This window comes from Oryctolagus cuniculus, chromosome 11, assembly GCF_964237555.1.
Source record: "Oryctolagus cuniculus chromosome 11, mOryCun1.1, whole genome shotgun sequence".
Classification (NCBI taxonomy): Eukaryota; Metazoa; Chordata; class Mammalia; order Lagomorpha; family Leporidae; genus Oryctolagus; species Oryctolagus cuniculus.
The window spans coordinates 105,743,776-105,887,954 of NC_091442.1; the positions used below are offsets into that span (position 1 = coordinate 105,743,776).

Consider the following 144,179-nt stretch of genomic DNA (forward strand, 5'->3'; position numbering starts at 1 on the left):
GTGATACTTGGAGTGATAGGATGATCAAAGATCCACAAGGTACAAGCTTTTGAAAAGGGAAACAGAATGCAGAAACTTGAAGACACAAGGGAAGGTGCACTCTTAATCTTTGCTTTCTGAATCCAAACTTTATTCTCCTAGATTCCCCCCAAAGAAAGGGTGGGGATCAACCCTGTGGCACCACAATCATCACTTTAAAGTGATTTTTGAAAAGAACATCGTTCAGCTAACATTTTATATTCAACATGTTCTTTATTTGTTAGGAATAAAGAGACCTCAGGTAAGACTAAGTGTATTTCTTCTATAATAGATATTTTCAACATCTACTTCTAGAAAGAATAAACCATAGGAATCCAAAGCCTATTCAAAAACCAATGTTAATGGCTTCAGCACAGGACACTGATCCATCTATTCTTTCTGGACATGATGTACACCTCTTTTTAAAGATTTTTTTTATTTCTTTATTTCAAATAAAGGCAGAGTTTTAGAGGGAGAAGGAGAGACACAGAGAGAGCCCTTCTGTCCACTGGTTAACTCTCCCAAATGGCTGCAAAAGCCAGAACTGGGCCATTCCAAAGCAAAGTCAGGATCTTCATCCAGGTCTTCCATGTGGTTTCAAGAGCCAAAGTACTTGGGCCATCTTGCACTGCTTTCCAGGCCATTAACAGGGAGCTAGATTAGAAGTGGGGAGCTGGCCACTATAACCCAAAAGTTGTACTTATGAAATTTATATTTATTAAATAAGAGATTTCTATTAAAAAAAGAAGTGGAGAGCTTTGACAAATCAATGCCCATATAGGATGCCAGCATCACAATCTATGTTGGTTTACTTTTCACTCTATATATTGTTGCCTTTGCTATGCTTAAGCTTTGTAGTTTGTTAAAGAAACACCTGTTTTTGCTTTTGTCACCTGTGACTTTTGGATCATGTCCAGAGAAAAAACTTTGCCAATATCAATATCAGGAAGCTTTCCTCTATGTTTTCTTATAATAGTTTTATAGTTATAGATATTATATTTAAGTCTGTAATCCATTTTATTTGAATTTTTATATGGTATGTATAAGGATTCAATCTCATTTTCTGGATGTGAATATTCATATTTTGAAACAGATATTCGAATATCTTCAAATAAATATTCAGATTTATTGAACATACCATCCTTTCCCCATTCTGTGCTCTTGAGACTTTTGTTGACAATTGATTAACAGTAAATATGAGTTCGTCTCTGGGTTTTCTTTTTTTTAACTTTTATTTAGTAAATATAAATTTCCAAAGTACAGTTTATGGATTACAATGGCTTCCCCCCCAAACTTCCCTCCCACTCGCACCCCTCCCATCTCCCACTCCCTCTCCCATTCCATTCACATCAAGATTCATTTTCAATTCTCTTTATATACAGAAGATCAATTTAGTATATATTAAGTAAAGATTTCATCAGTTTGCACCCACACAGAAACACAAAGTGTAAAATACTGTTTCAGTACTAGTTATAGCATTAATTCACATTGGACAACATATTAAGGACAGATCCTACATGAGGAATAAGTACACAGTGACTCCTGGTGTTGACATAACAATTTGACACTCTTGTTTATGGTGTCAGTAATCTCCCTAGGCTCTAGTCATGAGTTGCCAAGGCTATGGAAGCCTTTTAAGTTCGCCGACTTCGATCTTATTCACACAGGGTCATAGTCAAAGTGGAAGTTCTCTCCTCCCTTCCTCCCTTCAGAGAAAGGTACCTCCTTCTTTGATGGCCCTGTTCTTTCCACTGGGATCTCACTCGTAGAGATCTTTCATTTAGGTTTGTTTGTTTTTTTTTTTTTTTTGCTAGAGGGTCTTGGCCCTCCATGCCCAAAATACTTTCATGGGCTCTTCAGCCAGATCTGAATGCCTTAAGGGCTGATACTGAGTCCAGAGTGCTGTATAGGACATCTGCCATTCTATGAGTCTGCTGTGATTATTTATTTAGGGGATCCAAAGAACTCTACTAAGAGACTATTGAAACTCATAGAAGAGTTTGGCAAAGTATCAGGATATAGCTGGTGCCATGCTCACTAGGCTAATCCTCTGCCTTGTGGTACCAGCACACCGGGTTCTAGTCCCGGTCAGGGCGCCACATTCTGTCCCGGTTGCCCCTCTTCCAGGCCAGCTCTCTGCTGTGGCCAGGGAGTACAGTGGAGGATGGCCCAAGTACTTGGGCCCTGCACCCCATGGGAGACCAGGGGAAGCACCTGGCTCATGCCATCGGATCAGCGTGGTGCACCAGCCGCAACACACCAGCCATGGCGGCCATTGGAGGGTGAACCAACAGCAAAGGAAGACCTTTCTCTCTGTCTCTCTCACTGTCCACTCCGCCTGTCCAAAAAAAAAAAAAGTAGCAGGATATAAAATCAATGCACTAAAATCAACAGCCTTTGTTTACACAGACCATGCCACGGCTGAGAAAGAACTGCTAAGATCAATCCCATTCACAATAGCTACAGAAACAATCAAATACATTGGAATAAACTTAACCAAGGAGGTTAAAGATCTCTATGATGAGAATTATAAAATCTTAAAGAAAGAAATAGAAGAGGATACCAAAAAATGGAAAAATCTTCCATGCTCATGGATTAGAAGAATCAATATCATCAAAATGTCCATTCTCCCAAAAGCAATTTATAGATTCAACGCGATACCAATCAAAATAGCAAAGGCATTCTTCTCAGATCTGGAAAAAATGATGTTGAAATTCATATGTAGGCACAGAAGACTTCAAATAGCTATGGTAATACTGTACAACAAAAACAAAGCTGGAGGCATCCCTATACCAGTTTTCAAGACTTACCACAGGGCAGTTATAATCAAAACAGCCTGGTACTGGTACAGAAACAGATGGATAGACCAATGGAACAGAATTGAAACACCAGACATCAATCTAAACATGTACAGCCAACTTATATTTGATCAAGGATCTAAAACCAATTCCTAGAGCAAGGAGAGTCTATTCAACAAATGGTGCTGGGAAAACTGGATTTCCATGTGCAGAAGCATGAAGCAAGACCCCTATCTTACACCTTACACAAATATCCACTCAACATGGATTAAAGATCTAAGCCTATGTCCTAACACCATCAAATTATTAGAGAACATTGGAGGAACCCTGCAAGATACAGACACAGGCAAAGATTTCTTGGAAAAAACCCCAGAGGCACAGGCAGTCAAAGCCAGAATTAACAATTGTGATTACATCAAATTGAGAAGTTTCTGTACTTCAAAAGAAACAGTCAGGAAAGTGAAGAGGCTACCGACAGAATGGGAAAAATATTTGCAAACTATGCAACTGATAAAGGGCTGATAGCCAGAATCTACAAAGAAATCAAGAAACTCCACAAGATCAAAACAAACAACCCACTTAAGAGATGGGCCAAGGACCTCAATAGACATTTTTCAAAAGAGGAAATCCAAATGGCCAACAGACACATGAAAAAATGTTCAAGATCACTAGCAATCAGGGAAATGCAAATCAAAACCACAATGAGGTTTCACCTCACCCCAGTTAGAATGGTTCACATTCAGAAATCTACCAACAACAGATGCTGGCGAGGATGTGGGGAAAAAGGGACACTAATCCACTGTTGGTAGGAATGCAAACTGGTTAAGCCACTATGGAAGTCAGTCTGGAGATTCCTCAGAAACCTGAATATAAGCCTACCATACAACCCAGCCATCCCACTCCTTGGAATTTACCCAAAGGAAATTAAAATGGCAAACAAAAAAGCTGTCTGCACCTTAATGGTTATTGCAGCTCAATTCACAATAGTTAAGACCTGGAACCAACCCAAATGCCCATCAACAGTAGACTGGATAAAGAAATTATGGGGCATGTACTCTATAGAATACTATACAGCAGTCAAAAACAATGAAATCTGGTCATTTGCAACAAGATGGAGGAATCTGGAAAACATCATGCTGAGTGAATTAAGCCAGTCCCAAAGGGACAAATATTATATGTTCTCCCTGATTGGTGACAACTAACTGAGCACCAAAGGGGAAACCTGTTGAAGTGAAATGGACACTATGAGAAACAGTGACTTGATCAGCCCTTGTCCTGATTGTTGATGTACAATTTAATACATTATCCCTTTTTTGTTCTAGTACTATTGGTTGAACTCTGTAATTAACACACAATTATTCTTAGGTGTTTAAATTTAACTGAAAAGTGATCCCTGTTAAATATAAGAGTGGGATTAAGAAAGGGAGGAGATGTACAATTTGGGACATGCTCAATCGTACTTGCCCCAAATGGTGGAGTTAGAAACGTGCCAGGGGATTCCAATACAATCCCATCAAGGTTGCATGTACCATTGCCATCTCACTAGTCCAAGTGATCAATTTCAGTTCACAATTGATCATACTGATAGGTCTAAGAGTCAAAGGGATCACACAAACAAAACTAGTGTCTGCTAATGCTAACTGATAGAATTAAAAAGGGAGAGAACGATCCAACATGGGAAGCAGGATACACAGCAGACTCATAGAATGGCAGATGTCCCAAACAGCACTCTGGCCTCAGAATCAGCCCTTAAGGCATTCGTCTCTGGGTTTTCTATGCTGTTCCATGGGTCTATGTTTCTGTTTTTATAACACTATCATATTGTTTTGATTACTATAATTTGTAATATAGTTTGACATCAGTATGAAGACACAAAATTTGTTTCATTTTCTCAGAATTGCTTTGGCTATTTGGGCTATTTTGGCTATTTTTTGGTTCTACACGAATTTTAGGTTTTCTATTTCACTTATTGTGTAGATTGTAGCAGCCGGCCATTTGAGGAGTGAACCAATGGAGGGAAGATCTTTCTCTCTGTTCTCTCTTTCTCACTGTCAAACTCTATCTGTCAAATAAATAAAATTTTAAAAAATGTGTAGATTGATTGGAGTAGTATAACCATTTTAACTATGATAATACTTCTTATTCATGAACATGGAATACCTTTCAATTTGTTGATATCTTCTTCAATTTCTTTTATCAAAGTTTTAAAGTTTTCAGTATACAGGCCCTTCATCTCCTTGGTAAGTTTACTCAAAGTATTTTATGTTATTTTTTGTAACTACTGTGAATACAATTTGGTTGCTTTATTCCTTTTTCAGGTAATTCATATTGTTAATGTATAGAAAAGCTACTGATTTTTTTGTATGTTGATTTTGAATTCTGCAATGTTACTGGATTTGTTTATCAATTTCAACGGTATTTTGGTGCAGCCTTTAGGGTTTACTTTTTATATAAGACCATGTTGTCTACAAACAGAGCCAATTTAATTCATCCTTTCCAATTTCAATGTCATTTGTTTCCTCCACTTGATAATTTATCAGGCTAGGAGTTTTAGTACTATTTTGAACAGGTGCAGCAAGAGTAAGCATTCTTGTCTTATTCCTGATCTTAGGAGAAGAGATTTCAAATTTTCACCATTGAATCCAACGTTACTTATGAGCTTGTGCACATGGTCTTTATTGTATTGAGCTACGTTTATTCTATGCTTAATTTGTCGAGAGTTTTTATCATTAAAGGATGTTGAATTCAGTCCTATGTATTTCAGTCATCTATTGAGATGGTCATTTGGATTTTGCCAATGTAGTATACCACACTTATTGATTTACATCCGTTGAATGATTCTTGCACCCCAAGGATAAATCCTACTTGATCAAGGTGAAGGATATTTTTAAGGTGTTATTGAATTCAGTTTACTAATATTTTGTTGAACTTTTTTTATTAATTTCTTTCAGGGTTGTTGTTCTGTAATTTTCTTTCTCTCATTCAAATGTCTTTGTTGTGTTTTGGTATCAAGATAATATTGGCTTCGGGGGCGGAGCCAAGATGGCGGAATAGTGAGGGTGCGTGCCGATAGTCCAGGAAAATTTAGTTTAATAAAAGGGGAGTTACGGTAGCCTCAGAAAAAAGAATGAGGAAAATATTGCAGAGGAAACTTTTCTGGATCAAGTAGCCGTGAATCGGAGGACCTACTGGGAGAACAAGGTCGCCCACTGCGCGGAAGCCGAGCCGCGGGACCAAGCCGCGGAAGCCGCAGGGTCTGCGCGCCAGTGCTCGAAGGGGAGTGCTTGCCACACAGACAACAGCGGGGAGGCTTGGGAACTCCAGGGCTCTGAGTCCACACATCAGCGCTGGAAGGGGAGCGGACCTGCGTGGAGAGCGTGGGAGCCCACAGTTCGGGACACCAGCGGCAGACTCAACACACCAGCGCTGGAACGCGAGGTGAGCCAAACCTCAATAGCCCGAGACACCGGCAGACAAGCAGAGAGAGGAGATTAAAGGGAACAACCCCCGGGGTGGGGGGAAAGTTCACCAGGCTAACTGGAAGAGAGAGAGAGAGAGAGAAAAAAAAGGTGACTGGTACGGACACGGGTTTCTCTCTCTCCGCTCACCTCTCAAGGGCAAGCAAGACAAAGAGCAGGCGCCATCTTGGACATACGTCATAAGCAGAGCGACCTCAGGTCTGCATCAGCCCTGAGCCTAGCAGAAAAACCTGACTCTGGGTGGGGCGAATTAACAGGAGATTAGGACCTAGTAAAATTGTGGTGCTACTGAACTGAGACTGTGAAAAAAGAGACGGTGGGGGAGAGAACTCACGGAATTCACGTGAGCACTCTCCAGAGACGCTACAATTCCGTAACTTTGGCAACCCAGTGGGAGACTGAAGGAGAATTTGAGCCCACTCTGAGGCCGAACAGATTCCCTGTGTGGTCCTTGGGAAAGAGCTTCCGATCTCTGGCTCCTGTGGGTATATCATTTGCCTGCTAACTACCTCCAACTTCGTTCAGCTGTGCGGAATTACTTCCCTTTTGAATCAAAAAAAAAAAAGAAAGAGAGAGAGAGAGAGAGGTTTACCACGCCTAACCTGGGAGTGTCACCTTTGGCACACCAAACAGAGCTCTCAGGCCACACCCATCTCAAGCCTCTAAGGCTCCATCAAAAACAGATAGTCCACTTAATCTAGAGTCATAGTATAACAAGAAAAAGCACCACAGTGAAGAAACCAAATATCTCCAATATGCCAAATAACAAACGCAAAAACCAAGGTAATAAAAACAAGGAAGTCACCATGACGCCCTCAAATGAAAAAGACACCCCAATTCAAGATTATGAAGATGATGAGATACAAGAAATGCAAGAAGCAGATCTCAAAAAATTGATAAGAACATTAAGAAGTTCTCAAAAACAAATTCTTGAACTACAGAAATCCTTAATGGACAAGATAGAAAATCTCTCTCGTGAAAATGAAATATTAAGGAGGAATCAAAATGAAACGAAACAACTAGTACAACAGGAAACTGTGATAGTGACTGAAGTGAAGAATTCAAAAGATCAAATGAAAAACACAATAGAGAGCCTTACAAACAGAATGGGTGAAGCAGAAGAGAGAATATCGGACTTAGAAGACAGAGAACAGGAAAGGATACAGTCATACCAAAGAAAAGAAGAGGAAATTAGAAATCTAAAACATATTGTCAGGAATCTTCAAGATACTATTAAAAAACCCAACATTCGGGTTCTAGGAGTTCCTGAAGGCATGGAGAGGGAGAAAGGATTAGAAGGCCTTTTTAGTGAGATATTAGCAGAAAATTTCCCAGGTTTGGAGAAGGACAGAGAAATCCTAGTACAGGAAGCTCACAGAACCCCTAATAAACACAACCAAAAGAGATCCTCACCACGACACGTTGTAATTAAACTCTCCACAGTGAAACATAAAGAAAAGATCCTAAAATGTGCAAGAGAGAAATGTCAGATTACTCTCAGAGGATCTCCAATCAGACTCACAGCTGACTTCTCATCAGAAACCCTACAAGCTAGGAGGGAATGGCGAGATATAGCCCAGGTACTAAGAGAGAACAACTGCCAGCCCAGAATATTATACCCTGCAAAGCTATCATTTGTGAATGAAGGTGAAATAAAGACTTTTCATAGCAAACAGAAATTGAAAGAATTTGTTGCCACTCGCCCAGCCCTGCAAAAGATGCTTAAAGATGTGTTACAAACAGAAACACAGAAACACGGTCATCAATATGAAAGAAGGTAAAGAAAGGAAAGCTCACAGCAAAAGATCACAGGGAATTCAAAGCATATATTAGAACTTATCTTTGGCAAATGGCAGGGCAAAGTTACCTTATCATTAGTCACATTGAACGTGAATGGCCTGAACTGTCCAGTTAAAAGACACCAATTGGCTGATTGGGTTAAGGAACAAAACCCATCTATTTGCTGCTTACAAGAAACACATCTTTCCAACAAAGATCCATACAGACTGAAAGTGAAAGGCTGGAAAAAGATATACCATGCCAACAGAAATGAAAAAAGAGCGGGTGTAGCCATCTTAATATCGGACAACATAAACTTTACCACAAAAACCGTTAAGAGAGACAAAGAGGGACACTACATAATGATTAAGGGATCAATTCAACAGGAAGATATAACAATTATCAATGTATATGCACCTAACTACAGGGCACCGGTTTATATAAAAGATTTGTTAAGGGACTTAAAGGGAGACTTAGACCCCAACACAATAGTACTGGGGGACTTCAATACTGCACTCTCAGAAATAGACAGATCAACAGGACAGAAGATCAACAAGGATACAGTAGATTTAAACGACACTATAGCCCAAATGGATCTAACAGATATATACAGAACTTTCACTCCTACAGCTAAAGATTTTACATTCTTCTCAGCAGTACATGGAACCTTCTCTAGGATTGACCACATACTAGGCCATAAAGCAAGTCTCAGCAAATTCAAAAGAATTAGAATCATACCATGCAGCTTCTCAGACCATAAAGGAATGAAGTTGGAAATTAGCAACTCAGGAATCCCTAGAGCATACGCAAACACATGGAGATTGAACAACATGCTCCTGAATGAACAATGGGTCATAGAAGAAATTAAAAGAGAAATCAAAAATTTTCTGGAAGTAAATGAGGATAACAGCACAACATACCAAAACTTATGGGACACAGCAAAAGCAGTGTTAAGAGGAAAGTTTATATCAATAGGTGCCTACATCAAGAAATTGGAAAGGCACCAAATAGATGAGCTTTCAATTCACCTCAAGGATCTAGAAAACCTACAGCAAACCAGACCCAAATCTAGTAGGAGAAGAGAAATAATTAAAATCAGAGAAGAAATCAACAGGATTGAATAAAAAAAAATTACAAAAAATCAGCCAAACGAGGAGCTGGTTTTTTGAAAAAATAAACAAAATTGACACCCCATTGGCCCAACTAACTAAAAAAAGAAAAGACCCAAATCAATAAAATCAGAGATGAAAAAGGAAACATAACAACAGACACCACAGAAATAAAAAGAATCATCAGAAATTACTACAAGGACTTGTATGCCAGCAAACAGAGAAACCTATCAGAAATGGATAAATCCTGGACACATGCAACCTACCTAAATTGAACCAGGAAGACATAGAAAACCTAAACAGACCCATAACTGAGACAGAAATTGAAACAGTAATAAAGGCCCTCCCAACAAAGAAAAGCCTAGGACCAGATGGATTCACTGTTGAATTCCACCAGACATTTAAAGAAGAACTGACTCCAATTCTTCTCAAACTATTCAGAACAATCGAAAAAGAGGGAGTTCTCCCAAATTCTTTCTATGAAGCCAGCATCACCTTAATTCCTAAGCCGGAAAAAGATGCAGCATTGAGAGAGAATTACAGACCAATATCCCTGATGAACATAGATGCAAAAATCCTCAATAAAATTCTCGCCAATAGAATGCAACAACACATCAGAAAGATCATCCACCCAGACCAAGTGGGATTTATCCCTGGTATGCAGGGATGGTTTAATGTGCGCAAAACAATCAATGTGATACACCACATTAACAGACTGCAGAAGAAAAATCATATGATTATCTCAATAGATGCCGAGAAAGCATTTGATAAAATACAACACCTGTTCATGATGAAAACTCTAAGCAAACTGGGATTGGAAGGAACATTCCTCAGTACAATCAAAGCAATCTATGAAAAACCCACAGCCAACATCCTATTGAATGGGGAAAAGTTGGAAGCATTTCCACTGAGATCTGGTACCAGACAGGGATGCCCACTCTCACCACTGCTATTCAATATAGTTCTGGAAGTTCTAGCCAGAGTTATTAGGCAAGAAAAAGAAATTAAAGGGATACAAATTGGGAAGGAAGAACTCAAACTATCCCTCTTTGCAGATGATATGATTCTTTATTTAGGGGACCCAAAGAACTCTACTAAGAGATTATTGGAACTCATAGAAGAGTTTGGCAAAGTAGCAGGGTATAAAATCAATGCACAAAAATCAACAGCCTTTGTATACACAGACAATGCCATGGCTGAGAAAGAACTGCTAAGATCAATCCCATTCACAATAGCTACAGAAACAATCAAATATCTTGGAATAAACTTAACCAAGGACGTTAAAGATCTCTATGATGAAAATTACAAAACCTTAAAGAAAGAAATAGAAGAGGATACCAAGAAATGCAAAAATCTTCCATGCTCATGGATTAGAAGAATCAATATCATCAAAATGTCCATTCTCCCAAAAGCAATTTATAAATTCAATGCAATACCAATCAAGATACCGAAGACCTTCTTCTCAGATCTGGAAAAAATGGTGCTGAAATTTATATGGAGACACAGGAGACCTCGAATAGCTAAAGCAATCTTGTACAACAAAAACAAAGCCGGAGGCATCCCTATACCAGTTTTCAGGACATACTACAGGGCACTTGTAATCAAAACAGCATGGTACTGGTACAGAAACAGATGGATAGACCAATGGAACAGAATTGAAACACCAGAAATCAATCCAAACATCTACAGCCAACTTATATTTGATCAAGTATCCAAAACCAATCCCTGGAGTAAGGACAGTCTATTCAATAAATGGTGCTGGGAAAATTGGATTTCCACGTGCAGAATCATGAAGCAATACCCCTACCTTTCACCTGACACAAAAATCCACTCAACATGGATTAAAGACTTAAATCTACGACCTGACACCATCAAATTATTAGAGAGCATTGGAAAAACCCTGCAAGATATAGTTACTGGCAATGACTTCTTGGAAAACACCCCAGAGGCACAGGCAGTCAAAGCCAAAATTAACAATTGTGATTGCATCAAATTGAGAAGTTTCTGTATTGCAAAAGAAACAGTGAGGAAAGTGCAAAGACAACTGACAGAATGGGAAAATATATTTGCAAACTATGCAACTGATAAAGGGTTGATAACCAGAATCTACAAAGAAATCAAGAAACTCCACAAGATCAAAACAAACAACCCACTTAAGAGATGGGCCAAGGACCTCAATAGACATTTTTCAAAAGAGGAAATCCAAATGGCCAACAGACACATGAAAAAATGTTCAAGATCACTAGCAATCAGGGAAATGCAAATCAAAACCACAATGAGGTTTCACCTCACCCCAGTTAGAATGGTTCACATTCAGAAATCTACCAACAACAGATGCTGGCGAGGATGTGGGGAAAAAGGGACACTAATCCACTGTTGGTGGGAATGCAAACTGGTTAAGCCACTATGGAAGTCAGTCTGGAGATTCTTCAGAAACCTGAATATAAGCCTACCATTCAACCCAGCCATCCCACTCCTTGGAATTTACCCAAAGGAAATTAAATTGGCAAACAAAAAAGCTGTCTGCACCTTAATGGTTATTGCAGCTCAATTCACAATAGTTAAGACCTGGAACCAACCCAAATGCCCATCAACAGTAGACTGGATAAAGAAATTATGGGGCATGTACTCTATAGAATACTATACAGCAGTCAAAAACAATGAAATCTGGTCATTTGCAACAAGATGGAGGAATCTGGAAAACATCATGCTGAGTGAATTAAGCCAGTCCCAAAGGGACAAATACCATATGTTCTCCCTGATCGGTGACAACTGACTGAACACCAAAAAGGAAACTTGTTGAAGTGAAAGGGACACTATGGGAAACGGTGACTTGATCAGCATAGCCCTGACTGTTAATGAACAACTTAATACATTATCCCTCTTAGTAGTTTTTTTGTCTGTTCTACTTAATATGACTGATTTAATTCTGTAATTAATACACAGTTATTCTTAAGTGTTGAAATTTAACTGAAATGTGATCCCTGTTAAACATAAGAGTAGGAATAAGAGAGGGAAGAGATATATAATTTGGGACATGCTCAAGCTGACTTGCCCCAAATGGTAGAGTTAGAAACATACCAGGGGACTCCAATTTAATCCCATCAAGGTGGCATGTACCAATGCCATCTCACTAGTCCAAGTGATCAATTTCAGTTCGCAATTGATCATAATGAAAGGACTAAGAGTCAAAGGGAGCACATAAGCAAGTCTAGTACCTGCTAACACTAACCGATAGAATAAATAAAGGGGAGAGTGATCCAACATGGGAAGTGAGATACTCAGCAGACTCATAGAATGGCAGATGCCCTAAATAGCACTCTGGCCTCAGAATCAGCCCTAAAGGCATTCAGATCTGGCTGAAAAGCCCATGAGAGTATTTCAGGCATGGAAAGCCAAGACACTCTGGCAAAAGATCTCTGTGAGTGAGATCTCAGTGAAAAGAACAGGTCTTCAAAGAAGGAGGTACCTTTCTCTGAAGGGAGGAGAGAACCTCCACTTTGACTATGACCTTGTCTAAACAAGATAAGAGTCGGAGAACTCAAGGGGCTTCCATAGCCTTGGAAACTCATGACTGGAGCATAGGGAGATTACTGATGCCATAGACAGGAGTGTCAATTGGTAAAGTCAACAACAGGAGTCACTGTGCACTTACTCCTCATGTAGGATCTCTGTCATTAATGTGCTGTGCATTGAGATTTAATGCTATAACGAGTACTCAAATAATATATTTCACTTTGTGTTTCTATGGGGGTGCAAACTGTTGAAATCTTTACTTAATGCATACTAAACTGATCCTCTGTAAAAAAAAAAAAAAAAAAAAAAAAAAAAAAAAAAAAAAAGAAAAGAAAAGAAAAGAATAGAAACTATCAACTCCCAACTTGACTCTCACTGGGATTAAACATGACAATAGGTCTGATCTGATTTCATCATCATTAAAAAAAATCATCTATTATTTTTCACTTTATGTTTCTGTGTGGGAGCAAACTGTTGAAATCCTTACTTAATGTATACTAAGCTGATCTTCTGTATATTAAGATAATCGAAAATGAATCTTGATGTGAATGGAAGGGGAGAGGGAGTGGGAAAGGGGAGGGTTGTGGGTGGGAGGGACGGTATGGGGGGGAAGCCATAGTAATCCATTATTCGTACTTTGGAAACGTATATTCATTAAATAAAAGTAAAAAAAAAAAAGAAAAGAAAAGAAAAATCAGTTCCTATAAAAAAGAGAAAAAAAAAAAAACAATGAAATCTGGTCATTTGCAACAAGATGGAGGAATCTGGAAAACATCATGCTGAGTGAATTAAGCCAGTCCCAAAGGGACAAATATCATATGTTCTCCCTGATTGGCGACAACTAACTGAGCACCAAAGGGGAAACTTGTTGAAGTGAAATGGACACTATGAGAAACAGTGACTTGATCAGCCCTTGTCCTGACGGTTGATGTACAATGTAATACTTTATCCATTTTAGTATTTTTTTTGTTCTAGTATCATTGGTATAACTCTGTAATTAACACACAATTATTCTTAGGTGTTTAAATTTTAACTGAAAAGTGATCCCTGTTAGGAATTTGGAAAACATTATGTTGAGTGAAATAAGCCAATCCCAAAGGGACAAATACCACTTGTTCTCCTTGATAGGTGACAACTAACTGAGCACCAATAAGGAAACCTGTTAAAGCGAAATGAACACTATGAGAAACGGTGACTTGATCAGCCCTCACCCTGACTGTTGATGAGCAGCTTAATATGTTATCCCTCTTAGTATTTTGTTTGTTTGTTCTACTTAATACTTTTGGTTGAATACTGTAATCAATACACAATTCTTCTTAAGTGCTGAAACTTAACTGAAAAGTGATCGCTGTTAAATATAAGAGTGGGAATAAGAGAGGGAAGAGATGTGCAATTTGGGACATGCTCAAGCTGACTTACCTCAAACGGTAGAGTTAGAAACATACCAGGGGATTCCAATTCAATCCCATCGAGGTGGCATGTACCAATGCCATCTCACTAGTCCCAGTGATCAATTTCTGTTCACAATTGATCATAATGATAGGACTAAGAACCAAAGGGATCACATAAACAAGACTAGTGTCTGCAAATACTAGCTGATAGAATCAAAAAGGGAGATAATGATCCAACATGGGAAGTGAGATACACAGCAGACCCATAGAATGGCAAATGTCCTAACAACATTCTGGCCTCATAATCAGCCCTAAAGGCATGCAGATCCGGCTGAAATGCCCATGAGAGTATTTCAGGCATGGAAAGCCAAGACACTCTGGGGGAAAAAAAAAAGACCTAAATGAAAGATCTCCATGAGTGAGATCCCAGTGGAAAGAATGGGTCATCAAAGAAGGAGGTACCTTTCTCTGAAGGGAGGAGAGAACTTCCACTTTGACCATGGCCTTGTCTAAATATGATCAGAGTCAGTGAACTCAGGGGGCTTCCATAGCCTTGGCAGCTCATGACAAGAGCCTAGGGTGATTACTGATGCCATAAACAAGAGTGTCAATTTGTTAAGTCAACAACAGGAGTCACTGTGCACTTACTCCTCATGTAGGATCTTTGTCCTTAGTGTGCTGTACATTGAGATTTAATGCTATAACTAGTACTCAAACAGTATTTTTCACTTTATGTTTCTGTGTGGGAGCAAACTGTTGAAATCTTTACTTAATGTATACTAAACTGATCTTCTGTATATAAAGAGAATCGAAATGAATCTTGATGTGAATGGAAGGGGAGAGGGAGTGGGAAAGGGGAGGGTTGCGGGTTGGAGGGACGTTATGGGGGGGGAAGCCATTGTTATCCATATTCTGTACTTTGGAAATTTATATTCATTAAATAAAACTTAAAAAATAAATAAATAATAAGAAACATGCCAGGGGATTCCAATTCAATCCCATCAAAGTGGCATGTACCAATGCCATCTCACTAGTTCAAGTGATCAATTTCAGTTCACAATTGATCATACTGATAGGTCTAAGAGTCAAAGGGATCACATAAACAAGACTAGTGTCTGCTAATACTAACTGATAGAATAAAAAAAGGGAGAGAATGATCCAAAAAAAAATTATGTTAATTAATTCCACGTATTTGTGAATTTTCCAAAATTCCTCTTGTTTTTTTTTTCCTAATTTAATGAGAGCACAGTCAGAAAAATTACTTGATATGACTTCCATCTTATTTAATTTGTTAAGACTTATTTTGTGTGTAACATGACCTGTCCTACAAATTGATCAAGTGAATTTGAGAATGCATATGCTGTTATTGGTGGATGGAGTCTTTTATACAAATAGAAAGTCCATTTGATCTAAAATGTAGTTCAAGCTTAACATAGTTCATATCTAATGATTTCTTATTCACTTTATGTCTGGATGATCTATTCAGTGTTGAAGTTTTCTACTTTTATTGTATTACATTCCATGGGTCTCTTCAAATCCATTAATATTTGCTTTATATATTTAGGTGCTCCGGCCAGCACCGCGCCTCACTTGGCTAATCCTCTGCCTGCAGCACCAGCACCCCAGGTTTTAGTCCTTGTTGGGGTGCCGGATTCTGTCCCGGTTGCTCCTCTTCCAGTCCAGCTCTCTGCTGTGGCCCGGGAAGGTAGTGGAGGATGGCCCAAGTGCTTGGGCCCTGCACCCGCATGGGAGACCAGGAGGAAGCACCTGGCTCCTGCTTTTGGATCTGCACAGTGTGCCGGCCATGGCAGCCATTTGGGGGGTGAGCCAACAGAAAAGGAAGACCTTTCTCTCTGTCTCTCTCTCTGTCTATCGCTGCCTATAAAAATTTTTAAAAAATATTTAGGTGCTCCAATATTGATGCATGTATATTTATAACCATTATGTTCTATTGATGAAGTGACCCCTTTATCATTATATAATGACCTTCTGTGTCCCTTTTTACAGCTTTCTCTTTGATGCAAATATAACTACTTCTGTTCTCTTTTGGCTTGTACTTGCATGAAATATCTTTTGTCATCTGCTATGGCTCAAATGTCTGTGTGCATTCAAAATTTATATGCTAAAATCAAACTTTGGTCGATTTTATTAACCAAATAATAATACTAATATATTGGAAATCTATCAAATCCTGTTACTGCAGCTTGCACTTTTACATTCAGATTTAAAAAAAAAAACTGAGAGCTGGGTATCATATTATTAAAATTCAAATATTATCTTTCATGAAGCTTCTTTTTGTGAAAATCACAACTTAATCCTAAACTTTAACTTCAAACACATTAAAATGGCATTACTAGCCCAAAATTCAGTATTCAAAATTTGGTCTACAATACTATAAAATATTTATGCTCCATAGGTAGAGGGTGTTTGGTGCAGCAATTAAGACGCCATTTGGGATGCTTTCATCCCCTATTGGAGGGCCTAAGTTCAAGTCCCAGTTCTGCTCCTGGATCTAGCTTCCTGCTAATGCACATCCTTGGAGACAGCAGGTGATGGTACACCTGCCGCTCACAATGGAGACTTAGACTGATCTCATCTCCTGGCTTCAGCCTGGTTCAGGCTGAGCTAATTGCATAATTGTGGGAATATAGCAGAGATGAAAAGTATCTCTCTCTGCCCATCTCTCTCTCTCTCTCTCTCTCTCTCTCTCTCTCTCTGTCTCTCCCCTTTCTATTGAACAAAATAAAATTTAAAATTTCACTGCATTCTACAAATATGAGAAAATAAACATAGGCATGTAAATCCCAATTTCAAAATAATTAAATCTCAGACACATTCATATGAAATTACTCTTTCTTCCCTGCTATCAAACTTAGGTGTAATTACATCCTATTAGTAGATCAGGGACAGTTATTTAAATACATATGTGAGCACTTGAATCATATTTCAAGGTTGGAAAGGACCTTGTTTCCTGTAGTTAAATAACTCATTGTTAGAGTGAAATCAAGGTACAAAAAATCATAATGGCTCATCCAAAGTAACATCATAAGTAAGAGGCAAATTGATCACCAGAAGTCAGGTTTTCTCAAACTTAATTACCCAATACATTTATCTGTGAATTTAAAAAAATGAATAAAATGGGCCGGCGCCTTGCAACGCTGGCACACCGGGTTCTAGTCCCGGTCAGGGCACCGGATTCTGTCCCAGTTGCCTCTCTTCCAGGCCAGCTCTCTGCTGTGGCCAGGGAGTGCAGTGGAGGATGGCCCAAGTCCTTGGGCCCTGCACCCTATGGGAGACCAGGATAAGTACCTGGCTCCTGCCATCGGATCAGCGCAGTGTGCCGGCTGCAGCGCGCTGGCCGCGGCGGCCATTGGAGGGTGAACCAATGGCAAAGGAAGACCTTTCTCTCTGTCTCTCTCTCTCTCTCACTGTCCACTCTGCCTGTCAAAAAAAAAAAATTAAAAAAAATGAATAAAATGTAGTACTTAAAATGCAGCTCTCTGGGCTCCATCACCAGAGATTCTAATTGAGTAGCACTAGAATGGTACCCAAGATTAACTGTTGGTGATGGTCTGAGAACTATATTTGAAGATATATTACTTAAATCCTTTATACTAAAAATAACATGTAAAATAATGTGATGGCCTCAAACACATAATTATTTTCCCCATTACTTCCAAGACATCCATGTGTTCACAGAAAAAGCACATTTAACAAAAGTCAAAGTCTACTGCTATCCAGACTTGACTTTGTTTATCACAAAAAGCCCTTGCAATGTGTTGGAAGTCTAAGCTTCTGATCATTCCTTCAAATCACAAGTGTACCAGTTAATATATTTCTAAGGCAAAAACAGGAATATTTAATTCCAAGAAATATCTGAAACTGAAAAATCTTGCAATCCTTAATATTTTTTCTAACAAATAAAATTCTTACTTTCTTATTGGATTTTGTTTAGTAATGTTTCACTTATTTATTCAATGAATGCTTACTGAATATCTACCAACCAGATTTTTAATTAACATCTGTCATATTATAAGGTCTTCAAACAAATTTGACAATTGAAAAATGATTCTGGGGGTTGTGGGGCTCAAGTGGGAAATTCCATTACCTTACACAGTACTATTTATGATTATAACAAAACACATGAAAATGTTTTATATCATTCCATAGAATTTTAATGTTTGTAAGTATTTTAATGGGATGAATTAAAGGGAATCTACATAGGCCCAGTAACAAAGCAGCAATTGGAATCATTATCAACTCAAATAGAAACCAAGCTTTGTAGGTTAAGATTTATTTTAAACTCAGTAATTCAAATCTTATTGTAGTCTGATATTTCACATTTAGCCATATATACTCCTTTAAGAGTCTTCTATGTGAAATTACAAGAAGTCTATATAGAGCTTAAACAAAGAAGGCTCTACATTTTAAGAAACTTTGAAGAAATGTGACATTAATGATGTACATAAACTGAGAATATAGAATTATCATAGAAAAATCAAAGACACCCTGAAAGACCCACCATTATGTTTTTGTGTAAGTATTAATACACCATCCTTTGAGATCATTTTGATTTATATGTTGATCATTTATCTTGTTCACAAAAGAATTTAATATAGTCATTTCAAATTCAGGTTTGCTTTCCAGATTTTTTCAAATGAAATAAGTAGTTGGATTTCCATCAGCAATGGTCAGTTGACAGACCAATTCTGTATATGGCTTCACTTTATTTTCTGAAGAGCATTGCAAAGGATTCCAACTTCACCTACAAAGAAAAAGAATGACCAAAATGAGCCTCTAATTAAAGGAACAAATGGCTTTTGCATTGAAAGCACTAGGGGATCTATGGGATGCACAGATAAGCTTAGTGTCATCCCAGTCTTCAGGGTGCTTAAATTTTAGTCATGACAATTGGAATTGGGCTTTTATGGTATACTTAGGTGTTGAGGAAGTGACAGAGCTAGGGAAGCAATTAATAGTTTCCCCCCAGGAAAATCACTAGCTGCATTTTTTTGCTTCATGTGACTGTTCATAGAGGCTTCAAGGAGTTAAGTCAACCTAAAAGTGTGGTTTACACAAACCTCCTATGTCAGAATCACCAGAGTTATTGTTACCAATATAAACCCCAAAAATTCAACAAAGATTTAGCCTGGGATTATGACTCAGGACTACTAGTTTTTAACTGGCCCTCCAAATGATCCTGACACATACTAAAATTTGAAACTACATGGCCTGCGAACATAACCTAGTCTAGATCATTAGACCACTGGTCTAATGTACAATGCAGCTACTTCTATTTATGCCATGCTCTCACAAGCCCATGGACCACAGGGATAGAGACTATTCAAAGGGCTGGAAGGAGCCTTAGAGATGGGCAAGCCTCCCTCCTTCCTAGATCTTGAGAAGACATAGGTGAAGAGGGACAATGAGGTCTTACATAAGGACACGTATCTCTTAAGAATCTTTCAGTTTCTAAATTTGTTATTCTGTGCTTTTAAAACCTCCTTTACAGGCAATAGCTTATGGAGATTTTGTTGTCTTTTCAGAGGAAATGAGAAACAGAGAGAAAATGGTTATGATCTGACCCCTGTGTCTTTCATCCCAGCCTCTAGGGCACCTGGTTGACTTCTTCAGAGAACAAATCTCCACTTGAGTATCCAGCCTTGTGCTTTTCCAAAAAGATGATTACAGGTAGCCATAAAAAATGGGGAATGACTGTAATAGCCAGGGCTGACTATGGCTTTCGGCAGTATCAGAGGCCTATTAAAGGAAATTCAAGCCCACTTTACCTTTTAGACTTTGGTGCCACTATATAACACAAGGACTTCCAAATCTTGCCTAGAATTCCTCCCTCTGGCTATACTTTTGTTAGTTCCATCTACCTGTTCTATAGCTCTTAAATCCCTTCTACAGTTTTTAGGAACATGGATGGATGCTGGGTGTTTGATAGTGAACCTGACATGACTCTCTGCTCAGGTCTACTTATGGAGACAGATAAGCAAATAACTACAAAACAGTCTAATGATAACTCCTCTGAGAGAGGTATCTACCGGAATGCAAAGACGTAGTACGTCTTCCTACAAAAGGAGATATCTATGCAACACTTAAAATATGAACTGGAGGTGGACATCTCTAAACAGGAGTGGAAAGGGGAGTATTTTCAACATAAAGAACTACAATGGCAAAGGCCAGGAGAGAGTATGGGAATTACATGGTGAACAATATTGCTGAATGGAATACAAAGGGCAACAGAAAGAATCAGGTGATGAATAAGATAACCCTAAATTCTAAAGACAACTATTACAATATCCTTATTACCGAAGATCATTAAATTAGCTACTGGATGGCTGATAAAATAGACAGGTCCTTGCTATTAAGGGATGAGATTCCAGGCACAATAGTGTCAGCAGGACTTGTATGTAGAGTAGAAGGAAGGGATGGAGAAGCAAAGGACAGAGAGCACATGGCAGTGGCAGGCCAGGTGTTGAAGGTGGTATGACAGTAGGGGTTGGGTAGAATCTAGGAAGGTCAAAGGAGAAAGAACACCCAAGGCAATTCTGGCCTTTTGGCCAAGTTTTTCTTCCTCAATGACCCATGGCTTACATGGAGATACTTTTCTGCTTAACTCAATATTTAATAAATTTCTCATTGTTCAAATAGTGAACATAAGAAAACAAAACACTTTGTTTCTGGGTAAGAGAACAGCCTCATAGGCTATAAAGTGACTTACTGTTTATGGAGTCAGCCAAAATCTTAAGCTGCTGGGTATTATCCAAGATCTCAATCCTTTGAGTGTATGGGTCATAACGAACTGAGAAGGGTCGAGGAATTGTGGCAGCGAAGTTCCTGAAACCAAAACCCCAGGCTGGAGTGAAGAATGAATTGCACATAAAAGTACTTAGAACAGTGTTCAGTGTACAACAGTTGCTAAACATGAACTATCCATTACGATTAATAGTAATAATTAATTACCTGGGTGGGGTAATGCACTACTCTACCAAAAATCACATAGCTGAAGAGGACCCTAGGATGGCACAATGGAGCCTTTGTAGCTGAAGGGAGGCAGGCTACTTGAATGGGTAGAATTTAGGAGAGAACTAGAGAACAGGGCAAGAAGGACTGAGTGTCCTGGACAGAGCGGGGGAAAAGGGAGTCACTTTGAGCCTAACAAAGCACACTTGTGGAACATCATTTTACCTTTAATTACCTAAGCCCAGTGTATTGAAAGCTAGCATGATCCACTTCATAAGATCCCAAAGGGCTGTATGCCATGTCTACAGTCCACCATTGACAAGCGTTTTTCAAAAATGGTAACAATAATGAGTATCAGGATATCCATGTCCAGGCTGACCTGGCTTGTCTCCTGCTTGTATAAAGATCTGGTTGAAGGTTGTTCAAATAGATCATAGACACAATTTTCAGCTCAGGAGGCCAAGAGTCTCAGAGTCCTGGTACCATTCCATCAGGCTCTTGTGAAATGCCTCTGAGGTTGATGCCTTTACCAATTACTTTTTGAGTATTTACTCTATCAGGAATTGATCTAAGGGATGGGTGAAGAGCAGAAAACATAAAAGCCCTCATACAGTCTAAAGTGCATACTACATTAGAAGTTAATATGTGCTAAGGAGGAAAAATAAATTGCGGAGATGGGTAGATTTAACATTAGTTGGATAGATACACACACACACACACATACACACACACATGTAGATTTACAGAAAAATGAAGTGAGAAAAATTCTCGAGGTTGGAAGATGTCTCTGATTTGGTTGAGGGAACTTTCATAGCCACTCACAAGAGGGTTTAGTAACTGCACATGGTGTCCACATGGAACATGGGCCAAGAATCAGGGTTGTTTGCAGAGACTGGCATGTCCAGACTCTCAACAGGGTAGAAGAGAATGAGGGTAGAGAAGATGGTGAGACAAGCTCTCTGCTGCACAAACTCGCTGTTGTGTAATCTCTGGACCAACCAACCAGAGATCAATGCCATCAACCTGCATCAGGAGACTGCAGGGCTAATGATCCACCTTGGTCACCACCTCACCTCACTTTCTCCTTGGCATCCATAAAACTCTCAGCCACATAATATAGGGGTTGGAATTCTGTGACAGGGTACTCCTGGATGGCTGTCTTCTCCAGTTCCAGGGGGAGCAGCTTCGGCTTGCCTGATAAGCAGTACTGTAGGCACCAAGTGAACAGTTTTCACTGTTAAAGCAGGATAGGTGGTCCCAGTTGCAACCCATTGATCATCTGTGCACCTTCATTCATCTCAACCTGATTTTTCCCACATCCCAGCCCAAATGCAATGCACAAAGTTATTTTACATATAGCAATTATACCTTTCATTGATTATCTAAAGCCCACAGACAAAATAAGGAGTAATTCATTCCAGTCTCTTCCAAGTAAGGTGATAAGTAGATGATGTGGGGGCCAACCACATTCTCTGGAATGTGTTTTCATCATATGAAGTCATGTGCACGGTCCAAGCATGGGGCCAGGAGGTTTCTCCTTAGAAACCTAGGTAGTTCACTCACTATCACTAACATCTGCAGCTATGATCAAATTATGGTACTAAGGTACCAATAACTGGAGGATGAGCTCCCAGCTTGCATCTCAAAATAGATGTCAATGAGATTTCAACTTTACCCAGAGAATAAGAATAAGAAATTCATCCTTTGTTCCTGTTGGGTCATACCTGTAGTTCACCGAAGGATGACAGGAGCCCAGCACCATATGCCTTTATAGAATCTCCTTGTTTGCAGAGTCCAAACTCCACAGTAAACCAGTAGATCTGGAATGGAAAGTAAATCTGAGAGCATGTTCCAAGGAAAGGAAAGGCAGCAGACGCCCCAGAGTCAAGGACAAGATGGCCAAAGTGAGTGTCTGTGCAGGTCTGTTATCTGAATTAGTGTGAACTGGGACTATCTCTCCATGTTCTGGGTCACACTTTATCCTTTAGCCTGTTGAATCCCCATTCCCTCCTTCCCTCCCTCCTCTCTTCCTCTCCCTCTCTCTCCATCAACCTTACTCTCCATCTCTATCTTTATGTCTTTCTATCTCTGCCTTTAAAGTAAAAAAGGTAATAAATAAACAAAATACATTTCTAAAGAAATTTGTCTTTGTAGCTGGAGATTGTGCTGAAATTGGAAAGGAGGGTAAAAAAGGTAAACCATGTACTATGTAGAGTTGATACTTCAATGGCTGTCATAAGAATCACTTGTAAGAGGGAGGTGTGTAGTAAGGAGAAAGATAGCCCTTATTTTCACTATGTGGCCAAGAAAGGAAAAATCTCATTCCCTCCCATGAAAAGTTGGAGTTGTAAATATTCCCTTCTCAAGGCTGTAAATTCAGAATAATTTAATACACCATATTTTGCCCAAGGACTCTGAGGGTTATTATAATAGACTGCTAGTGTTTTCAAGATACTATGTTTAGGGGCCGGCGCGGTGGCACAGCAGGTTAACGCCCTTGCCTGAAGCGCCGGCATCCCATATGGGCACCGGTTCTGGTCCCGGCTGCTCCTCTTCTGATCCAGCTCTTTGCTGTGCCCTGGGATAGCAGTGGAGGATGACCCAAGTCCGTGAGCCCCTGCACCCACGTGGGAGGCCCAGAAGAAGTTCCTGGCTCTTGGCTTCGGATCGGCGCAGCTCCGGCCATCGCAGCCATCTGGGGAATGAACCAGCGGATGGAAGACCTCTCTCTCTCTCTGCCTCTCATTCTCTCTCTGTGTAACTCTGACTTTCAAGTAAAATAAATAAATCTTTTTAAAAAGATACTATGTTTAAAGTTATGTTTAAACATTTGCATGCAGCTGATTTCAAAATCCAACCATTAAGGAGAAATCAAAATGTGAAGTTCCAGTTGTGCAAATGTAACCTACCATAATCTGATTTTTTCCTCCCAATCACCTGGCTTCCATGGGAAGTACAAAGTTTCAAAGATTTAAAGAATATGGCCAAGAGCACTTCCACCACCCACCCAGGGAGTGAATAAACTTACTGTGGCAAGTTTCTCAATGTATTCATCAGGTGCACCCAGAGAGGCAAGGCCGATTTCCTGCAATTGTGGAGAAATAGTCACTAACACAGTGCAGGCATATCCATCTTCAAACTTTACTCTTGGTACCAACCCGGCACTTGACTATATGACTATAGGATGGTGTTTTGTGGCCATATGCCTGAAGAGGGAGCAGAAACACCCTAATAGTCCTGTCAAGTCTTCCCTGGCCACCTATCACAGAGTCACAAGTACAGGAAAACCCTTTCACCATCACTTGGTCATTTGTGTTCAATTTAAAAATGAGTAAACTGAGGCACAGAGAAAGCGCATGGCCACATAGTGAGTTGTTGTCTAAAACTTCATCTTTTGACTTGAGCTCGGTGCTCCCCCGCAGCACAAGTGGAACATTCCCAAAGTATCCAGATGACTTTTCATCATGTAACATGACAACAGCACAGGAGGACTGCAAATATGTGATTGATGTCTGTCCGGATATGAACAAAGTTAGAGTCTGATATGTTGTGGTTCACTTCTCATCACAGCTCCATTCCAGAATTCTTCTAGTGGTCTCTCTCTTGAACAGCATTTGTTCCAGCCTGCCATGTGTGTGTGTGCACGTATGTGTATGTTTGTGTATTGTAACTCTCCTAATGCATGTGTTCATTGAAAAGTATTTATTGAGTGACACCCATATGACTGACAGTGTGCAAAATCCATACAGACCGTTGATCTTGTGCTTTTTAGTGGAGACAGACAGTACAAAATAAACATACACTCAGGAACGTGAGAAGGTAATAGGTTCTTTGGAAAGATAAAATAATAAAAGAAAGGGACAAGGGGAGTCACAAGTTCCAAAATATCAGGCTCAGGCTGACATTTTATATAGGGCCCCAAGGTAAGCATCAGTGAGAAGATGAGCGTCAAAGGGTGAATACTTGGCAGAAAATGAGGTTTGTTTGTCTGCTGACATCTGAGGGAAGCCTACTGTAAGCCAGTACCAAACCTACCTAAAGAAGGAAAATGTTCAAGGAACGTGGAAAGATAGTGTGGCTTGGACAGAGTAAGTGAGGTGGCAGTGGTAGGTGATGACCAAGAGGGATACAGAGCCAGATAGTGGAAGGCTCGGGCTTTACTTTCCAACGAGATGGGGACCCATTGCAGGATTTTGAGCAGAGAGGTAGACATGATTTGACTTGCATCATCAAAGATTTACTCTGAACACTGTGTGAGAGCAAACCCCACGGAGTCAAAGCCAGAGGCACAACACTACTGAGGATGTGGCTGCAGTCACCAGGGTGGGAAACAGCAGTGACTGAGACAAGATTAATTGCAGTGGATGTGATATGAAATGGTCACGTATTTTGACTGTAGAGCACAGAGAATTTTCTGATTGTAGAGTAAGAGAGAGAAGTGTCAATAATATCTCCAAATTACTGGAAGGATGGGGTTGCCATGGACTGATATGGAGAGGTCTCTGGGGAAAGAAGGTTTGAGTGAGAAGATCCAGAATTAAGTTGAGGGCAGGATGATAGCAAAGTCCAGTGGGCATCTAAGTAGAAACATTAAATAGATAGTTGGGTAGATATTCAAGTCTGTATTTTGAGGTTAAAGTTAGAGATGAAGAAATGAATGTGATCAAGAGAGTAGAGATGGTACTTAAAGCCATGAGATCGGGTGATATCACTGAAGGAATGAGTGCAGACAGAGAGGAGCATGGACACTTGGACTCTCGTTGAAGCATGAGACTCATGGTTGCATCTCTGAATCCCTCCCTGTGCCTGGCCCAGATTATGCATAAAAAATGCCATCTGGGACTGGTGTTGTGGTACGAGTTAAACAGCCACTTGCAATGCCAGCATTACATGTGGGAGTGCTGGTTCGAGTCCCAGCTGATCTGCTTCTGATCCAGTTTCCCGAAGATGTGCCTGGGAAGGCAGTAGAGGATGCTGCAAGAACTTGCATTCCTGCCACCCACATGTGAGACCATGATGGAGTTCCTGGCTCCTGGCTGCAGCCTGACCCATGCCTGGCAGTTGCAGCCATTTGGAACATGAATCAGTAGATGAAAGATCTCTCTCTCTCTCTCTCTCTCTCTCTCTCTTTCTCTCTTTCTCTTTCTCTCTTTCTCTTCCTCTTTCCTCTTTCAAATAAATAAATAAATAAATGTTTTTAAAAATAATAGATCTTATTTAAAAAGCCACCTGATTTAGAGTAAACCAAGTTCAGACCAATTCTTAGCTTGACTCACTTTTGTCCTTATCTCATCTCTACTCCATCCAGCAGTCCAAACCTGCCACAGTCCTGGGTTTAACCAAAATAATTAATAAACTCAAAATGGTGCCCTGTTACTTTAGTTGCCATTATTTGTGAATTAAGAGCTTGCCAAAGCAAGGGGTTCCAATATTTACAATAATTCCCCAGACTCTGTTCTATCCCATCATGCACTTCAGTGGCATGCAAGTCCTGCATCTAGAACAAAAAGGACCATCATTCCAAAATGACTCACTGACTTGGGCTATCACATTAAAGTTGGAACTATGTGATATTGATGGTCTTATATCTCCTCCCTGTTGACCTGAACAATTGTACATTTCATTTTAGAGTTTCTAAATGGTAAATGGCTTAAGGAGGATTGCCACATAGCCACTGACTGTGCAGAGTAACTTCTTATTGTTAGCATAAAAAGTTCCTATTCTCTGAAGAGAAAGCTGATCATTCTTTGACCACAATAACAAGTCCCATGTTTAAGTGTCCCAAACAGTCCACAACAGCTTGGCAGCAGTAATAACATTTCTGAAGGCTAACAGTGATACTTTCACAGTTAAAAGTTCAACCAATCCCTAAACACTATCATTTCTACCAATCTAGCAGTCTCTGAACCCCATAATTCCCAAAGCTTCACATAAAGTTTGCTTAGAGAGGACACATTTCACAAGTACAGTTCTCCCTTACTTAACAAGCAATAGGTCTCACTTTATGTTTGATTGTTTCAAATACCAAGTGGTAGCCTCTTTAACAGTATAAATACTTATTTACTGCAACTGAGGGAAATGTTTCTAATATTCACAAGCAATCCCATTACTCTGACATTCAGGGTTGACCCAGCATTTGCTCATAGGCCATTCCATTTGATCTTATTTCATTTGATCCTGAGTCACATCTTTGGAAACTGAGGTAGAGGGTGTTCTGGTAACTTGCTCCAGATTACACAGCTGGTCAGTGGCAGGGTAGGGCTGTATCACCGCTGCCACTTCAATCTTCCCAGGATACCAGGTACTCAGCTATGGTTTTAGGATTCTTCTTAGTCACTAGAGAGAATTTGCAAAATTATTTTACTCACCACGAAGCAATTTTTTTTTTTGTTTTGCCCTTGCTCACCACTGTGAAAGATGAACCAGGAGCTAGGTTGCTGCTTTGATGATGGTGTTAAAACATTTGATCCCTTCTGTTTGTTTATCAACCGTTACTATTGGTACTGGATAATTGGCAAATAGAATCTTATGTAATTCAATCATACACACAAATGAATTCCTGATAAAGTAAAAAGAGGAAAAGGCTCTGAAGATGGGCGAGTGGAAGTAATAAGAGAATTTAGAAGGTGAGGTGACTTCTGCCCAGAACCAGAGACTTTTGTGGATGAAAAGACTTAAATTATCCCTGAGAGGACAAAGGAGATTACAAATTCAGCATCACACATATGATTCAGAAGATGAGTCATCATCCAACCCTATGCTGTGGTTCCTGGAATGGATATTTAACTAGCTACATAGGACCACACACCTTTCTTGGGTGGCATTATAGAACTGCAAATGGTTTCTACTCTTGTAGAGTCCCAGGGTCTCTTCCTGAGTTAAACTCATTTGAGCAATCCAGCTCCCAGACCTTTAACCAGAAAGCTAAAGAGATGTATACCTTACCTGGGAAAACTGGGCAAAGCTCCGATCTGAAAACAAAGGCACATGTCCCAGTAGCTCATGGCAGATGTCTCTGGAAGACAGAAATCGTGGACCTTTGTGGGGAGGAGGGTTTAGCCAAACTAGCAGTGTTTAAACAAAAGGAATGAGTAGAAAGAAGGAAAGCAACTCATTTAGGCTTATGACTTAACTTCCCAAAATGAATGATATACTGAGCTTGCTGTCAGGTGAAAAAAAAAAAAGACATAAGAGAAAGGAAGAAGAGGGAGAAGTGGAAAGAAAAGCAAAGAGGAGGCACTAGGAAGAGTACACCAGTCACAGACGGGTCTTAGAGGTATGACCAGTGTGTTCAGGACAGGACAGGTGAGCCAGTATCTGTAGGAGCATCCTCTCTAACGCCTAAGTGAGCTGTGTGTCATGAATACTTCCACCCGAAGTCCTCATCTTGGTATTTGTTTCCCTAGGCAGACACAATATGCTGAGTTATTCCCAGTGGCAACCTAAAAAGAAAACTGCTGTACCCTTAATCTGGAAGAGCACAGCAAGCAGAGAAGAAAAGCGACCTTTGTTTGATACTGCAAGTGCCAAATCCATTAGGAGCAGGCCTATTCTGATTTGTAGCAATGAACTTTGTGGGTGAGAAGAATAATTTGGGGCATCCTATTTTTTCCATAATTGTATTCATTTTGACCAAGATGTTGACTAAGGAGAAGTCTAGTAGTCAGCCACTCTACCTCTAGGCCAAGAAAGGTTAGAATCAGGTAGATGTACCTTTAGGTGTTGGGATAGCTTGGTTGCCTCTTATTCCTGTTCCCATATGGAACTTCACAGCTCTGACTTTGGAGCTTAAATGGGACCTCTTACTCCCATGGGCTGGGGAGGTCTGAACGTCCCACAAGTGCAGTCTATTTGGACAGAGGAAATGTCCAGAATAGATGGGTTTCTTTGTTAGTATGACCATCAAAGAATCCCAGCGACTAGTCCTGCAATGAACCCAAATTCCTGGAGCAGCAAGAGGGAGCTCACCAGGCAACTGGTAGCAGAGAGCATTACTCACGGTTCAGGTGTGAACATGGGCTTGGACCCATGTCTGATGTACTGTGTGCAGTGGAAGACTCGGAAGGCCAGGCCACCTAAGAAATCCCGAGAGGAAAGCAGGCCAGCCACCGGTCGGAGGCGGAAACCAGTGCATGCTGGGAAGCAAAGAAAAAAAAAAGATAACTTAAAGCCCATCGCAATGGAGCCAGAGGGCCTGAAACACAGAAATGGCTCTCACATGTGCAACTTCCTAGAAGCATGGGCCCTGATGCCAAAGAGACTTTACTTCAAATCTCTGTCCCACTGCCTTCTAGACAGGTGATTTGCATCACACACACACACACACACACACACACACACACACTTGAGCTTAGTTTCCTCATGTAAAAAACATAAATACAAACTTCTTGGGAATGTTCCTGGGATCAAAAGTGCTAATGACTATGAAATAACTTAGCCCAAAGTCTAGCACATCAGAAACACCCCAAAATCCTAGCTTTCATTAGTGTTTGTTAAGGCTAAACATGCATTCAGTACTTCTTGGATTTCCAGAATGTGAAGCCAACTTTCACTCTGCTTCCCAGGGGGCAAGAATGTGGAAGGAGGACTCCCAGAATTCTGTACTGCGCCTCACACTCCCACCCCATAAGGAGAAGTGACTTCTCTGACTGGAGAACTGAGGAAGAGGAAATGAATATTCTTCACGTAACCCTTTCTGTATGTTCTTTCCCTCTTGACTATCCACAGAAGAGCACATTCTGGTGTGCTCTTCGCCATGGTAGTGGGCCATTCATTGTGAATTAGCAGGAAACAAAGGGGATAAAATACTAGAAGCCCATTTTGGCTATACATCTATATCACATTCTTCAAATAGCTTTCTGTGGACCTTTTCTTGTTCCTGTATCTGCTTTCTCTGGTTTCTGTATCTTTCTGTCAATTTGTTCCAAATTTGGAAGAAGGATGACAGTGGTCATGATGATATATGATAGTCATAGCTAACATTATATATTACCTACCATATGTCAAACAACTGTTCTGAGCACTTTGCATACACCAACCCTCTCAATAAGCCTATGAGGCAGACAATCCTATGAGCCTCACTTTACACTTGGGAAAGCTGAGACACAGAGAGGAAACAAGGAAACAAGCCACAGGTGGTCAGGTTTCCGAGTCTGTTCTCTTAATTACAGTTATGTAACTCTCCAACTGCTAGTGTTACTAACTTGTGGTGACCTGGATGATTAGGGGAAAATATGTTTAGGATTCCTTTGTTTCTCTCTCATATTCTCTGTATTTCCAGGCTGGAGCTAACTCTGTGTGGATTCTCATTCCTTGCCTTAGCTTAGAAGATTCTTTAAATGGATAAGGGACACAAAGTCATCTAGCCTATTATCAACTCATCCTTCTACAATTTCCCTCCAGATATGTAATTCACTGGCTCCTTACTCCAGCTACCTACCTCTGCACAATTCTAATGCATAGGAAATTCTTCATTTCTGACACCTGTTCTACGTCACCCTACCTTTCCTCACGCTACATGGCATGTAGTAGATGGCTGACTGTTTTGTTTCAGTTTTGCTGAATTGCTGCCTTCCTGGTGGAAAGAACACCTATCTTCCCTGGAAGTTCTGTAGTAAAGCTACAACCTAGATACCATATTCACCCCACTGAGTTACTCAGATTCTAACTCAGGCAGACTTCACTGAGTACCTGCTACATGTGCAGCACTGTGCTATTTGCCATAATATGCAATATCCCATTGCATCCTCACTATCGGCCTGTGAGAAAAGTTGAACAGCTGATACAGCCTCCACTTGACAGGTAAGAAAATTGAGACAGGTTCACCCAGGCAGAGAGGATGCAAGGCAAGATTCCTACCAGATGCACAGACTCAGAGCTCAGAGATCTTGGCACTTCCCCACAAATGGTGCATTTCTGTAAGAGCACTTACAGATATGTGCATTCTGGCTACAGCCATCTCTTAACACAACAGGAGTTGCAAGGAGAGCTCTGACCAGGCATACCCAGGGCTTAGAGTAGTAAAGAAAATACTTTTCAGGGGCCTGGAATGGCAAACTCATTCCTATTTGCTTGGATGGAAGTAGATTGACAGCAGAGACCAGAGGGAAGGCAGACCACGGTACGATTCAGCTCTTCCTGCGAGAATCAAGCAGGGTGCCTTACCCCAAGCACACTCACCCTCACCTCTTTGTATTTGTCCTCCCTTCGCCTTTCCACCCCCACTCCCTGCTGGGCCTTTGAACCTGATGTGGACTTACTCTGCAGGAACTGAGAAACATCTTCCAGCTGGGGAATGTTATCTTCACGGAAGCCACAGTACTTTTCCAGAAGTGGAAAAATGTGGTTGTATTCGTAGCAAGCATGGGTTTTGTACAAGGACTTCAGGGTCTTGAACACCGTGCCCCATGTCTTCTTCTCTTCCTCCGTGTATTCCACTCGAGGAATAGGCTGCCCACTAGAACACAAGCACGAAAAAAATTCTGTGCTTCCAGCAGGGCAAGGTGAGGGCTGAAAGCGCAAGTGAGGGTTAAGCAGAAATAGGTTTGGTATCTGTGAGCTGCCACCACTGACTCTGGTGGGTTTCATATCTTATCTGAAAGAGGAAAATTCTACCCTTTAATATAGGAAACATTGCCGCTTGGGCTTCTCACATGAAACAGTGATTTGGTTCAGCAAGGGAATAAGCACTCACCTCATCAGTTACACTGCAGATTTTGAGAAATGACTGGGCTTTTCTGCTCTTCTAACTCTCCAATTGTTTGCCCAGGTGGAAATTCACTTACCTTCAAGGGCCGGGCAGAAAATAAACATAATGGTGTAAAACAACCAATAAAGACAGGGGGGACTCTGCCAACTGAAGATTACATCCTCTAAGCTCAGACATCTAAATTCAGATAAAGCAACTGCAGTGCCTTGTATTATGTCAACTTAAGTAATTATAGTTGCAGATTAAACTGTATTGGACAGGTGGACTATGGGTTCAAGATATCCTGTTCTATCTAGATTTTATATTTTTTGTTCCTGGAAAACTATAAAGGTATTTAAATACATGTCATAAATATATACAAATTTTATCAATTAAAAAATAAAGAATGCTGGGGCCGGCACCGTGGCTCACTTGGTTAATCCTCCACCTGTGGCGCTGGCATCCCATATGGGTGCCGGCTTGTAGTCCCAGCTGCTGCTCTTCCAGTCCAGCTCTCTGCTGTGGCCCAGGAGGGCAGTGGATGGTCCCTGCACCCACATGGGAGACCAGGAAGAAGCACCTGGCTCCTGGCTTCGGATCAGTGCAGCGCTGGCCGTAGTGGCCATTTGGGGAGTGAACCAATGGAAGGAAGACCTTTCTCTCTCTCTCTCTCTCTCTCTCTCTCTCTCTCTCTATCACTGTCAAATTAAAATCAAACTCTACCTGTCAAATTAAAAAAAAATAAATAATGCTAAATCAAGCATAAATAAATGAATATTGGAACAAAGGGGGATGAACAAATGAATAAATAAATTGGTGCTAAGATAGAAGACACTCTTGCCTACACTTCTACATATGCTGGATCCTGCCCTAGAGGTCCTGAGTGTGTTGGAGAAGAGAAGACTCAGGCATCTGGGGCTTCGGAAGCTTCCCAGGTGACAGATGCAAAGTACTGTTTACAAGTCATTGGAAAGGTCCAGAGCAGTGTTCTGAATAGTGAAAGCCAATGAACACCAAAGCCTGACCTTGAAGCCCAGCGACTGCTCCCTGGGCTGCAGGCCTGTTTCCCTTACAGGGGACAGCAAGTCTAGGACAAAGTGAAACTGTTTATCACGGAGTTACAGAGTAGCATCAGGCTGCGAACCAGTTTCCTCCTGTCCTTTCAGAGCTGTAACTCCTCCAAGTTCATGGTCGCAGTCACTGCTGTTTTCTACAGAGAGGTGGGGAGGAATTAGGGAAAGAAGACAGATTTTTTTTTTTTTTGACAGGCAGAGTTAGACAGTGAGAGAGAGAGAGAGACAGAGAGAAAGGTCTTCCTTTTTTCTGTTGGTTCACCCCCCAAGTGGCCGCTATGGCCAGTGCGCTGCGCTGATCTGAAGCCAGGAGCAGGTGCTTTCTCCTGGTCTCCCATGCGGGTGCAGGACCCAAGCACTTGGGCCATCCTCGACTGCACTCCCAGGCCACAGCAGAGAGCTAGACTGGAAGAGGAGCAACTGGGACAGAATCCAGCGCCCTAACCGGGACTAGAACCCGGTGTGCCAGCGCTGCAGGCGGAGGATTAGCCAAGTGAGCCATGGCGCTGGCGGATAGATTTTTGCTTGAGACTGGAAAGCAAGACAAGCTCAGGGGCACTGGGAATGGTGAAAGACTAACAGGCAAGGCCCTGCCTGAGTGGGTACTAGAGTCTGGAAACTAAGACAACGTCAGTACTCAGCCTGCCATGTCCTAGATGTATGGCCTCAACCCTTTCAGTGAACCACTCAGAGCTTCAGTGCGTGCAGCTCTTACAAGAGCTAATAATACCTAACTTAGCAGGGCATAGGTAAAATTAAAATAAATATGACTGGTCTTCAAAAAATTCACAGAAATATGAATTTCTCATTCACCTCATCAGTGAGTGAGAAAACATGGATTTGATTTATTTTGTCAAAATAAACTCATTTTTTAATTCCATATTACCTCAAACTTTTTGAGGCACTCTTGCACCACGGATAAAGTACCTACCAGTGGTACTGACAAGTAATAATCGTTGTAAAATTGGTCATTATCAGCATAACTGATTCTCAATGTAAAGGAAACCATCTGCTATTTCTGCAACAAATTTCAAGAGATGGCAACATCTGGGTTCCAAGATGTGACCCCAGTTAACATTGGCTGTTCCAGGTCCCACTCTCTGTTCCTCATTCTTCCAGTAAAGCATCCTCCTCCCTTCTTAGTCAGAGACAGTCAGATGAAAGGAAGCTCCACCCCTTTCTTCAGAGCTGGTATATGACCAGACCTAGCCAATGAGGATGTCTCATTTTCCCTAACCACAGTGACTGGCTGAGAGATTGACCCATGTCCTTATTCAGAACTAGTGAGATTCAATTACAAACCCTGGCTAACTTTATTGTAAAGAGATAGAACCTCTGATCTGGTGGCGGTATCAGCTTGGAGTCCCTGGGGTCCATTTCCACTGGAGATGAGACCGATGCCTGGGGGCAGGGTCAAAGCCCAGGACTTAATCATCAGATGGAGAGAATGAGACACTGAGTCCTGGGCCTTCCTGTGCCCTCCAGCCCTTAGCCTAGAGCTAAACAAATGAGTTTAAAATCAGATTATGTCACCTTCTACCCATTACATGACCGACCGTGACAAGTTAATGAATCTCTTTCAGCTTTGCCATCCCCATCTGAACAATAAGGAGTGAGATCATGAAGACAAAAGGAAGTAATATACAGACAGAATCTAGCCAAGCCCCAGACACACAGCAAGCAGATAAAGAATGCGTTCCTTGTTAGAGAAGACTCTGTCTGTATTCTTACCTGACACTGACCTGATGGTGTCCACCTGACCACGCTGGGGTAGAGGAGAGGATTCAGGGTTGATTCCTCCTCCGCCTGAGCCAAGGCTCAGATGAGCCTAGATCTCACCACGGGCAGCATGGTTCTGGATCCTTCCATTGGCAGAAGTCATCCAGAGAAGGATATTCTGCATTTTGCAGGTAACTTTGTACACAAAGCCCCATCATCTCCTCTGTCTCCCTGATATTCTACCAGAGCAGTTGAAGTGCTACAACCTCAGTGTTCTGGATGAACTCTCTCTTCTTGTGCATGTCTTTTATTTTCCCTTAACTCAGGAATGGCACTGTCCACCAAACACTAAAGTATCCTACGGCAGCATTGTGTAGTTTCTGAGGACTCAAAACAACAAACCAATTCCTTTCCCAAACAGCATGTTTCATATTTGCATTTTCTTTTGGCTAACATAGGGGAGGGGAGGAACATGAAATCCCAGACAGAAAATAACAATGCCAGCCTAAAATTGCCCTTCACAGCTGGGTCAGACCAGATAAAAGTAGACCACTGAAGCTTGGCTGGCCTGAAATCTCAAATGGTTCATTATTGCAGTAAAGGAGCCAGCTCCTTCTTGAATGTAAATGATTCCCTTTTTTCTTTGCTCCCTGTTTAATGTGGAGAAGACCCGAAGCCGCTTTATTCAGGAATGAGGCCTTTTATAATTACTTCAGACATTGCATAATTAGACAACAAAACTAGGGAGAGAGCTGGGCCTCTGCACAGTGGGTAATTTTGTTTGGTGTAGCGGCAAGTATTCTTTTAACATGTGCTGTTAATGGGAGAGTTTAGCCACACACACACACATGCGTGTACCACACACATCCAAGCATACAGAAAATAGAACTCTTTCTGTGTTAGGATTTTCCAACCTAGGTCAAAGGAGGGTAGGCTCTCTCCACCAGAAGAGGCGCACTTACTGGCGGTAATTGTAGGCAATGTCAGCAAACTGCTTCCGTCTGGCTCGGTACACAGGATCTTTAAAACCCTAGAAGAGAGGAGACTTTTGAGTCTTGGCCACTCTATGTATGCCATCAATGAAGTTTCAAGCTGTGACAGTATGTGCATCCTTCTGCTGATTCTACCCTAAAAACTGTTTTAGTGAAACTTAGGGTAAGCTGTCCCACAACATGGTGTGAGTGACACATTATTGTGACAACTTCAGTTCAGGTCAAGCCTCCCTGCCAGTGGATTCCAACATGAAGACGAGATACAGCTGTACTCTGGTCTGAAGGAAATCTCATCTACTGCATGTCTAACATATAAGCCTGCTACATTGGGCAATGTTAGTAAAGAGATGCCTATTATGAAAATATATAACGTCCACTTAATTCCCAGCCAAAATAGCAGGTCAACAGCTCTGCCCCTTACCTTCATGATAAACAAATAGGTACACTGACATATTACAAATTTTTAAAATATCATTTATTGAGTGCCAGTTATGAGACATGTTAAAAGTTCATAGGAAATGTGCATCATTCCTTAATTCCATTTTCTCACAGACTTTTCCAAGTACCCTCAAGCATTCTGGGCACTTAATATTTTTATAATGCTCACCACAAACTTGCAAGGTAGAGCAGCATGATTATCTCCTTCTTTGCAAAATAAACAAGTTTCTCAGCGAAGCGGACTCGTGGTGAAGGTGAAGCCAGGATTTGGATCACCCAGTTCCCTGCTCTTTTCACTACACCTCAATAATTGTCAACTTTTACAACCTGGCAGAGACTCCACTCACTGAGAACTCCGTCTTGGGACATAAAAAGGATGATGGCGATTTCTTCTCTGGGCTGACCTGCAGGCAGCTCTTTTCCAACAATTGTAGGCAACCCATTTCGAAGTAAAAAGAGGTCAAGTTTGTGTTTTAGTGCTGAGTGTGGGACACATCCTTGAGTAGGAAATGATTCCATTGATTCAAAGAGTGTTTTCCAAAAATGTTGTGATCTGAGTCTTGGTGAGACAAGAGATTGCTATTATACCTGTCGACCCTGCTTCCACCAAAATTTCCCAAGTAGCTGTGCCATCTACCACTTTAGCATGCAATTTCTCTGCACCATCATCCCTCCAGAGTCTTTAAAGAATAGAAAACTAAGACTTGTGTCATGGAGCACAACATTTAAAAGAGGCTTTTAAAAATCTTTAAAAATGCAATGTTCCATGATTTTTAGATATTGCTTTTTGTTTCACTTGCTTACTTAGCTGGATGGATTTGTTTGTTTCTTTTATATCAGGGCCTATCAGTTATTGCCAAGAACCAGAGGTCAATGTATGTAATGCAATTTCATATGAAAATTAGAGGGCCTGGCACACAGAAAGAATTACATATAGTTGTTGAAAGAAGAGAGGAGCGAGGCGAGAAGGGAGGAATTTCATAGGATAAATTTTGAGAAATAGAAAAATCCAAATATTTCCTACTGAAAAAGTAAATTGTCTACACATTTGTATTTCAAACTTAAATCTCAGTTATAATAAGTGATTTTTCAGAGTAGAAAAGATTCCATGGCATGGTTAATGCAAAGTATAGCCCTGTTGTTTGCCCTACAGCACTGAATGGTTTTTGAATCATCAATTACAGATAAGAAAGCTTAGGCATCTGAGAACTTAAACCACCACTGGTCCTTATTTCTATTGGATGAAGATAAGTTAGTTTGGGGTGATGTGGTAAGAAATTTGGGCACCAGGATTGGGTTCCAAGCAGCGCTAACATGCCCTCTGAGGGACCTACCTGCTGAAGCTATCTGTAGCATTTTTGTGCTTAGGACTACAAATAAATAGTGTGAGTGGAAGTCAGTAGAATTCTACTACATGCTTCCTCCAGAAAGGGGATGCCCAGAATCCTTCCCCATCCCCATTTGGCTCTGTTGCTTGTCTCTAATGGGCCTTATCTAGGTGATTTAAAGATTTTACCACCTGTGGAAACTTTGCATTATGTATAATACAAAATTATATATCCAGAAGGCATCAACTATGTCAGAGAGAACATATCAACATCTAGGTGAAATGACAGAGGAAACATTTAGCTCTAATAAATGTTACCTGAGGATAGTGGGGGAAGTGGGTAACAGTGACTGTTTTATTCTTCTATACCATGCCTACGTTTTAGGTTCCCTGTGGTGAATACAGATTGCTTTTATAATTTAAAAAAGCCAAATAATATTAAAACTCCATCTCAAATTATTTTGGGGACATGCCTAAAGATTCACACATTGATATGTGTGAGAACACACATATGTAATATACTACATAGATTATCCATGTGAGATGATTTCTAATTGTGGTCCGTTCCAGCTCTATATTTGTAAAAAGTTCATTATTAACCTGCAAGGAGTCTAGGGACTCCTTGGGTCTCTAGGGACTTTGGCCCTCCTTTGTGGTTAGAGAAATCTGTGGCTATGAAGCCCAGCCTCTCAAGGATTTGGCCTTGCATTCTTGGGCTGCCAAGTGACCATGGGGCCTCCATGATCATCCACATGGACTACATTCAGAATTAAGCTACAGTTGGTGATGACTGATCACCCTGTCTCAATTTAGACTAATAGCAGTAATTTCGATAGCACTGCATGTAATTTATTTATAATCACCCTGTCTCAATTAAACTAATAGCAGCAATTTTGGTTGCACTGCATGTAACCAAGTATGTTTTGACAGGAAAATATATTGTTGGTGAAGGAGTGTTGAGGGGGAGGGGTACAGGGGGGAGAGAAGATGGGAGAAAGCAGAATGAGTTCTATAGGATGCAAAGTTGTAACATTACCTGAAGACTGCATGCTAGCCCTTCCCTTAATCTTGTAAATCTTAGTTGTGGTGTTGAGAGGTGTGGATTTTTGTGTGGGCAGGGTTTTGAGGAGAGGGATGCTATAAAGAAAAATATTCCAAGTATTCTTAGAGACTGAGATGTTTATTTCAAGATTTCTTGATGTCATGGCTGTGTTGAACCTCAGAAATGTCATCCTTAAGCTGGTGAGAATAATAATTCGGGTTTTAAAGTCAAAAAGACTGGCCTAGGATATTAATTAATTCATTCACTAGAAGCATGACCTGGGGCGGTCAGCTTGCCTCTCTGGCCTTAGCTTCCTCATCAGGGAAACAAGATTGTTGTTCATGTATATTTCAGAGTGTCGTGTGGATTACATTAGGTGAGGAAGGTAGGGCAGCAGATAAAATCCTGATCACATAGGCGGTGCTCAGAGAATGATGCATTTGTGCAAAATTTTGGAAAATCCAGAAGCAGAGGAGTCCGGCTCAGAACTTGAAAAGTAATATATTCTAAAGTGGGCCATTGAACCCTATCATCCACCTCTGAGCTTTTTAAACAATTCTGCAAGATTCTTACCTTACTCTGTGTATTGTACCTAGGCCATTAGCAGGAAGCTTTTTGTTTCATATAATTCCCATGCTCACTGGGGAAGATGGCCCGCAGGAGACAAGGTTCAAATGGATTTTTAAGCACCTGCCATCCCCAACCTGTAGACACTAAGCCAAGTCTTGCAGACCAATAGACCAGGGGAAGTGCTGACTTTCCCCTCCCTTGCTCATTTCTGTGTTACTGCGCATAGTCACTATCAATAAATCCCAAAGTCTGCTCTGGAATGGGGGAGGGGGAAGGCAGAGGGAGGCAGGTAATATGAGCATGTTCTTGGAATTGTATCTACAAATCACATTGAATCTGTTAAAAAAAAAACTAATTAGAATTAAGATAAAAAATTTTAAATAAGTCTATTCTGGCAAGGACTCAGGTTCCTGGTTGCCTAAGCCATTGGGCTGGGAGTCATTGTTCACTTCTTTCCTCTCTTCCTTCATGCACAGGAATCAATTGTCAGCCAATCCACCTTCCAAACACCTTGTGTCTGTCCTGGCTTCATCTCACTGCCACAGCTTCACATGGGTCCTCATCATCTCCTGCACTGCTTTCCAGCTGGTCTTCCACCCTGTCCACTTCACCTCACAGATCTGGTGAGGTCAGTTCCCTTTCCATGACTTCGCATTGCTTTGAGAATAAAGTTCAAAACCCTTAAGTCTGTCCACAAGGCTTTATGTGATCTGGCCCTTCTATATTTCCAACTCTGTTCTAAGCCACTCTTGCCTTCCACGGGTGGTCAAGTTATATTAGTCTTGTTTTCATTTCTTCCTCTTTCCCCCATCAAGACCTTCATACATGCTATTCCCTCCAACTGGAATCCTCTTTGATTCCTTCTTTTTGATCAATAAACTACTATCTATTTTTTCTCCCTTGGTTTAAACTTCACTTTTATAGACTTCTGATTTTTCCAGAGTTTATTCGTTTCCTTCTACAATACATTCCCTCAGCAACCTCACATTTCTCCTTTTAGGTGGTCACCACGCTAATTAACAATAATTCAACTCAGCAACCTGTTTTTCCTACTTGTCACTGGATCAGTGCATCTATAGTCAGCATATCCCTGAGTAACTGCTATCAAGAAAACTTTTGCGGGCCGGCGCCGCGGCTCACTAGGCTAATCCTCCGCCTAGCGGCGCCGGCACACAGGGTTCTAGTCCCGGTCGGGGCGCCGGATTCTGTCCCGGTTGCCCCTCTTCCAGGCCAGCTCTCTGCTGTGGCCAGGGAGTGCAGTGGAGGATGGCCCAGGTGCTTGGGCCCTGCACCCCATGGGAGACCAGGAAAAAGCACCTGGCTCCTGGCTCCTGCCATCGGATCAGCGCGGTGCGCCGGTCGCAGCGCGCCGGCCGCGGCGGCCATTGGAGGGTGAACCAACGGCAAAGGAAGACCTTTCTCTCTGTCTCTCTCTCTCACTGTCCACTCTGCCTGTCAAAAAAAAAAAAAATTAAAAAAAAAAAAAAGAAAACTTTTGCAAAACTTGGGAGAAAAGGCAAAACAACCTTACCTTGTGCAACACCAAGTCTAGCAAGCTCACTATTTACTCTAGGGGGACCCATAGTAGGGGACTTCAAAAAGTTCATGGAAATGGAGCTAAAAGATGTTTATTTTGGTGCAAAAATTTAGAAATCCATGGGTAGTTGTTTCACGACATGCATTTCTGCGAATTTTTAAAGACTCCAATACACATGAATTTCAAATAAGTTTGCACCCAAATGAGCTTATCTTTTAAATTCATTTTTCCACAAACATTTCAAGTACTTTCCTATTTTCTACTTATTAAAGTTCAGACTTTTCAAAGTGGATTCTGACTTTTAGAAGATCTTGGCCGACACCTTGGCTCAATAGGCTAATCCTCCGGCATCCCGGGTTCTTGTCCCAGTCGCTCCTCTTCCTGTCCAACTCTCTGCTATGGCCCGGGAGTACAGTGGAGGATGGCCCAAGTCCTTGCGCCCTGCACCCACATGGGAGACCAGGAGAAGCACCTGGCTCCTGGCTTCGGATCAGCGCGGTGCAGCAGCCATTGGGGGGTGAACCAACAGAAAAGGAAGACCTTTCTCTCTGTCTCTCTCTCTCACTGTCCACTCTGCCTGTCAAAAAAAAAAAAAAAAAGGAAGATCTATAACCTGTTAAATATTTATTTTATGATTTCTGTTTTGTAGAACAGATATCACTCAAATTTATGGTTTCTTTGCTTCATGGGATATTAATCATTTGTGCATCCATCTTTGTGGCTGTGTTCCAGCATTCGATTTCTCAATGATCATGTCTATTTTATTTTGTGTATCTCTCTTTGCACCCACCTTTTCATCTTGCCTCACTGTCCCTTATTAATGTCATCATCCCTCTTTAATGAATCAAGTGTATCTTTGACATGTTCACTATATATCTATATGACAATTATGTTTGGTTTTCAATTTTTTAAGCTTTATTTACTTATTTGAAAGACAGAGGGACAAACAGACAAGAGTGTTCCCACCCCCATTTCTCTCCCCAAATCCTTGCAAGGCCAGGGCTGGGCCAGGGCCAGAAATAGGATTCAGGAACCCAATCTAGGTCTCCCATGTGGATGGCAGGGTGCCAATCACTTGAGACATTAACCAGCATCTATGCCTGCATCACAATCATGTTTTAAACATAATTTAAAAATTAAACATAATTTAAGAATTATGTTTATGTAGAACAACTTATTAAGAGTGAGAAAAGTCTTTGATGACTCAACTGGCTGACTGATCTTTGGAATGGACTCTGATGGGGTCCTCTTGGGGAGAAGCTTGGGTGGGTGGGAAGGAGAGATCTATTGTAAAATGTAGCCTTCCCTGTACTTGGAGAATTTTCTGAAGAATTAGGAGTGTCAATACCACACCTTGAAAAATTAAAAAGCCACTTGAGATTCTTGGCTCAAGAACCAAAAATACATAAGAAGGAAAATTGGGTTGGCTGATATTTTATTCACCAGAAAACTCCCCCGGTACAGATCTTCACCTTGGACTTGAGGTCAGGTGCCAAGTAAACAGGACCAGGATATCTGGGATTAAGGTCTGTGTGGCAGAGACTGCTGGGGTTCCCCCAAATATTCCCTGCATCCTTTCAGAGAACATTGCTAAAATGTCTTCCTCATTCTCCTTGGCAGTAAGAAGTGTTCCCCTTAGTGGAACTGGAGTGAAGTGATGTGAGGTGAGTCACCTGCAGACATGGCCCATCTTAACTTCTGAGGAGAAATTCTCACTCTCTCTTCTCCCAGGCACTGGGAAAATGAAGGAGGCGTCCCAGGAGCTGGAGGAGGGTACAGCCTTGAGATTGCTAAGATGCTGATCTCTGAAAGACTGAGTAGAACAGTTTCCCTACTGACCCAAACACTGGAAGTAAACTTTCACTGGGTTAGGTCACAGAGCTCTGGGAACTGTTTAATAAACACTCATCAACCCTGACTGCTATAGGACTCAACCCAGATCTCCCAGTTTCTAGAAGTCATCTCTAACCATTCCAGTCCACAGTTATCTTAGAGCTGACAGCATATGCTGACTCATTAAACCTCGGGGGTGTGTACCTTTCTGAGTTATCAGTTAACTAATTCCTACACTGTATCTATGGAGCATTAACATTCAAAAGAATGGTGCCAAGTATTTTGTGTGGGAAAAAAGAGGTTTTACACACAAGTATGAGGTAACATTAGGTTGAATGGATTTCATTTTTGCAGTACTTTTCAAAGCATCAAATGAGATAATGTGATTTGTATATGCTTAAGATGGAGTTGTAGAATGCAGTAGTTCTCTTTTACTATGGGATTTTCGTCACAGATTGCTTTGCAAATGTACCTAAGGCCTTTTTACTCCTGTATGCTCTTGTACCACCTATGAGGTTACAAATCATGAGGAAGTGAATTTGTTGTGATCTGATCTCTGAACCCAAAATGTAAAATGCAAGGCAATCATGAACATCACTGAAATATGCACACAGTTCCTGTTACTAAAACATGCACACGGGTTTCCTGTAGCAATAAGGTGGAAGGGCTTAGGCCCTGGGAGGAGACAGGGAGGCAGGACACAGGTGTTGGGCCTTAAAAGATGAATAGATTTGCTAATAGGGGAAAGAACAGAGGACATGTTGAGAAAAGGCGTATTAGGTAAAGGGAACTACATGGACAGAGGCTGGAGAGGGTCAGAGAACGGGGGGCCTGTTTTGGAAGTGGACGTAAACTGAGCCAGCTGGATTCTGACTGCCAAGGCTCTGCTCGCCATGCGAGTTTCCTCTGGCATCAATAAAGAAGGGTGGACGGCCCGTCCCCTGCTCCTCTACACCTGGAAGCACCGGGAGGGCAGGGACCGCGCGTCGTTTATCACTTCATCCCCCTTTCCCATACACAGCCTGGAACAGTTCACATCCACAGCAGACCCCGTGACCCACTCCTTCTGAGACTTCTCATCTGAAAAGGAAAAGCACAGCCCTCCCAGAGTGGTGAGGACACAGAAGTTAAAAAATGCACGCCATGCTTTTAGCATCATGCCTGGCACAGTCATGCCACTGGCTGCATAAAGGAAGGAGAGAGAGACTGGCAACCGAAGCATGGGGGCTGGACGGACAGGGGGAAGCAGAGTGCCCTGTTTAACTTTCCCACTGAGCCAAAGCTGAGAGGCAGATGCCCCTGACGCTGCATTTCGGGAACAATCCTTTCTTTTCCCGATTTCTGAACGTGGCTGTTTTGAAGGCCCTAATGTGAGATGTTGGGTCAAATATCGGTGCTTCCTGCCAAGGGCAGGAGGTCAGGGGATGAAGAGATCATACAGAACACACAGGGACAGAGAAGAACAGAGGCTCCTTTCGGGAAGAACACCCCCTTCGCTCCTCGGACTGGTGTCTGCTTGCAGTTCCCACACTGAGGCCAGGCATGTGGGACCTGCAGGGCTGTGGGGAAGCACCCTAGAGGGTTTGCTTTGTCCTTGGCCCAGGTTCCCAGGATCTGATGAGAAAACCAAGGAACAGAGAGAGCCTAGTGCCTCCTCTTCGGGACTGTGTACCTGATAAGTTGTATTTTTATGAAAAAATTCATGACACTGAGGCCAGGGAGCCAAGGATTGGGCTGGGCTTGCATAGAGAAACAAATTCCAGAGGATTTTAAGGTCAATCTGGCTGCTCTGCAAGGACACAGAGACTGAAGGGGAGGAAATGTCTGCCTCTCTGTTGGCTTCATCTCCTCACTGCCCCAAATAAGTAGGGGGTGAAGACCCATGGGAGGAGACAGGGTGTGGTGGGAGAGGGCTGGGTCAAATCCACAGAGAGCTTTTCTGAGAAAAGACATCTTTGGGACTGCTGTGCTAATATGGCTGACACCTAGGGCAGCAGAAAGGGACCTGCCAAGGGGCCCCATGGAGCAGCAGGCTTTGCCATCCTGGGCTCTGTGGGAATTGACAGCATCATATATGGAAAAGTGGAGCCGAGTCAGCACGTCTTCAGGTTTTTGGCAGAGAGAGTGCCTAAGTAACATGTATTAGGAGACTTAAAGAAATTTCTCTCCTTGGTTTAAGAATAATTTAACTTTACAACTGATGTTGTGAAAAGTTTACACGAAGATGCATGGGCCAGCATGTTCACATCAGGGCTACTGCAGCCACAAAAGCCTTGAAGGCTCCTGTAGCCATGCTGCTGGGGGCTGGTTTGTGTGTTATGGTATTGCTAGTTAGCAAGCTATGGCATGGCCAGGTAGTAAGTTATAGAATAACTTATGGAGCGAGAAAGAAAGGGGAGTGGAAAAAGAGTGGCTTGCCCAAATATTAGTATTGATTATTTTAGGAGAGAATGATGTAATAGGTGTTTTTTGTTTGTTAAAAGTCTGGAGGATGGAAAGGACTTCACTTCTGTTTGTTTATGAAACATTTTCTTATTACTAAAAATTGCACAATGGTAGAGGTCAAAAAACAAAAAGAGCTGAAATTATGAATCATCTTCATTTTCTTCCTCTTGCTTTTCTCGATTTTCACTCTCAGGGGTTTAGGATTTGAATAAGAACAAGCACCAGTTGTTCACATTCTCAAAGGCCAGCCCCCCTCGGCCCCCAGTGGCTGTGAGGGGTCTGGAACTCTGCCACCACCGAGGCCTTTGTCTTCCTGCACTGTGAGCCCAGGGTTAAGACTCTCAGGGACCAGCGTTAAGCACAGGGCCTTAGGAAGGACCATTGAGCCCATGGCATCTCTGTGCTGGCTGCGAGGTGGAAGCCTCCACTTTGCTTACTGAAAAGGGCCCTGTGGGGGAGGCAGGCTCCTCCTCCACAGAGAAGAAAGCAGGCTCCCAAGGAAACGCAGATGCTTCCTGGGTCACGCTGAAACCCTTGCTAGTGTGAACAGCTTCCAAATCACAGGCGTGGAGTCACATTGGCCCAGCAGAGAATAAAGGAGAGGCAGCGTGGAAGCAGCAATCCCCACCCAAGGGCTGCATGAGAACCACCAGAGCCGCTCCTGCTCAGGGCCCCTGCAGGGAACAGGCAGGGATGGAAAGCCCCCTCCTGTCCTCCACTCAGAACCACTGAGGGCCTGCTGCTCTGGACACGGGGCACAGTCCAGTTCTTTCTGCTCTACCAGACTTTTGAACCCAGACCCCAGCTTCAAATCTCATCCTCATTCCTCCCACCTCAAGCAGCCACTCCCACTATATTTCTGATACTTTCAGGACTCTGAGTCTTTGCATTTTGTGTTCTGGTAAACACAATGCTGCCCCTTTCCTTGTCTCACCAGCATCTTCCACTCAGATGTAAAGATCCAATTTCAGCGTCACAGGTCCCCACTGCCCCCTGCAGGGGGCGGAGATGCTAGTAGAGTTTAGTGTTTCCCAAGCCCTTGATTGTTGCTTTTATAAAGTGAACAGAGGTAGAAATAAAGATCATATGTGTGTGTTCATGCACCATAGAGAGCCAATGGTTTCTGGACAGTGATCACATTTGCTCCAACAATAACTGTGGCCATGGTAATGGTGATGATGATGGCGTCTTGTTCATCTTTGACCTCCCAGCCCTGACTGAAGTAGAAACTCAATAAACATTTGTTGACAAAGTAAAGAAACATATTTTTCCAAGACAGGGTGTGGAGGCAAGGAAGGGGGTGGGGAGTGAGGAGAGAGGGGAAGAACAGGAACAGCTTCATTCTAAGGGCAGTGGACTCACAGGGTGGTCTGCATCCAGCTCTGCTCCATAGCTGAGGATCTGGTTGGCGAATCTGTCCAGCTCCTGAATGGTCCTTGGGAACCAGGGCACTACAACACAGAAAGGGCAAAATCTTGAGTGACAGGGCCCCAGGCCCCACTGAGCTCAGAAACACAGGATCAGGCTCACTTGGCCAAATGATGGGTGCTAGGAAACAGGGTTCTACACAACCCCCAAATCACTGTAATTGAAAAGGTAAACTCCATTTTCCTTGGAAACTAAATTCAAAATACATTCCCCAACATATTCTCTTTCCTGAAGGTTCCCTCCCACTTTAATTTCAAAACTCTCCCTCCCCACAGCACAAGCATTGTCCTCAATGGTTTCCTTTAGCACCAGGATGTTTTATGTTGCCCCCAAATCCAAATTAGATGGAACCAGAGCTGTTCTGTTGTGAACAAGAATGCACCTTTGAGACCCTGTCTTCATATTGTGTCTCCCTCCCCACTGTCCCAGGCACCCAGGACAAGCCTCTGTATCCCACAGCCAGTGAGAAACCCACAGCTGAAGCCAGATAGTTTATGGGCTTAAGGTGTCTTGCAGGGCCTGAAGAATCTGTGGACTGGTTTCTGAGGCAGCACAGTCAGGGAGGAGATGGGGCCTGAGTCACATGGTCCATGGTGACAAGCTCCAGCAGAGACACGGACCCCAGAGGGAGCAGACAGCATCCAGATCCCCACAGCTTCCAGGGAAGAAGATACGCTGGGGTGGAACTACCCCAGAAATGAATAGAGATCAGAAAGTACTGGATGTGGGCCCATGAGGGTATGCTGTAGCTCTAGAGGAAAGGAAGGGACAGGGGAGGAGCTAAGAAATTCATCCTCCAGTTGAGCTGACAGGTGGGGTATCAACAACAGTAAAGACCATCCACAGAGTGTCTACTCTCATAGAGTTGCTGTTCCTGAAATACCCCCCAAATAAGAAAGGTGTTATAGTCCCTATTATACAGATGAGACACAGGCTCTGGCAGACTAAACAACTAGTTTAGGATCACACAGGGAGTGAGAGAGAGGCAGAGCCAGAGGGAAGCCACAGGACTAAGATTAACACAGTGGGGCCTTGATATGTGCCCAGGGTATCCGATGCTTCCTCTAAATGAGGTTCAGGGAGAAAGAGGCTGAACTTGCAATCAGCACCAGGCCAGGCTTAGACATCCGAGCCCTGCCTGCCTCCTTACCCTGCCTGCCTCGATCCTTCCTCTGTAAAGCAGAATTGACAATGAAAGGAAGGATAGCAAATGGTTTTTTGAAGCCTTACCATGTACCAGGTCCTGTGCTTAGGACTTATGTGAAGTAGCTTCTTTAATCTGAGGACCATGTAAGAAGTAAAGGAGAAAGCAGGAAAGATAGCTTTCCATCTCAGGCCTGTTGACCTCTGAGTCTGACGGGACCACATGGGACAAGAAAGAACATGTGTGCCATCTAGTGGTCAATAATGGGAAGTGCCATCCATGAGCTAAACGCGACCTTGGGAATTCAACCAAAGCAAGGAGAGCTTATCTATAGTGGTCATAATCGCCTCGTTGGAGTTTATGTGGAACTGAGGTGCTGAGCTCTCCACTGTCCACGTTAATAATTAAAGCCAACATAGTGCAATTCTAAATACTTTACCTGTGCAGTGAGTACCACTGGCATCCCCATATTGCACAAGAAGAAACTGAGGCACAGAGCAATGAGAAGGCAGACCCAGATATACACACTGGTAATCAACAGTGGGGTCAGGACTCAGATTCAGATTTGGATCTGGCTGACTCTGGTCTGCGGTCCTGACCACCATCCCAACCTGCCGCTCATGGAAAGGTTCTGCCTCATGGGTTAGGGCCAGTTCTGGAGCCCAGCAGGCTCCTTGCCATTTCCCACCCAGAGTTTTCCACACCCCAGAAGCATGCTCAGTACTCAAAAGCATGCCCTGTGAGTGGGACTAACAGATGTTGTGGGAATAGTTCCTTCTACTGCTCACAGGGCACCTATGTGCCAGGTACTCTGCTACACACTTCACATGTGCTACCTCCTTCAACCCCCCAGCAGCCTCAGAAGGCAGGCATTCTTACCCACTTTACAGTTAAGGAAAGTGAGGAACAGGGAGCATAAGTCTCATCTCTCTGGTCCCAGCTGCCCAGACTTTGGGGCCTGGAGGACTCAGCATTATGCTGCATCTACCTCTTTGGGCCTGGCTTCCCATTTCATCACCTAAACTCCTCCCCAAGCTCCCCTTTGTCCTTGAGTCCAGCCTTTGCCTTGCTCTGTGAACCTCTGCTGTCACCAGTCACTTAACATAACTCCCTCTAGGTTCATTGAAGTAACTGTAAATGGCAGGGTTGCTTGCTTTCTTCTGGCTGAATAGCATTCCATTGTGGATGGATGGATGGAGAGAGAGAGAGAGAGAGAGAGAGAGAGAATTTCCTTTATCCATTCATCTACTGATGGACATTTAGGTTGCCTTCATGTCTTGGATGTTGTGAATAATGCTAGGAGCATGAGACTGTATACATCTCTTTAAAATACTGATTTCATATCCTTTGGATTTATATATTAAAGTGGTATTTCTGGATTCTATGGTCATTCTTCTTCTGCTAATTTTTTGAGGACTCACCAACCTGTTTTCCATAATGGGTGTACCATCTTACATTCCCAGCAATAGTGTACAAAGGTTCCCTCTTGTCCACACCCTTGGCAATACTTGCCAACTCTTGTTTTGTTTGTTTGTTTGCTTCATTTTCATTTTACTTGAAAGGCAGAGAGACAAAGAGAGACCTCCCACCTGCTATTTTATTTCCCAAATGCCTGCAATATCCAGGGCTGACTCAGGAGAATGCCAGGAATCTGAAACTAAGTCCAGGTCTGTCTTGGGAATATAAAGAACCCAACTACAGCTGCCTCCCAGGATGTGCATTCGCAGGGAGCTGGAATTGCAAGCAGAGCTGAGACTTGAATCCAGGCACTCCAATTCAGAATGTGGGTGTCCTAAGCAACACCTTTTATTTAAAGATTTATTTTTATTTCTTCGAAAGGTAGGCTGACAGAGACGAAGGAGCAATAGAGAAAGAAAGACATCTTCCATCCACTGGTTCATTCCCCAATGACTGTAATGACTGAAACTGGGACAGGATGAAGCCAAGAGCCAGCAACCTCGGACTGCATGTGGGTCTCCCACATGAGTAGCAGGGGGTTGGGCCATCATTTGCTGCTCTCCTGGATGCATTGGCAGGGAGTATCTTACTGGTTGCACCAAACACCTGCCCCATCTCTTGTTTTCATACTACTCAAGGGATGCTGTTTAATATGACATCCTCCAGACTCAAGGGAGGAAATCCTGGTAACTTAACCCTGTCTTGTCAAGCTCGATGGGAATCTAGGTTAGTCTGTCCCTCGTCTGGAGCTGGTCTCCTGCCTGTCTCAAGGATAGTCACTCTAGTGACGGCTAAGAATCCAGCAACAGAGCCAGGCAGCCTGGACTTGAATCCCTTTCTCTGCACTTATGACCTGTGAAACTCGGGTATTTTTGTCTCTGTATTTTCATTTTCCAATCTGTAAGGTGGTGATATTAGTACTACAAATGACTTAGTTGATAAGAATATGAAGTTAAATGAGTTAATATGTGTGATTTGCTAAGAACTGTATCAGCCTATGCTAAATACTATCATTGTTCAGCTGTGATATATAGAATAAAGATATTTTCTTATTCTGATGCTGATTCTTCCCTTAGTTCATCATAGTACATGGAACAGAAAGGATTCTAGCAAATCTAAAAAGTCTGTCATTTGTTTTGTTGTATAACTGAGCAAGTCTTTATCTTTCAGAGCCTTATTTTCCTTATCCACAAAATGGATGAAAATGATATTTCCGTATTATTGGTGAATTAAATGCTTTAGCAAATGTGACACATATTAGCACAATGACTGACCCACAATAAATGCTTGATCAATATTAACCATTAGGATGACAAGAATTTCACGAGGAAGATAAAAATGTTTAAAGCAAGGGAAAAGAGGAAGGAAAGAATGGAAGTTGGAATCAGGAAGCAGGTTCTTAGTTCAACTTTTGTATTAACAGGATTTCAAACCTTGGGTCTCAGGTTCCCCTCTACAACAGAGGGTTGTTGAGTTCATTGGTGGCTGCCATCCCCTTTGGGTTTAATATTCCAAGCCCTGTGGAATCCAAAAGACTGGCCAGAGGATGCATGAAAATACAATTCCATTTCAATGTATCAGCCTCTTATCTATCCAGAAGTACAGTCACTACGTTTGTTCAGCTCCCAGAAGCATCATCCCTGCCCTTCACCTTTCTCATCTCACTGAGAAACAACATTCTATTCCACAAACTGAAGCTTGTTGGCCTCACTGGCACTCAGAGCTGTTCTGGCCATCTCCCAGCCAAACACCAGAGGGCAGCAGAACCAGCACAATTCCAACTCTGGGCAACAGTTTTCCTTTTCCAAAGCGAAGACCCTAATTGGACCATATGGTTTAGTTCAGATCCCTTGGTGGTAGGGTTGGAGGAAGGGGTAGCAAATTGGAGGGAGTTGCAAAGACCCAAAGAATTCAAGTCCAGGAGACAAAGATGAAGTGCCAATCAAGACCCAAGTCTTTGATCTCAGGACCTTGTCACAGAAGCTGTGAGGGCCCCCAAGGTAGCACTTTACTACTGTGGGGCGCTCGCCTGAGTCCATGGGCCTCTGGTGTTTGCACCCCATCATGACCCAGAAAAGCCCAAGTCACAGCCAGGCTGGTGGCCTTAAGCACATAGACTGTATCCAACCTTACTCTGCTATTTCATGACTTTGAGATTTTTTTTACCTCTGTTTACCCTGGTTCCCCATCTGCAAAGTGGCTACAATGATATGCCTTTCCAAAGGCTTATGAGAGAATGAAAATGAACTCACATGTGAATGGTGCTTACAACAGGGCTTGGCACACAGCAAGTGCTTTGAGAGTCTTCAGTAATGTTATCATCAGCACTATCACTATCGCTATCATCATCATCGTCAATGTCATTTTCATTACAGAAAGTCAAGTGATAAAGGTACTCATTTCCTCCAGGCAGCAGCCCAGGAACAACCTGGAATTTATTCCCACTTCCTCCCCAGGCACCACTTGAGGTCAAGGTCTTTATCGCATCTGGGATAGAAGGAGGACCTGGGTTGAGTCTAATGATTAAGAGAAGGAATTTTCCAGCCATCACATTGGTAAGCAAGGAGGAGGCTTAAGGAAAGAAGACTCAGGAGAGGGAAGTTATAGGTGCTCGGGAGTGCAGGGAGCAAAGAGAAGAGGCAGCACCCTTCCTGTCTGTGCAGCATTCTGCAGGAAGCAGTGTGAAGATCCCAGGAGTGAAAGTTAGGGATCTCACAGACTAGCACCAAAGTCACATCAAGCCTTCAATGCTTTTATTGACACCTACTGCTGCATAAATGGTGTGCACACCCTGGACTGGAAGCCAGCAGGCTTGAGCTCAAGTCTCATCTCTCATATCTGCAAACTATGAGAAGCTGAAAAATTACTTGATTCCTGAGTTTTTGGTTCTTCACTTGTGAAATAGGAGGGGCAATGGAATCCTCACCTGCTTCCTTGTTTGGGGTGGGAAATAATTGACCCATGGCAGGTGGATCTGTCATGTGTTGTAGCTTTAAGAACTCACAACAAACCTTTGGAATCTTGCCTAACTAAGCAAATATGGTCACACACACCAGAGTCCATACCTATGTCCCAAACCTCTTCCAATTTTTACCAACCAAACATTTATAACTACCTGTTTTCCTTTAGAGGTATGTTTTCTTGAGGGCTTATTCTGCACCAGAGACTGTGCTAAGTGCTCTACTTCTATTGTCTCTTTTGACGCTCAAGGCAGACTTAAGAGGTGGGCATTTTTATTCCTGTTCACTGGTGAAAAAACTGAGGCTCAAAGAGATGCAGCAAATTGCTGTGGATCCCTGAGCTAGCTGAGATGAAATCACAATCCTGCAGCCTGGGCAATCCATCATCAGACCACATGGCTTAGAATAAATGGGAAGCAGTGGTTCCTTTATTTTAGACACCTGTTCTCCCACCTGGAGTGGGTAAGGAGGTACCAAGTTAAGGGTCTCAGGAGGCTTTAGGAGGGTCCCTAGGACAGCCTGGGTCCCACCCCACACCCTGTGCAGCCCAAACCTCCCTGGATTTAGGGGTTGTAACATTTGAACATTCTCCTTCACACAACCTTCCTATTTATCCACGAATGGCACAAGTCCCTCTCCTCACCCGGGTCTCATAATGCTGGGAATAGAGACTGACCCCAGTGACCCAGGCCTCTGTTTTGAAAAGTTAAATCAGATTAGCTCATTAATGACCTTGCCAAATACCTCAGCGGTGGCCAGCCTCTGTGAGCCCCTCAACAGGCTGCTGGGCCTGTGGTTAATGAATGACTGGGGCAAGCTGGCACAACAGAGGCCCTCTGTGAAGCCAGAGGCACCAGGGGAGCTGGGGGTGGGGGTGGATCATTAATAAATATTGATTTGGCTCCAAAGGAAGCAGCCCATTGGAGAGCCAGCTCCGGACACCCACGTCGTGGTCCCATTAAATTGGGGTCAACTACTCAGCCAGGAGGCTGAATGGCGGCTACTGGCCCAAAAGTGCTCCAAAGCATAAGGCCCATAGGCCTGGCTGGAGCCTGCTTCCTGGCCAGAGCCTGCTTCCTGGACAGTGGGTCAGAGCAGGCCCATTAAATTTACAGCATTTTAAGGTGCAGGCTAAGTCCAATCTATCCCCCTCCCTCCATCAGATGTTCATCAGCCCCAGGGTTTAGCCAACAAGGCACCCAGGCTTGCCTCCAGTCTGTCTCCAGAAGAGCAATAAATCCTCCATTTCTTGTGCTCAAAATAGAAGGGTCCCCTCCCCCCTTCCTCCCAGACTCCCGGATGTCTCCTCTGAGGCAATGACCTCCAGCCCTGCAGAGAAGCAGTTGCAGTGTTGAGCTCAGAGAGAAGGGGTGGCTTGCTAGCATCCTGCAAGATGAGGAGTTGGGAGGATTTTATGTTCCTTTTTCAAGGAGCTTCTACTGTCTTTACGAAGAAGAAATGCACTTAAGGATGATCCTGGCAAGAATGCGTAGGTCAAGGGCTGGCTCTTAGAATCAAGCTGTGCCCCTCCACCTCCTAGACAGTTGTCAGGAGTGGTGGGTTCAGGGAAACACATCTGTTCTCTCTTTTCATGTGCTAAAATGAGGATCCTAGAACCCCATAAATGAAAGGAGCCTAGAACATGAAATAGAGTCCATTGATAATAGAAGAAGTATTGAATAGATAGATGGAATGAGTGAAGGAAGATGAATAAAACTATGAATAATAATGGCCTGTAGAATTAATTATTAAAACCATCCACATAAACTGGAACTACCTTCCCAATATCCCATTTAAGAACTCACATGTCCCATAATTGTAATAGTTGACATAATGCTCACTACATTTCCAAATGTGCAATTTTGTCTCGGGAAGGCTCACATCACACTGATATGGTGATTTCCCACTTACACCTAGAATTATGCTAAACTTACATGGGGCCAAATAGAATACATCTGACACCTGTTACATTCCTTACATCTTGCTTACTCCACTCTAGGAGGCTTTCCCTGGCCCTTCTCTCCTTCCCTTCATCAACTGAACCCAAGACGGGAAGCAGTGAACCTATTAAGTATACTCTTGAGTATAGAGTAGACCATTAAGAATACTCTTGAATATATTTGAATGCTGTACTTTCCTATCAATGCCACATATCACACCATGAAGCAGTGGCCTACCAGGTTATAGGATCCATCAGGATAGGCATCATGTCTGTCTTTTTCACTACTGTGTCCTATTTCATGACACTGAGTATATGCTCAATCACCTTTGGTGGCATGAATGAATGACCCACTGAATTATGGAACAAATGTGAATGAAAGAGAAGAAGTGGCAAAAATGACTCCGTTTTTTGAGAAATAGCAGTAAGAGAAGAAAAAAAAAACCCTAATAGCAGAGGTTTTTTTTTTTTTTTTTTTTTTTTTTTTTTTTTTTTTTTTTAGGAGCCAGGTACTTATCCTGGTCTCCCATGGTGTGCAGGGCCCAAGTACTTTGGGCCATCCTCCACTGCACTCCCTGGCCACAGCAGAGAGCTGGCCTGGAAGAAGGGCAACCGGGACAGGATCCGGCACCCCGACGGGACTAGAACCCGGTGTGCCAGCGCCGCAAGGCGGAGGATTAGCCTAGTGAGCTGCGGCGCTGGCCAATAGCAGAGTTTTTAAAAGTTTAATTTATAAAATGCTAAGGAATGAGAGAATTCCTGAGGAGATTTCTGTCAAATGCTACAGAAATGTCAAGGAGAATGAAATCAGCAAGAACGACATTAATAAAAATTCCCTCCATGAGCCATAGTAGGTGGCAGAGTGGGTCTTAGTTCCATTTTACAGATAAAGGGGGAGCAAATGTGGTCACCTAGCCAGTAGGAGGTCAGAAGGGACTCAAACCTAGGTAACAGTGTACAAAGAACCCAGAAGCTGGCTCTTGACCCTCTAAGTTCCTTGCTCTTTCTGGGTCAATGTGAAGTTCTTTCCATCCAGCATGAATGGTAAGTTGACCTCCAGTTACAATCATTTCATATGCTCTTATTACCTCCTTCCATTGAGGAAACACATTCTCCCACAGAGAAAAGGTATTCTCAGTCTAACTCCCTGTAACTTTCACAATCTTCAGGATCTACATAAATAGCATCTCATGACAGCTTTTCTTTGTTAAAGATTTGAATTTTAGGATTCCAGACTTGTTCAGCCATAAGATTCACTGGGTTTCCTTACAGAAGACTCAAATATAAGTCTACTAGCAATATTTTACATGGATCCTACATGCCAGACACTTATGCAAATTTTATTATATAATCTACACAACCACATTTGCACCCAGATAGCTTCAGTTTACAAATGTGTAGAAGGAGACTTACAGAGAACAAATAAGTTAGCCAAACTGCTACAGCCTAGGAACTGAACTGGAACAATGAAGACTACAAAATCTATGCTGTCTTTCAACTTCACCTCTGTCTTGTTTCCTAATACTGAAAATAAGAACAATGTTAACTGCTGGCACTATCTGAGTTGGCTATTGCAAGGTTCAAATGAGACAACCTAAGGGGAAAGAATTTTGAAAACACTCTATTTGGCTCATAAATGAGGGATTTCCTCCGAGAATGAGAGCCTGCCTGTAATTTTATGATCTTCTTTAGTGTGAAGCTCTGTGGCCTGGCCAACTGCATGAGCTTCAAAAGTAGTATTTGCTCAGATCTCTCCTTGCCAATGACTAAAGCCTTCCCTGACAGACTGCAGAGAGCAAACCAGATGGCATCACCTAGAGGTTCTATGTCCAGCTCCTGGATTGGTGTCATCTCCCACTCCTCGATTGAAGACAGGGGTCTTCTCATCTTAATGAGACAGTCTACTGAAATAGAAGTCACTTCCAGAGCCTCTAGGACTCAGGGCTACATAACACATTCAGCAAATCTCCAGATAAAGACTGAAAAAAAAAAAGGTGATTTACAAGTACAAGCCTGAAAATACCTTGTTTCCTGAGGACCCAGTGCCACCATCACCTATAGGCATGGCCATTAGAGGCACACACAGGACAAAGTGAAATGCATGGGGATAAGTTTATAATTGGAGCAGGGTCGTGGAAAGGCAGAAACACAATAGACAAGTGGAGGGAGAGAGAGAGAGAGGCAGGTGGTGGGAATGGGAATAAACTTCAAGCTATTTGGATTTTCCTTTCAGCTCTAAACATTCTCTTTAAAGATTCTTAACTCTTTGAGAATCATAGCCTCTTTGAAAAATCTTCTTTCCTAAAAATTATGCATATGTATGCATGTAATCTTCTTTCCTAAAAATTATGCATATGTATGCATGTGTACCATTTTTCCTCACAATCCCAGGGGGCTTTTCAGAGCCCTCTACCTCTACAGAATCTGATACTCCGCTCCAAACCAAACTAATTTGAAACAGCAGCCTTACTCAGTACAGGTCTTCAGGGCAGCAATATTGAAACAGGGAAGAGAAACCTCTTGGGGCAGAGTGTTAAGATGGAAGGAATAAGTATAATAATGCTGCTTTTGTCTTCTCACAATAATCATGTACCCCAGCTAGATAGACAGAAAGATAGAAAGGTAGGTGGATAGATATATAGAGAGACAGATAGATAATTGGTAGATGGATAGTTAGATAGATCCATGATTGACAGGTAGAAGATGGTGGTGATGATGATGATGGTGATGCTGATGAAGAAGATAAATAGAGGCTGTTGTTTGTAGAAAACAGTTGCATTAGCAGCCTAGACTCACTTTTCTCAACAGATCCTTACAATCACATCGTGAACAAAATCCAGTAAATGCCCATTTACTGTTGGAAAATAACTCTGAACAGACAACTTTCTCCAAAAGGTGATACTCCTAGACCTCCTTCTACCCAAGACATTTTGTCCATCTGCTTCTCCTGGCTACAATCTGTCTTCATGTAGGCATTTTCCGTTCCCCATTGAATACAATGTCATGCAGGGCACTCAAAGGAAAAGGTAAAAGGATTAGTAGATTGATCGATGGATGATATTAATGCTCTTTTATGTTGGCTTGAAGAAGGATTTGAGGTCATCAGGAGAGAGGGTGGAAGGAGAATAGACCTCAAGTATTCAAAAGACTCTCTGGATTAAAATCCTATTAAATTCACATCAGCTTCTCCGGGAGGCATTTGAGAAGGTTGGGGTTTCTTTAACATGTCACCATAATTAACCTCCCCTTAAGCTGTTTTGGGTGGGGAACTTTGGCAATTAAGAAACTGAAAAAGTTTCATTTTCTATCACCCACATGGCTTTCTGAATGGCTTAGAAACTAGAGTGGAAAGTGATTTAGCTTAATTTATTTGAGGGGTTCAGATCCCTCACTTGAACCTGCTGTCAGACTCACCCCTGAGATCTGAGCCTCTTATTAAAAGGGGCATTTTGTCCAGAGAAAGAATCAAAGGTTCAGATCTACTCTGATGCTTTTCTTCCTCTGATCATCCTCCCACTGAGCCTTACAGAAAGAGTAACTCTGCATGGAGCCGTGGTTTCCCCTAAAACAATCTGCTTCTGGGCCCAGACACCACTAAAACGACTACAGAAATGCAAAGAGCTCATCTTTCTTGCCAGGTGCAAGGTCATGCCATTTTAGCATCAGCTGCTAAGGAGCAGTTATTTAGGTTATAAGTAAGTTAAGGTCAAGTGTGAGCAGGGCATCCAGGATAAGAATGGGGTGACAAACCACCCAAAGAAGTAAGAGTCATGAAACATGGGATGTTTTAAAGGGCTAGTCTTAGATGTTTTTCCACCGTTAGGTAAAATATCATCCCAAATTCAAATGTCAACTCTGCCACTTTAAGCAGTGAGCTGAGAAGCCCCACTAGGGGATTGAGCTTGTGCTACAGTTAGCCTGTGTAAACCCAACAGTGATTACGAGATACCTTTGCATGAAAAAGATACTTTTTGTTTTTACACTTGCTGCGTTCTCAGAGTTAAACAGTGGAAGAGAGGCCAAATTCCATCAGTTCTTTCTCCATGGCAACACCTGCTCCTCTACTGTATTCACTTGGCTTTCTCATCACCTTGTCAGACTATGTATTTCTCTAGAGCAGGCAGTTCTGTCTCCAGCTCGTAGCACAGCGCCCAGCACAGAGCAGCACTCAGCACATTCTTGCCACATTCTGCCTATGACCACACAGAATTCACCCTCTGCCTTAAGGCAAGTCATAGCCTCTGTTTCCACAATTGAAAATTAAGGCATCTGTGAGGCTGCATGACCTCTGAGGTCATTTTCAGTTCTCGGAATCTCTGAAGACGCAGTTGTGTGCAGGCTGGCTTTCTGTGGCTCCAGTGCCCCTGCCAGGACTTGCAACAATGATGACAATGCTAGGAACAGGGAACATCACCGAGCTTAAACATGCTGTTCTCTGCTGCCAGTGTTTCACTTGGGTGACTTCAATAATCCAAACAGGCAAAGACTCTTTTTTTAACAGTTTTCAACTGACACATCATTTTTGTACATTTTTATGGGGTACAGCATGATCATTTGATCCATGTGTACAATGTATGATGATAAAATCAAGGCAATTAATTACTTCCATTTGCTCACTCACCACTTCTAGGGCTGAGAAACCTTATACTCTTCTAGTTATTTTGAAATATACAATAAATTGTTATACTAGTCACTCAACTGTGCTACAGAACACCAGAACTATCCTATCTAGCTACATCTTGGTACCTGTTATCCATCCTTTTTCCATCCCCTCCTCCCTCGGTATTAGTGATGGTGATCGCTATTCCAGTCTCTGCATTTATAAGATCAACTTTTAAGCTTCCACTGAAGGAGTGAGAACGTGCAGTATTTGCTTTTCTGCGGCTGGCTTATTCTCAGCAGAATGTCCTCCAGTGCCATCCATGTAGGCAGAGATTTTTATTACTCCTGATGGCTTCAGTTGGGAAACTGCAAAGGGTCACACTGTGTGGTAAGCCCTGGTTCCTGGATCTAGTCTTCTAACTGGTGCTGTATCCCAGTTAAGGACCTCCTGTCAGAGCCCCCTGTCCAGGCTGCCAGCATTCCAGCTGGTCTACATACATCTTCCTGGATCCCCAAGGGGCCCGCCTGCTTGTCAATTGCTTTGATTTCCTACCCCTGAGCCCCAGCTGGCCTGGTCTCCACCTGCTCCAACCAAATGCAGAGCTTGCCCCAGGATCTGGCAGGCCCTTTGTCCCGAGAGCCTGCAGGTCCTGTTGGGAGCAGGTGGCCGGAAAAACAGGACAGGGTAGTCATTAGGGAAGCAGCTTGGGAGGCCGAAGGAAAAAGAAGGCAGATAGCACTGATCCAAGGAGGAATTCTAAGTGCCCGCCCCCAGAAGCCTGAGCCCTTCTGCATTGCTGTCCACTCTCAGCCAGGGCAGAAGCTGGGAGTGGGTTTCCTTGTCTAGGTTATAGCCACAGGAAGATGAGGACAGAAAATGAGAGACTTCTTAGGAAAGTCTTAGCGATACCTTTTAGAAAATGGTCCAGTGGCCTGTTCTATGAAGATAATTTTGTCTCATTTTAAAGCATCTCTGGCTATTAGAATACTACGTATTATTTTAATTGAAATATAAGAACTATATACATAAATGGAGTAAGGTGATTTTTAAAAAATTTATTTGACAGATAGAGTTAGACAGTGAGAGAGAGAGACAGAGAGAAAGGTCTTCCTTCCATTGGTTCACCCCCTAATTGGCCACTAAAACGGAGCTACGCCGATCGGAAGCCAGGAGTCAGGTGCTTCTTCCTGGTCTCCCATGTGGGTGCAGGTGCCCAAGCACTTGGGCCATCCCCCACTGCCTTCCTGGGCCACAGCAGAGAGCTGTACTGAAAGAGGAGCGACCGGGACTAGAACCTGGTACCCATATGGGATGCTGGCGCCACAAGTGGAGGATTAACCAAGTGAGCCACAGCGCCGGCCTGTAATGTGATATTTTAATACCTGTGCACAGTGTGTAATTTTCAAATCAGGTTAAGCTTATCTATCTTCTCATATATCACTTCTTTGTTGTGAAAACAGTCAAAAACTTTTCTTCTAGCTTTTTTAAATAATGTAACATCATTATTTAATTTTTTTTTATTTTTTGATAGAGTGGACAGTGAGAGAGAGAGACAGAGAGAAAGGTCTTCCTTTGGCGTTGGTTCACCCTCCAGTGGCTGCCGCGGCCAGCGCGCTGCGGCCTGTGCATCACTCTGATCCAATGGCAGGAGCCAGGTGCTTATCCTGGTCTCCCATGGGGTGCAGGGCCCAAGCACTTGAGCCATCCTCCACTGCACTCCCTGGCCACAGCAGAGAGCTGGCCTGGAAGAGGGGCAACTGGGACAGAATCCGGCGCCCCAACCAGGACTAGAACCCGGTGTGCTGGCGCCGCAAGGCAGAGGATTAGCCTAGTGAGCCGCGGTGCCAGCTAACATCATTATTATTATAGTTACCCTATTGTGCAATAGAATATCAGAACATATTTCTCCTACCTAACTATAACATGATACCCACTGACTAATTCAATTCAGCACCTGAAATTCTCTTGACTATAAGTTTTCAACATTTTGGAGAGAAGCTTATGATTTTACGTAGAAAAATGATGAAAGAAAGTTTATCTCAGCAATCACACTCTTATGTATTTATCCAAATTAATTGAAAACTTATGCCCATACAAGAACCTGCCCATGGATGTTTACAACAGCTTTACTCATAATAGCCAGAAATTGGCAACAACCAAGATGTCCTTCCATAGATGAATGGATAAGCAGACTGTGGTATATCCATACAATGGAATACCATTCAGCATAAGAAAGAAGTGAGCTGTCAAGTCACAGATAGACATGCAGGAAACTTAAATACATACTGCATTTAAGTATTTAAATACATACTGTATTTAAGTGAAGTAAAAGAAGCCAGTCTTAAAAGATTCCATACTCTATTATTCCAAATATATCAATAGAAAAGGAAAAACTATGGAGACAACAAAAACACCAATGGTTTCCAAAAGAAGGATGTAGAAGTAAAGGGATGAGCAGTTGGAACACAGAATATTTTTAGGGGGGTAAAACCATTCTTGTATGACATTGTAATGGTACCTACATGATATTATGCATTTCTCAAAACTGATACAGCCATGGCCGGTGCCGCGGCTCACTAGGCTAATCCTCTGCCTGCGGTGCCGTCACCCCGGGTTCTAGTGCTGGTTGGGGCGCCGGACTCTGTCCCAGTTTGTCCTCTTCCAGTCCAGCTCTCTGCTGTGGTCCGGGAGTGCAGTGGAGGATGGCCTAGGTCCTTGGGCCCTGCACCCGCATGGGAGACCAGGAGGAAGCACCTGGCTCCTGGCTTCAGATCAGCGCTGCACGCCGGCTGCAAATGCCGGCCGTAGCAGCCACTTGAGGGGGTGAACCAACAGAAAAAGGAAGACCTTTCTCTCTGTCTCTCTCTCTCTCTCACTGTCTAACTCTGCCTGTCAAAACAAAAACAAAAACAAAAACTGATACAGCCATGATACATAAAGCACAATACAACATATAAACTGTGCACTGTGGGTTATAGTAATGTACTGAAGCTAATTCATCACTTAAAAAAATCTACCACACCAGTGCAAGAGGTTAATAGGGAAACTTGGATTAGGGATGGGAGGTTAAAAAGAAGACATAGGGGAATTCTCTGTGCTTTTTGCACAAGTTTTCTATAAACATAGTATTTCTCTTAAAAATGGTCTATTAAAAAATAGTTCATCTGGATATGCTTTGGGCCCTAAAATGCAATCAACTTATTTGTATTCTTTTTGGGTTAAACACAATCATAACAAAAACCACACACTATAATTTATCTAACCCTATGCTAAATACTGTGCTAAATACTGTTTTTGTGCACCTATAATCTCATTTAATCTTCTCAAAAACACTCTAAGAAACAGATTTCAGAGCAGCTATCAAGGGTCTCAGAGTAAGAAAGTGGAAGAAGCAGGACTTTAACTGAGCCAAAACCCGTGATTATAATTCCTACATTCTGTTGCTCTTTTCCCTTCTAGAAGACAGCTGTGATCATCATTTCACTAAATAAATAATAAATCAGAGCCAGTCTTGACAACTCCTGTAGTCATTCCTTTATAAATACATTTGTATAGAGCATTGTGCTGAACTCCAAAGATGCAAATATAGGTGGGAGCGCCTCTGTGTTCACAAGGACTTCATAATTTCATAGAAAAGACAGATAAACAAATGAATGGTGACAATGAAAGCCCAGGGAACAAGGAGTCAGGTAATCCCAAGTCCAGAATTGGCACATTATGAGATGGACTTGGGGAGAGCCCTTGGTTGGAATGGACATAATCAGATATCTTGTCTTAAATTTGCATCCTTGTAGAAAGGACCCTGGAGATAAAGATTGAGAGCATGTTTAATTCAGGAATGAAAAAAATCTATAAAAATCACAACAATAGAAAGAGAGCTGTTAATAGAAGGAATAGATATCTTGAGGAAAGGGAATTAACACTTAGGATATTTCTATAATATGCCAGGTACTTACCTAGGTCCCTAATCTATATCTTCCTGCTTAATCCCCCAACAGTCTTCCAGGGAGCTACATTTTCAATGTGGTTTATTCCTCCCCACCAAGGGTTCATGGAGGCTGTGATAGTGGGAACTTTAGGAGTGGGGAGGGGGCTTGTAAAATGTTGTTAGGTCATTGGAGACACTGCCTTTGGAAGAGATTAAGGTAGACGTCATAGGACATGTGTTGGCTCCCATGAGAGTGAGTTATAAAAGAGTGTGCCTGACCCCTCCCGATTCCCTGGCTTCCTGTTTTACCATATAATCCCTTCCTATTGAATGTGCTACTACCATGATGCTATCTACAACAGTGTGATGTAGTCAGGGTTGTCCTCACCAGGTTCAGCACCATGTTCCTGGGTCTACAGAACTTTGAGCTAAACAATCTGGTTTTCTTTATAAATTACCAAACCTCAGATGTTTTATTATAGACATAGAAAATATTCTAATATACAAAGTATTATTTTTGTCATTATTCTATGAAAACAGTATAGAATCTTTTGTGTTGCAAAAGTCTTCTAATTCTTACCTGTGTCTTTCTTCTTATCTCGGGAAAGCTCATGGACAGTGGCGCCAATGTCATGCCTCAAGATTTGAATGATGTCTTCAAGTGCAGGCATGCTACGTTTATCCAGGTAGGTGAAAAATTCATACTCATCTTTTTTTAAACGAGAAGGTCTGGACTCAATGTGGGTCAAGTTAATATCATTCTCCTAGAAGAAAGAATTGGTAGAGTGAGGGGATATCACTGGGACTTAAATTGGTCAAAGATGCAACCCCAGAACACAATGGAATGTGAAGTTGAATGTGCAACACACAAAATACAATGAGATACAGAGATGAACAACAGGATTTTTTTGAGAGTAGGATAAAGTCCTTAAATTCACAATAGTTGCTTTTACTCTTTCTTTTTAAAAACCAAGTATCAACTGGTAAGAGTTGAGAGGAATGGCTCAAATGAATGTCACAGAATTCAGTTACATGGGAATCTGTTGAAGGCCAAGATTATCACCACACTCATGAGACTTTGGTTTGGTTTAAACCTCTAGGACGGTGGTTACCAGAAGCAGTTACATAGGAAAACCTTTCCCAAATGAAATGCTGTAGAACATCCATAAATAAAGAGTATGGAAGCAACACTATTCTTGAATAAAGTTCATAGGAGTCACATTTATTGGGCTTACCTAAGTTCTAAATTATATCAACAATTAGACCCAAGACAATGTACTTTCATGTTTCTAATCCTAAATTTCACTATCTGTAATTCAGTGGTCTTAATGATACTTGATTTGTAAGTTTGTTGGGAGTATTGGTTAAGATGATACATACTGCTTGGCAAATGGCAAAATTATCTAACATAATTACCATTAACATTTTATTCAATTATTTTTCATTCAAGTTCTTTAACAGAAACAGCTATTGTAGCACCCATAAGGTGCGAATTGCCCTTTCAGTGCTTGAGATTCCCATCAGCAAACAAAGCAGAGAGATGATTCTCCTTAAGAAGACTGCATTCAAGTAGAGTCTATCAACAACAGACACAGAAGATAAGTAATTCACATATTCTTCTACAATGGTTAGGACTAAGGAAAGAACTACAAGGCAGAACAGGGTGAAGAGGATGGGCATTGATGAGATTAGGTGAGGGCGGATAGCAATATTAAATAGAGTGGACACAAGCAACCTCACTGGGAAGACAAGACCTATGTACTGAAGGAGTTGAGGCAGGCGAGGGCCCAAAGGATGCCTGGTCTGCTGAAGGGGCAACCACGAAATCAGAATGAGCAGAACAGAGGAAGTTAAGGAGGAAATAGTAGGAAACGAGATCCAAATAACCAAGAGAGGAGGCCAATCATAGAGAATATTGCAGGTCATTTGATGGAATATGTGTCTGATTCTGAAAAAAATGAGGGTCTTTATAAATTTTCAATAAAAGAAATAAATATGATCTCATATGCTTGAAATGATACATCTGATTTCCACATTGAGAACTGACTGAGGAACACAAGAGATCTGTCAAGACTGGCCTGATGCCATTGATGAGACACAGGTGGGATGTGATGTTGGCTGTACCCACAGTGGGTGAGGTTGGAGGTGGTGAGGGGAGGTGATTCTTTTAGCTTATATAACCTCAAAAGGCTCAAAACTCTCAAGGGACAGGAGAAAGGTTTGTAGAGAAGAAAATGGGGAAAAGTCCACATTTCCCATATCACCTTCAGATTGGCTATAACTGTGATTCACTATGAGACCAGATGAAAATGTTCTCAGAAACCCAGAAGGAAGAACAGGGCGCCAACAGAAGCCCTCAAATCTCCCTAGAGAATCTCTTCCTTAAATCAAATATCATGGGCCAATCTAGGTACTACAGTAATGTAAAGATGAATTTACAAAGAGCCATCAAAATGGGGAAAAGAACTAATGATTACTTACCATAACAAACTCCAAAGGCATCTGAAGGTGATATTTAACTCTTAGTGTTTTTAGTCACCAAAAAGAAAAAGGAGTCATTTACGTAAATTACTCTTCAAATTTAAATGCTCAGCAAGTCATCTGCTACTTATTCAGAAAGTTGGTGATTTCACTGGTAGCACTGTTCATTATGAAGAAAACCAAGAAGTACTGTCTACCTTTATCACAATAAGTGAATACGAGTTTCCTTACTGTTAAATAGACAATAAGGGGGAAATCTTTTGGCTCATCTTCTAAACTTTTGATACTTGCATTCTATATTAGGGTGCCTGATTTGAGTCCCAGCTATTCCAATTCTGATCCTGATTCCTACTGTCATGCATCCTTGGAGGCAGCAGGTCATGGCTCAAGTCCTTGGGTCCCTGATGCCCATGTGTGGGACCTGGACTGAGTTCTTGGTTCCTATTTGCAGCCTTCCCCAGGCCTGGCTGATGCGGGGGCATTTGAGGAATAAGCCAGCAGGTGAAAGATCTCTCCACCTCTCTTTCTTTCTGTCTCTCTGCCTTTCAAATATAAAGAAAAATAAATAAAATAAAGATGACAAAAATAAATGAACAAAAAGTATCCTGAAAATAGTTTAGATAACTGAAATTATTTTAGATAACTATTTTAGATATCCTGAAATTATTTTAGATAACTAAAATTCCAAAAAGTAAAATTCACTAATCTTACTGTTGAGAGGTATGCACATATCTTTTTACTTTATTGTTGATAATTGAAGAGAATGTGTATAGTTATAATAATGATACTTTTCCACATTTGAATATCCCTTTACAGCTTAGAATTATTTTCTGTGACCTTCCTCACCATCCTTTGAAGAAGGTAAGGAATACATAGAAAATAAAACGAGAGGCAGGCATTTAACACAGCAGTTAGGCTGCAGCTTGGGAGATCCACATACCATGTTGGAGTTCCTGGATTGAGGCCCAGCTGCACTCTCCATTCCAGGTCCCTGCTAATGGGCACCCAGGGGGGCAGCATGCAATGTCTCAAATAGCTGTGTCCCCACCACCTACATGGGAGACTATGATCAAATCCCTAGCTCCTAGCTTTGGCCTGACTCACCCTCAAATGGGCATTTGGAGGCTAAGACAGTGGAAGGGATTCTCTCTCTCTCTCTCTCTCTCTCTCTCTCTCTCTCTTTCTTGTTCTCTCTCAATCTCTCCTCTCTGCCTTTAAAATAAATAAATAATCTTTAAAAATAAAAATAAATCAGAGATGAAGTTCTTTGCCATAGAGGATGAGAGAAAGATCTATTTTTTCTAATCTTAGAGTTGTTGGTCTTCTAACCACATTGCCTTACATGCCAGACATACAGTGAACCCCTCCACAAATGCCAACTTTTATCACTGGTATTATTTTTCAACTAAAAAAAAAAAACTTCTGGATATAATAAACACAATGTTAAGTTACTTCAAATAGGCTCTATTCTTGCTGGTTCTTGCTCATCATCCCCAAGGGCACATGGTGCAGCCATTATTTTGGACCTGAGAACACACCTGACAGCTGTGGCCAGGTAACACTGCAGAGGGGCCAACTGGAGGGAGAAAAGTGGAAGACAGAAGGCCAGAGAGAGAGAAAGAGAGAGAGAGATGGCCCTGGAGCTCTCTGACAAACAGAGCTTACTTCCTAAACAACACAAAGAGCAGTGTCATCCTTCTTGGCTCAGGAAGAAAGGGAATGGGTAGGTTCCATCCACTATTTACCTATGTTGAAACTCCAAAAGAAGAGATCAGCAGCTCCTGTCTTGTGTAAAGCAGAGAACAAGGAGAAAGCCTTGCAGGGACAGCACATACAAGAGTGCTGAGGTAGTGCAGTGTGACTGAGAACCATCAAGGACACTAGGACCAGGGCACAGTGAGTAACAGGACATGATGCTGAGAAATAATCAGGATTAGGTCATGGAAGACCATGTTAGCCGGAACCTGAACCTTGGGTTTTCACTCCAACTGATACAAAAGCTAGGGGAGTTAATTAGGAAGAGGAGAGAGATCGCTTGATTCATGTTTCAAAAGTAACACCCTGGCCACCATTTCGAGAACAGACTGTAGTGGAGCAAGAGCACAACAATCGGAAGCTGACCACCATATTTGGGGAAGGAAGTGATGGTTACAAAGATAGAAGGAGCAGCCTCACAGAGGTGTAGACAGAACTTCTTAGATTTTTTTTTTGACAGGCAGAGTTAGAGAGAGAGAGAGAGAGAGAGAGAGAGAGAGAGAGAAAGGTCTTCCTTTTTTCATTGGTTCACCCTCCAAGTGGCCGCTATGGCTGGTGCGTTGCGGCCAGCGCGCTGCGCTGATCCGAAGCCAGGAGCCAGGTGCCTTCTCCTGGTCTCCCATGCAGGTGCAGGGCCCAAGGGCCTGGGCCATCCTCCACTGCACTCCCAAACTTCTTAGATATTTCACTAATCTCTTGTGAGAATGCCAGCCACAGTTCTGGTTGGTTGAGAGCCTAGAAGTTAAACTCACTGGGATTAAATAGCCAGCAAAGCATGAGGAGCACCATTAAATTCCACAGGGATCCCTGAGCATCCCCCACTGTGCTGTGGAGAAACAGATCCTGGAAAGGCTCAGCCTGGATCTTCAGGGCCATTCTCATCGCAGGGAGCAACCTTTGGGATCCCAGACTTGCTTCCTCTTAGAAGGTTCTCCTTTGTGATCCCTTTCATCCATGATGAGATTGTCTCAGGCTACCAATGAGCAATCACAACTCTAGTGCCACTAATAGGCCACAGCAATCCATCCAAATGCTACTGAAAGCTAGGACTTTGCCTTTGGTTGCACAAGCTCTCACAACAAGTGATCAAACATCATGAAAGCCTAAAATGCAAGTTATTTGCTGCTGGTTCTCAAAAAGGCCCACTTAGCATCTAAAATTAGATTCTTCTATTCAATCAAAAGTCACAGACCTGTGCAGAATGTTTAGTGAAACACTGTTTATAAGGAATAAACAACAGAAACAACTCAAATGCCCATTAACAGGAAATGTATGAAATATAATTACACAGTGAAATATAGAAAGGGGAAAATGAGCAAGCAAGAAATATGTATACCCACACAGACAAATCTCAAAACAATGCTCACCACCCTCTCCCCAAAACAGAACACTGAACAACAGTTACAATATGATGCCAAAATCATGAAAATTGAAAGGTTGCAAAACTACACCATGTATCACTGATGGATACTATATAAAGAAAAGCATAAAAAGATACACAGGAGTAATATATATCTAATTCTGATTAATAGCCACTGCTGAGTAGGAAGGCACAGGGGGACAGGTTACCTGGGGACGTTAGTCATTTCAGCAATGCTTTGTTTCTTAAGCAGGAAATGAATCATTTACATATTGTTATATCATTACCTATATGTTAGGGTTTGAATAAAATAAAAACATCATCTAGGCTATAAGAAACAGTTTTTTTTCCTCCATAACTCAGACTGTTTATTTTGATTAAACAAAAAATGTTCCCAGTGAATATTTTACTGCTCATACCTGCTCTGGACCCAAGACCTGAGATTGAAAGCAACCCTAGTGATTCATTCTTGATCCAGTGTACCACATCAGGCCCAGAGATCACTGGTAAGTCTTTGAAGTTCAAACATTAGATTGATAAATATAATTTGTCTGCCTCTTCCACCCAGCCTCTGCCTCCAGGAATCCTGAGGTTGGCAGATGGTATGGCATTCAAGGGTTCCATCTTCTGCCCACTTATTTATTCTCTCTTACCTTGAGGCAGCTGTTCCTTCATTTGAGAATTTATCTATCTCATCTTCTGTCCCCCTGGTCAACTCCTTCTGATTTCAGCTTTAAAGTTGTATCTCCAAGAAATCTCCCTGCCCTCTGCTGCCTCATGTTTGGGTTAAGAATGGTCATGGAAGCTTCAGTTCCTCATAACACTTGTTGTATACTCTGTTGTCATCACCTAGTAAGCTAGTCTGCAAGTTTTATAGTGGAAGAAGTGATGTCTAGCTCACTCCCATGTACCCACCATCCCTACAGGGTCTGACATCAGTAGACACCAAAAATATTAACTGAATGTATACATGAGAGAGTATGACATCATTGAATATCTGACGAGAGAGAATGGATTCTCCGGGCAAGGCTAGGGCACAAGAAGTGGATGTGACTAACATAGACAGTGCCTTTTTATTTGAAAGGCAGAGTTACAGAGAGAGAGAGAGATGCAGACAAGTTTTCATCTGCTGGTTTACTCCCCAACTGGCTGCAACAGCCAGGGCTAGGCTAGACTAATGCCAGGAAGCAGGAGCTTCATCCAGGTCTCCCATGTGGGTAAAGGGGCCCAAGCATTTGGGCCATCTTCTGCTGGTTTCCCGGGCACATTAGTAGGGAGCCGGATTGAAAGTGGAGCAACCGGAACTTGAACGAGTGCCAAAATAGGATGCGGCAGCTTAACCAGCTATGCCACAGTGCCAGCCCAGGAAATGCCTTTTCTATTTGTTTATGGTTAACATGAACGTGAAAGGTGAATTCTGAAGCAATTTTTAGTTCTAGCCTAAGGCAGCTGCTTACCTGAACTTCTGTGTCTCCATCAATTAAGTAATACTAATCGAGCATACCCATGTACCTTTGGGAAGGTCTCACAAGCTGTGTGAACTGGGCAATTACCTGATCTCACTGAACTTCAGTTTCTTGCTCTGAAAAAAATAGAAGCAGCTCCTACCTCATGCTATTTCTATAAGATTCAGTGAGATCATGTTTGTAAAGCCACCATCACTGAGACCTGCCCATGCTCTACCCCGCCCCACAGCTAGCCAGACGTCTGCTAGACCCTAAAGGAGGCTGCTTCTCTTCTTAGCACTTCTGCATATCCCCACACGTCCAGTCCTGAGAACACTGAATATTTTCATGAGGGCTGCCCTTTTCCCCAAAGAGATTAGAAAAGATTTGTTAATTGCATAACTGAACTCACATTGAGCATTAATTACAGGCCTGGCCAACGTGATAACTCTTGTTCCCAATCAGCTGGAGAGTTCACACAAAAAATAACAATTATAAAATAATGCATCCTCAAGTAGGAAATGTCTCAGCTAAAACCTTACCCAAGTATTTGGAAGGAATATGGATTAGGAAACCTATTTGAAGCAGCTATGTGGAGTTTGGGTGCTTAGCTAAAGTCCAAACCAACATTTCCTAAACTTTGTTCCAAAATATTAATAAATGTTCATAGAATGAGAAGGGTCCAAAGTCAAATAAACTTAGGAAATAATACATACATTTCCTGATTAGCATCATCTAGCATACATTAATTGCTTTATAAACTGAAAGTCCTACAAATAAAGAAATAAGATAAAATGATTTTCCTAACATATTGATCACGCAATCCTTTAAATTATGAAACAATTATCAGTGTCTTCAAGGTAGTCCCTGTCAGGGCAGGCATTTGGAACAGCCCTTAAGATGCTGCTTGGGGAGCTGGTACAGTGGCACAGTGGGTTAAAGCCCTGGCCTGCAGCACTGGCACCCCTTTTGGGTGCGGGTTTGAGTTGTGGCTACACCACTTCCGACCCAGCTCCCTGCTAATGTGTCTGTAAAAGCAGCAGAGGATGGCCCAAGTCCTTAGGCCCCTGGACCCACATAGGAGATCCAGAAGAAGCTCCTAGCTCCTGGCTTTGGATTGGCTCAGTTCAGCTCTGGCCATTGTGGCCATTTGGGAAGTAAACTAGCAGATGGAAGACACCTCTCTCACTGTTCCTACCTCTCTCTGTGACTCTATCTTTCAAATAAATAAAACAAATCTTTTTTTAAAAAAATGCTGCATGAGAAGCCTACATCCCATATCACATTGAAAGAGTTCCTGTCCCAGCTCTGCTGCTGACTCCAGCTGCCTGACGAGGTACACCTGGAAAGTAACAGTAATTGTTCAAGTACTTGGTCCCTGCCACCCATGGGGGAAACTCATTGAGTTCCAAGCATCAGTCTGGCCATTTGCTCTAGCTGTTGTGGGTATTTGGAAATTGAACTGGGAGATGAAAGATCTATTCCTATCTGTCCTGATGCCACTCTCACACTCTCTCTCTCTATCTCTCTGCCTTTCAAATACATAAAAACAACTACAATTTGTTCTTTATAAACAGTATTAACTGTTTTCTAGAATACAGCTGGAAGTGAAGCTGTTTGAAAGAAGAGATGGTATCTAATTTATTATTTATTCATTATCTAATGCCTAGATAATATTAATTTAATGACTGGAAGAATTAATGGCTTTTTCATTTCATTTTTGTCTAGTCTTTAACTATGATGATATGAAACATGCCTGTCTTGAAATTTTTAAAAAACATGTTATTTCATCACAAAATCCCTGTTGAAGCTAACACGATCCATAATACCAGGACCACATTATAAATGTAGAAACTGAGCTCAGATTGAACCATTTACCAAGGTCACACAGTTGATTAATGTGAGAGTCTGGGCTGAAAGTCACATCTCTCAATTCCAGTTCCTCTCTTATTTTCATTGCATCTAACTAATAAATGTCACAGATATTTACTATGTCATTATCCAGGACAAATATGAATAAAGCACTTACCTCAAATAAGCGCAAGACTTTGGCCAATGCACCCACTTCCTCTTTGAGGGAGAAGATCAGTGATATGGCACTATTTTCATTAGAGTTGTCTTCAATATAGCTTGTTTCCTACAGGGTTACAGGCACTTAGTTACAATGTTTTCCACAGCTTAACAACTCATTTCCCTGATACTTCCCTGGGAGAGACAAGCATTACATCTTTCTTGTGGCCAGTCTGGGAGTACAATGAGCTACATATAAGCTACTCAGAAGTATACAATACAATGGGAAATAAAGTCCAGGGCAATAAAGTGATCAGTGAGGCTGCAGGCTCAGCTTTCAAGGTGGGGAAATTTCAGTTATTTACTGATGTCACCAGTCAACCTTATACATTTTTGTAATTTTTAATGAACATCTACTAAGTTCAAGGCTCAGAGACACACAAAGATGAGGAACACAATGCCCCAGGCTTTAAGAGCTCATAATCTGATTCAACACACAAAAAAATATTTTTTGAGGTGATTTCAACAATATCCCAGGGAAACATCAGGAAATAGAGTATGAATACTGAGAAAAACAGGACATACACAGGCTTTTAAGTACAAAGAGCTGGCCTGGACTTCTCTGTCTTTGATTTACCAGCTGGACAACTTTGTGCAAACCATCTCACCTTGTTAGTGTTCTCATCTGTAAAATCATGTTAATAACAAACCCACTTGGTACAGTATTCAGGTGAAGAAAAAATATAAAGATAAGTTTAAAGGAAGTATGTAAAGTGGTGGAAATATTGGAGTTATACATGAATGACCTCTTAACCTTTAGCAAAGATATCAGAAGACATTAACTTGTTTCCATACACTGGGAGTGGAGATGTCTAATTGTAGACAAAGAGGCACAAAATACACAAAAGTACAAAAATGGGGGCAGGTGTTGTGGTGAAGTGGGTTAAGTGCTGCTTGAGATGTCACATCTGTATCAGAATGCTGGTTCAAGTCCAAGCCACTTCATTTCTGTTCTAGGTTCCTGCCAGTGCACTTGAGAAGCAGCAGGTAACAGCTCAGGCACCTGGATCCCTTCCACCTGCATGGGAGGCCTGGATGGGGTCCTGGCTCCTGCCTTCAGCCTGTCCCAGGATCTGCTGTTGCAGCCATTTGAGAAGTGAACCAGAGGGAAGATCTTTCTCTCTCCCTGTCATTCTGCATTTCAAATAAAATCTTTTTTCTAAAAAACAGTACAAAAAGGAACTATCAGAAGATGATGCCTCAAACTAGATAGCAAAGAACTCATACTTAAATGCATTCATAATAAAACTGAGGCGGGAATGGAGTTGAAATGCCAGAACTTGCCAAACCATTTGCTTACATTTTACAATAATAAAATTTATTCTATGTGTGCCCACCAATATACAGGATGTACCTAAAAACTGGGAAGACAAAAAATGTGCAGAATAATAACTCCTTTGTAAGTGAGGTAAGGAATTAACAGAATGGATGTGACATCATCTCAATGAGAGAAGACTGTGCTGGGCAAACTCTCGTCAGTGACTTGCAATGATAACTTTGCATGAATCCTAATGACTCCCAGGCCAAAATTCTTTCAAATCAGAAAATTCAGTCCTAGTATCTCACATGAAACAAGGATAGAGTGGAAGGGCCAAACTTTTCAATGAGTGTGAATAGAGGGAGTCCCAGTGAATTAGAATATTGAAGTATTGTATGTGTCTGTCCCTATTTGGATCATGTTGTCTTGCAAAGTAAGACAGTTACTCAACATCACTCCTGACAGCCAGTGTGTTGCCGATACCAATCCCCTTACACTTTCTAAATCAGTGTTTCTCGGTAAGTGTTCCTCAGCTCTCATTCCAAAATTACCTGGGGTTTCCTTGTTGCCAAGTAGTTTCCTGGGCCTAATTCAAACTTAACAAATCAAAATAGATGGAGGAGAGTCTTAAAATCTGCATTTGAAAAACATTCTGGATGCTTCTTAGCCATGGAAAATTTTGAAACTACTGTTAAACATACTTGAAATAGAGAGAGGAGAGAGAGAGGGAGAGAGAGAGAGAGAGAGGAAGGGAGGGAGGGAGGAAGGAAGGAAGGGGGGGGGACTTTGAGTAAGGCTACTCTTTATTGTTATTAATATCATCACCAGTGACTGCCCACTATTTCCCAGGGGCTGAACCTGGTACTTTTCACAGTCAATAAGCATCATTATGCAGAGCAACTAGCAATTTTAACACTTTGCATAGAACAGCTCCGTTAGTTTTCACAATAGTCCCCATGAGGTAGGTGCTGTTATTTTTGCAAATAGGGAAATAGACTAAGCAAGGTTAAGTGGCTGGTCCAAGGACATCCAGCTAATACATAGTAGACCCCGGCCTTAAACTCAGTACTACTCAAAAGCCTATTCTGTCTCTTGGTGACAAACTCAACTGGGTCAACAGCTCCTTCTTTTCAGTTTTAGGGTTTTTAAATGGAAGCAAGTTCATGGAAGTCTATGCAACAGTGTGGCCGTGGGTGGACTTGTATTCAATTCTAACACTGCTGTATTGATCCAGTCAATCACAGACCCCACAGAAAATCCTCTTGAGAATACACTTGTATTCGTTTCTAACAGATATGTGAGTTGACTTACAAACACAGGTATGCACAGGAGGGTTAAGAGGTAGAGAAAAACAACTCAGAAATGGTATACAAAGAAATGGGGCAGGGAAAAAAACTTTCCTAAGAGCTAGGAAGGAAAGAATTTTGATCCTCAAGCAATACATTCAGTAGGAGAAATATATTCCCTTTGGCTGTATATACCAAATTCATTCTGTATTCTGAATGAATTTGGCATTTTTGAAAACGATCACTTTTCAAATTCACAAGCAATATGCTTTGGCGATAATATTCTACAGGTGCTATTTGTCAATCTTAGTGCCTTTGGGGACCACAGTTGGAGGTCTGTATTTGCATGCAATTTTGCCTTTGCATACACATGTCTACAGGGCAGACTATTGAAAACAGTCTATGCCTCTACATTTCAGCAGTCTTCCATAGAAAGCAGCATTGCAGGAGAGAAGTGTACACAGTGCTTGGAGTCAGATCTAGGTTTAAACACTGGCTTCCCTGCTCTTAACTCTGATTGCTGCATTCTCTTTGCCCCAAATCCCCATGACTTTAGTCTTCTTCACAGCACTTATCTCTATAAACGTATGTATTTATATTGTGAGTTTTTAAATTCTACTGTGCTTGGCACCAGAAAATGCTCATTTAGCCTTCTTGGGGTTTATGAGCCAAATCTTTCTTAAATGACTATTGTGTATGTGCATGTATAAAGCACTTGACATAGTGTATGCCATCACCAACGGTGGCTCTCTCCCACAGCCTTATAACAAAACCATGCCAGTGTGGGCTGCTTATCTGGGCTGGAAGCATTAAGATATCAATTCTGTCTCTTGCAGTCCTATAGACTGATCTAGTCCAATTCCCTCCCTCTTGATTTTCCTGAGCCTCCTCACCCCTGTTGAGCACTCCCCAACACATAGCTTAAGGAAACCCAAAGCAAGAACCCAGGGCTCCTGGCTCCATGTCCCGTATACTCTCCATGATTAGGCTGCACCAGCCAAGGTGCCTGACTCATTGCTGTTTCTTCCTGTCAGGGTGCAAGGTGCATTTTGTTAAATAAACATATCTGTTCTGGCTAGACACACATGAGCACTTTCCTGTGTTCCAGGAACTGTTCTAAGTGTTTTACAGGTGTGATTTCATTTAATTCTCCTGGGAACCCCAGGGTGGAGGCATTTTTATTCCCATTTTTTGTCAAACAAATAAGCTGAGGCTCTGCAAAGTTCAGTCTCTGGCTTTCGATGCAGACCTGGTCCCAATCCATGCCTGAAATACTTCTCTTCACCAGAGCCCCAGTCACTGGTAGTGGCAATTTGGGTACTCTCAATATCCCAAATGCTCTACAAGTAAAGTTTTAAGCCCCATGGGTCCCTAACCAGATTGCTTGCCCTGGTTGCTTCTCATAGTTGTAAGGACCCTACTGCCAGCAACACTGAAGTAAATGGTGGCTGGAGCCAGCCTCTGTTCTGGGGTCTGATTCTTACTCCATCCCCATTCAACACATTTGCCTTGGTGCCATATACCATCTTCATGGGAAATCCTTCCCTTAGGAACCAAGAAAAGCCAGACCAAAGATTTGCAGTTGCTCCAGAGACACTAACTTCAATATAAGCACTGTCCTCCTCTTCAATAGAGTATTGCTGTCTAAAGAGGATCATTCTCCCTAACCTTCCAGGCTCCCTTTATCTTCCCCAGGTCTGGGCTGTACATGAGAATATGAGCCCAAGAAGAATCATTTCCTGACCCAGTGAGTATTTGCATCAAATGAGAGAATGCATCCTGCAATTGTTCCCCTCACGAGCATGACAACAAATCCTGGAGAATGGAATACATATCCCCAAGTCACCATTAGAGTCCTTCCACATCTCATGCTCAGGACTTACTCTTGCTCATTGACCTCTCCACTTAGCCTCTCCCTCCCTACATCTGAGTTAATCTCCCAGTCTTCTTTACATCTCATCTTCTCCCCAGAGGGAAAGGAAGACACAGTTTCTCACAATTTTGCCATTTCGATACCTTGGTTGAGGGCACTTTCTAAACATCACTGAAGAGATCTAGAAGGACCCGTATCCTGCTCCAGAGCATTAAAGTCCATTAAAGAAGAGAAAGAAGGCAACAGAGAGAGACAGTGACTTATCCAAAGACACACAGCTAGTTGATAGTAATTCTGGAAGCCAGATCCCCAAACGTAAAGCAGAACCCCTGACCCTGAAAACTACATAGGACAGACGTTCTCCCACTTGGAAGCAATTGTTGAGGGCATGGTTTGTTTGTTGGATTTCTGGATATTCTCATCATCTCGGAAGGAATTAGACTTCTTAGTGAGCTTACAAAATTAGGAAATACCAGCAATCCCCAGCCACTTCTCCCCCTCCTCTCCAAGGGAGCCAAACTTCCAGCATCATCAGATAAGGCCCATCCTAACTCACCTGTCCAAAGTCAGAGAATTTCCTGCTTAAGCCTCCATTTTCTAGGACCACAGCCGACATGCTGACTCCAGGAAAGCAAGCTCTCTAGCTCTAGGCGTCAGTCACAGGCAGGTTTGCAACCTGCACGTGGGGCTGAGGATTTTAACCTGGTGTTAGGGAGGAGTTGCAAAGGGTGTCTCCTGCTCGGTATACCGGCACAGTAACACCCACAGTGGGAGTTGTCTTGACGCACTGGGCCAGGGCAGCACTGGTCCTGCTCTAGGTCATCTACCCCAGGCTGCTTGGAGAGAAGAGGCCAAGGAGGGGTGTGGCAGACACAGGAGGCTGCCCTTGGCTACAGGCTCTACATGGAGAGAAGAAGCCGGGAAGGTGGCTCTGGTGATTAGACAAGTTTGGCACTTGCACGACACTCAGCAGCCTGGGAACCAGGTTCTCTACACTTGATACAAGGCTGCTACTGCCTGATACTAATGATTATATGGATAAATGCCCCCAAAGAAAGGGAGCCAGAATCTCAATTTAGTTCACTTTAGTTTTTGACCCTCCTGTTAACCACTAGGCAAGCTGCCTGGCTTTGCTTTGACTTTAGAAAACTACGGGTAGATGACATTGTAAACGCTGAGCACAGCAGCTACAGAGCAAAGGTAAGAGCCGTCTGGGTTGAAACCCAGCAATACGTTCTCAAGCTGTTTACATAATGGCAGGGAGCTCCAAAGAGAGGTGGGAGAGCCCCCTTGCTGGAATGCTTTAAGGATATAAAGAGGAATAGGAATGAGGTCATGCATGAAGCACTCAGTGAGTGGAAGGTATTGTTTAAAGTCCATATACATTTAAATAAATCATTACTGGGGGTCTCTACTGTGTGCCAAGTGGTGCAGTGAGGATACAGCCAGGCTGCCATTCTTGGGAACACCCAGAAAATGAACAAATACGTTTATACAGGACTAAATTGCCTGAAGAAAATAAAATGTAGGGGAGTGAGCTAGGTGTGAGTTGATGGAGTTGGTGGGGAGTCTTCTTATAGTTGGCAGGAAGATTTCAACATGAACACAATATTTTTAGGAATAAAATTAAAAAAATAAAATCAAAGATATCAGTTCTACTGCCTGCTCATGTTGATCCAGGATAGGTTGATGGGCATCGAGAAAACAAGCCAATAATAGAGGTTGCTAGAAATCCACCCCCACTCTCCCAAAGTGGTATGACGAATGAGCAGACATCTGCCAAAAACAAACACATACAAATCTCAGGTTCAGAATTCAAAACAAATGGACTAGCTCCTGTTTCTAACACTGATTAACTGTGCACCTTTGGTCAAGTACACATACCTCAGTTTGTCTTTAAGATGGGTGATTTTATGGTCTGCTGCTCAGGATTCCTGAGATACTGTAATGTGTTGGGCTTCTTACTACCTGCTAAGAATACAGGCATAATAAGTATAATTTCTGTCCAAAAGGAGTCCTCTGATATGGAATGCAGGCCTCCCAAATGGTAGCTTAACCCATGTGTCACAATGTCCACCCCTAAATATGGACTCCTTAATCTTACCTCACATAAAAGTTCTCCAGATCTGGGACAGGCATTGTGGCACAATGGGTTAAGCTGCCACCTGCAATGTTGGCATCCCTTATAAGCTCTGGTTCACGTCTCAGCTGCTCCACTTCTGATGCAGCTCACTGCTAATGCACCAGGGAAAGCAGTGGAAGATGGCCCATGTGCTTGGGTGCCTGCCACCAACACAGGAGTCCTGAAAGAAGTTCCAGGCTCTTGGCTTTCACCAGGCCCAGCCAATGAAAGATCTCTCTCTCTCTCTCTCTGTGTGTGTGTGTGTGTACTGTTCTTTCTCTCTGTAACTCTGCCTTTCAAATAAATAAATCTTTAAGCTAAATAAATAAATGCTCCGGATATTTTTGGGAGAACACATTTAAATTCTGCTATTTCAGAGAAAAAAAAACACTAATAGCTCCTTTTGAAAAAAATCATTCTGGCAGAAAGAGAAAACTTGTCTATACACTATGTTAAAAGCTCGTTTTGGTACGTGATCGCTTATGAATATAAATTTTCTAGATGATTGGATAGAACATAATGTTTTGTTGTAACTCATAAGGGCAGCACTGGATGCTGAACAAATTGAGGAGGAGGTGCAAGCTCAGAAGCAGCGTTTGCAATGTCGGTCTGCAGCCCATGTTGTCAGCGGCTACGAGGAAGGAAGGTCTTGTTGCAAGATGAGCAGTTGTGTACCTGACACACTCAGAGCTGACCTTCACTGATTTGGAAATATTGAAGATTTCCCAATCATTGCAGGTTTATCAATCTCTTTGGATTTAACTTCGTATGCAAAGGGTTCAGTTAATCATAATCCATGAGTTCATGACACATAACCAAAACATACAAGACTGCTCTATCATTTTATTTAGTTTGTTTTATCTTCATTCCTCATTCCCACTACCCTACCCTAAGGACAACTTTTCTAATATGTCAGATATATAACTTTGAACTTGAATACGTAGAAAGGTTTGTGTGCAAGTTTATTTTTCGTGGATATGTGATGTTGCACTACAGATTTACTATAGTGTATGGATTTTACTGTGTCTAAGTTTTCTCTTCCAATACTGTTCTTAGGAACTAGACATGTTGCTGAGTGTTCATCCAGTCCTCTGGGATTCTTTGGTGCTGAACATTTCACATTGTGTGCCCAACATACTTGACTTCTTCCTCCCTTGAGTAATAGAAATTTACATTGTCTGTAACTCTCCACCACCCAAACAATACTGTGATGAACATCCTTATCCTTTTCCCTTATAGTCCTGAAGGAGAGTTTTCCAAGGGTAGAAGTGGCATACTCAATCACAGGGAATATGCATTCTTGGTTTCATGAAGTACTTTCAAGTTGGCCTTTAGAGCGGCTGGTGGTAGGGCACACTGTTACCAGCAAGCAAGAATTCCTGTGGAGGGCCAGTGTTGTGGCACACTGGGTTAAGCTTCTCCTTGTGTTGTTTGCATCCCGTATCAGAGCACCAGTAGGAGTCTCAGCTACTCTACTTACTATCTATCTCCTTGCTAATGCACCTGGGTAACAGTAAATGATGGTCCAAGTATTTGGGGCTCTGCCATGCATGTGGGAGACCAAGACAGAACTCCTGGTTACTGGCTTTAGCCAATGAATCAATGAATGGAAGATATTTATCATCTATCTATCTATCTATCTATCTATATATTTATCTGTCTATCTATGTTATTCTCTCCCTCTTGGTCTTTGTCACTCTGCCTTTCAAATAAATAAATCTTTAAAAAACAGAGTTCCTGTGGTTGGGTGTCCCTAATATCTGGCACTCTCCAAAAGTCAGAATTCCTTTGCCAATCTCAACAGCATGAAGAGATATCTCATCACCTTTTTGAGTTTCTCTTATCACTAAGAGTTTGAGCATCTCTTTATGTATGCTTTCCCTGGGACTCCGGCCTTGTTGATTTGCAGCAATGATTTGTGCCTCTTTCAGTCACAGGGAATATCATCTACCAATACATCACCGTCAGTTACCTCTCGACTGGTGCCCTTCTTTGAGAAAACAAAAAAATCAAGTAATTTGGATGTCATAAAAGTGCATTTTTTTAAAAAAAAGTTTTGTTATTTGTGCTCTTGGGATATTAAGATATAGGTCCCCATTGAGGTATAAAGATATTCTCTCCCCCTTCTATCATCACAGTTTTATCTTATACACTTACTTTTTTAGTATAATTTTTAATTAGTAATCTTAAAATTATACACATTTATAGGATACCATGTGATACGTATGCATGCACATGTATGCTCTGTGTAATGTCCACTCAGGGTGTTCATATCTATCCCCTCAAAGATTAAACGTTTCTTTTTGGTGAAAAGATTTAAAATTCTATCTTTTAATTTTTTGATAGAGAAATACACAGTACATTGTCTATAGTCACCTCACTGTGCAACAGAACCCTGGAACTTCTTACTTCTATCTACCCAAAACTCAGTGCTTATTAAATAACCTTTCCCCACACATCTCTGCTACTCCTTCCAGCTTCTAATAACCAGCACCACCTTCTCAACTTCTGAGATCAACTTTTTGGTTCCATGTATTAGTGAGTCATATGGTATAGATCTCTCTGTGCCTGGCTTATTTCATTCAACATAATGATGTCCAGTTCCATCAGTGCTATTGCAAAAGGTCATCTCTTATGGCTGATAATATTCAATTGTTAATATATACCACATTTTCTTTATCCATTCAACAGCTGATGGAGACTTAGGTGTTTCCACTTCTTTGCTAGGTACAAGACCCTGCTCCATCCATATACAGCTTCCCGCTAAAGCACACCCAGAGAGGCAAGATGTTGGCTCAAGTACTTGGGTCTCTGCCACTCACATGGGAGACCCAGATTGAGTTCCTGGCTCCTGACTTCAGCCTGGCTCAGTTCCAGCTGTTGTGGGCATTTGTGGTGTGAACAGCAGATGGAAGTTATCGCTCTCCTCTCCAACTCCAACCTCCACCTTTCAAATAAATAAATAAATAAATAAAAACATATTTGGTGTATATATATGCACACTTATTCTCCCATATTCTAGCTGAAGTTTAGGTTGGTTTCACCTTGGGTTTATTAGATAATCTGGGGACATTTGTGGAAACAACAGCAATTATTGTGAGCATACATGCTCTATCCCAGTTTTCTTATGAACAAAGCCAGAGTTTCTTCATGAATGTTATGCTTGATACAAGTCTTTGATATTATATCGAGTCCCTACATAAATCAGAGTTTCCTAAGTTCAGTATTATTCACTGTGTGCTCCACCTGGATACACTCTACACTGACATCCTTGGGACCTGAGGGACAAGAGAACCCCTGAAGATATGACACTCATGTTGTCTATAGTGTCCAGGTAAGAAACTGTCTAGGGGCCAGTGCTGTGGCACATCGGGTTAAGCCATCTGTAGTGCTGGCATTCCATATGGGCACTGGTTCCAGTCCCAGGTGCTTCACCTCTGATCCAGCTCCCTGCTAATGTGCCTGAGAAAACAGAAGAATATCACCCAAATTCTTGAGCCCCTGCACCCACATGGGAGGCCCAGAGGAAGCTCCTGGCTCCTGGCTCCTGGCTTCAGACAACTGGCCCATTCCTGGCCATTGCAGCCATTTGGGGTGTGAACCAGAGGATGAACGATCTGTGTGTGTGTGTGTGTGTGTGTGTGCATGTGTGTGCATGTATCCCTCTCTCTCTGTACTTCTTTCAAATAAGTAAATTTTTAAAAAGTAGCAGGGGGATTCCAAGATGGTGGAAAAGCAACATGATGGTCTGAAATTAATATTTAAAAAGGGGGAGAAAGTATACTTTCAGGATAAAGCCACAGGAGAACTGTAGTAGGAGACCCTGAAAAAGCAGTAGAAATGCTTCAGGCCAATGCTGAAAGTCTCACCAGCTTGGATCCAGGAAGATGCCCACCCTGGCAACCAGGTGAGAGGGTAATCCATGGGCCCATGATGCTGTTGACACAGTGGGAGGGAGGGCTTAGTGAACTGCTTTTAGAGTTCCACATAGATTCCCCCAGGACAGCAAGTGACCAATCACCCAGAGGTGGGGGGAAAAGGGGGTTGTGTATCTCTCCTTCCCCCCTCCCTGCTGCAGCAGAGACCTGCAGCCAGTGGGGGTAGGGCTGATGACATTTTTGGACACAAGCAGGTAGCAGCCACCCCAGCCCCTGCCTGTGCAGGTAGAAGAGCCACCCTATGAAGGGTAAGTGCTGCCTGTGGGACTCTCCTACATGCCCAGCACAAATGAGCAGGTACTTTGCATGCCTGCAAACCACAGAACTAAACCAGAGAGAAAAACCCGCTGAACCTGGCCACTCCCAGCACACGCCTCTTGGTATTCACTGAAAGTGTACACATCCCACTAAGCCACAGAGACACCAATCAAAGAGAAAAGCCATCAGACACAAAAATATACAAATGCCAAAAAGTTAAGGCAAGAATAAGGAGGACACTATGAGCTCCCAAAGGAACACTAAAACATTTCAATATTAGAATGTGAAGATGAAGAGATTGAGGAAATGTTAGAAATGGAATTAAAAACACTAATCATCAGATTACTCAGAAGCAAATTCATGAACTAAAGAAAACTATATATGAAAATTTTTCCCATGAAATTGAGATCTTAAAGAGAAATCAAAATGAAATACTAGAAATGAAGAATTCAATAGATCAAATAAAAATACAATGGAAAGTCTTAACAACAGAGTTGATAAGGCAGAAGAAATAATATCTGAGCTAGAAGACAAATCTCTGGAAATTTTACAGTCAGATCAAAAATAAGAAGAAATTAGAAAACTAAAAAACACTGTTGAAGATCTATGGGATACTATCAAAAGGCCCAATAGATGAGTCTTAGGAGTTTCTGAGGGTGTGGAAAGGGAGAAGGGACTAGAAGACCTACTTAATGAGGTAATTAGAGAAAACTTTCCTAATTCAGAGAAAGAAAAGAATGTCCAAATACAGCAAGCACATAGAATTCCCAACAGATATGACCAGAAAAAACCTTCACCATGACACATAGTAATCAAACTTTCCACAGTAAAGCATAAAGAAAAGATTCTAAAATGTGCACAAGAGAAATGCCAGATAACTTCAGAGTATCTCCAATTAGACTCACAAATGACTTCTCATCAAAAACCCTGCAGGCTAGAAGACAGTAGCTAGATACAGTCCGAATATTAAGAGAAAAATAACTGTCAACACAGAGATTAGATTAAGAAGGTAGAGTAGAGAAGAAGCTTGCTGCTCTAGTCAAGGGGAAGATAGCTTTTTTTTTTTTTTTTTTTGGACAGGCAGTGTGGACAGTGAGAGAGAGAGAGAGAAAGGTCTTCCTTTACTGTTGGTTCACCCTCCAATGGCCACTGCGGCCGGTGTGCTGCGGCCGGCGCACCGCACTGATCCGAAGCCGGGAACCAGGTGCTTCTCCTGGTCTCCCATGTGGTGCAGGGCCCAAGCACTTGGGCCATCCTCCACTGCCTTCCCAGGCCACAGCAGAGAGCTGGCCTGGAAGAGGGACAACCAGGACAGAATCCGGTGCCCCAAACGGGACTAGAACCCGGTGTGCCAGTGCTACAGGCAGAGGATTAGCCTATTGAGCCATGGCGCTGGCCAGAAGATAGTTTTTAAAAAGTGGAAAGAGTACAGTCTCAAGGAAGAGTTATAAAGAAAACAGCAGAGGAAACTCGACACAAACTGGAGGGACACAGTGGACTTACGTGGAGGGTGTGGATGTGCACAGCTCAGGACCCCAGCAGCTGAGAGCATCTGCACCAGTGTTGGAGAGTGAGGTGAGACCAGATGGTAGCAGCCCAAGTCACTGGTGAAAAAGCTGCAGGAAGGGCCTAGAGGGAATCGAGCTCGGAGCCCTGTGCGGGATAGTGTACCTGTCAAACTAGAGGAGAAAAAACAAAGAGGGGTACATTTCTCTCTCCCCAATCACTCTGAAATGGCATCCTGTAAGAAGACAATGGAGAGCAGGCTCCATTTTTGGACATATATAATAGCTGCCCTAGCATGTGTCTGCACCCAGCAACCAGAGAAGCAGAGATTTCTGAGTCTGGTGGGGAGAACAGACAGGGGCTGAGTGCTTGTGACTGTGGGAGGTTTGTATGCCAGGACAGTGAAAACACTAAGGCTGGATGGGAGGACTCAGGGTGTGGCTGGGACTCTGGTCAGTCACTGTGGAAGGCTCCACACGCTCAGGGCTCCCTGGTTACCTGGCAAGAGACATTGCTGGGGAATCTCAGCTTACATTGAGGACTACACAGATTCTTTGTGTGGACCTGTGGCAGAGTGGATGACTGACATACTCCCTGGTCCAGGCACTGAACCCCTTTGAAGAGAGGAGCTCAGCTGAGTCTATACCAACAGACAAAAAAATAAACCTCCCCTCTGATTAAAAAAAGAGAGAGAGATTTTCCACGCCATATCTGAATATGTCAGTTCACCCTGGAGAACTGAACAGAGCTCCCTGTCCACATCCATCACACACCTCTAGGTATTCACTGAAAGCAGACACTTCACTAATCTACAGAGAAATAATACAAAGATAAAAGCTGCCATAGTGAAAAAAACAAAGAAGAAATCAATAAGTATCTCCATAAATGCCAAAAACAAATGCACCAATTCAAGAAACAAGAATAAGGAAGACAACATGATGCCCCCAAAAGAACATAACACTTCAATTCTAGATTGTAAAGATGATGAGATTGAAGAAATGCCAGAAATGGAATTCAAAAAAATTGATCATAGGATTACTTAGAAGTAATCAGAGGGAGGAGGAATATGGCGGCCACCTTAGTAGCCACTCGGGAGCGGGTCCAGCACTGGCCTGGGGGCAAGAAGCCCTAGCCCAGACTGGGAAAACCGGGAAGTCTCCACAGGGACCACAATTATGGCCGTGCAGTTTGGCGGGGGCGTGGTCCTGGGGCCAACTCGAGAACAACCACGGGGTCCTACATCGCCAATCAAGTGACTGACAAGCTGACTCCCATTCATGACCACATTTTCTGCTGCCACTCGGGCTCAGCAGCTGATGAAAAAAAAAAAGTAATCAGAGCAAATGCACAAGCTAATGAAATCTGTATGTGACATAAAAGAAAATCTCCCCCACAAAATTGAGATTTTTTTTTAAAGATTTATTTTATTTATTGGAAAAAACAGAGTTACAGAGAGAGGTAGAGACACAGAGAGAGGTCTTCTTCCGCTGGTTCACTCCCCAGATGGCTGCAATGGCCGGAGATGTGCCAATCCGAAGCCAGGAGCCAGGAGCCAAGAGCCTCCTCCGGGTCTCCCACGTGGGTGCAGGGGCCCAAGGACTTGGGCCATCCTCTACTGCTATCCCAGGCCATAGCGGAGAACTGGATCAGAAGGAGAGCAGCCAGCACTAGAACTGGCGCCCACATGGGATGCTAGAGCTTCAGGCCAGGGCTTTAACCTGCTGCCCCACAGTGCTGGCCCCAAAATTTAGATCTTAAAAAGAAATCAAAATGAAATCTTGGAAATGAAGAATTCCTAGAACAAATAAAAAATGCAGTGGAAAGCTTTAACAACAGAATCAGTGAGGCAGAAGAAAGAATATCTGACTTAGAAAACAAAGCGCAGGAAATTATACAGTCACATCAAACACAAGAATAAATTAGGAAGCTAAAAAATATTGTTGGGAATCTAATGACCCAACATATGAATTCTAGGAGTTCCTTAAAGCATGGAAAGAGAGAAAGGATTAGAGAGCCTTTTTAGTGAAATAATAACAGAAAAACTCCGTAATTTGAAGGAAGGGACATTCAAGTATAGGAAGCATATAGAACTCCTAATAGACAAGATCAGAAAAGATATTCACCATGACACATTGCAATCAAACTCTCCACAGTAAAACATAAAGAAAAGATTCTAAAATGTACATGAGAGAAATGCAAGATTACTTTCAGATGATCTCCAGTTAGACACACAGCGGACTTCTCGTCAGAAACCCAACAGGCTAGAAGAGAAACATGAAATATATTCCTAGTCTTAAGAAAAAGAACTATCAACCCAGAATATTATACACTGCAAAGCTCACATTTTTGAATGAAGGTGAAATAAAGATGTTCCATGACAAACAGAAATTGAAAGAATTTGTCATCACCCTTCTAGTCCTGCAGAAGATGCTTAAGGATGTGCTACACACAGAAAAATAGAAACATTGTCATCAGTAGAAAAGAAGACAAAGGGGGCCGGCACCGTGGCTCACCTGGTTAATCCTCCACCTGCGCCGGCATCTCATATGGGCGCCAGGTTCTAGTCCCAATTGCTCTTCTTCCAGTCCAGCTCTCTGCTGTGGCCCAGGAAGGCAGTGGAGGATGGCCCAAGTGCTTGGGCCCCTGCACCCATGTGGGAGACCAGGAGGAAGTGTCGCTCCCCCTCTTCGTGGAGGAACGACACAGGACCCTGCGCTGTTCTTTCGTCTGCTCGGCCCTCCCCGGGTTTGCTGCTGGTTCTTCCCGGGTTGGCTACTGTCCCTTCCACCTCCGTGGAAGGGCAGTTCCCCCTGGCCACATTCCCCACTTCCGCAGGGGAGTGGCACACCGCCGGCCGGCTCTCTGGGGGGCTGCACAGGTGTTCCCCTTAGATGTTCCTCATAGATGTTCCTGGTGCATGCCGTCTCTCTCCTCCTTTATAGTCCTCCTCCGCCAATCCTAACTCGGCTGCCCACACGCCGAGTACGCTGCTCTCCAATCAGGAGCAAGTCCTACAGTTTATTGGTTGAACTGGAGGCAGCTGGGTAGAAGCTGTTTTCTCCTCTCCCAGCGCCATATTGTAGGAGAGCAGATGCATAGAATAAGTCTTAATTCCAGTAACTCAGTCCAGTCCGGGCTGCTCCCCACAAGGAAGCACCTGGCTCCTGGCTTTGGATCGGCACAGCACCAGCCGTAGCGGCCATTTAGGGGGTGAACTAACGGAGGGAATACCTTTCTCTGTCGCTCTCTCTGTCTATAACTCTACCTGTCAAATTAAAAAAAAAAAAAACTGACACGAAGTCAGGAATTTAAAGAAAAGAAAAGAAGACAAAGGAAGAAAATCTACCAGTAAAAGTACAAAGGAAATCCAAGGAAAAATAGGAACATTTATGGAAAAATTGCAGGGCAAAATAATTACTTATCAATATTCACCTTGAATGGAAATGGCCTCAATTCTTCAGTTAAAAGACATAGACTGGCTGAATGGATTCAAAAGCAAAACCTATCGATTAGCTGCCTACAAGAAGCACATCTCACCAACAAAGATGCACGCAGACTGAAAGTGAAAGTATGGAAAAAGATATTCCATGCGAACAGAAACCAAAAAAGAGCTGGTGTAGTCATCCTATTATCACACAAAATAGACTTTAACACAAAAATTGTTAAAAGAGACAAAGAAGGGCACTATGTAATGATTAAGGAATCAAATTCACAGGAAGATATAACTATCATAAATGTATATGCATCTAATTACAGGGAACCTGACCTTTTAAAAGTAATGTTAAAGGTTCTAAAGGGAGTCATAGACTCAAATACAATAGTAATAGGGGATTTCAGTACCCCACTTTCAGCAACAGACAGATTAACCAAATAGAAACTCAATAAGGAAACAGAATTAATCAACACTATAGATCAATGAACCTAAAATATCAACAGAACTTTTCATCCAACAGTTGCAGAATATACATTGTTCTCACCAGTGCATGGAATTTTCTGTAGGATTGACCACATACTATGTCATAAAGCAAGTCTCAGCAAACTCAAGAAAATTGAAATGCCATGCATCTTCTTGGACAACAATGAAATGAAGCTGGAAACCAGCTACGTGAGAATCTCTAGAATATATGCAAACACATGGAGACTGAACAACACACTCCTGAAAGAGGAGTCATAGAGGCATTCACATTAAAATCTGGAACCAGACAAGGATGCCCACTCTCACCATTGATATTTAATATAGTCCTTTGAGTTTTAGTAAGAGCCATCAGGCAAGAAAAAGAAATCAAAGGGCTACAAATACCCTGTTTACTGATGAAATGATTCTATATATAGGGAACCCAAAAGACATGACAAAGAGACTAATGGAACTCATAAAAGAGTTTAGTAAAGTAGCATAAAATAAAATCAACACACAAAAATCAATAGCCTTTGTATTCACAGACAATGCCATAGCTGAGAAAGACCTTCTAATATCAATCCCATTCACAATAGCTACAAAAAACTTAAATATCTTAGAATAAACTTAACCAAGGATATCAAATATCTCTACAATGAAAATTACAAAACAATAAAAGAATGAAATAGAAGAAGACATTTAAAAAGTGGAAAAATCTCCCTTGTTCATGGATTGGGAGAATCAACATCTTCAAAATGTTTATACTACTGAAAGCAATTTAAAAATTCAATGTGGTTTCGGCTGGCGCCGTGGCTCACTAGGCTAATCCTCCACCTTGCGGCGCCGGCACACCGGGTTCTAGTCCCGGTCGGGGCAACAGATTCTGTCCCGGTTGCCCCTCTTCCAGGCCAGCTCTCTGCTGTGGCCAGGGAGTGCAGTGGAGGATGGCCCAAGTGCTTGGGCCCTGCACCCCATGGGAGACCAGGATAAGTACCTGGCTCCTGCCTTCAGATCAGCGCGGTGTGCCGGCCGCAGCGTGCTGGCCGCGGCGGCCATTGGAGGGTGAACCAACGGCAAAAGGAAGACCTTTCTCTCTGTCTCTCTCTCTCACTGTCCACTCTGCCTGTCAAAAAAAAAAAATTCAATGTGGTTTCAATCAAAATAACAATAACACTTGTCTCAAATATAGAAAAATGATGCTAAAATTCATATGGAAACACAAGAGACCTCAAATAGCTAAAGCAATTTTAAATAATAAAATCAATGTTGGAGGCATCACAGTACCAGACCCCATGATATACCACAGGGCAGTTATCATCAAAGCAGCCTGGTACCTGCACAAAAACAGATTTGCAGACCAATGGAACAGAATAGAAACCCCATAAATTAATCCACACATGTACACCCAACTTACCTTTGACAGAGGAGCAAAAATCAACCTCTGGAACCAAGAAGTCTCTTCAAAAATAGTGCTGGGAAAATTGGATCTCTGCATGCAAAAGCATAAAATAAGACCCCTACTTTACACCTTACACAAAAATCCACTCAAAATGGATCAGAGAGTAAATCTACGATATGATACCATCAAATTATTAGAGAACATTGGGGAAATCCTACAATGCATCAGCATAGGGATAGACTTATTGGAAAAGACTCCAGAAGCACAGGCAATCAAAGGCAAAATTAACAAGTGGGGTTACCTTAAACTGAGAAGCCCCTGCATTGCCAAAGAAACATTCAGCAAAGTGAAGAAGCAATGGACGGAATGGGAGAAAATATTTGCAAACTATGAAACTGACAAAAGACTAACTTCCAGAATCTATAAAAAGCTCAAGAAACTAACCAACCAGAAAATAACCAACCTAGTCAAGAAATGGGCAAAAGATCTGAATAGACATTTTTCAAGAGAGGAAATTCAAATGGCCAATAGACACATGAAAAAAATGCTCAGAATTGCTAGCCATCAGGTAAATGCAATTCAAAACCACAATGAGGTTTCACCTGACTCCCATTAGAATGACCTCATCCAGAAATCAACAAAGAAATGCTGGTGAGGATGTGGGGAGAAGGGTAACTTAATCCACTATTTCTGGGAACGTAAACTGGTACAGCCACTGTGGAAGACAATATGGGGATATCTCAGAAAGCTGAATATAGACCTACAATATGACCCAGCCATCTCATTCTTGGGAATTTATCCAAAGGAAATGAAATCATCATATGAAAGAGCTATCTGTATCCCTATGTTCTTCTCAGCACAATTTATAAGAGCTAAGGTATGTATTCAACCCAGATGTCCATTAACTGAGGACTGGATAAAGAAAGTATGGTATATATACACTATGGAATACTACATAGCAGTTAAAAAGAAATTAAATCCTTCCACTTGCAAGAAAATGGATGCAACTGGAAACCATAATACTTAGTGAAGTAAGCCAGTAACAAAAAGACAAATGCCATATGTTCTCTCTGATCTGTGGTAACTAATATAGTACCTAAAATGCAGTCTACAGGAGTGAAACTGACCCTTTAAGATGCATTGATTTTTTAAACAGCCTTTACCTTGACTGAAGAGGAAAACTTTTTTTTTTCTTTTTTCTTTGTATTAATCAGTGAACTCTTTACTTAGTGTAGGGTTAATTTTAAAAGTATAAAAATTATCTTAAAAATTGATCTCTGTAAAAAATAATCTGAAAAAATTGATCATAAAAAATAAGAATGGGAAAGGAAGAAGGAGGAGAAAGAAGGGTGAGAGTATGGGTGGGCAGGAGGCAGAGTGTGGGAAGAATTCTCATGTTCCCAAATCTGTATGTATTAAATGCATGAAGTTGCATTCCCTAAATAAAATAAAACATTTTTTAAAAGCATAAACTGTCTAAAACCATTTGTGCTCTCTGTTTCTTTACTGAAAAGTTTGCAGAAGTGGGAGTAAGTCTAGCTAGCAGTTACACTGATGTTTAGAAATTGCCTGATTGGGGCCAGCGCTGTGGCACAGTAGGTTAATCCTCCACCTGTGGTGCTGGTATCCCATGTGGGTGCCAGTTCTAGTCCTGGCTACTCCTCTTCCAATCCAGCTCACTGAAATGGTCTGGGAAAGCAGTGGAAGATGGCTCAAGTGCTTGGGCCCCTGCACCTGTGTGGGAGACCGGGAAGAAGCACCTGGCTCCTGGCTTCAGATCGGCGCAGCTCTGGTTGTTGCAGCCATTTGGGGAGTGAACCAATGGAAGGAAGACCTTTCTGTTTCTCCCTCTCACTGTAACTCTACCTCTCAAATAAAGAAATAAAATCTTAAAAAAAAAAAAAAGATGGCCGGCGCTGTGGCTCAATAGGCTAATCCTCCACCTTGCGGCGCCGGCACACCGGGTTCTAGTCCCGGTCAGGGCGCCGGATTCTGTCCCGGTTGCCCCTCTTCCAGGCCAGCCCTCTGCTGTGGCCAGGGAGTGCAGTGGAGGATGGCCCAGGTGCTTGGGCCCTGCACCCCATGGGAGACCAGGAAAAGCACCTGGATCCTGGCTCCTGCCATCGGATCAGCGCGGTGCGCCGGCTGCAGCGGCGGCCATTGGAGGGTGAACCAACGGCAAAAGGAAGACCTTTCTCTCTGTCTCTCTCTCTCACTGTCCACTCTGCCTGTCAAAAATTAAAAAAAAAAAAAAAAAAAAAAAAAAAAAAAAGAAATTGCTTGACCAATTGACAGGGAAGGAAGAAAGTTATGTCATATGTAGCTACTTGCTTCATTGACTTTCCTCTTCTCTCATGGAAATAGAAACTCTAAGTGTTAGCTAGCCCCAAGACTTCGAATAAAAATGGCATTTTCTAGCCTTCCTTCCAATTGGGTATGGCTACAGGTATAATATTTAATCAAAGAAATCCAAGAGGAAGCAGTCTACAACATCTAAGAAGTGCCCTTAAGAGAGGCATGCCCTTCTCTTTCCACTTTCTCCTTCTTACAGATTGGAATGCAGAAATACTGGCTGGAGCAGGAGCAGTCATGTTGGATTATGAGATAAATTTAAGAACTGGAGCCATGGATTTCAGAGCAGAAGGAGAGAATATCAGGATATGAGTCTGATTCTTAACACCTTGGGGCATCACTCCAGCATCCTGGAGCTACTTAGACTTTGCTGCAGGAGAAAAATTAACTTCTATTTTATCCAAACCCATTATTTCGAAGTCCCTGACATACACAGCCAAATCTAATTCTCATAATTAGATATTTAAGGTGGATTTCTGTGCCTGAATTTAGAGAGCAATACAATGTTTGATCACAATTACTTAGGCAGTGCTCACCCTGCAAATCAGCCTTCCCGGGAGCTTCTTCAGAACCTCATTTCCATGGCATCTGTGATCTGAAGATCACTATCAACCAGTGCCCACACAAATTAAATGCAATTAAGTTATGAAGTCATGGTTCTCACCAAAATAAGATTTCAGGCTGGCTATTCCAGGAATTGTTAGTAAAACTTAGACATTACATTTGGTCATAATACAATTAGTAAAACAAGTGCATTTGATCAGAGGTCTAGGAAATCAAAAGTTACATATACATGTATGATATCAGGACTCTGGAGTCACTGCATTAGCATCTCGGCAACATCGTAGTGAGATCACTGATTGTTGTTACTTGTGCACTCGCTCATCCAGCAAATGTTTGTCGAATACAATCTATTTGCAGTCCCTGTTCTGGACACCAATGAACAGGACAGTCAAGGTCACTGCTCTCATTGATTCCACATTCAATCTGGGGACATGAACAGTAAACACATAGATCAAAAAAGAGGAGGTGGAACAAGATAAACTCAGGACTGATAACGGCCATGAAGAAATTGCACTTCAAAAGGAGGTATTGTTAAAGTCTAACTGCTTAGGCAGGTTGGCTTACGTTAGACACAGCGAGAGGACCCGTTGCACAAGGTGATGTTGGAGTTGAGAACTGAATTGTTAAGTCTCCAGATGACAAGATCTAAGGAAATATCTTAGACACAACACCTGTGCCAAATCACTAACTTCTGAGTAAGTGGGACTTTTTGAGGAGTACACTTAGGAAACTTCTGGCTGGAGTAGGAAAAGTGAAGAGGACGGTTTGAGTGGCATTTGGCAAGGCAAGCAAGTTCATGAAACTAGCTCATTACCACCACTGGAGGGCTACAGCCAGTTCATGCAGACTCTTGAGAGCTGAGTTTTTATGGCAAAAGAATTTGTGAGCTTGCTGCTAAGCACAATCACATTTTTAAAAAAAAATTATGTAAAAATAAAATTATGTAAACTTGTAATTAAATAAATTATATGATAATAAAAGATAGTAAATACCTAAAATCTACCCCTTTCTAATTATTTTGCTGCATTTTATTATCTATGTTTCTAAGGTTCTTTTGACCCATTTTATCTGTATGGGAGAAATATTACATAAAAATATGCTGCTGCATATCTCTTCCCAAGTCTATATTCAGAGACAGTGTTGATAGCTTTAAATCAGTCCAAGTATGAATATTTACGAAACAGAAGTCAACAGTCACTACAAGTTAGGGCTGTTTGTTGAAGTGGGGCACGGTGGGCAGGTTGCTAAACATTTACCATGGCACCACTGAAACTAACATGGCAGAAAAGCCACAAGTAAACAGGATTAAAGCCAGATGCCTCAGTGGGCAGAACAATAATGTCACTCAGAAATTGAAGACATTTAGGGACTCAGTGTCTCAGCCAGAGGTTATCAGAGCAGGGAGCACGGACTCCTAGAAGAGCAATTTGAAGGTTGGCTGAAGAAAACTCCAAGGTCAAAACTAGGGCGGGATGAAATAGACATTTTGACAACCAACAACAGTTTAGAGCCCTTGTCTCTTTCGTGAAGGAACAGTATTTTGTTTTTGTTTTGCTTTCTTTTCAAACTATTTGTTGAACTTTTTTTATTAAGGGTAGCATTAACTACATGAGCATTAACTGTATCAAAAAAGATCACTGTAAAAATTAAGTGGGGGAATATGAGAGGGAGGAGTAAGAAGAGTTGGAGCATGGGTGGGAGAGAGGGTTGAGGGAGATGCCACAATGTTCCTGGAACAGTATAAAGGAAATATATGAAACATATATAACAAATAAATATATATATAAAAAAACTAGGGTTGGGGGAGGTTTGCCACAATGGCAAGGCTTAGGAGTAAGGGCTGGTAATCAGTTGACCTCCCCAAGTACTGCCTCTTCCAAGGAGCTTTCCCTGTTTCACTACCCCGAGCCAGAGGTGCTCACACCTCCCTGGTTCAGGCAGCACCTTAGAATCTCCACTAAAAGCTCACAAAATCTCCTATGGTCTTGATTTCTTCTGTCTCCTCTCCTAGACTAAAAGCTCTCAGACCAGAGACCAAACTACTATTTCTGGTACTGAATTTGGTGCCAGTGCATATTAAAGTGCTCAATTCTTGGCAGCTTTATCATAAATGTAGAAAATCTGCACAAACGTGTGCAGGGTTACATTATCCCAAAAAGTATGGGGGGAAATGAAGTTTTCAGCAATAGTGAAATAATTAAATTAATTATAGTAAATTCATGTAGTAGATGCAACTGCAAACATTATTTTTAACTCATAAAGAGGTAAGATCTTTTGAAAGGCACACAATTAAAACAATCCTTTTAAAAAGAGAACTATAAAGCTTTACATTCTTTATTATAGAATTATGTGAAGAAATAGTCACCAAAATAAAACAAAAATAAAAGATGTTTTAACTAAATTGTGAGATTAGGAGAAATATTTCATTTGTCATATTTATACTTTTCCACTTTTATAAGAAAGGAAAGTTATAAAGAAAAAAGTAGTTTTCCTAGAGAATTTGCCCAAAGCCATACTGGTTATAAATGAGACATTTCTGAGCTTTATTCCTTCTATTTCATTCCCTCTGGGGAAAGATAGAAACAAATATATTTATTCATCACTTAAATATTTATTTAGTACCAGGCCCATTACAAAGGTTGTTTCACTTCATCCCTTCTATACGCAGTGAAATAGATTTTTTAGTATTACCATGGTATGGATAGGAAATCTGAGATATTGTGGTCTTGTGGCATAGGAAGAAAACAGGTAGGATGGTGATATTAGGTGCCATGGTTTGATTGTCTCCTTGGAATCAGGAGGCTAGTCCCCAAAATCTTATGTTACTGTGCTAAGATGGTAAACACTTAATCTAACAATGGTGTTTAGAGAAGGAGCTTTTGGGGAGCGATTCAACTAGTGGATTAAGGCATTCAGATGGAGCCCCATGATTGGATCCAGTGGCTTCATGAGAGATCATGCAGACCCACAGGTAGACATGTATGCTCCTCATCTGTGGCCATGTGAGGCCCTGGGCCACCTCGGGTCTTTGCTGGCAAGAAGGCCGTCGCCAGCCCAAGCACTTAAGGCCCTGCCACCCGTGTGGGAGACCTGGATGGAGCTCATGGCTCCTGGCTTCTGGCTGATGCAGCTGTGGTCGTTGTGGCCATTTGGTGAGGGAACCAGTGGGTGGAAGAACTCTGTCTCTCTCTCTGTCTCTCCTTCCCTCTCTGTAATTTTGCCTTTCAAGTAAATAAGCACATCTTTAAAAGACAGGGTCATCACCGGAGGCCAAAGCAATGGGACTGCCCAGTCTGACTGTGAGCCCCCAGAACCATGATCCAACATAAATTTCTTTTCTTTATAAAGTTAGAGTGACCCAGGTGTTCTGTTACAGCAAAAATATAAAATAAAAAACTTACTACTATGCAGGCTCACCCTGTGAGGCCCACACTGTCTGGATGGTGGGGCGATGACCCTCTTCGACAAGAAGCACCAGAGAGAAGCTTCGGTGAACATGTCCCATGTATTAACAATCAAGCACAAGCTTTTAAAGGCAGGCAGAGGGGGCATAGCTAGTTCAGGGCGACACTAATTCTATAGGATAAAGCTGATATTGGCCCACTATGCTTCTCCAATCAGCTTGAAGGTCATGTAGCCTAATAGCCTTCCAGGTGGTCCTTATGGGTCTGGCCCACACCCCCGAGCATTTTACCTGATTGACAATTACAGGGCCCTGCAACAGGAGGTGGGGGAGGGGGGGTAGGGGAAATGTGCCTGGGGCTCCTGCCACCTGCCAGCAGTCAGGTCATAGGGTCCTACCCGGGAGGCATGGTGTGCCATGCCCTCTTAACCTCCAGCATGGGCTAGGCAGCCAGTCTCTCACACAAAAAACATACACACTGGTGCTTCCAATCTTCCATGGAAATGGAAAGGCAAGTTAATTGAGGCAAAAAAAAAAAAAAAAAAAAAAAAAAAAAAAAAAAAAAAAAAAAACAACAACAAAAAAAAAAACCTTGAAATCCGTGCATATGAGGGGCCTTCACAAACATCAGGGAAATATGTATTCTGGAGCCAGAGTCCCATATCAGAGTGCCAGTTCTTCTCGGCTGCTCTGCTTCTGATCCAGTTTCCTGCCAATGTGCCTGTGAAGGCAGCAGAGGAGGATGGTCCAAGTACTTGAGCTCCTGCCACCTGTGTGGGAAGATCAGGATGGAGTTCCGGCTCCGGGTTTCAACCTGGCCTAGACCTGGCTGTTGTGACCATGTGGATAGTGACCAGCAGATAGGCGCTCTCTCTCTCTCTCTCTCTCTCTCTCCCTCTCTCTCTGTTACTCTGTCTTTAAAATAAATAAATAGATTTTAAAAGAAAGAAAATTGATATTATGAAAAGAACTATGCTGGACTCAAAATATTTGCACCAATTTTTTTATCTATTCATTTAATCTTTCCATGAACTTTTTAAACTATCCTTGAACATATCCTTGAGAAGTAGTTTCTTTCCTTCTCCCAACCCAGGGTGCCCATTTAGGGTTCCCTCTGCAGCTCCTTTTCTTTCATGCGATGGTTGCTGTCAGGATGTGCCTATATACAAAAGTACTATTTGTGGGTCAGTGCCAACAGCCCTGAGCGCTGAGTCTATACGTGTTGTACATATCCTATCTTTAACTCTCTAGCTGGGTGAACCAGTCTCCGTTTTGTTCTTTGCCAAATGGAGCCAGTGCCAATCCTTTAGCTTCTCTTTTGGGGCAACTAGGGAAGATTTTGTATATGAAAGCAGCCAGTGTAGTGCCTCACATACAGCAGGTGTTCAGGGAATTGGGACCGAATCAGAATCTGAATAACTCAGTGTGTAATCACATTGTATGTGTGGCGAGTGTCCATGGAGGGGAAATAGGTGTTTTCCTTTCTGCTAGGAAAGTGTTAGCTCAGCAAAAATGAAACAAAACAATCAACTGATATATACCTAACACCTACCTTGTTCTTTGTAGAGCGAGGAAAGGTAGGGAGACAGGCAACTGGTTAATAGAAATGAAGAATTTGCTATGCATCAGAACTGCACAGAAGTGGGTAACTTGAGTAAGGAGGCAGGGACACTGTATAGCAGAGAGAGAAATGGTAGAGATAGATGGTACGTAGTTTGGATGTCTTTTGAGTCCCTTCCACTTAGAGAACCTACTTTTAAGAAAGAGAGAAAAACAAGAGACCACACAGAGTGAGATCCAGCTTGAAGAGACAAAGTATGAGTTGAGCATAGTTCACATTCTGTTTTCTTGAGTTTCTCACCTCTGGGGACTCAAGCAACCAAGAGGAATCAAAAATACTTGAAAAAATAATTGTGAACATATAAGAAGTTTTTATTTGCCATTATTTCCTAAACAAGATAGTAAAACAATTGTTTACACAGTGTTTAGATTGTGTGATGGATTGTAAGGAATTTAGAATATACAGGAGGGATGCATAGGCTGTATACAAATATTATGCCATTTTACACAAACGACCAAATGACTTGAGCTACTAAGGATTTTGATACCCAAGGGTGGTCCTGGAACCAACTCACCCCTAAAAATACTAAAGAAGAATTGTGATATTAGTCTGGGTTTGCTATAGGATCAAAACCAATAGGAAATCAGATAGCTAGATAGCTAGATAAAGAATGACATGCCTCGTGCAGTTTCGGAGCCTGAGAAACCAAACTCTAAGACCTACATAAGCAAACAAAGACTCAGGGTATATGGTTACAGTCCGAAGAACAATTCTCTAGCATGGAGACCCCCACACATAAAGAACATTTTCCTTTCTCATCGTGTTTGCTTTGATTCAGGCTTTCAGAAGCACCCACATCGAAAAAGACAATCTTGCCAGCGCCTCGGCTCACTAGGCTAATCCTCCGCCTTGCGGCGCCGGCACACCGGGTTCTAGTCCCGGTCGGGGCGCCGGATTCTGTCCTGGTTGTCCCTCTTCCAGGCCAGCTCTCTGCTGTGGCCCAGGAGTACAGTGGAGGATGGCCCAAGTACTTGGGCCCTGCACCCCATGGGAGACCAGGATAAATACCTGGCTCCTGCCATCGGATCAGCGCGGTGCGCCGGCTGCAGCATGCCGGCCGCGGCGGCCATTGGAGGGTGAACCAACGGTAAAAGGAAGACCTTTCTCTCTCTCTCTCTCTCTCTCTCTCTCTCTCTCACTGTCCACTCTGCCTGTAAAAAAATAAAAAATAAAAAATAAATAAAAGGACAATCTTATTCACTTAGTTTGCAAATTCAGACATTAGTCTCATTCAGAAAACCCTCATTCAGAGACACACTCAGAATAGTGGTTACTCAAATAGCCAGGCACCCCAGGCCTGTCAAGGTGACACATAAAGTGAACTGTCAATAGGAAAGCACTCCAGTAGAGGCGTGAACCTCAGAGGGGAGAAGGAGATGAAGCTGACAATCTGACTCCTGTTCTAAAGCATTTGGCTCTTACGGTCGAGGAATGAGAGAATTTCTTACTCCAAGGGGAAAAGGTAAGCATTTCGTAAATTGCAAGCTTATGGGAAAATCGAACTTTCCAAACCAATTCAGGGAGAGACCATATCAGGAAGAAACAGAGAGTGAGGAGGAGGCTGGAGAGAGAGGGAGAGCAGGAGTGAGGATGCAAAGGGGTCAGGGGATGAGGTCATGGCCTGCGGGGTGGACATTTAAGATGTCCAAGGTGGAGCTGTTCTGAAGACAGCGGAAGATGTAGCCCTGATGGGGTGGCTGAAGGGCTGTGGTGGCTAAGGCTACTGAAGCTGAGAAAGCCAAGGAAATGAAAGACCCCCTGGGCTGGCTAGGCTGCTCACAAGGCATTTTTCCAACCATTGGCCAGGGCCAACCTCACTTTGCCACCTTCTCTTCCCTCAGTCACCAGGGAAAGTATGCTTCTTTAGCCACGGGAAGTATGTTCACAGGACCTCTTTATCAGAAGATACCCGTTGTTCAAACGTCTGAGTGATAGGGACTGTGTATTGTAACCCTGAATACTGCTAGAGAAATACCCTTCGTCTTCAGTAATACCTGATTGGTCAGTCTGACTTGGTGAGTCTGGGTTGAAGCTTTAGAGTCTGACCATTCACAGACATCTCAGATATGCATCTATCGTGGGAAAGGCAAGGTAGGCAGCACGGTGCTCTGTGGTTAACTGGATTGTACAGAGTAGAATTAACAGAACCGAATTGAGTGGTATTGAAGGAATTTAATTGCACAAATTTCAGACTCCTCTCAGCAATTCTAGATATGACCAGCAGGTGGCGAGAGACACACACGCAACTCGCAAGGGAAGATTGAGAGGTTCCCAGATCTCCAAATCCCAGATCAAAAATTGCCCAAGCAGCCGAGGGAATCTATTCCCCAAGAGAAGTTGTTGGCAGCAGTGATGAGTTTCCTCCGCTTTGCAGGAGAATCCCCATGCGTCAATGGCTCACCTGTGGTCCTGGTCCTTAGGGTTAAAGTCATGTTGACCTCATAGCGCCACCTTCTGGCCATAATCCTCTCATCCAGCAAAGACAAGTCGAATCATGCCGGCTGAAGATGACGTCATGTGCCCCAAGGGGCTTGCAGAAAAGAACAGCAAGAAATATTTGTTCAAAATGAGGGGTAGCTGCTACTGGAGGGGACCGTGGTGGTGCTTGTACTGTCTGTGTAGTCAGAACTGGAGGGGAGACACCCTGCTCAGGCCTTTCATTTTGCAGAAAAAGAATTGCTGGAAAGACTCCAGTCCCTTGCCAGGCACAGTGTTAGAAAGCTCCAAAACTTCTTGGAGTCTGTCTTTTCCAGTTATTTGCCTTTTCCTTGCACCTAATCCTAACATGGGCTAAAGGGATGTGTGTGTGTGTTTAGTTCGTTTGTGTCTGCTCAAGATTGCCCTGTAGGAGAAATAGGGAAGACCATCTGGTTGAGGAAGTGGGGCTGGATGTTTTTAGGATATGTGTGCACAACAGGACCACCGTTTTTACCTGGACTGTATTTACTTGGAGGCCCCGCCTTGTGGTGTAAAATAGTTGAACTGCTGCCAGCAATGCCAGCATCCCAAATGGGTGGCAGTTGGAGTCCTGGCTGCCCTATTTCCTATCCAGCTCCCTGCTAATGGCCTGAGAAAAGCAGCAGAAAATGGCCCAAATCCTTGGGACCCTGCCACCCAAGTGGGAGACCCAGGTGAAGCTCTTGGATCCTTGCTTCAGCCTGGTCTTACTCAGCTGTTATGGCCATTTGGGGAGTGAACCTATGGATAGAAGTGTTCTCTCTCTCTCTCTCTCTCTCTCTCTATATATATATATATATATAATATACATATATATGCGTTTAAATAAATAAGATAAATCTTAAAATAAAGACTATTTACTTGGGGGTAGCCTGGCAGATGGGGAGGCTGGGAGGCTGAAGACTATCAGAGGATGGGAGAAGAAATGTCCACGTTTTTGCCCCCATTGCACATTTCACACTTTTTTTTATAAACCTCCTTTTCCATCTACTGAATCACAAGATCAAGGGAGATGCACCCCTGAAAGGGCTGGCTGGACAGCAGTGGTGGTTAAAGGCTGTTGAAATCGAGAAAAACAAGAAAGTGAAAGTGTATTGTGATAGTGTGCTGAAGGCAATGACTGCCTCCTATTTATGGCTGATTATGTCCCATAATTATTTGATGCTCCTGAATGGTATTCTCTCACATCTTCCATGGTTAACATATTTCTCCCATTGTATGCTAGTTTCAGCACTCTTGTACTTATTTAACCCAGATTCAAAGTTTACTGTGACCAGGCATTGTGTCCAGCATTTTACAAATATGAATTCATTCAAAATTGTCTTTATTGCAATTTAAGGTGTCCATTAACACCCACCATGAACAATGACTCCCCTGCTCCTCCTCTTTCTTTTCTTGAAGAGTTTTAAATAGGTTAGCGGTTTCCACTGGCGCTGCAACTGCTAGACCCGAGGAACAGAGGCGGCAAGGAAGGCAAGAGTTAAGTAGCAGAGCTGGGGGCCAGTTTCTCTGCTGGACCCTGCGCCCTGGCCATGGCAGCTTCCTCTACAAACTGTTGCCAGTAAATCTCCCTCTGCGCGCGGGGCCAGCGTCCAGGTTTGCCCCGAGGTGGAGAGGACTCGCAGCCAACCGGCTGATTTATAGTCCAAAGCATTCCCGGTGCGCACCGCAAGGAGTCGGGCTGAGCTCGGACTTTGGGGAGGTGATGATGGACACAGGACACGTGGCCACACAATGGGGACACACGACTGACCTCAGTCACTTCGGTAAACTGCGCCTGCTTTTCGGGAGGCGGCAGGAGCGTTCCAGGGGCTCCAGGGCTCTGGGCGCATGCATTCCCCGCCCTCGCTCGGCTGGCAGCTCTGCTCGCCCTGTTGAGCACGGAGAGTACCCAAGGGCGCGCGAAACCCTTTGAGTCCGCTCTCTGAGTCTGAGCTCTGAAGTCCGTCCTCGAGGACGGGAGCATGGGTGCATTCCACACGTGCAAACACAGACGCCAAAGCCATCTCGGTTTCGGGACTGACACTGGCCAGGATGCGCTAGGAGCGAACTCGCCCTAGTGCGGGTCAGATGCAGGCGCCCCGGGGTGGGGGCAGGGCGGGGTATCGCCAGGAGGCCCCGTGGGGTGAAAGGGCAGAGGAAGGGTCTAAAGTGGGTGGAGAGTGTGTGGCTGATGGGGTTCGGAGCGGAAGAAAAGAGAAAGAATGGGAGAAGGGGTTGGGGACACATGAATTTCAGCAGGAACAGTCTAGTTTGGGAGAAATTTGCAGGTCTTTTTTGCTTCCCTCCTATATGCAAACTGTCACTTCGGGTTAGTGTGAGCCCTTATCTGGCTCATTAGCATGAGCTGTGGCTAACGCGCTTAAACCTTCTAATTATTTATTATGCCGTCACGGAGCGGGTCGCAACCCCAGGGCGCACTTGCGGGCACCGGCCGAGCTGGGCGCGGGCGCGAGGCCAGGGCAGCGCGCTGCCGGGGAGCCCCTCCGGACTCGGAGCCCCTCAGGGCGCTGTTGAGCCGTCTATAATGCAGGGTTGTTGGGGTGTATCAGCAATGCTCTCTCACCAAAATTCACCTTCTTCCCCAGAGCGGTAGTGATGCCCTCGTTCCTGGTCTACTGTCGCGACTGGCCAGGATTCTTCAGAGTCAACTCCCAAGATCGAAACTGGAGCTAAGGGGAGCCAGATTTTTGCAAAAATGGAAGCCAAACACGGGGAACCGGGAACTTGGGTTGGGTGTCCTGTTGGGTGCATCTTCCAGTAGGACCCTGGGGCGAACCCAAGGGATGTGGGACCCCTGCTTTCCACACCTCCCTCTCCCAGGCACCCCAAGAGGGTGCACAAAGTTGGAGGGGATTGGGGACAACACCATGAGCTGTATTCTGGCCACTCACGTCCACAGTTCTATTCAGAAAACAGTTTCAAAATAAGTTAACCTCTGTAGGGTGTAGGTCTCTCCTCCCCTTCTAATTGTCTCCCTCCCCCCTCCCTCTCAGCAGAACAGTCCGTTTTATGTTCCCCTGCGTTGTGCCAACTATTTTATCTTTATTCCTTCTCTTTCTCACTGGCCATTCATTCCCTTTTTTTGTGTGTGTGGCTTCATGGGCTGATGTGAGGCTGGTTACCACCCACTGCAAGCTCGCTCCTGTCGCTGAGGTGTTTCTATACAAACTGGAGCGTCCAGTTGTCATATTAATTATTACACTGAGTAATGACTGAAATGGTCAAAATAAGGGGAGACTCAAGAGCGCTTTTTCTTGCTGCTCAAAGATGCAGCAAAGAAGCCGTACAACAAAGCACTAATTGGTCGCCAGAAACACTCTGACAAGGCATGGAAGATAGGTTTCAGAGAGCCATGCGATTGTAAAGGGGGGACAGCTCTGAAAAGACCCCACGCTTCTTTTCTAAACTCTCTTGCTGAGCAAAAAATGGACCTCTGTTTGAATACTGCCCTGATCCTTCAATACTATACCCAGCAGAGAAAAAAATGCACCATTTATTGTAAGGTTTTTTTTTTTCTTCTCCAGCTATTCAGGGGTTCTCTGTGAAGAATCAGCTGGTTTTGTTTACCGTGAAAGACCTTTACTTTATTTTCATTCTTGGAAGAGGCAGGGAGGCGGAGGGAAGGAGAGCCGTGTGCCTAGACAAGAGAGAAGCTGGCCTACTGTAACAAAATAGAGAAACAAATCCTACAAAAGTTTAGAAGGTATTGATTCTTTGGAGAGCTATATAGATTAACGACTTTCTTTATGCTTATCCAAGGAAGGTATTTAATCATAATGTAAATGGGGCCTTAGGGAAAAAAAAAAAGACTTAGCGTTACTTCTCCTTATTTGGAGAACTTCAAAAGGACATGTGAGGGTAGCTGCAAATTACCCCCTCCTCCCCTCCCTAATAGAAAAAGCCACAATAAAATATAGTTTGTGCTTTTTTTCTTTTGTTTTTCAAACTTTTTCTTTTCTTTTTAAGGCATGTTGAAAAAGTGAATAGATTTGTTAGATACTGCCTGGATTCCTTAATGCAGGTGCAGGCTGGGTTACTGGGACCAAGAAGCTGAGCCTAGCCAAATGTCTGCCCTTGAACAAGCCCTCCTCCCAGGCCAGGGCAGACTCAGCTCAGGCTGGGCAGTAGCCTTTTCTGAAGTGACCTTGAGAAGATGTGCTTATAGACAGGAGGCTATGCAGTCATTTCTCATTTATCCTGGGCAGGACAGGCTTGGGCAACGTAGCCCCAAGATAGAGGCCCATGTGAGGGCTACCAGAAACCATGCATTTGCAAGGACTGCTGAGCACACTCACTTTTCTCACAGCACCCAAGGTCTCTGGGATCCAGATATCCCCCAAATTGAGAATTGCGCTAACTCTCATGACCAAATCCAAGATGTGTTCATGGGTGTTCATCTTTGCTCCTTATTCAAGACCCATGATAAACAACAACTATATTAAATGAGTCATCCAGTGAACAGCCTATTTTCACTTTTAATTGAAGCCCCTCTCCCTTAAGGAAAAGCATAGATAAAACTTTCCAAAGCCATGCAGCCCATCTCCTTTCCACAAAGAGAGAAGGTACACAATTCTGGACCTCCTCGTGTGACCTTCAGTTGTGAGCACAAATTAAGGTGGCACCAGACTCCAATAGTTCCTGGGCAGCGGATTCCTATGGGTCAACAGAAAAGCCGTCTGCCCCTGTAGACCCTGATGCAGAGCAGAGAGAAGGTCTAATATAAAGTTTGGTTCAACTCTAGGATGTTCTGACACAGTTTCCTTTCGGGGCCTGAAGGTACAGCAATGAAGTCCCTTAGTCCATTGAAGGACTAGGAGAAATCATCCCATTTTCCTGGATTGTCTGTATTGTGGGTGGCATTCACCAAAGGAGTCAGTGTCACGTTCTCCCCGGCTTGTGCACTGCTATCTGGACAAAGGAAAAGGCAGCTCCTGAATATGTGGAGAGATTTGCAAAGCAGTCACCAATAGCCTCTGATTTAACTCAAATGCCCTGACAGGTGGGCAGAGGGAGTACCATTTGCCTATTCAAGCCCTCCTTCTGTGACCAGTGTTCTCTCCCCAACACCCCACACCTGGTTAGAAGGGGCCTTATTCAAGTGTCCTGACCAAGTAAAGTCCTGAGGACTTGATCAGAGTCAGGTCTACCGCATGGCAAGGGAATCATAAACGTCTGATCGCGAGTCGGAGCCAAGGGCTCTGCTACTGTGTCTGCGTTTGATTTCTCTTGTGACTGTTCACATCCAAGAATCCTGTTCCTAATGCCCATCACCTTGCTTTGCCAGCATCATCATCATTCCTCAAAAAATGACAGGAATGGTTTACTCCTCAGCTCTGGGAAAGGATGGCCTTGGGTCACCACTGGCTGCAGCAATGACCATTACCGGTCACCGTGTGGTTCCAGGAAGTTAGGAGCTGGGCCTCCCACTCCCACAAACTCTTTCCTGGGTAGTCTGTGTGACTATCCTATTTAGACTGGCTTGGAGTGCTTCACATCCATCTCACTGAAATCTCACAACTGTTTAAAGTAGGTACTACATGGACATGGGATGGATGAAGAACCCTATTCTTCCAGTTTGTAAGCTATTTGCTTAAAGGTCATACAGCTATTAAGTAACAGAGCCTGAACACCAGTCCAGTCGACCCTCTTATCTGGGGTGGCCTGGACTTAAGAGAGCATGGGACCAGTTCTGTCAGTTGGCGTAGGGGAGTGCCATAATCTAGGTCACAGAGTCAGAGGCAGGATTCAAACTTTGTTAATGAAGCCTTAGAACTTAGCTCCAAACTGGTGAAAAAACCAGGAAGCCATTTCTGTCAGAGAGTCTCCTTGGCAATACACAACCCCTAAAGGCAAAGATGCAACCCCCTAGAGAAGAGTTCTAGGATGTTCCACCGGAAGGCTGGAGGAGAAGGTGGAGTTGACAAGGTTGGGAGGCATTCCCTGGGTCTGCTGGAGGAGAAGGTGGAGTTGACAAGGTTGGGGGGCATTCCCTGGGTCTGCTGGAGCAGAAGGTGGAGTTGACAAGGTTGGGGGGGGCATTCCCTGGGTCTACTGAGCAGGAAGAGGATGTCTGAGTTCTTGGAAAGCTTTGCAAAGCATCTGAGGAAGCGGGTTTAGCACAAGAGGGTAGGGAGAGTGAGGACAGGATTTTGACTATAGGCTGGAGAGAAGAGATTAGGGACAAATATTGCAGTGGGCTTTGGTCAGAAAGATCCCAGTGCCCACTGGCTTTTCTTCTGGGCTGAGGCCAACCCCTAAGGGTCACTGCATTGTGAAGCTTCAACAGTTGGTGCTTCCATTCAGCCACCCATTTCATGCCATGCCTGGGTGGTTTTTGCCTTTTAGTTCCTGTAATCAGAATCTCTGTGTGGGTGGGGAAATATGCCTCCCCCAAGGGAAACTGGGAACATATGCCGAACACCAGCAAACTTTCCCTGCTCCTAGATACAAGTTTCAACATTAACTAAGGTCTGCCCCTTCTGTGAGATCAGAAAATTGAGGCCGGAAAAGGAGGAGGGGCTGATTCAGTGCACAATAGTAGTAAAGCCAGGACTCTGGACCAGTATCAAGGGAGACTGGCTCAGGACTGGGCATTCAGTTTAATGTGAATGCAAATGTATTTAAATGTGTTAGTAGTACAACACTCTTTTCCCCCAGTGCCCACCTCACACTTCCTTGCAAATGAGTTGGGAATGGGACAGGAGGAGGCAGTCTCCAGACGCCTGGACCCAGGGCTCACAGCACAGGCAGAAGGGAGTGGGATGTGCTGGAATGACCCCTTTTCTCCTGGGGTCCCAAGCTTCCTAGGGTTAGAAAGCACATGGTGCCTGGGCCGGGTGGCTCTGCTCTGCCTGTGGCTGTCTCACCTCTCATCCTTCTGGGTAGGGCGAATAAAGGCGATCTGAGAGAGATCTCAATTCCTTTCCTGTGATGGGGCTGGGGGAGTGGCCACGGGGGGGGGGGCATCCTAGGTGGTCAGCCAAGCCCGTGAAGCTGTGTGGATGAGGAAGTTTATAGAGCAGATCTGACTTCTGTGTTGCCCATCTTCCCCCTTCCAGTTCCACAAAGTGGAAACTGAGGCAGAGAAGAGAGGTGATCTACCTTGAGAGCCACCCATCTGTTCTAAGCCAGGACCACCATCTGTGTCTTGAAGGCACTCCTAGCCTGCCACACACCCCAAGGGACAGCTCACTGGTCAACTCTACTGATCCTTTAAAGACCCATGCCCCGAGAGGGAAGTTTACTTAGAAGCAATTATCCGGATAATTCGCCCCAATCATTCCCGTACTCAGATCTCTAAACAAAACTGACTATTTCTACCGGGACAAATCAACCGGATGATTGCCCTATGCTTGGACTTGCCTGTGTTGACACGGCCTGAGCCACGCCCCTGGCTCTCTCCCTACCCCGGCCTTGGGCCCACTCGCTCGCTCTCTCCGACGCATCCCCAGACGTCCCGAACTGGACGGGGTTCTGGCCACAAAGCGCCAGGGCCCAGGGCCCAGGAAAGGCGGCTGGGCAGGGCGCTGTCCAAGCGGCCGAGCGACCGCTGCAGGCGCCTCCCCCTCCCTCGCGGCGCCAGCACGCGGCCCCGCCGGGCTCGGCTCCCAGTCGCCTGCCACCGGCCCGCCGGGCACACGCCTGGGGCGGGATGGAGGCTGCGCCAAGGCCGCCGAGGTGGCTGCGGCGGCAAGGAACAGCTAGGGCAGCGCCTCGAGTTCCCCCAGCTGCCCCCGCCGCCCGTCCCGCATCTTTCTTCTGCTCTGGGAGAGTCGGGGAGTATCCTAGAACGCTCCCCTTGGTACGCCCTCTCCCGGCCCAGTCAGATCAGAAACAAACTTGGGGGTGGGGGTGGAGGTGATGCTGTAGAGGTCTCCGACGTCCCAGGGCACTGATCGAAGCTACCCCGCAAATTCCTTCTTTTTGCGCCCCTCCACCCTTGCCAGTTGTGGGGAGCACACTCTAGTTTTCAGAACTAGATGGAACACTGGACGTCATCTAACCCAGGGAAGGCAACGTGGCCCCGCAGCAGGCAACGGAGGTTCCATGAAGGCACACCTCCCCCCCTCCCGCCCCTCCACGGAGCCGAAGAGCGGCAGAGAGGGTTCCTGGGGAGTTCTTAGCAACCGGCACTTTCCCCCCATTATCAGCCGTACATTCGCTTCAGCTCCTATGGCCAGCGAAGAATCCCAAAACAGCTACAGTGGGAAGGAGAAGAAATCAGGAAAAGCAGAGTCCCATCGCCCCCTAACCTCCACACCGCCCCCGATGCTACCGGTCCTGTCCAAATCCTTCTCTGCGCTTTGCTCCAAGTTCGCTGGAGATGCCAAGGGGCATTTCACCCCGAACCTTTCCAGCCATACACCCCAATCCCCAGAATCATTTGCCCCTCCTGCCCCCTTGCCGGAGCCACCCCCGGCCGCAGCCCGCCCCGAGCGCGCCGGCTGTTTATTCAGCCGGGAGTCCGGCACGCGCCAGGCGCACGCACTGCAACAACAAACCCGGCTGAATGGGGAGTTTGCAAGGAGCGGGCGCTGGCAACGGGAGGGGGGAGGGGAGGGGAGGAGGGGAGTTTAGGGAGCGGGAGGGAGGAGAGGGGCGGTGGAGGGGGTAGTGGGGGCTGCAGCCGCTCGCTGCAGCAGCGGGGAGTGGGGGGCGAGGCGGGGCCAGGGCTGCGCGTGGGGCTGGGTGCCCCATTGAAAAGGCGGCGGCACTCCGGCCGCCCAGCACTCTCTCACTTCTGGCCAGGGAACGTGGAAGGCGCACGGACAGGGAGCCGGCCAGGGAGGGCGAGTGAAGGAAGGCAATCAGAAAGAAAGGGGGTTCACAAAATAATCAAAGCAGCCAGAGCCGCGGCTGGAGAGACCGAGACCCGGCGCAGAGAGCGCAGCCTTAGGGCGACAGGGAAGGGGGTACGCGGACAGCGCGCTCAGCACTGACTTTTGCAGCTTCTCTTGGCTTTTTTTTTTTTTTTTTAACAAGAAGGCGCCAGCGGCAGCCTCACACGCGAGCGCCACGCGAGGCTCCCGAAGCCAACCGCGAAGGGAGGAGGGGAGGGAGGAGGCGGCGGCATAGAGGGAGGACAGGCACTTGCACCAAATAGTCTCCCTGGGATTTTGCTTTTCTTTAACTTCCCTCGGGGCTCCCTCTCCATCTCCCCGTTTCTTTCCCTCTCTGTTCGTGCACCCAAGTCCTGTCTGCGTCCCCCCTCGAGCGCCCCGCACCTCGCGCTCCCTGCTTGCTCTGATCCCGCGACTCCTTGGCTGCCGTCGCCGCGCATGGAGAGCTCTGCCAAGATGGAGAGCGGCGGCGCGGGCCAGCAGCCGCAGCCTCAGCCGCCTTTCCTGCCGCCCGCAGCCTGCTTCTTTGCCACGGCTGCAGCCGCCGCCGCTGCGGCCGCCGCCGCCGCCGCGCAGAGCGCGCAGCAGCAGCAGCAGCAGCAGCAGCAGCAGGCGCCGCAGCTGAGCCCGGCGGCCGACGGCCAGCCCTCAGGGGGCGGTCACAAGTCAGGGCCCAAGCAAGTCAAGCGACAGCGCTCGTCCTCGCCCGAACTGATGCGCTGCAAGCGCCGGCTCAACTTCAGCGGCTTTGGCTACAGCCTGCCGCAGCAGCAGCCGGCCGCCGTGGCGCGCCGCAACGAGCGCGAGCGCAACCGCGTCAAGCTGGTGAACCTGGGCTTTGCCACCCTGCGGGAGCACGTCCCCAACGGCGCGGCCAACAAGAAGATGAGCAAGGTGGAGACGCTGCGCTCGGCCGTCGAGTACATCCGCGCGCTGCAGCAGCTGCTGGACGAGCACGACGCCGTGAGCGCCGCCTTCCAGGCGGGCGTGCTGTCGCCCACCATCTCCCCCAACTACTCCAACGACATGAACTCCATGGCCGGCTCGCCGGTCTCCTCCTACTCGTCCGACGAGGGCTCTTACGACCCCCTCAGCCCCGAGGAGCAGGAGCTGCTCGACTTCACCAGCTGGTTCTGAGGGGCCGGGCCTCTCCAGGCCTTGGTGCGAATGGACTTTGGAAGCAGGTGGGTCGCTTTTGCGGGGTGGGCGCGAGGCTCTTCTTGTCTTCTTGAGTGCCTGGGGGAAGAGGGGCTGTCTACACGGAGTTGGGGGGGAGGCTGTTATTTAAAGGATTTGTTAAAGTTTGCCAACTGCAAAGTTGGTTAGTTTCAGCACTGGCCCCTCAGAGTGTCTTTGCCTGGGTTTTCTAGGAGTGGAGGGTAGGGGTGAGGTGTGGAGATGCTGACAGACAGAGTCCCGGGACAGGTCGGGGTGTTCTACCTGGCAGGTTCTCCCCCATATCCTCCATCCTCCCCTACCACAAGCCTGCAAGTTCGCGCTAACGTCTCCTGTTCTTCTTATGTTACAGGGTGCTACACAGCCTGCATCTTTAGTGCTTTCTGGTCAGTGACGTTGGGAGGGAGGAAAAAAAAAAAGAAGACAAAAAGAAGGGAAAAAAACACACACACACAAAACCAGGCAACCAACCCCAACGCCAACTAAGCAACGCAGGCCCGGGAGGCAAGACTCTAAGGAAACAGGGATGCGCTAAGAGCAGCATCTTTGCACTCCAATCACTGACGGAGATGCCGAGAGCGACTGGGACCCGAGTCACCGTGCAAAACGCAGCTGTGCGCAAGGGCAGCGGGCTCCTGGCGGACGGGAGCGGCGCACGCCGGAGAGTAACTCCCACCCACCACTCACTCGCAGAGTTGAAAGCGCTGTCTCGGGCACCGCCACCTCCCCGCCCTCCTGAAAGCGCAGTTCTTAGCCCTGTAGAGACGGGTTGGTGTGTTTCGTCTCAGTCACCCCCATCCCACTAGGCTGTGGACAATTGTCTGCGGTGAAACTATGCTATCCTCAGTGCTCTGAAACCCTGCCTGCCCTCCCAGGGGCACCCCCCCTCCCCGTGGTCTTTTCTACTGTTTTCATCCTAGAATGCTTCCAATCTTTTGTGAATTTTTTATTATAAGAAAAATCTATTTGTATCTATCCTAACCAGTTTGGGGATATATTAAGATATTTTTGTACATAAAAGAGAGAGAGAGAGAGAGGTGAGAGAGATGAGAGAGAGAGAGAGAGAGAGAGAGAGAGAGAGAGAGAGAATTTATAGAACTTTTGTACAAATGGTTTAAAATGTGTATATCTTGATACTTTAACATGTGATACTATTACCTCTGCATATTTTAGATGTCGTAGTTCACCTTACAACTGCCATTTTCCCTATGTGGTTTTGTAAAGAGCTCTCCTCATAGGTGAGATCAAAATGCCACCAGATGTACTTCAGCACCAATGTGTCTTACTTTATAGAAAAGTCGTTAATGTATTAATGAGGTTATTAAATACTGTTCAAGAAGAACAAAGTTTATGCAGCTACTGTCCAAACTCAAAGTGGCAGCCGGTTGGTTTTGAGAGGTTGCCTTTTGGAAGTTTCTATCACTGCCTTTTTTTTCTTACTGCTTTATTACAAACTTACAAAAAAAAGTGTATAACCCTGTTTTATACAAACTAGTTTCATAATAAACTTTTTTCTTTTTTTAAAAATGACAATCATCAGCTGCCTGGAAGCCTTCTTTGACTCTGAGCCTCTTGAACCAAGTTATTATCAAAATGCAGAAGGCAGGGAGTGGGGGAGAAGAGGGTGGCGCAGACATTGGGAAGTGGCCAGTTCCACCGTGCATCCGTGGCTTTCTTCTCATTAGGCGCCTCAAGTGTATTCACACCCCCACGTTGAACGACTGTATATGATTAGTGGTTTGCGCCAACCTCTGATTAAATGACTATACATTTAAAAATCCTCCAAAAAGGTGAACTGAAAAGAGCCCCCCCCCCAATTTCCAACCATCACCCCCCCCCTCTGAATTTCTCATTGTAAAAAGGTTGAAGGGGTGGTGGTGGAATAATAGGGCCCGGGGTTGGTGGCAGGACTTTGGTGCTGAGCGCGGGTGTGTGTGTGGGGGGGGGGGGTTTAGGCCGGCAGGGTGGGCACACTCTTCTTGCCTCACTTACAGGCACACTCTCCTTTCCTCCAACGCACACACTTTCTGTGTCGATTTTAAGTAAAAGGCATGTATGATATGAATTCTTTGCAGAAGCAGTTCGATTTAAATAAATAAACGCCTTAGAATTGTGTGGCCGCTCTAAGACACTGGTCTATCTAAGCCCGTGACTCTATCCGAATAGCGTGAGCTGCGTGTAAAAGTACCCAATTACCAAGATTCAAAAAGAAATTGGTGGGTTTTTGGCTGGCTTGCTTCTTGTCAGTTAGCAAGGACGTGATTAGAATCCTACTGGGCCTCTCGCCTGCTCCTCGCTCGCCCGCCTGCAGTACTTGCCGATTCCGTTTGCGTGTCTCCAGCCAAGCGGAAAGCCGGGCGCAAAATGCATCTTACAAAACCCAACAAAGAGCGGGGAGCCAGCACGTCTTCCAGAGTTAAAAATCTAGTCTGTGTTGGTACATCTATACCATTTAGTGGCAAGGAATGATCATTTTTTAAAGCCGCGATGCGAGGAGCACGCCACTGCGTCTGATGTCATTTTGCTAAATGACCCTCTATAGAATGCACATTGAGGCTTCAGTCCTTTTCAAAGAGATGCGCGTAATTAAGAAAAAAAATCAGTAAATTCCTCATCGCCATAAATAATCGGACTTTCTGCAAGCAGTGGGCCAATTTAGAGCTTACTTGAGGGAAGTAATGCTTTTGTGATACCTGCTTTTATTTTTATCTTCTCATTTGGAGAACCAGAGCTGGGCTCCACTCACCCAAGCCTCCATTGCTTTTTCATTTAATTTAGCTCTTTTGCAAGTTTCCAGATAAGGTATGCAAAGAAAGTGTAGCAAGTCATTTATGGCTATGAATATAACATTAGGATAATGTTTCAGCCCCCACAAAGGGGATTTTTTTTTTCTTCTCCTCGGAAGGACAGGTGTTCTTTTACTCACTTCTGAATGGGAAATATCCAGTCTCGTTAAACTCGAGGCAAAGTTAGCCGTTGTTTGCCACAATGCGAAGGCAAACTCAAAAAATTCACAAAAACACACACAATTTTGCCGAAGCTAGGAAAGGGCAAAGCAGGGATTGGGCAAAATCTCATTACATCTGCTCTAATCGCTTAGCAACACAAAGCCGGGGCTTGTGCGGCGAAGGGAAGCCATTCAGTGTGCTCTGACAGGCCGCATTCAGCAAGCATTAGTCAGCTCCATAAATCACCGCTGCCCATTGGCTGCGCGGCAGGCTTTGGAGCGGCCCGGGGCTGTCAGCGAAATACAAAATGTAGACCCCAGCGGCCAGCAATCGCAGCCTGCCTCCACCCCCTCCCCCATCTGAGTCCCCACCCCCCCTTTCTTTTTTGAGGGAGGGGATGCTAGGGGAGAAAACTGCGTTGACTTTATTGACTGAGAAGTTTTACCTACTGGAAAAAAAAATGGTCTAGAGACCACCAAGTTAAGGCTGGAGATGCATCGGCAATTGACTAGGAGGAGCCTGGCAGTGCTGGAGAGAAAGAAAACACAGACAGGCGGCTGCCCGCAGAGCTGTTGAATGCAGGCGCTATCAGAGGCTAGGGGACAGCTACTTGGACACACGTTTCACCTGCCCAATGCGGTCTCTGAATTTTTAAACCGGGACTAGGAGGATGTGTAGGAAGAAGAATCTACCTCCAGCTCACACCAGGAAGAGCCACCAAGGAAGACAGAAGAAACCACTGTGCTGACTTCATAGAACTTCTAGATAGAATAGGGCTGAGTTGTATAGCAGGAGAGGGGTAGAACATATATTTCCAGTGTGCTCTTCCTGCAGGGCTTGGGATGGTAGGATACAGAATTGACACCCAATTCCTTGGTCCCCACAGCTAGATGCAACAGTGCAGAGGGGTTAGCAAATGGCCTTGCAGAGGTGGTTACAAGCTATACAGAGATACATAGATGTTCCTATAAATGCTACTGTCCCTATTCTTCCAGTCCTGTCTTTCATTTTCACTGGAACTGGTCAGATGCATCTAAATCAAAGCCCGGATTTGATTCCAATGTGCAAACCACATAGAAGGAAGTCTGGGAGTAGATGTGGAATCGGTGTAGATTTTTCCAAAGAAGTCCTCAAATGCCACCTCCTCTGAGAAGCCTTCCCTGAGCACCCTATCTGAAACAGCTCTCCCATCTGCTGCAGTCACTCTCTGCATTATCTTGTTTTCCTTTACTGGCACTTACCACTATCTGAGGATGCTTTATCTTTTTCATTTATCTGGTTGCTGTCAAATGCCACCTACTAGATGGTGAATTCCATGAAGACCTAATCTGTCTTGTTCACTATTATGTGTCCAACGCCTGTGAGGATAGGTTGTGTGTTCACTGAATGGAGTTCCTGAGAGCTGGGTTAATTCTCCTTGCCCACCATCTCCACCACCACCCTACTCTCCATCCGCTCTCCACCCTTCTTGGCTCTCTGTCTCAGGAAGCTAATCTGTACAGAATTCATCTGTAGGGCTTCCTTACTCTCAGGCTTCCTTTTGGGTTTGGCCAGTAGGAGGCAGCAGTGGGAGACTGCAAGGAGAAGGAAAGGTGAGCTGGGTATTCATGTACCTCTCTCTATGTGGCTCATAGGTGTTACACTTGATCTTAGCCAAAAGGCTGAGAAGCGATTGGTTCATGGGCTTTGACGGTGATTCTGGTCCTTGTCCGAGGCCGCAGCTTGTCAGGAGGCTTCTCTCCCGGAACTGTTCTTGCTGAGCTCTCGTTTCCATTTCCTCCACACTGAGAGGTGGTGAGGGCTCTCCCTCCGTTAATAGTCTCTGAGTACTGCCTTTGGTTTCCTTTGCACCATCCTTGTCCCTGTTTCTGCATTGAACTCTTCCCGGTACCCCTCTGAGTATGCCATCAGCTCCGGCTGACTCAGAGCAGTCAACAGGCCTTTCTCCCCGCCATGATCTCATCTATGCACTGGTGGTGTACTGGAGTTTCAGGGACTCTTAGGGCCATCACCAAGAAATTTGCAAGAGACAGTGCTGGAGACTTGCCATTAAAATGAGGGAAAAGGTTGCTGTCCAGCAGCTGCCCAGTTTCATTCGCCTATTCATTTATGCATTCATTTCAAAGGAAAGGGACAAGGGTTTAAACGCAGCGAACATTTCTAGGACTTCATTGTCTTAATACGTCTTCTAGCAAGAACTCGCCAGCAGCTTATTTGATCGCAACCCCTTTCTAAAATATTATAGCTGCTTCTCTAGCTCAGGAAATGTCCTCAACCCTATTCCTCTTGTCTTATGGCTGAGAATTCTCTGGACTTCTTTCTTTCTCTCTCTACTTCTGGGCCAAGAGGTGATCGTTTTCGGATTTTCCCCCCAAGAAACTCCAGGTTACCCGAAGTCAAAGGTATAGGGCAGGAAGAGGATTCGCTGATCCTGAAGCTCTTGCCTGGCTGCGAAAGCGAACGGCTTGGCTCTAGCGCAGGTCGAAGTTATATTCCTTCTCCCTTTGTATGCAAGATTAGGTTGTTACAAAAGAGGGTGTGTAGGTTAATGGCAGGAAGCAAGTTGCAGCGCGGGGCGCGGGCCCGGAGCGCGTGTCAGGCTTAATGATTTATTCAAGCTGCAGCGCATCCGGGCGGTGATTGGCTGCAGGCATGCGCCCGCTGTCAGCTGCGCGCGCCGGGGACTCGCCCGCTACCTGACACTGGCCCAGGACGGGTGGGGGGACCGGGGGCGGGGAGGGGCGGAGGAGGAGCGAGGAGGCCAGGAGTCCTGAGGTGTGAAAAGGAGGAACAGGTAGGAGGGGAGAGGGGGAGAGTGTGGAGAAAGGGCGACTGAGAAGAGGGAGATTCGGAGAGAGGCTAGAAAGGGAGGAAGGAGGGAGGAGAGCTTCGAGCATAGGATGGGTTGGATTAGGCGAAGAGGAGGGGACAGGGAGAGGAGAAGAAAGAGGAAAACGAGAGAAGGAGGAAGGGAGGGAGAGAGAGAGAGAGATTGAGATTGGAGAGGAGTGGGATGGGATCCCAGTGCGTCCCGCGTGCGCCCCCCTCCAGGCAGCCGGCCGGCGGCAGCGCACAAAGCCGCCTTTGAGAGGCCGGCGACCAGGGCTATTTTGGGGACGAGATGGGGGAAAGCCGCCAACCCACACTCCTTGAAGGGAGTCACTTTCTGCAAAGTGTCTTGGAGAGGACTGGGCCCTAGGTCCGGGCTGTCGGGGCAGGAAGTGGATGGAGGGGACAAAAGCTGCGCACCTGCCAAGAGCGAGAGCACTTGGCGAGCACCTCCTCCTCTTCCCCTCCCGCTCCCTGGCTGCGCACCGCGGCCGCTGGACTCCCCCGGCGGCCGAGCTCCGCCCTCCGCAGCCTCCCTAGACCACACCACTCCACCGGCCTTTTCTGGGGTCTGCCCTCCTCTGGCTGCCTTCTGGGTCACTCTCTTCCTCTCCTCCCTTATATCTCCTTCTTGCTTTTCTTCTTCCCTCCTCTCTCATTTCTTTGCCCATTCTGCTCTCTCCTTTTCGCCATTCTTATTCCGGGGTCCATCCCCCAGCCCCGCGACACTTCAGACCGGAGCACTGCTCTGGCCAGCGGGCCCTTCGGAAGGAAAGCAGGGGGCCCCGGGGAGAAAGGAGGGAAGAAAAATATTGCTTGGGAAAGAGAGTGTGGCCTTTGAGGCGCCCATGGGAAAACCAGCCCACTGTGTGCCTTTGCCTGGATAAAGTTGTTGAGCCCGGAGTAGCAGCCGTCAGAGGGTGGCTCCTTGTGTTGGGGGGAGTTGGAAATTCTATCAATAACCCTGTCCCAGACAGAAGTAAAGCTGGCATGCCGTTCCCCCAGCCGCCTCCCGGCAGCACACACAGCTCCTGGCCTCCCCCAACTATCTCTTCTTTACTAGGAAAACAGTCTGTCTCCATTGTCCAGGTGCCAGCAGGGCCTTTGGCAAAAGGGAGGCCAGCCAGCCCTCTGATCAAACTCAAAGGTTAGTTAAAAGACAAAAACAGCTGAAAGTCTTCATGAATAATGCTGGGCCAGCCCACCCCCACCGGAGCCTCCCCCCACCCCCCCACCCCCAGCTCAGTGTAGTGCAAGCAGTACTCAATGCCCTACCACTTTGTTATGCTGCTCGCCTAAGTCAGAATTTCACAGAGAGGCCCAGAAGAAAAGCTCCCACAATTAGGGGTCGCCTGTCAGAAAACATTAACGCCTTCCTCTCCCAGCCTGTCAGGCCTGCTGCACATACACACCGCCATGGCGAATTGGCCCTCCACCCCGTGAAGCGCCTGACGGCCCAAGAAGCAGGGATTTGCAGGCCAAAGGAGATGGTGCTGGCCTAAGTGGGGTTTCTGCAGTGTCCTGATGCCCGGAGAGGCCCCCAGCTTCTGCGTCCTAGGATGGACCAGGAGAGGTCATAGAAGATAGTTTTGCATGGGCACATACACACACACTTTCCTAACCATGGCCAAATAGCACAGCCTCTTCCTGCAACAGAAATGGTTAAAATATACCAGGACACACATGTCTCCCTTTTACTGAATATCCTGCATGTGCCAGGCAGCTTGTTTTATTAATGATCACATCATTTAAGGTGGTGCATTATTATTAGCTACCTTACAGGTGAACAAAAATGGAGGGGCTCTGAGACGTTATAGGACTCATCGGTGGTCTGAAAGCTATGCAGTGAAAGAGACAGGATTTGATCTCAGATTTTTCCCTGACTCCAATTTCCACACCCTTTCCACCATAATCCAGCCCTTAGTTACTCTACGAAGGTCCACAGACCTTGGAGTGGGCTTTTGGCACAGTGTTTAAGCTGCTTGCACCCAATGTTGGAGTGCCAGGGTTTGAGTTCTTTTAATTCCAAGTTCCTGTGAGATAGTGGGTTATGGTTCAACTATTTGGGTCCCAGCTACTCATGTGGGATATCTGGATTGAGTTCCTGGCTCCTGCCTTCATCCTGGTCCCATGCTACCTGTTGCAAGCATTCAGTTAGGGGAGTGGGCCTGCAGATGAAAGATCTGTCTCTTTGTCTCTGTCTTTCTGCCTTTGTATATGTACACACATACACACATGCACACAGCCCAACTCTATGTTTATTTGCTTCTGAAAACACCGCCAACACTCCAGCATATTCTTGGCCATCTTTTTGTATTACCAATATTCCCTTACACTTGGAACACTACCTGGCACGTTCTTGACACAAAAATGTGGAGGGAAACTATGAGGGAAGAAAGAGGGAAAGAAAAGAAGGAAAGGATTTTTTTTAGAAAGATCCTTTGGATTTTCTTTGAATGTTGTTTGGGTGAAAATAGAATAAGATAAACCATGTAAAACACAAAGCATGATATCCAGCACATAATAGGTGCTCAAAAAATTCAGTTGAGGGTGAAATAAGAGTTAATGTTTTAGTTTTGTATATCAAGAAAATATATGACAGAACCAGTGCTGTGGTATAGCAGGTAAAGCAACCACCTGCAGTGCCGGCCTCTCATGTGGGCACTGGTTCTAATCCTGGCTACACCACTTCTGATCCAGCTCCCTGCTAACATGCCTGGGAAAGTAGCTAAAGACAGCCCCAGTGCTTGGGCCCCTGCACCCATATGGGAAACCTAGAAGAAGCTCCTGGCTCATAACTTCAGATAGGCCAGCTCTGCTGTTACAGCCATTTTGGGAGTGAACCAGCAGATGCAAGATCTCTCACTCTCTCCTTTTTCTTTTTTTTTAAATAAATATTTTTTAAAAATGAAACTATATGCCATGTACCTGATTACATCTAGGGAGCAAAATGCTATTTTCTAAGTTATTAGGGAATTTTCTGTGCTGTTCACACCACCAGGATAGTGTTAGATAAGGCGAAGGCCATGTTCACAGGTCTTAAAGAGATCCCTGAGGAATGTGGAAAGAGATCTGGGGTTTCCAAAATCTTAACTGTCACCCCACAGCAACAGCAGAATGGTTTGGTTCCTACTTATCCCTCCCTGGTGAAGCCAGTAGGAAATTGTCAGCCCATGCTGTGGAAGAGAAAAATGAAGCTCCAAGGAGTGACTACTTTGCTAGGAAATAATAAGTTCAAGATATTAGAACTGATCACGAGGCATCCTTCCAAGAGCCTTATCGTCTTAACATCCTAGAATGATTCACAACTTTGGTCTCTTGTCCTTAGAAGGAAAATTTTCAGAAAATACTCATGGAAAGTCAAGGACTAGCAACCATTCTATAGCATCAGATGCTGGTGGAAATCACTTAGATTTGCTTCATCTCCCAGGCCTCCAGGACTGCTGTTGCTACACCTCTTGGATTTTATTTAGCAGTCATTTCTAATGTCCAAAATGCCGATGAAAAACAATACAAAAGAAAACAAGAAAAACACCACGCAGAATCCCAAGGGTGTTTAATAATTCTGTAAAAGTTGGTCAGCTTCTGGGCCTTTATTTTTTCATTGATTCCTAGTGTGTTGATTGTGGTTTATAGAGAGAAGGGATAATTTTCAACAAGTCTCTCTTTTTCCTACATTTTCTCAATTTCATTTCTCTGGGTAAATTTCATCTTGCAGAAGACATATTCTGTAATTGCTGTGAAATCATTAGCTCACAGACTGCTGGCCAAACATACTGGGGGGGGGGGTATACACAATCCACACCCGACAACCCCCACAACACACAGAATACTTTGGGGGAAATACTTCACTGCTTGACTAAGTCCAGAATGCAGTGCTGTTGGAAATGCAGACAGCCCTTACCAGCAGCTCCCTGCTGCACACCACACCCACACAAGCACATCATATAGGACTCCTAATGGGAAAACTATGGAGCCTGTGGAACCATAGGGATGTGGCCAATGGTGGTTGAGGTGAATGAGTGCTGGAATCTTTCCCCTTAAAAGTCCTTGCAAAACAGAATGACCAAATATCATAGTCCTGGGACTAGGACCAGAATTAGTATTGAAACCATTCACAGTGTCTGCACTTTCTGAGTCTGAGAGAGAATGCAGCCTGATTATGGGCCAGGTTCTTTCCACAGGTGGCTCCTGTGCAAGTGGCCAAGAAGATGCCCGCTTTTCACCCAGCTTCCATATCAGAGTGCAGGTTGGAGTCCCTGCTGCTCCACTTTCAGTACAACTTCCTGTTAATGTGCCCAGAAAAGCTGCAGAAGATGGTCCAAGTATTTGACATCCATGTGGGGGGACCAGGATGCTATCTGAGGCTCCTGGCTTTGGCCTGCTTCAGACCTGGTTGTTGCAGGCATTTGGAGAATGAACCAGTAGATGGAAGATCTTTCTCTCTTTTTGTCTCTCCGTTTCTGTCTGTTGCTCTGCCTTTCAAATCAACCAATCAATAAATAAGCAAGAATTTTTTTAAAAAAATCAAACAATCTGAAATTTTAAGATTGAATATTGGTTCAAACAGATATTTGCAGGCTCATACAATGGCATATTATAGAGAATTGTAAAAGGTGATGTAGCCATAGTTACTAAACTGTTACATATTGTACATAAGTGAGAAGAAGAGACTAGCTACCACCTATAATTCCGAAACTGGAGAAAAGTAGTCAATATCCAATTATCTATGTCTTAGAAAAAGAGCATCCAGTCATCAGCTGATGGACATCTGGGTTGATTCCATTTCTTAGCTTTAGTGAATTGAGCTGCAGTAAACAAGGGGGTGCAGATAACTCTTTCATATGCTGATTTCTTTTCCTTTGGGTAAGTTCCCAGGAATGGGATGGCTGGATCATAGGGGAGGTCTATATTCAGATTGCTAAGCTATCTCCATACTGTCTTCTATAGTGCCTGCACCAGTTTATATTCCCACCAGCAGTATATTAGGGTGCCTTTTTCTCCACATCCTCACCAGCATTTGTTGTTTGTTGATTTCTGTATGAGAGCAATTCTAATGAGTTATGTGAGATCTCATTGTGATTTTGATTTGCATTTCCCTGATGACTAATGATGCTGAGCATTTTTTCAAGTGTCTGTTGGCCATTTGAACTTCTCTCTTGAAAAATGTGTGCTTAAGTCCTTTGCTCATTCCTTAACTGGATTGTTTGTGTTATTGTTGTTGAATGTCTTAAGCTCTTTATAGATTCTGGATGTTAACCCTTTATCAGTTGTGTAGTTCGAAATATTTTCTCCCATTCTGTCAGTTTCCTCTTTACTTTGCTAGTGTCTAGTGCTTCTTTTGCAGTGCAGAAGCTTCTCAATTTGATGTAATACCATTTGTCAGTTTGCGCTTTGCCTGTGCTTCTGGGACCTTTTCCAAGATATCTTTGCCTATGCCATATCTTGTAGAGTCTCCCCAATGTTCTGCAGTAATTTGACAGTATCAGGTCATAGATTTAGGTCTTTGATCCATTTTGAGTGGGTTTTTGTGTAAGGTGTAAGGTATGGGTCTTGCTTCATATTTCTAAACATGGAGATCCAGTTTTTCCAGCACCATTTGTTGAAGAGACTGTCCTTGCTCCAGGGATTGATTTTAGCTCCTTTGTGAAAGATAAGTTGGTTGTAGACATGTGGATTGATTTCTGGAGTTTCTGTTTCATTCCCTTAGTCTACACATTTGCTTTTGTGCCAGTCCAGGCTGTTTTGATTATAACTGTCCTGTACTATATCTTGAAATCTGGTATTGTGATGCCTCCAGGGCTTTGTTTTTTGTTGTATAAGATTGCTTTAGCTGTTTGGGGTCTCTTGTATTTCCATATGAATTTTAGCATTGTTTTTTCTAGATCTGAGAAGAATGTAATTGGTATTTAAATTAGGATATCATTGAATTTGTAAATTGCTTTCCATAGTATGGACATTTTGATGGTTCTTCATAGGAGAGGGAGGGAGGAAGAAAGGTTGGAGTGTGGGAGGGAGGGAGGGTAGAATGGGAAGCATCACTATATTTGTAAATCTGTATATATGAAATACATGAGACTTGTATACTTAAATAATTTTTTAAAAAATCATATACAAAAAAGAAAAGAGCATCATATGTATCACTTTTTTGCTTTAAAAATGAAAATTAATCAGTTTAGTAAGTAACAAATACTTCCCTGGACTCTGTTCTAGTTCTCCGGGATACAGTTGACAAAAAGACCTACATGGTTCCAACACTTAAAGTGTATGCAGAGAGACAGAAGTTTCAAAATCTAGTACTTATATATGAATCATTTGTCTTCAACATAATTTTAGGTGTTGATTGAATATACCATAAACCTTCATTAATCTGTATATTTTAACACAAACAAGTTTCTTTTTAAAAATTTTTTTCTTTTTAAAAATACTTTTTTTGCTATTTGTGAATGAATTATGTGATAAAAGATTTTATAATCAAATGATGACACATATCCTTGATTCTGTCCTCAGGATAGATCTGTAGAAGAAGATCTGCTTTGTCAAAAGAAATGTTCCTTTTTGAAGGTGTTTGGATTCATATTGTATGTCTTCAGAAAGTTTGAATCAGTTTTTTTTTTTTTTTTGACAGGCAGAGTGAACAGTAAAAGAGAGAGACAGAGAGAAAGGTCTTCCTTTGCCATTGGTTCACCCTCCAATGGCCACCGTGGCTGGCACGCTGCGCTGATCCAATGGCAGGAGCCAGGTGCTTATCCTGGTCTCCCATGGGGTGCAGGGCCCAAGCACTTGGGCCATCATCCACTGCACTCCCAGGCCACAGCAGAGAGCTGGCCTGGAAGAGGGGCAACCGGGACAGAATCTGGAGCCCCAACTGGGACTAGAACCTGGTGTGCCGGCACCACAAGGCGGAGGATTAGCCTAGTGAGCCGCGGCGCCGGCCTCAGTTATGTTTTTTACCAGCAATGCTATGTGTTATCAACTTCCACATGGACTCTCTGAATATTATTATGCTTTAATAATATTAATATATGTATAACAATAAGTATAATAATGATTTAATAATAATGAAACCATTTCATAAATTGGTATATTAATACAGTGACATCTCATTCTATAATTCTGCTTGTCTTACCTCACCAGTGACATTCAATATTCTCTTCATATTTATGCCAGTGGTGTTCATCCACTGGATTAAGATGGGTTACATTATAATAAACAGGGGGAGGAAGTTTGTTTAAAATATATATCCCCAGAGGTTGTGATTAACTAGGTGACTCTGCAACAAGGCTGGTTTAGGCCATTGGTTTCGCACTGTAGCCTTTTGGAAGAGAAAATCCAGATAACTAACTTCAGAACTGATAACTGTGGATAAGCAAAACCACCAACCCCATAATGGTGGCTTCTATTCTAAATTTACTTTTCCAAAGTTACAGGGGTTGAATGTCCCCAGTGGTAATCTTTAGGAGGTGAATGGGTGAATGGGGAGGATTACTTTAGGCTTTAATTCTTCCATGTTGGTGCCTCTCCTTTCCAGTCTTCCCATTCATTTTGACCTCCCAGCCCTGCCCCCCACCTGCTGCTGGCCTGGAGAAGAAAGCCATTTCCCTTGGCCTTGGCTGCCTGGGGAGATCTATATTACTCCCGGGAAGACAAGAGCTGTCCCCATCTTGGTAAAGTGTGAAATTCGGTTTTGATTGCAAAGGGAAACCATTTCAACGGGATTACACCGTGACCATGTAGATTAAACTCAGCCATATGGCCTGGGGACGCTTGTTCCTACTGTCAGGTAACAGTGCATTGCTAATGACGTGGTGATGACATTTTCAGATGAAAAATAAAACCACCTGGACAGGAATAAAAGAAACCAAAAATAATAATAGCAAAATCCTAGTTAGCATTAACAGAAGTTTCCACTCTCAGCTGGCTTTGAGAAGAGTTGAAATTTCTTTAATTTATGAGTAAAAGCAATGGTCATGATGTTATACAGAAGCTTTTGCCTGTTTGACACAGAAGGAAATTCTCTGTATTAAAAAGAGATTCCAGTGTAGACTCAGTTTCTTCACATGTTAAGTGGGTATAAAAACACACTTCAGCGCTGGCGCCATGGTATACTAGGTTAATCCTCTGCCTATGGTGCTAACATCCCATATGGGCACCGTGTTCTAGTCCCAGTTACTCCTCTTCCAGTCCAGCTCTCTGCTGTGGCCTGGGATGGCAATGGAGGATGGCCCAGGTGCTTGGGCCCCTGCACCCACATGGGAGACCAGGAGGAGGAACCTGGCTCCTGGTTTTGGATCAGCATAGCTCCAGCTGTTGCGGCCATTTGGGGAGTGAACCAACGGAAGGAAGACTTTTCTCTCTGTCTCTCTCTTTCACTGTCTGTGACTCTACCTGTCGAATAAATAGAAAAAAAACCACTTCACAGTGCATTCATAAGAGCAAAGCAGGTAATAATAAAGTGACTGGTAAACTGACCCATAGATGGAAAAAGATGGTTTTATCAGTCAGAGCTTTCAGTTGGAAGCAACAGAATCAAACTCTGGCCAATTTAACTTAAAAAGAAGCTTAAAGCAGGAGGTTTGGCTAGTTCATAGATTACTGAAAAAGTTAATTCCAGGATCAGAAGATGGGCTAAAGAAGGTGAGACGGAGAAGCAATCCAAACCCTAAGAATAGTTGGGTAAGTCTGTGGCTACTCTGGCTTCTGGGTTCTGGACACTACCCCTTGCACTAACAGTGTCTCCAAGACTAGAAAGTGAATGTTCTGCTGATGTGCCACTGCCTGAAAACTGGTTGGCTGGAGTCATGGCTCCAGCTGCCATTGTGATGAAAACGAATTTTTCACCATTCTTGCTTCTTTGTGCCACTAGCCATCAAGTACACATCCAGTGAGCTTCTGACTGATTGAGATATAAATGCAAGGAAGGCCAGGAAAGTGAGCACCTGGCCTTGTCTGCTTCTATTCTAAGAGATAGGCTCTGCTTTCTTGAGAGGAGGAGAGTCAGATGCTGGGCAGCCAAGAAATAAAAGTACAAACATCAGTTTAGTATACATTTTTTTTCACTTTATGTTTCTGTGTGGGAGCAAACTGTTGAAATCCTTACTTAATGTATACTAAGCTGATCTTCTGTATATTAAGATAATCGAAAATGAATCTTGATGTGAATGGAAGGGGAGAGGGAGTGGGAAAGGGGAGGGTTGTGGGTGGGAGGGACGGTATGGGGGGGAAGCCATTGTAATCCATAAGTCGTACTTTGGAAATTTATATTCATTAAATAAAAGTTAAAAAAAAGTACAAACATCTTTTAGATTGGGGTTTGCAAACTACTTCTGCAAAGGGCAACGTAGTAAGTATTTTCAGCTTTGCAGGCAGCTATTCACTTCAGCAATTGTGGTACAAGGGTAACTAAGAGCAACATATAAATGAATGAGCGTGGCTGGGCTCCGGTAACTTTATTTGCAACAATAGGATTTGGTTCTCAGGTTGCACTTTGCAGATCCTTGCTCTAGATAGAGTGATGACAACTTTAAGCAGTCCTTAGACCCTTGGCTGGAAGTAAATACAGGTGGAGCTTGCAGCAACTCCATCTCTTGTGCACTGGCAAGATGTCTTACCATCTGACCTCACTCAGTTATCTGGTCCCTGGCAACTGCTGGCTTCACTGTGGACACTATCCCAGTTTGGGAGCTAATGACATGCAAACATAATGGCAGTCCAGATGTGAGCATTGGCTGAGACTCCTAGGTGGGGGTGTGGCAGAACACAGGTGGCAGGAAGGAAATGTTCTTTCCTCTACTCCACTGCACCACCACCCAGGTTGCTCCTCTCTGCTGCTCTGCTACATTATCCCACCTTTATAGGACAAGTTGCAACCTTGCCTGCCTTGGACTTTATCACAAGGGCACTTAGTGTACCCCAGGAGCCTGAGATGGGCTTTTTCCCAAGAACACAAAAGCCGCATTGGTGGGTGAAATTCATCATGCGTCCTTAAAGTTTCTCTGAGATGCTCCCATACACTGCTTAGTTGATGTGGGTTGGTGATGGGGGGAGTAGTCAGTCCAAATCTAATGTGGAATCATTAAATAGAAACATTTGCTGTCATATAGATCAAATAACTCTTTGAGAGAGAAAAGATAGCTTCCTTCTTTGTATCATCGATTTAGCCTTAGGAATTGTGACTCTAAAGTATGCCATGCTGATACTGGGAAGTAGGGCTATGAGGATAGATCATACATGGAACCTGTACTGGAGGACATGCAACTGGTTTTCAGTCCTTAAAAGCAAGTGTTGTTTTTCAGCTGGAAGTAGTGATTTATTATAACTGTAGCTCCTAAGCATACTACACATTGTAGGGAAATGGGCTTACTCATCCTAGTATAAGGGAGGTCAGCTATCACTTTCATTAGAAACAGGTTTGATGGCATGTGCAGAGCACTGATACCATGGTGGTGAAACCAGGGGGTGGGCTTTCTGAATCTCCCTCCCTCCCTCCCTCCGTCCCTCTCCCCCTCCCTCCCTCTCTCCCTCCCTTCTTTCCTTCCTTCTGTCCTTCCCTCCCTCCCTCTCTCCCTCCTTTCTTTCCTTCCTTCTGTCCTTCCCTCCCTCCCTCTCTCCCTCTTTTCTCTTCTTCTCCTCCCTATCCCTCCCTCCCTCCCTCCCTCCCTCCCTCCCTCCCTCCCTTCCTTCCTTCCATTCCCCCTGCCTCCCTTCTTCCCTCCCTCCTTCCCTCCCTCCCTTCATTCCATCCTTCCCTCTCTCCCTCTTTTTTCTTTTTCCCCCTCCCTTTCTCCTTCTCCCTCTCTCCTCTCCTTTCTTCCAGTCTGAAAAAGAAGTCTGGGTGTAGGAGTTCACTGAGGGTGATGTGATAGCTCACGATGCCATCAGGGTCACAGGTGCTGACCAGCTTCTCATTCTATCGCCCTTGGCATCTGGCAGTTTCCTTGTGGTCTCAGGATAATGCTCCATCTCCAAATCATATCTACTTTCTGGGATGAAGTAATGAATATAGAGGAAATATAGTGGCTGATGCCACACTCTTCTCTCATGAGGCTGGATATTGACTTTTTTAAAAAATATTTTTATTTATTGAGAGGTAGAGTTACAGACAGTGAGAGGGAGAGACAGAAAGATCTTCCTTCCGTTGGTTCACTCCCCAGATGGCTGCAATGGCTGGAGCTGTACCGATCCGAAACCAGGAGCCAGGAGCTTCTTCCTGGTCTCCCATGTGGGTGCAGGGGCACAAGCACTTGGGTCATCTTCTACTATTTTCTCAGGCCATAGCAGAGAGCTGGATTGGAAGAAGAGCAGCCGGCATTAGAACCGGCACCCATGTGGGATGCCAGCGCTGTAGGTGGAGGATTAGTGTACTGCGCCATGGCGCCAGCCCCATGGATATTGACTTTTGAAGCTAGCAATGTTACTGCTCCAAACAGAAGTGAGATGTTACTGAGGGGGAGGGGGAGGAAGAACATGGGGTCTCAAGGAGATTTTACCCTAGAAAACACTTTGCGGGACCCACAAGCTGGCATCTGCTTCCAATTCTTTTAGTCCTTATTATTTTCCTATTCTTTTTAGTTGGAAAACTGATTTCCCATCCCAGTATCATCCATTTCATTTATGGAGTAACCAAATATTTAAAGGTAGAAGTGCCTTAAAGGTTTCTTCCTTCAACCTTCTGAGCTACAGATAGTGGAAACAGAGGCCCAGAACACTGACCATCTTGCCCAAGATAATACAGCTGCTAGCTCATGGGCTGTTTCCAGATCAGAATGCATGGGAAGAACACCAGGTATGTTCTTTTGAAATATTGTTTCCTCCATGGTATTTTGTAAAAACTGGGATCTGGATTTAAACCCAGAGCACCAACACTGACATTGGAAGTTTATTTCTGGTCCTTCCTCACTTTTGCATTCCTGCAGTCTCCTTAAATGTTTAGTGGGCTCTGGAAAAAAGTTAGTTGGAAGAACTTGCTTGGCATTTTTCCATATCTTGTTTTGTGATACAGGCTCTCCCTGATTTTTCAACCAGAAACCCAATAGTTTTTTTTTTTCTGATCTTCCCTCATCTTTTCAAATCAGTCTCCAGTGAGCATCACTAAATCCAAAAGGCTTGATGATGTGTCATAAGTCTAGAAAAACGGGAAAAGTCTGAATTATTTGTTGAACATTTTCTCCAGATTAATACTTACATTTTAAATTTGTAAGATGTCTGGTGGTTGAAGGAAAGATTGAGTATGTTATTTTAAAATGTAACTACTGTATCATTTAAATATAACTTTTTCTCCGTGTCCAGACATTTTAGATACCCTCTACTCATCTCTGAAATTTGGTTCCCGCTTTCTCAATCCCATTGCTTCTGCCTTTGTTCAGAACTTTATCATTTCTCCATGGACCTCTGCCTCTTACATAGTCTCCTTGCTCTTGTCACTGCGAACCCTCCTTCACATTGTAGCCATCTGAGTACTTAAAAAATAATATATAGATGACACAATTGCCACCAAACTGATCTGTATAAAGTGAAATAATAAATCTCTCTTTTAAAGATTTATTTAGTTAGTTAGCTGAAAAGAAGAGTCACACAGAGAGAGGAAAAGACAGGGATAGATCTTCCATCTGCTGGTTCACTCCCCAAATGCCTGCATCAGCCAAGTCTGGGTGAGGTCAAAGCGTGGATAGGGAGCCAGAACAGAAGCAGAATGGTTGGGATTCAAACTGGCACTCTGATATGGCATGGTGGCATTAGTTTAACCTGCTGCACCGTGATGCTGCTCCCCTCCCTTACATAAATATCTCCTGTTTAAAATACTTCTGTAGTTTTCCTATTACCCATGAAAGTAGTTACTTTATTAACTAACCAAAAAGTATGAAGCACCTCCTGTGTGCCAATATTATGCTGGGCAATTTCAATACACTGCTGAACAAAGCAAGCCTGGCACCTGCTGTCATGGAACTTCTGTTTTCATGGATGGCTTAGAAGGGTTTGAGGACCTAGCTTCTCTCTGCAGCCCCACCCAGCATTTGACCATGGTTGTTGACCTTTATACCCCCAAACTAAACTTACAGTCTTCTACACTCATTCTGTTTTATAGTTGCCCACTTTGTTGATCAATCTGCTGTCCCAAATGTCACTTCCTAGGTGGGCACTGTGGCATGGTAGGCTAAGCTTCTGCCTGTGGCACTGGCATCCTATATGGGTGCTAGTCCATGTCTTGGCTAATCCTCTTCCAACCCAGCTCCTTTCTATGGCTTGGGAAAGCAGAGGAAGATGCCCAAATGCTTAGGCCCTATGCACCCACATGGAAGATATGGAAGAAGCTCCTGGCTCCTGGTTTCAGATCAGCCCAGCTCCAGCCATTGCAGCCATTTGGAGAGTGAACCAGAGGATGGAATACCTTTCTCCTCTCTCTCTCTCTCTCTAACTCTGCCTTTCAAATAAATGAATAAAATCCAACCCAAATGCCCATCAACCATAGACTGGATAAAGAAATTATGGGACAGGCCGGCGCCGTGGCTCACTAGGCTAATCCTCCGCCTAGCGGCGCCGGCACACCGGGTTCTAGTCCCGGTCGGGGCGCCGGATTCTGTCCCGGTTGCCCCTCTTCCAGGCCAGCTCTCTGCTGTGGCCAGGGAGTGCAGTGGAGGATGGCCCAGGTGCTTGGGCCCTGCACCCCATGGGAGACCAGGAAAAGCACCTGGCTCCTGGCTCCTGCCATCGGATCAGCGCGGTGCGCCGGCCACATTGCGCTGGCCGCGGCGGCCATTGGAGGGTGAACCAACGGCAAAGGAAGACCTTTCTCTCTGTCTCTCTCTCTCACTGTCCACTCTGCCTGTCAAAAAAAAAATAAAAAAAAAAAAAAGAAATTATGGGACATGTACTCTATAGAATACTATACAGCAGTCAAAAACAACGAAACCCAGTCATTTGCAACAAGATGGAGGAATTTGGAAAACATCATGCTGAGTGAATTAAGCCAGTCCCAAAGGGACACATATCATATGTTCTCCCTGATTGGCGACAACTAACTGAGCACCAAAGGGGAAACTTGTTGAAGTGAAATGGACACTATGAGAAACAGTGACTTGATCAGCTCTTGTCCTGACGGTTGATGTACAATGTAATACTTTATCCATTTTAGTATTTTTTTTTGTTCTAGTACTACTGGTTGAACTCTGTAATTAACACACAATTATTCTTAGGTGTTTAAATTTTAACTGAAAAGTGATCCCTGTTAGGAATTTGGAAAACATTATGCTGAGTGAAATAAGCCAATCCCAAAGGGACAAATACCACTTGTTCTCCTTGATAGGTGACAACTAACTGAGCACCAAAAAGGAAACCTGTTAAAGTGAAATGAACACTATGAGAAACGGTGACTTGATCAGCCCTCACCCTGACTGTTGATGAGCAGCTTAATATGCTATCCCTTTTAGTATTTTTTTTGTTTGTTCTACTTAATACTTTTGGTTGAATACTGTCATCAATACACAATTCTTCTTAAGTGCTGAAACTTAACTGAAAAGTGATTGCTGTTAAATATAAGAGTGGGAATAAGAGAGGGAAGAGATGTGCAATTCGGGACATGCTCAAGCTGACTTACCTCAAACAGTAGAGTTAGAAACATACCAGGGGATTCGATTTCAATCCCATCGAGGTGGCATGTACCAATGCCATCTCACTAGTCCCAGTGATCAATTTCTGTTCACAATTGATCATAATGATAGGACTAAGAACCAAAGGGATCACATAAACAAGAATAGTGTCTGCAAATACTAGCTGATAGAATCAAAAAGGGAGAGAATGATCCAACACGGGAAGTGAGATACACAGCAGACCCATAGAATGGCAAATGTCCTAACAGCACTCTGGCCTCAGAATCAGCCCTTAAGGCATGCAGATCCGGCTGAAATGCCCATGATAGTATTTCAGGCATGGAAAGCCAAGACACTCTGGGGGAAAAAAAACTAAATGAAAGATCTCTGCGAGTGAGATCCCAGTGCAAAGAATGGGTCATCAAAGAAGGAGGTACCTTTCTCTGAAGGGAGGAGAGAACTTCCACTTTGACCATGGCCTTGTATAAAAATGATCAGAGTCAGTGAACTCAGGGGGCTTCCATAGCCTTGGCAGCTCATGACAAGAACCTAGGGTGATTACTGATGCCATAAACAAGAGTGTCAATTTGTTAAGTCAACAACAGGAGTCACTGTGTACTTACTCCTCATGTAGGATCTTCGTCCTTAGTGTGCTGTACATTGAGATTTAATGCTATAACTAGTACTCAAACAGTATTTTTCACTTTATGTTTCTGTGTGGGAGCAAACTGTTGAAATCTTTACTTAATGTATGCTAAACTGATCTTTTGTATATAAAGAGAATCGAAAATGAATCTTGATGTGAATGGAAGGGGAGAGGGAGTGGATAAGGGGAGGGTTGCGGGTTGGAGGAACATTATGGGGGGGAAGCCATTGTAATCCATAAGCTGTACTTTGTAAATTTATATTCATTAAATAAAAGTTATAAAAAAAAGAAGGAAAAAAAAAGACTGGAAACTCCTCAAACATTGAGGGGTGTGTAAAGCATGGTTCCTGACTTGAAAAGCAAAAAATAAAACTTAAATTCAAAAAAAAAATCTTTAAAAAGAAAGTCATTCCACTAGGAAGCCTTCCTTGACTCCACTTTACACACATTAATCACTTTTTTATTTTTTTGTTTTTCCAAAGAAATCTTTTATCTAAGGAGTACAAATTTCATAAGTATAATGAATCTTCTCACCATATCCACCCTCCCACCCCCACTCTCACCCCACTTCCTTCTCTTCTCTCTCCCATTCCCAGTCCCATTCTAAATTGGATTGATTTTCAATTAACTTTATACACAGAAGACCAACTCTATACTAAGTAAAGATTTCAACAAGTTGCACACACACACACACACACACACAAACTGTTCGAGAACAAGTTTTACAGTTAATTCTCATAACACAACTCATTGAGAACAGAGGTTCTCCATAGGAAGTAAGTGCACAGTGACTCCTGTTGTTAATTTAACAATTAACACCATTATGTATGATGTCAATGATCACCCCAGGCTCTTGACATGAGCTGCCATGGCTATGGAAGCCTTTTAAATCCACAGTCTTCAACAGTATTTAGACAACGCCATAAATAAAGTGGAAGTTATCTCCTCCCTTCAGAGAAAAGTATATCCTTCTTTGATGGCCCTTCTTTTCACTGGGGTCTCACTCACAGAGATACTTCATGTAGGACATTTTTGGCTTTCCATGCCTAGAATGCAGCCAGACCAAAAAGCTTTAATGGTTGATTCTGAGTTCAGAGTGCTATGTAGAGCGATTGTCATTCTACAAGTCTGCTGTGTGGACTGCTTCCCATGTTGGAACATTCTCTCTAATTCTATCTATTATTATTACCAGACCCTTGTTCTTATTTATATGATCTCTTTAACACTTAATCCTATCTATATGACCACTTTAACACTTAAAATGATCCCTTAAACACTTAAGATGGTATTTTTGCCACCCAGCTTAATGGGATTTGGGGTGCCATGGCAAGTTTTTAAACTGTACACTTAGATCTAAGTCCGTAGGAATGTATGCAGAACTATACAGCTTTACAGTTACAAACTTCCTCCTCCCTCTCTTATTCCCACTCTGATTTTTTACTGAGATCTATTTTCAATTGACTTTATACACATATGATTAACTCTACATTAAATAAAGAGTTCAAGAAATAGTATAAAGAAAAAAAAAAAAACCTGTTCCTTGACAGTCAAGACAAGGACTGTTCAAGTCATTGCTTCTCAAAGTGTCAATTTCAGTACTACAAATTTCCTTTTAGATGCTCTATTAGTTACCACAGATCAGGGAGAACTTACAGTGTTTGTCCCTTTGGGACTGGCTTTTTTCACTAAGTATGATGCTTTGCAAATTTATCTATTTTGTTGCAAATGACTTATTTCATTTTTTAACCACTGTGCAGTATTTCATAGAGTATATATCCCATAATTTCTTTAATCAGTCTTCAGCTGATGGGCATTTAGATTGGTTCCATGCTTAACTATTGCAAATTGAGCTGCAAAACATGGGGTTGCAGATAACTCTTTTATTTGCTGATTTCATTTCCCTTGGGTAAATTCCCAGGAATGGGATGGCTGGATCATATGGGAGGTCTATATTCAGATTTCTGAGGTATCTCCAAATTGTCTTCCATAGTGCTTCACCAGTTTACATTCCCAACAACAGTGGATTGGGGTACATTTTTCTTCACATCCTCACCAGCATCTGTTGTTTGTTGATTACTGTATGAAAGCCATTCCAACTGGGGTAAGGTGAAACCTCATTGTGGTTATGATTTCCATTTCCCTGATGGCTAGTTATCCTGAACATTTTTTCATATGTCTATTGCCCATTTGGATTTTTTCTTTTGAGAAGTGTCTGTTTAAGACACATAAAAAATGTTCAGGATCACTAAGAATCAGGGAAATGCAAATCAAAACCACAATGAGGTTTCATCTCACCCCGGTTAGAATGGTCACATACAGAAATCTACCAACAACAGATGCTGGAGAGCATGTGGGGAAAAAAGGACACTAAACACCATTGGTGGGAATGCAAACTGGTAAAGCCACTATGGAACTCAGTCTGGAGATTGCTAAGAAACCTGAATTTAACCCTACCATGCAACCCAGCCATCCCACCCCTTGGAATTTACCCAAAGGAAATTAAATTGGCAAACAAAAAAGTGGTATGCACCCTAATGTTTATTGCAGATCAATTCACAATAACTAATACATGGATTCAACCTAAATGCCCATCAACAGAAGAGTGGATAAAGAAATTATGGGATATGTACTCTATAGAATACTATACAGCAGTTAAAAAAAATGAAATCCGGTCATTTGCAACAAAATGGAGAAATCTGGAAAACATCAATGCTGAGTGAAATAAGCCAGTCCCAAAAGGACAAATATCATATGTTCTCCCTGATTGCTGACAACTAACTGAGCACCTAAAAGGAAACCTGTTGAAGTGAAATGGACACTAATGAGAAACAATGACTTGATCAGCCCTTGTCCTGACTGTTGAGGAACAACTTACTACTTTATTCCTTTTAGTATTTTTTGTTCTACTTAATACTATTGGTTGAACTCTTTAATTAACACACAATTATTCTTCGGTGTTTAAATTTAACTGAAAAGTGATCCCTGCTAAATATAAGAGTGGGAATAAGAGAGGGAGAGAGGGAGGAGATGTACAGTTTGGCACATGCTCAATCAGACTTGTCCTAAATGGTAGAATTAGAAATGTGCCAGGGGATTCCAATTCAATCCCATCAAGGTGGCATGTACCAATGCCATCTTAAAAAAAAGTGATCACTTTCAGTTCACAATTGATCATAATGATAGGATTAAGAGTCAAAGGGATCGGGCTGGCACCGTGGCTCAATAGGCTAATCCTCCGCCTTGTGGCGCTGGCACACCGGGTTCTAGTCCCAGTCTGGGCGCTGGATTCTGTCCCAGTTGCCCCTCTTCCAGGCCATCTCTCCGCTATGGCCCGGGAGTGCAGTGGAGGATGGCCCAAGTGCTTGGGCTCTGCACCCCATGGGAGACCAGGAAAAGCACCTGGCTCCTGGCTTCAGATCAGCGCAGTGCGCCGGCCACAGCGCGCTGGCTGCGGCAGCCATTGGAGGGTGAACCAACGGCAAAGGAAGACCTTCCTCTCTGTCTCTCTGTTTCACTGTCCACTCTGCCTGTCACAAATAAAAATTAAAAAAATTTTTAAAAAAAAGAGTCAAAGGGATCACATAAACCAGACTAGTGTCTGTTAATACTAACTGATATAATTAAAAAGGAGAGAACAATCCAACATGGGACGTGGGACACACAGCAGACTCATAGAATGGCGGATGTCCTATACAGCATTCTGGCCTCAGAATCAGCCCTTGAGGTATTTGGATCTGGCTGAAGAGCCCATGAGAGTATTTCAGGCATGGAAGCCAAGACACTCTAACCAAAAAAAAAAAAAAAAAAAAAAAAAAAAAAAAAAAAAGAGCTAAATGAAAGATCTCTGTGAGTGAGATCCCAGAGGAAAAAATGGGCCATCAAAGAAGGAGGTACCTTTCTCTGAAGGGAGGAGAGAACTTCCACTTTGACTATGACTTGTCTAAATAAGATCGGAGTTGGCGAACTCAAAAGGCTTCCATAGCCTTGGCAACTCATGACAAGAGCCTAGGGTGATTACTGACGCCATAAGCAAGAGTGTCAATAGTGAAATCAACAACAGGAGTCACTGAGACTTACCCCCATGTAGGATCTCTGTCTTTAATGTGTTGTACTATGTGAATTAACGGTATAACTACTACTCAAACAGTACTTTACACTTTGTGTTTCTGTGTGGGTGCAAACTGTTGAAATCTTTACTTAGTATATACTAAAGTGATCTTCTGTATATAAAGGTAATTGAAAATGAATCTTGATGTGAATGGGATGGGAGAGGGAGTGGGAGATGGGAAGATTGCGGGTGGGAGGAAGGGAGAGGTTATGAGGGGAAAAGCCACTATAATCCAAATGCTGTACTTTGAAAATTTATATTTATTAAATAAAAGTTAAAAAAAGTGTCTGTTTAAGTCCTTGGCCCATTTCTTGACTGGGTTGTTTTGTTGTTTGGAGTTTCTTGGTCTCTTTATATATTCTGGTTATTAATCCTTTCATAGTTTGTAAATAATTTCTCCCATTCTGTAGGTTACCTCTTCACTTTCCTGAGTGTTTCTTTTCAGTACAGAAGCTTCTCAATTTGATGTAATCCCATCTGTTGATTTTGGCTTTGATTGCCCATGCCTCTGGCGTCTTTTCCAAGAACTCTTTGCCTGTGCCAATGCCTTGCAGGGTTTCCCCAATGTTCTCTAATAGTCTGATGGTATCAGGTCATAGATGTAGGTTTTTAATCCACTTTGAATGGATTTTTGTGCTAGGTGTAAGTAGGAGTCCTGCTTCATTCTTCTGCATGTGGAAATCCAGTTTTCCTAGTACTGTTTGTTGAAAAGACTGTCTTTGCCCAAGGATTAGTTTTTTTTTTTTTTGTTTTTTGATAGGCAGAGTTAGACAGTGAGAGAGAGAGACAGAGAGAAAGGCCTTCCTTCCTTTGGTTCATCCCCAAATGACCACTAAGGCCGGTGCACTGCGCCACTCCGAAGCCAGAAGCCAGGTGCTTCCTCCTGGTCTCCCACGTGGGTGCAGGGCCCAAGCACCTGGGCCATCCTCCACAGCAGAGAGCTGGACTGGAAGAGGAGCAACCGGGACAGAACCGGTGCCCCAACCAGGACTAGAACCTGGAGTGCTGGTGCCACAGGTGGAGGTTTAGCCTAGTGAGCCGTGGTGCTGGCCATCACAAGGATTAGTTTTAACTCCTTTGTCAAATATAAGTTGGCTGTAGATGTTTGGATTGATTTCTGGTGTTTCTATTCTGTTCTGTTGGTATATCCATCTTTTTGTCTACCTGTAACAAGCTGTTTTGATTATAATTGCTTTGTAGTATGCCTTGAAATCTGGTATTATGATGTCTCTGGCTTTGTTTTTGTTGTCTAAGATTGCTTTAGCTATTTGAGGTCTCTTGTGTTTCCATATGAATTTTAGCATCATTTTTTCTCAATCTGAAATGAATGTCTTTGCTGTTTTGATTGATATCACACTGAACCTGTCAATTGCTTTCAGGAGAACAGACAGTTTGATGATATTGATTTTTACAATCAATGAACATGGAATATTTTTTTCATTTTTATGTATCTTCTTCTATTTATTTCTTTAATGTTTTATAATTCTCATTATAGAGATCTTTGACATCCTTGGTTAAATTTACTCCAAGGTATTTGTGTTTTTTGGTAGCTATTGTGATTGGAATTGACCTCAGAAGTTTTTTCTCAGCCATGGCATTGTCTGTGTATACAAAGGCTGTTGGGTTTTGTGTATTGATTTTAAATCCTGCTACTTTACCAAACTCCTCTATGAGTTTCAACAGTCTCTTGGTGGAGGCTTTTGGATCCCTTATATATAGAATCATGTCATCTGCAAATAGGGATAGTTTGAATTCCTCTTTCCCAATTTGTATCCCTTTGATTTCTTTTTCTTGCCTAATTGCTCTGACTAAAACTTCCAGGACTATATTGAATAGCAATGGTGAGAGTGGGCATCCTTGTCTGGTTCCATATCTCAGTGAAATGCTTCCAACTTTTCCCCATTCAATAGGATGCTGACTGTGGGTCAAGATACAATAGGATGCATTGTGGTCCAAGAAGATGCATGGTATGATTTCACTTTTCTTGAATTTCCTGAGACTTGCCTTATGGCCTAGCATGTGGTCAATCCTAGAGAAAGTTCCATGAACTTTTGAGAAAAATGTGTATTCTGTGGCTGTAGGGTGGAAGGCTCTATAGATATATGTTAAGTCCATTTGGTCTATAGTATCAATTAACTCTGCTGTTTCCTTGTTGATTTTCTGTCTGATTGATCTTTCCATTCCTGAAAATGGGGTAGTGAAGTTTCCATTACTATTGTATTTGTGTCTCTATCTCGCTTTTTATCCATTAACATTTCTTTTAGTCAGGTGCCCTGTAATTTGGTACATATACATTTGTAATAGTCACATCTTCCTGTTTAATTGATCCTTTATTCATTAAACAGTGTCCTTTTTCTGTTTTAATAGTTTTTGTATTAATGTCTATTTTGTCCGATATTAGGATGGCTATGCCAGCCCTTTTTTGGTTTCTTTTAGTGTGGATCCTTTTGCATCCTTTTACTTTCAGTCTGTGTGCTTCTTTGCAAAATGTGTTTCTTGTAGGCAGAAATAGATGGATTTTATTTTTGAATCCATTCAGCCAGTCTGTGTCTTTTAACAGGAGAGCTGAGACCATTTACATTAAGGATGACTATTGTTAAGTACCAACTTTCCCCTGCCATATTTCCATTAATAGTCCTAATTTTTGTACTTTGGATTACCTTTGTACTTTTACTGGATCATTTTCTGCCTTCATCTTCTTTCATAGTGATGTTCCTGTTTCTGCGTTTCTGTGCATAGCACATCCTTGAGCATCTTTTATAGAGCTAGGCAGGTAATTACAAATTCTTTCAATTTCTGTTTGTTGTGGAAGATCTTTATTTCTCCTTCATTCATAAATGAGATCTTTGTAGGATATAGTATTCTGGGTTGATAGTTTTTTTTCCTCTTAGGACTTGGAATATATCTCGCCATTCTCTCATTGTCTGTAGAGTTTCTGATGAGAAGTCTGCAGTGAGTCTAATTGAGTTTCTTCTGAATGTGATTTGGCATTTCTCTCATGCACATTTTAAAATCTTTTCTTTATGTTTTACTGTTTTATTACAGTTTTATTTACAGTGTTTTGTGGTGCGGATCTTTCCTGGTCATGTCTATTGGGAGTTTTGTGTACTTCCTACACTTGGATATCTCTTTCTTTCTCCAGATTGGGGGAGTTCTCTGTTATTATTTCATTAAGAAGGCCTTCTAATCCTTTCTCTCTTTCCATGCCTCTGGAACTCCTAGGATCTGTATGTTGGGTCATTTGATAGTATCTTGTAAATCTACAACTATGTTTTTTTTAGTTTCCTAATTTCTTCTCCTTCTTCTCCTTCTCCTCCTCCTCCCCCTCCTCCTCCTCCTTCTTCTTTTTCTTCTTCTTCTTCTTCCTCCTCCTCCTCCTCTTCTTTTTCTTCTCCTTCTTCTTCTTCTTTTGGTCTGACTGTAATATCTCCAGAAATTTGTCTCCTGGTTCTAATATTCTTTCTTCTCTCTCACCTATTCTGTTGTTATGCTTTCCACTGCATTTTTATTTGATATATTGAATTCTTCATTTCTAGTATTTCATTCTGACTTCTCCTTAATATTTCAGTTTCTTAGGAGAATTTTTCATTTAGATCATGGATTTGATTTTGATTGCTTCTAAATAATCTGATGATTAATTTTCTGAATTCCATTTCTGGCATATCTTCAATCTCTTCATTTTCATCTTCTATTATTAAAGAGTTGTAGTGTTCCATTTGGGGACTCAGAGTGTCTTCCTTATTCTTATTTTGTTTTTTTTTCCTTTGTTTTTCAGCATTTGTATATTTTTTCTTTTTTTTCTGGTTGCTTTCCTCTTTAATTTGTGTTTTTGTGATTTTGTGGAATGCCTATACTTTTAGTGAGTTCCAAGAGGTGTGTGCTGGATGTGTCCTGGGTGCTCTGTTCAGTACTCCAGGGTGAAGGGAGTATCCGATGTAAGGCCCCCCGGGGCTTTGTAGCTTTCCTCTGGTTTTTTGGTTAGAGGATGTTGTTCACTTCTGTTGGTGTGACCTGCCCTTTTCCTCACAGTTTTCTGATGCCTAAGTGTTAGTCTCTGGTGTGTTCAGGATTATATTGCCCTGCTTAACAAACTGCACCTCTAATCTGTGGAGATTTTCTTGTGATGAGCTGCTATGTGTGCATTTTCAAGTGGAAGCCTATTGGAGCCCACCCAGCTCACTTCTCAGTTGTAGTGGAGGTGGGTTTCAGCTCCAGTGCCTAGACCCCACTCACTTCTCAGTGGTGGATGGAGTGGATTCAAGTTTTCAATATTCAGAACTTCTCCTTGTTGTACAGCTTTCATGGTGGGGAAGAAATTCTTCTGAAATGTTGTCGTCCTTGTTCCTGGGTGGGGGTGTGGTAGGGTGGCCCCCGCAATTGATGGCCATGTGCATGGGAGGCAAAGGCAGCAGTCCCCTGCTTTTGTTTGAATATGTAAACAAACAAAATAGCTTCTCCCAGCCGGCTGCAGGTCTGGATGGAGGGAGAGGGAGGTGGGTAGGGTTGTGCCCTACCTCTCCCATGTGGAACTTCAAAAACAGTTTGCCAAGCTCTCCCTCCCACTGATATTTGCAGCTCCATGAACCCACAATTTCCCACCTCACCTAATTCACTAGGGGCTGCCGCAAACCTCCTTGGTCTGTGCCTCTGATTCTTCCCTTTCTTATTTGCCTTTGACATGGACCTTCCCAGTCTCTATTGCTCTCCTGAGCTTCCTGTTGAGAATTCCCCACAGCTCCATCTCTGGCGTGTATCTTCTCTCCTTTTCAACTATCTATTTTGTGCTGTGAGACACGAATCATCCTGTTGCTATAACGCCATCTTGGGACCTCCCCACATTAATCACTTTTTCTCTGGAAGTTTTACATGTCCTGTTGTTATTTAGCTGCCCTTATCACAATATTCCCTAATTTGTTTGTTTACCATCTTTACTTTTTTTTTTTCTAAAGTGGAAGAATTTATCAAAACAAAAGTACTTTGAATTGGGTTTAGAATTAAGTAAAACAACGAGAATTACTTTTATTATATAGACTCCACTGGATCAGAAAAGGAAATGATAAAATTTTTTATATTGACCGGTAAGAATTACAATGAGCATTTTGTAGTTTTGAGAACAATAGCTCTTAAGAAAAGGAGCCAGGAAACTCCATGAAGCTTTATCTCACTCAACTATAACAACTTGTGAATCCTCATTAATTGTCTAACAATGTTTCATGAATCTTGAAAGTAACTGAAATAAAAAGGTTCATTAGTGTGTGCTTCATAATGGGGGAAACTCAATTTTCGGAACACAAGAAGGGGGCTATTCTTTTTTTCTCTTTAGGTGTCAGGAGGTCCAGAGAACAGAAAGAAAACAGCCTATAGTAAAATGCAAACTGATTCAGGCCTTGTCTTTTCAACCAAAAAAAATTCTGGGAGCGAGAAAATGGGGATACAGAAAGAGAAATCTTGTATCAAACTAATTCATAAATTAAAGGAGAAATTCATGTTTTTATTCTCATTTTTTTCTGTCCTGTAAGAGAGGTCTTTTCTATTTATTTGAATACTAGATTGTTAAGTAATTAGGGAAAGCATTGTGTTTTATATTTCCAATGCCTAGTGCAGAAACATGGAAAGTACTCAATATATGTGGATTTTAATTAAATAACTTTGTATGTTTGATTATTGGTTTTGGTGGCAAATGATATAAAATCCAAGAAAGGTGATATATGTGGTGTCCAGGCACATTCAGGCACTGCCCCAGACTTCAGTTTCCTGCTACTGTGTGCCCTGAGAGACAGCAGTGATAGCCACATAACTGAGTTCCTGCCACCTGTGTGGGAGACCTGGATTAAGTCCTAGTTCCCTGATTTGTCCCACCACAGCCCCATCTGTTGCAGGCACTGGGACATGGTGGCAGAGATACGTCTAGCTGTTTGTCTTTGTGTCTCTATCTCTGCCTCTCAAATATTCAAATTAAAATAAAAAAAGATAAAACCACTGGGCTTAGAGTCTGACTCATTTTTACACATTGGAGTAAACTAGGCCCAGCAATGGAGAATCGGAGTATGTGTGTACTTACAAGGATTGTGTTCTGCAGCTCCTAGGCTCCATAACCTGAGTCCTGGTTTTCTTTTCATCTCTGCACCCTCCTTTTATTTTGTTGACTTAGTCAGCATCACTGAACTTTATTCTTGCATTTTCTTTTCAAATTTTCTTTTCAAACAACCTCGGGGAGTCCAGGTGTAGGAAAGAGATGGAACTGCTCCGCATCGTTCCGGACCCCGGGGAGTTGGGGGTGGGGGCTGCCTCCCATTCTTCAGGCGTCAATTCATAATTTTTTTTTTATTTTGTTCTTGGAGCCCTCCCTTTTCTAAATCTATTCAGCAATTTTTTAAAAATTTAAACAAATTCAATGTGCCTGTGGGTTTTGGGTGGGCTGTGGAAATTGATTTACGAGTCAACCACTTTTTTCTTGCCATCGCCCGCTTGAGTGGTTTGTCGGCCCTCGGCTTTTCTTTCACTGGAGGAGAATAAGGTTGTCTCTGGAAGAGGTCAGCGTTTCAAATGGGTGGAGTTCAACTGCACAAATGACATAGAACTGACAAGAAAAGACGGGGTTTGGAGGTCACAGACGGCATAGGTCTCGCTTAGGGTTTTTGCTTTGTGATGAACCCTGGCACCAAAATGAATTAAATAACAGGCTCAAGGACTATTGAGGGAGGACTGAATGCAAATCAAAGATAAGTAGAAGTTTTCTTTCCTAAAAGGGGGATGATTTTTTTCCTTCCTTCTCCCCCTTCCATATCTGTGCCGGCAAGAGCTGCATGTTAAACATGATTTTGCTGGCATTATCCCTTGCGCTTTCACGGCAGGCTGTGGAGATGGCCTATCTTGGCCTATGATTAATGACCTGCTAGGCAATTTGGAAGCCATAATAACTCCGCGGTCCACACACAAACTATATAGTCACATTCCTTTTGCGGATTTGCCAAGCTGTTACCAAGGGGCCCGCGCAGGAGCCGGATTGCTTGAGAGATAGCGAAGCATTTCCTGCAAATGCCATTTGGGCCTTATCTTGCTGAAAAGTGCAATGAGTGGTGGGCTCATTTACAAAATTCAAAGCCTAGATCTCAAAGCTTCCTTGTTTCAGCCCAGATTAGTGAAGACAAAGAAAAAAAAAAAAAAACAAAAATTGCTCTATATAAAAAAATAGACGGGTAAAAACCAATCTCTATATGGTCTCTAGGCTCTGACTGATTATACAGACAGTATACAGTGGTGTTCTTGAATTTTGAATTGAATTCATCGAGGTCTAATGCTAATAATATCCTCTGAAAGCAAAGAGTGGATATTTGAAAGTTCAAGGCGGAAATAAAAAGGCTGCTCTTCAAAGTTGCCGGCACTGGTTTCTGTGCACCCTTCTGATCAGGAAACCTGCTTATTAGCGTACAAGGCATTGCAATCAGAGTCAGGAGGTGAGGGCTAGTCCTAGTCCAGTCACTGCCTTGCTTTGTCACCCTGGATGCATTTCTTCTCCCAGAGATACAGTTTTCTCATGAGTTCAATAGGAAGGTTGGATTAATTAGTAAACAATCTCACAGGCTCCACTTGGTATTCATGTTGCTGATATTTGCTGAACAGGGACCATACGCTTGGCACTCTTCTAGGATCTCGAAATCTTTAGGGAAGAAAAGAGATGAAGATCCTGGTGCTGACGCTGTTTGCATTGTACAGGGGTGAGACAATTGTTATCAATAAATAAAACTAACAAGTAAATTACATGGGTCAGAGGATAATAAGCACTGTGGAAGAGGAAAACCCAGGACACAGCAGAGAGAACAGGAATGTCATGGGGGTGGGGTTGTGGACTGACTGCAGTTTTAAATATGGTGGTCATTGAGACCCGGCAGGAACCAGAAGGAGATGAGGGTACTGGTCAAGCAGATGTCCGAGGCAGAATTTCTGTCAGCAAGAATGTATGGAGAGCAAGGGTCTTAATGGTCTATGAGTCCACTGATGCTGTCATTTCTTTTCTTTTTTTTTTTTTTTTTTTTTTTTGAGGCTGACTGGCTTTCAGTCACTTAGCTAACAGGTGGCAACATCGCCATCCAATTCCAAGGTTTTCAGTGTTGGCTGCAAGCACCCTTGGATGAACACACCCTGAAACCTATAAAAACACAGAAGCCTGAGTCCTACTTGCAAATTCTGATTTAATTAGTCTGGGGAGCAGCCTGGGCACCCAGCATTTCTAAAGCTCACCCTGTGTTCCTTCTACACAGTCAAGGTTGAGAGACACTGGTCTAGAGCAAGTAGATCAACTCCACCATGATCATTCTCTGGGCTGTTTGTCACTGAGGAAACTAACCTTATGATTCACACTGCCGAGCCAAGTAGCTGTCACCCAGTCCATAGAAAGTACCTTTTCAAGAACATTCTATCATCAGGTCTTATGCCTAGCACTGGTTGTGCAAGGGGACAGCAAGATAGTCTACACCAATGTACAGAGAACTTGGACAACTTAATTCATTCAAATGACACATCGTCATATTTGTCACTTTCATGTAAAATTGACTCATGTTTTCTATTTAAATTATCACTTTTCTATTGTCTTAGTCAATAATATCTATAAAATCACTTGTTTGATATGCTATTTATCATAATTTTGATATAGGTATATAAAATTATGAAAAATTTTATTTGCATTATGCACATTTATATATATACATATGTAATTGTGAAACTAACAAATATACATCTATATACTATCCAGAACCATCTCTAGTATGTTTACTAAAAGAAAGTGAACTTCACTTTGGAAAATACAACTGAATAAGATAGGTAGAAATAACTAAGATAGAAAGAAAAATATTTGTATGGAAGGACTCTTGGCTCTTGTTTTACTTACACATGAAAATGGTTGATGTTATACCAAAGGGAATCAAAGTTAAGTGGTTAGGGTAGGCTTTATAATTATGCAACTCATTAATCAGTTTTGGATGATTAGCAGATGGGTTTTTCCTTGGCATTCTCAAACATCAGGCATTGTTTGCTTTTGTCCATATGGCCAGACTTTTCTTTTCCCTCTTATTGTTAAAGTATTGTGATTGGAAAGCCAAGGTCATGCCATGTGAACTCATTGGAACCCAAGGCATGAATTCTAGTATTTTTAGGAGAAACATTAAAATGGTAGTTTTAGTCTAATGGTTCATGATAAAAATTTCTGAAGCACTCATCTTTGAGAAAAACATGTTAGAATTTTTTTTTTCATGATTAGGCTTTGGTTATTGGCTGAGGAAAGTTTTAAGTTTTTCAGCATATATTTATTTTTTTTTAACTTTTATTTAATGAATATAAATTTCCAAAGTACAGCTTATGGATTACAATGGCTTCCCCCCATAACTTCCCTCCCACCCACAACCCCAACATATATTTATTTTTTAAAATTCTCTTTTCTTTCTTTACCTAAACTAATTAAAGATAGCCACATGCTTTTGGAACCTGTAGCATCATCAAGAACATAGCTATTTGATATTGATGGCCCTTTGTCTAAAATATTTTTAATTACCAAGTAATAAATGAATTAATTTTCACTATAAAAACTTTTAGGCATTACAGATAATGCCTACCACTTCTTTTTTTTTTTTAACTTTTATTTAATGAATATAAATTTCCAAAGTACAGCTTATGGATTACAATGGCTTCCCCCCCCCCCCCCGCCCCATGACTTCCCTCCCACCCACAACCCTCCCCTTTCCCGCTCTCTCTCCCCTTCCGTTGACATCAAGATTCATTTTCAATTCTTTTCATATACAGAAGATCAGTTTAGTATACATT

At 43.2% G+C, this 144,179-nt stretch overlaps 2 protein-coding genes across 2 annotated transcripts; one reads left to right on the top strand and one right to left on the bottom strand.

Moving 5' to 3' along the window:
- Window positions 1-18,242: 18,242 nt before the first annotated feature.
- On the bottom strand, window positions 18,243-76,486 carry PAH (phenylalanine hydroxylase). Its single transcript, XM_002711296.5, has 13 exons — window positions 76,270-76,486; window positions 71,256-71,363; window positions 62,766-62,949; window positions 46,088-46,176; window positions 35,504-35,571; window positions 31,322-31,518; window positions 29,062-29,197; window positions 28,008-28,077; window positions 24,091-24,147; window positions 22,787-22,882; window positions 22,136-22,269; window positions 20,821-20,936; window positions 18,243-18,855 (listed from the first exon to the last, which is right to left on the bottom strand). Exons 1-13 carry the CDS (start codon window positions 76,327-76,329, stop codon window positions 18,812-18,814), a joined length of 1,359 nt encoding a protein of 452 aa, XP_002711342.2. The 5' UTR covers window positions 76,330-76,486; the 3' UTR covers window positions 18,243-18,811.
- A 31,735-nt stretch (window positions 76,487-108,221) lies between these two features.
- Window positions 108,222-109,735, top strand: ASCL1 (achaete-scute family bHLH transcription factor 1). The gene is made up of 2 exons (XM_002711229.5): window positions 108,222-109,255; window positions 109,600-109,735. The coding sequence occupies exon 1, from the start codon at window positions 108,510-108,512 to the stop codon at window positions 109,206-109,208; it is 699 nt and encodes a 232-aa protein (XP_002711275.2). The 5' UTR covers window positions 108,222-108,509; the 3' UTR covers window positions 109,209-109,255; window positions 109,600-109,735.
- Window positions 109,736-144,179: the final 34,444 nt, after the last annotated feature.

What these genes read in the sequence shown, in the direction of transcription:
- PAH (XM_002711296.5), bottom strand. Translation starts at nt 76,329, where the DNA reads ATGTCGGCTGTGGTCCTAGAAAATGGAGGCTTAAGCAGGAAATTCTCT. An exon ending in AGATAAGAAGAAAGACACAG is followed by an intron (nt 46,177 to 62,765) that starts GTAAGAATTAGA and finishes TCTGTGTTGTAG; the next exon opens with TGCCCTGGTTCCCAAGGACC. An exon ending in CATCCTTCGGTGAACTACAG is followed by an intron (nt 22,270 to 22,786) that starts GTATGACCCAAC and finishes TGGTGCCTACAG; the next exon opens with TACTGCTTATCAGGCAAGCC.
- ASCL1 (XM_002711229.5), top strand. Translation starts at nt 108,510, where the DNA reads ATGGAGAGCTCTGCCAAGATGGAGAGCGGCGGCGCGGGCCAGCAGCCG.